The sequence below is a fragment of the Carcharhinus amblyrhynchos genome, chromosome 2, assembly GCF_965287045.1.
Source record: "Carcharhinus amblyrhynchos chromosome 2, sCarAmb.v2.hapA, whole genome shotgun sequence".
Taxonomy (NCBI): Eukaryota; Metazoa; Chordata; class Chondrichthyes; order Carcharhiniformes; family Carcharhinidae; genus Carcharhinus; species Carcharhinus amblyrhynchos.
The window spans coordinates 148354363-148498541 of record NC_137325.1 but is presented as its reverse complement, the minus strand read 5'-3'; the positions used below and the strand labels follow the sequence as shown (position 1 = coordinate 148498541).

At 48.8% G+C, this 144179-nt stretch overlaps 2 protein-coding genes across 3 annotated transcripts; one reads left to right on the top strand and one right to left on the bottom strand.

Annotated features, from left to right (window-relative positions):
* Positions 1 to 49894: 49894 nt before the first annotated feature.
* Positions 49895 to 109533, top strand: LOC145359545 (alanine aminotransferase 2-like). Of its 2 annotated transcripts, XM_080214198.1 has the most exons (12): positions 49895 to 49965; positions 50422 to 50605; positions 75674 to 75763; positions 77472 to 77580; positions 83292 to 83425; positions 95717 to 95960; positions 96489 to 96568; positions 101404 to 101540; positions 105050 to 105224; positions 105563 to 105718; positions 106221 to 106333; positions 109298 to 109533. In XM_080214198.1, the coding sequence occupies exons 2-12, from the start codon at positions 50456 to 50458 to the stop codon at positions 109386 to 109388; spliced, it is 1479 nt and encodes a 492-aa protein (XP_080070324.1). In that variant the 5' UTR covers positions 49895 to 49965; positions 50422 to 50455; the 3' UTR covers positions 109389 to 109533. The 2 variants fall into 2 exon arrangements, with proteins under 2 accessions (XP_080070324.1, XP_080070315.1); XM_080214189.1 differs by lacking the exon at positions 49895 to 49965 and having other exon boundaries at positions 49998 to 50605.
* A 990-nt stretch (positions 109534 to 110523) lies between these two features.
* LOC145360013 (uncharacterized) lies at positions 110524 to 133180 on the bottom strand. Its single transcript, XM_080214916.1, has 4 exons — positions 133055 to 133180; positions 119801 to 119916; positions 119560 to 119684; positions 110524 to 112126 (listed from the first exon to the last, which is right to left on the bottom strand). Exons 1-4 carry the CDS (start codon positions 133178 to 133180, stop codon positions 110997 to 110999), a joined length of 1497 nt encoding a protein of 498 aa, XP_080071042.1. The 3' UTR covers positions 110524 to 110996.
* Between the last annotated feature and the right edge of the window lie 10999 nt (positions 133181 to 144179).

Here is a 144179-nt window from a genome sequence, read left to right as displayed (position 1 = left end):
TTGCAGAGCCTCTGGCTCTGATCTTCAGGTCGTCGTTGGTCACCAGTATAGTGCCAGAAGATTGGAGGTTAGCGAATGTTGTCCCATTGTTTAAGAAGGGGAGCAGAGACTTCCCCGTGAATTATAGACCGGTGAGTCTTGCTTCTGTTGTGGGCAAGGTTTTAGAAAAAATTATTAGGGATAGGATTTATGGTTATTTGGAGAGTAATGAATTGATTAGAGATAGTCAGCATGGTTTTGTGGAGGGTAGGTCGTGCCTTATTAACCTTATTGAGTTTTTTGAGAAAGTGACCAAAGAGGTGGATGGGGGTAAGGCAGTTGACGTGGTATATATGGACTTTAGTAAGACGTTTGATAAGGTTCACCATGGAAGGCTTCTGCAGAAATTGCAGATGTATGGGATTGAGGGTGATCTAGGAAATTGGATTAGGAATTGGCTGGCGGATAGGAGACAGAGGGTGATGGTTGATGGTAAGTATTCGACATGGAGTTCAGTTACAAGTGGTGTGCCTCAGGGATCTGTTTTGGGGCCACTGCTGTTTGTAATTTTTATAAATGATCTGGATGAGGGTATAGTTGGGTGGATTAGTAAATTTGCTGATGACACCAAAGTCGGAGGTGTGGTAGATAGTGAGGAAGGGTGTCTTAGTCTACAGGGAGACTTGGATAAGTTGCAGAGCTGGGCCGAGAGGTGGAGGATGGAGTTTAATGCGGAAAAGTGTGAGGTAATTCACTTTGGTGGGAATAACGGATGTGTAGAGTATAGGGCTAACGGTAGGACTCTGAATAGTGTGGATGAACAGAGGGATCTAGGTGTATGTGTACATAGATCTCTGAAAGTTGGGAATCAAGTAGATAAGGTTGTTAGGAAGGAATACGGTATATTGGTGTTTATTGGTAGGGGGATTGAATTTAGGAGCCGCAGCGTCATGTTGCAACTGTACACAACTCTGGTGCGGCCGCACTTGGAGTATTGTGTGCAGTTCTGGTCCCCACATTATAGGAAGGATGTGGAGGCTTTGGAGAGGGTGCAGAGGAGGTTTACCAGGATGTTGCCTGGTATGGAGGGGAGGTCCTATGAGGAGAGACTGAGGGATTTGAGGTTGTTTTTGTTAGAAAGAAGGCGGCTACGAGGGGACCTTATTGAAACATATAAGATGATTAGAGGTTTAGATAGGGTGGACAGTGATAGCCTTTTTCCTCGGATGGAGAAAGCTAGCACGAGGGGGCATGGCTTTAAATTAAGGGGGGGTAGTTATAGGACGGATGTCAGGGGTAGGTTCTTTACCCAGAGGGTGGTGAGGGATTGGAATGCCCTGCCTGCTGCAGTTGTAAATGCGCCTAGTTTGGGGGCGTTTAAGAGATCCGTGGATAGGTTCATGGACGAAAAGGGATTGGTTTAGGTTAGTGGGTCATTGTTTTTTAACTGGTCGGCGCAACATCGTGGGCCGAAGGGCCTGTTCTGCGCTGTAATGTTCTATGTTCTATGTTCTACGTTCTATAGCTTTAAATTAAGGGGTGGTAGTTATAGGACGGATGTCAGGGGTAGGTTCTTTACCCAGAGGGTGGTGAGGGATTGGAATGCCCTGCCTGCTGCAGTTGTAAATGCGCCTAGTTTGGGGGCGTTTAAGAGATCCGTGGATAGGTTTATGGATGGAAAGGGATTGGTTTAGGTTAGAGGGTCATTGTTTTTTAACTGGTCGGCGCAACATCGTGGGCCGAAGGGCCTGTTCTGTGCTGTAATGTTCTATGTTCTATGTACTGAGGTGAGGAGAGATTTCTTCATCCAGAGGGTGGGGAATGTGTGGGATTCACTCCCACAGAGTGTAACTGCGGCCAAAACGTCTGAGTTCATAAGGAAGTTAGACAGTGTCATTGGGTCCAATTTTACCATCAAGTTGCACCCGTTTTCCAGCGCAAAAACTTGGTAAAGTCAGGCATGAGGTGAGTCGTGCGATCTGCACCCGCCTCCGTGATGGTTTCCCCTTTACCAAGACCCAAATATGGCTGCGATTGGGACCATGCCCTGAACGGGCGCAACGGCCATTTAAATGCATTGGAATGCATTTATAGAGTTATAAAGGTTTACTACATGGAAACAAGTCCTTTGGCCCAATTTGACCATGCCACCCTTTTGTTTTTAAACCCCTAAGCTAGTCCCATATCCCTCTATACCAATCGTACCCATGTAACTATCTAAATACTTTTTAAAAGACAAAATAGTACCCACCTCTACTACTACCCCAGCCAGCTTGTTCCAGACACTCACCACCCTCTGAAAAAGTTGCTGCTGTGGACTCTTGTATCTCTCCCCTCTCACTTTAAACCTATGCCCTCTAGTTTTAGACTCCCCTACCTTTGGGAAAAGATATTGACTATCTACTGATCTGTGCCCCTCATTATTTTATGGACCTCTACAACTTCATCCCTCAGCCTTCCACACTCCAGAGAAAAAGTCCCAGTCTATCCAGCCTCTCCTTATAACTCAATCCATGAAGTCCCGATATCATCCTGGTAACTTTTTTCTGCATTCTTTCTTGCTTAATAATATCCTTTCTATAATAGAGTGACCAGAACTGGACACAGTATTCCAAGTGTGGCCTTATCAATGTCTTGTACAGCTTCAACAAGGTGTCCCAACTCCTGTATTCAATGTTTTGACCAATGAAATCAAGCATGCCGAATGCCTTCTTCACCACTCTGTCCACTTGTGACTCCACTTTCAAGGAGCTATGAACCGGCACCCTTAGATTTCTTTGTTCTGTAACTCTCCCCAACACCCTACCATTAACTGAGTAAGTCCTGCCCTGGTTCAATCTACTAAAATGCATCACCTCACATTTATCTAAATTAAACTCTATCTGCCATTCGTCAGCCCACTGGCCCAATTGATCAAGATCCCATTGCAATTGGAGACAACTTTCTTCATTGTCCACCATGCTATCAATCTTGGTGTCATCTGCAAACATGTTCTGCACAACTTTCTGGGCTGAAGGGCCTGTATGGTGCTGTAGTTTTTCTATGTTTCTAACTTACTAACTATGCCTCCTAAATTCTCATCCAAATCATTAATATTAATATAAATGACAAGTAACAGTGGGCCCAATACTGATCCCTGAGGCACACAGCTGGTCACAGGCCTTCAGTTTGAAAAACAACTCTCTATAACCACCCTCTGGCTTCCAGCCAATTGGCTACCTCACCCTGGATCCTGTGAAATTTTACCTTATGCAACAACCTACCATATGGTAACTTGGCTGAAGTCCATGTAGACAACATCAATTGAACTGCCCTTATCTGTAAAACATAGAACAATAAAACAGTACAGCACATTACAAGACCTTTAATCCTCAATGTTGTGCCGAGCTATGTCCAAACCCAAGATCAAGCTATCCCACTCTCTATCATTCTGGTGTGCTCCATGTGCCTATCCAATAACCGCTTTAAAGTTCTTAAAATGTCTGACTCCACTATCACAGCAGGCAGTGTATTCCACACCCCAACCACTCTCTGAGTAAAGAATCTACCTCGGACATCCCTCCTATATCTCCCACCATGAACCTTATTGTTATGCCCCCTAGTAACAGCTACATCCACCCGAGGAAACAGTCTCTGAACATCCACTCTATCTATCCCCCTCATCATCATCTTATAAACCTCTATTAAGTCGCCTCTCATCCTCTTCCACTCTAAAGAGAAAACCGCAGCTCCCTCAACCTTTCCTCATTAGACCTATCTTCCAAACCAGACAGCATCCTGGTAAATCTCCTCTGCACTCTCTCCAATACTTCCACATCCTTTTTATAATGAGGTGACCAGAACTGCACACAATATTCCAAATGTGGTCTCACCAAGGTCCCGTATAGTTGCAGCATAACCCCATGGTTCTTAAACTCAAACCCCCTGTTAATAAACACTAACATACTATAAGCCTTCTTCACAGCTCTATCCACTTGAGTAGCAACCTTCAGAGATCTGTGGATATGAACCCCAAGATCTCTCCGTTCCTCCACATTCCTCAGAACCCTGCCATTGGCCCTGTAATCCGCATTCAAGTTTGTCCTACTAAAATGAATCACCTTGCACTCTACCCAAAAAGTCCCAATCTACTCAGCCTCTCCTTGTAACTCAATCCATCAAGTCCCGGTAGCATCCTAGTAAATCTTTACTGCACGCTTTCTAGTTTAATAACTGGTCACAGGCCTCCACTTTGAAAAACAGCCCTTTACAAACACACTCTGGTTTCTGTCAAGAAGCCAATTTTGTATCCGATTAGATACCTCACCCTGGATTCTGTGAGATTTAAACTTATGCAACAACCTATCATGCGGTACCTTGTCAACAGCCTTGCTAAAGTCCATGTAGACAACATCAACTGCACTGCCCTTATCTACCTTCTTGGTTACCCCTTCAAAAAATTCAATCAAATTTGTGAGACATGATTTTCCAATGATTTAAATTGAATTCATGGGCTGCATATCCAGCTTTCCAGCAATTCCCCCTTCACCACCACATTTACCAATCCGGAATCAGTGAAAAACAGACATGCTCCATAAAACTCTGATTCAGACACTCCCTCAGTGAAGGTTAGGGAGGAGAAAAGCGTGTAGCATCCAACGGCTCTCTGCTACTCACAGGTGTCCTTTTTTTGCGGCCACTTTCTCTCTCGGGTTGGTGGTGGCTCTGTGAGTGTGTGTGAGTGGGGAGGTGGGGGGGGACATTGCCCAGCAGGGACTCCGATGTTCAACTTGCAGCATGGACCCTGGTATCAGCACTGACCTCAGGTCTTGAGGTGCTGCTGGGTGCTAGTGCACTCAGCTCACTCTCAGCTGAAGGGTGTGCAGAAAGCATTTGCAAATAGTACTGCTGCAGCCTCTCAACTTTGCAAGGAGCCGTGACGGTAGAGAGCATGTGGCTGGGGGAATTGGGGGAGCTGTGAGTGTGGGGAGCATGTGGCTTGGGGAATGGGGGGCTGTGAGTGTGGGGAGCATGCGGCTGGGGCAATTGGGTGGGGGGGTGGGGTGGTGACTGTTGATGTTCCTCAACTTCTACATGTGTTCCTCTCCATTTCCCTTGCTACAGAGTGACGAGATGGCTTTTGCGATGCAACCAACCAATCTTACTGTTCTTTTTGTTGCTGCTGGAGCTGAGGAGGGGGTGCTGGAGGAAGAATTGCCCAGGCCTTACCATTTGCAGCAGTCGAGGGGGATGATCACCAGAGGCAGGAGGTGACTGCCATTCACCCGGAGGAGAAGGAGGGAACAGAGACCCCAGCAATTTTGCACAAGAGTGTTATTTAAACAGATGTCGATCACCGTGTGCTGCCGACATCTTCACCTCCAAAAGGAGACAGTGTGACATCTGTGCCCCTGTTGCAGGACTTGGCACCCGGAGGCGGGGGAGGTGGGCAGTGGCTGTCAAATTGATGGCCACTCTGAACTTTTATGCGACTGGTTCCTTCCAGACCCCTAGCGGAGAACACTGTGGCATCTCCCAATCAGCTGTGCACACCTGTGTGAGGCAAGTCACACAGGCCTTGTATGCCCGTGCTGGGCAGTACATCAAATTTAATCCGGACCAGGCCCATCAGGAAGCCCGAGCTGCAGGGTTTGCAGCCATTGTGGGGATACTGAATGTTCAGGGGGCCATCAACTACACGTGTTGCCCTGAAGGTTCCCCCACCCCTATGGAATCCCCAGAGATTCATCAACAGAAAGGGCATCCATTCCCTGAATGTTCAACTCATAAGAACATAAGAAATAGGAGCAGGAGTAGGCCATCTAGCCCTTCGAGCCTGCCCCGCCATTCAATAAGATCATGGCTGATCTGTTGTGGCTCAGTTCCACTTTCCCACTTTCTCCCCATAACCCTTAATCCCCTCGCTTATCAAAAACCCATCAACCCGCGTCTTAAAAATATTTAGCGAGGCAGCCTCCACCACTTCAACAGGCAGAGAATTCCAGAGATTCACCACCCTTTGAGTGAAGAAGTTCCTCCTCAACTCCGTTCTAAACTGCTCCCCCTTTATCTTGAGGCTGTGCCCTCTAGTCCTACTGTCCTTTCTGAGTGGGAAGAGCCTCTCCACCTCCATCCTATCCATCCCATTCATCATCTTATACGTCTCAATGAGATCTCCCCTCATTCTTCTAAACTCTAACGAGTACAAGCCTAGTTTATTCAGCCTCTCCTCATAGTTCAACCCCCTCAACTCCGGTATCAGCCTAGTAAACCTCCTCTGCACTCCCTCCAAGGCCAAAATATCTTTGCGCAGGTGCGGCGACCAAAACTGCACACAGTACTCCAGCTGCAGCCTCACCAATGCCCTATACAGCTGCAGCAAGACCTCCCTACTTTTATATTCAATCCCCCTCGCTATGAAGGCCAGCATCCCATTCGCCTTCCTGACCATCTGCTGCACCTGCAGGCTGGGTTTTTGCGACTCATGCACAAGGACCCCGAGGTCCCTCTGCACCGTCGCCTGCTGCAGTTTTTCGCCACGTACATGTGTGACCATGACATGGCAGTGTGCACAACAGCTTCATTGTCAGGAAATTAGACATCCCGGAGGGATTTGAGGAGGAGCCCAGGCTGCGGGGTGGCTCCTGGGTGATATGGGTTACCAGCTTCGGACATGGCTGATGACGCCTGTGTGGGTCTGTGTCTTTGGAGGAGACCCGCTATAACGAGGCCCATGTAGCCACCCACGCGATAGTGGAGAGGTGTATTGGGCTCCTTATAATGCCATTCCGGTGCCTGGACTGATCTGGCGGGGCACCCCCACACAACCCAGTTATCTCCTCCTGCACAGTGGTCGTGTGCTGTGCCTTGCACAACCTGGCTCTGCAGAGAGGTGATGTATTGGAGGAGGAGGAGGATGTGGAGGCTGAGCAACCGGGCATCGATAGGGAGGATGCCCAGCAGGAGGAGGAGGTGGAGGAAGAGGAGGTAGAGCATGCCGAGGAACACCAACCAAGCGCTGCAGGGCTGGCAGCTCAAATGAGGCATGAAATGGTGGGAAGGGAGACCCTGATCATCAGACTGTTCACTCGCGAGGGGTTTGTGTCTGTGGGTTCCATCACCCACACCCCTCCCTCCCAACAAAATTCCTGCTATCTCCTGCAACATTGTCACACCAGAATGGTAGGCCTTGGTTCGCTGTGTTAGCAAGTTTTTTGGCAGGCAAGAGGGTGATGATGACTTGCTAAGCACCAATATGATGATGCCCTGGTGCAAATTCATCTGACTCCTACCTGAACTCCGCATGCACGCTGGAAGCTGGGTCCACGTCTGCGTAGTGAGTAATGGATCTGGAACCCCCATACAGGCCTCTGGGGTGGGTGGGGTGGGGGACAGAAGGGAATCACTCGTGGGTTCTGGGAAATAATGCCTTTCTTTTCTCAGTGACATAGCATCAAGGGGCTTCCCCAACTGACATCAACATGAAGCATCTCTCCAGCGATCATCAATGGAAAAGGATTCCTATTCGAGACATATTAGACACAAGGTGGGTGGTGAAAAAATATTTAATTGCAATCAAGGTGTTTAAATTAGATGTTCTAACATGAAAACTTGTGAACAGAAAGCATTAAGGTGCTTAAATATCTTTCTAACTAGTGCAGCCCTTCACCTGTGCCATCTCAGTGCAACTACAACTTCCTAATCATACGTGGCCTCGCACTTATATCAGTGACTCCCCAGAATGTACATCGGAGGTGGAGAGGACCACCTGCCTACCTTGCCCTGTGGCTTGTGATGCATGTGGCAGGCATCTTATGGAGGTGCTGGACTTTGAGGGCCCTTGCCTGCTTCCAGGTGTCTCAGATGTTTCCATGATACCCTCTTCATCCTGCTGCCCCTGCGATGCCTCGGTGTCAGAAATCAGGGAGTCAGAAGGTGTAAGAACAGCCACAGTCTCCTCGCTGGAAGGCCCCGCCATGTACTCGAGCCCTTCCTCCTCCCTGGGGTTCCTCTGTATCCCTTGGGCACTCCATGGGACGGTGGTGCTTCTGCAGTGAGCTCCAGAAGCTCCAGCATCACCGTGCACTGCGCGTCCTGGAGGACAATAAGCGTCCTACCCATGGTGGTTGAGCCCTGTGCGATGGCCACTTGAGTCAGGGCGCCACCTCTCAATGGTTGCAGCAAGTGCCCTCTGAGACTGAGCTCTGCTCTGCAAGCCCTCAGCTGTGACCCTCCGAGACTGGGTCATATTCTCAAGAGCTGCTGCCACAGCCCGCTGTGTCTCAACGCTGCCTGCCACTCATGGTGAGGATACCCTGCCCCAGGCTTTTCAATGCAGACGCCACCCGTGCAGCATTGGCCTGGGAAGTATGCAAGACAGGCAATAGCTGGTCCACCTGAAAACTTTGGGACTCCTCCCAATAGCCTCGCAGTTGGTCCAGTGTGGCTGTCAGCCCCTCCTGAATTCCCTGCTCTGTTGCTGCATCTCCAGCAACTGAAGAAACGATCTCAGAGGCCCAGCATGTAGCCTGGGGCCAGCTGAGTACTCACCTCCCCCACGTGCCAGAGGTCTCGGACATTCCCTCCCCCACCCGTTGTACATTATCAGATGTGTCATGCTCACCACAGAGTACCCCAGAAGCCTCACCATTAACTGGACCCATTGACATGTCAGTATCTGGGATGGTGAATTGTGAGGTGGAAGCTGATGCCAAAACTGTGCCATCCTCAGAGGTCCCTTCACCCATATCCTCTGAGGACTTGTCTGAGCTGTCTGGACCAGGATGGATGGGAGCTGCAGTCAGGGCCTGGAATCCAGAAGGCCCCGGGGCATCCAGATGTGTCCCTGCAACATGGGACACAAGGTTAAGTGTAAAGGAGGAAGAGGAATCCGGGATGCCAAACATTTCTCCATTGAACATAGAGCAAAGCACCAAAAAAAATTATATCACAGGAGCAGACCCTTCGGCCCTTGAAGCCTGTAGCAACCAGGCTGCCCACCTGATTTGTTACCCCCTATCCTTGCAGGGACCATATGCCTCTATTCCTATTCCATTCACATAGCTGTAGAGATGCCCTTTAAATGTCACTATTGTACCTGCATCCATAACCTCCACAACTTCCCCCGGCAGCGAGTTCCAGGCACACACTACCATCTGTGCAAATAAACATGCCTCATACATCTCCTTTAAACCTCGCCCCTCGCACCCGAAACTCGTGCCCCTGAGAAGTTAACTCAAAGCGAGTGGAGGAATGGCAGGTGCTCATGTCTTGATGGCAGCCCAACCACGCTGTCGCTGACAGCCCCCATCTCCCCTTCCAGCGCCAGCTCCTCAAAGGGGGTGAGGACCTGGAAGTCTGGTTCACCACCCACCGTCTTCACCCTCTCATGGGTATTATGGCCGGTCTTCTCCTGTGAAGACAGAAGGAGCCATGAAAGAAATGATGGCGTGACTCCTGCAGAGTATCAGGTGGTGGCCCTTAGACGGCAAGCACAATGAGGCTTTTGGGGGAGGATAGGAAGGAGGTGCTTGGGGGTCAGGAGCTGGAGGAGATGGGAGGATCTGGGGGAGTTTAGGGGAAGATGCAAGATGAGGCTCAGAACTCACCCTTGCTACACAGATGAGGTCATTGACTTTTTGCCAGCACTGCTTTGCGGTTCGGGGGCCAATGATCTGGCACTGACTGAGGTGGCGACTTGCTTCCAGGCCGCATTTCCATCAGCACCCCCCATGTCTGTGTCCTCCTGGGGGGAAGCTGTTGTGCCGCCTCGCTTTTGCCCCATCCAGTAGCCTCCCCAGGTCCCCTGCCTGCCTGCCTATCCATTCTTGAGTTTTTGATGAAACTGCCCCTGGTTAAGGCAGAGCAGCTGCAGGCAGTTTGGCAGAGCTTTCCAGCAAGTTCCATGCAGTTTGCTTATCAGCACTGAGGGGAAGGCAAGTGAGCACTTGCAAGTGTGCTGATGGGGAGGGGAGAGGCTGGTGAATCAGTGCCTCAATGACTGGGGACAGGGGAGAGAGAGGGAACTGTCACACAGCCATTGGAGTCTGGAGGAGATGGGGCCTTGTGCAAGAGGGTCCGGGGTAGAGGTGAGGGAGGTCACCGCGCCTAATATCTTGAGAGAGGAGGGTGGATCTCTCTGCCTGAAATCAGTGTGGGAGAAGGGGGGGTCATTTACCACTAACCTAGTCCCGCGTTTGGCCCAGGACAAGAGAAGTGTATTGTCTCCAGACAGGACAGTAAATGAGATTTTGCAAACCCAGGCAAGTCGTGGGGGTTACAGATAGTGTGACATGAACCCAAGATCAGTTGAGGCCGTCCTCATGTGTGCGGAACTTGGCTATCAGTTTCTGCTCAGCGACTCTGCACTGTTGTGTGTTGTGAAGGTCGCCTTAGAGAATGCTTATCTGAAGATCAGAGGCCAAATGCCCATGACCGCTGAAGTGTTCCCCAACAGGAAGGGAACATTTTTGTTGAGTGATGTTCTTTAACCTGTGCTTAATGTTCTCTCCACTCACAGTGTCTGTACCTTTAAGACTTGATTACCTGTAAAGACTCGCATTCCAATCATTATTTTGTAAATTGAGTTTGTGTCTTTGTATGCCCTTTTTGTTACCAAATAAACCTGTTGGACTTTAACCTGGCGTTGTGACACTTCTTACAGGGGAGTCTAGAACCAGGGGCACAATCTCAGGCTGTGGGGGAGGCCACTTCGGATTGAGTTGTGGAGACATTTCTTCACTCAGAGACTGGTGAATCTGTGTAATTCACTGTTAGAGAAGGTTCTGGCGATCGGGTCACTGAATACAAAGAACAACCAAGCACGGGAAACAGGCCCTTCGGCCCAACGAGCCCGCGCCGCCGCATCACCCTACACCTATTCTGCCCTGTGTGTCTATGAGTGGAACCCCTAACTTGCCAGATACAGGGGAGAATAGTGTCAATTTGGTAAAACCAATCAGCCTAAGAGCACATCTTTGGGAATGTATTAAAGAAAGAGATGGATTTCTTTTGGATTTTAATAGCATCAAGGGACATGGGGAGAAAGCCAGAATATGGCACTGAAATGGAGGATCAGCCATGATCATAATGAATGGCCAACTCCTGCTCCTCATTTCTATGTTTCTAACTGCACGTACACAGAGCAGGCAAGCAGAGTGAGGGTGAGGTGGGGGAGGGCATGCAGAGAGCAGGCGAGCAAAATGAGGGTGAGGGTGGGATGGGGGAGGACATGCACAGAGCAGGCGAGCAGATTGAGGATGAGGTAGGGGAGGGCATGAAATTGGCCACACACTTACCACTAACCTAGTCCCACGTTTGGCCCAGGACAAGAGAAGTGTATTGTCTCCAGACAGGACAGTAAATGAGATTTTGCAAACCCAGGCAAGTCGTGGGGGTTACAGATAGTGTGACATGAACCCAAGATCAAGTAAAAGATTTCAAGATGAATCATTTTTCTGAAGCAGAGACAGATCAGCATCAGCTCGATTGCCATGCTTGGAGTCTGCCACAGAGGTGCATTATGAAAGTGTAGCACTATTAGAACCATAGAAAAGTAACAGTACAGAAGGTGGCCATTTGGCCCAACTTTCCATGCCAGCCCGAGGACAAAAAAGAACAAAGAATTCACTAATCAAAACACTCACGCTTTCCTCCAGATCATTTATATACACCACAAACAACAGAGGTCCCAGCACTGATCCCTGTGGAACTTATTCAAGTCACGGGTAGATAGGTTTCTGGTAAACGGGAATTAAGGGTTATGGGGAGAGGGCAGGAATGTGGAACTGATCCACTTCAGATCAGCCATGATCTTATTGAATGGCGGGGCAGGCTCGAAGGGCTAGATGGCCTACTCCTGCTCCTATTTCTTATGTTCTTATGTAACACCACTAGCTACAGATCTCCATTCTGAAAAACACCCCTCAACTGCTACTCTCAATTTTCTATATCCAAGCCAGTTCTGTATCCATCTAGCCAACCCATCCCGTATCCTGTGATTTTAGTTTTTGTACCAGTCTGCCATGTGGAACCTTGTCAAATGCATTACTAAAGTCCATATAAATTACATCTGCAGCCCTTCCTTCATCAATTTCTTTTGTCAGCTTTTCAAAACACTCTGTCAAGTTGTCAAGAGACATGACCTTCCCTGTACAAAACCATGTTGCCTGTCACTAACTAGTCCATTTTCCTTCAAATGTGCCTCCTTCCAAATCGTGTCCCTTAATATCATCTCCAAAAGCTTCCTCACCACTGACATCAGGCTCACCGGCCTATCATTTTCTGGGTTATCCCTGCTTCCTTTCTTAAACAATTGAACAACATTACCTATTCTCCAGTCCTCTGGAGTCTCACCTGCTGTTAAAGAGGATGTGGCGATCTCTGTTAAGGCCTCAGCTATTTCTTCCCATGCCTCCTGCAGTAATCTGGGGTAGATCCCTCAATTGTCTACCTCAATGCAATTTAGCACACCCAACATTTTGTCCTTCAATATAATATTCTCGAGAGCATTCACACACCTGTCCCAGACCTCAGCATCCATCGTGTCCTTCTCCTTTGTGAATACCGATACAAAGTAGAGTCATAGAGGTTTATAGCCCTACAGCCCAAATTGTCCATGCCACTCTTTTTTTATAAACCCCTAAGCTAATCCCAATTGCCTGTATTTGGTCCATTTCCCTCTATACCCATCTTGCCCATGTAACTATCAAAGTGCTTTTTAAAAGATAAAATTGTACCTGCCTCTACTACTACCTCTGGCAGCTCATTCCAGACACTCACCACCCTCTGTGTGAAAAGAATTGCCCCTCTGGACACTTTTGTATCTCTGCCCTCTCACCTTAAACCTGGGCCCTCTAGTTTTAGACTCCCCCACCTTTGGGAAAAGATATTGACTGTCTACCTTGTCTATGCCCCTCAATATTTTATAGACCTCTATAAGGTCATCCCTCAGCCTCCTATGCTCCAGAGAAAAAAGTTCCAGTCTATTCAGCCTCTCCTTATAACTCAATCCATCAAGTCCCGGTAGCATCCTAGTAAATCTTTTCTGCAATCTTTCTAGTTTAATAATATCCTTTCTATAATAGGGTGATCAGAGTTGCACACAGTATTCCAAGTGTGGCCTTACCAATGTCTTGTACAACTTTAACAAGACGCCCCAACTCCTGTATTCAATGTTCTGACCAATGAAACCAAGCATGCTGAATGCCTTCCTCATCACTCTGTCCACCTGTGACTCAGCCAATCATCAGCCCACTGGCCCAATTGATCAAGATCCCGTTGCAATTGGAGATAACATTCTTCACTGTCCATTGAGGCTCTCCCCCACTCCCTGTGGCTCCACACACAACCTCCCTCCATTGCCCTTGAGTGGGTCTACTCTTTCTTTTGCTACTGCTTTGCTCCTAATAATTTAATTGCAGTGTTAATGTAAGGCTATTTGTGATGAATAAATGATTTACTTTATTGCTGTAATCTCCATAACCCTCCGAAATAGCTGCACTTCTCAATTCCAACTACTCAAGTATTCCTGATCCTCATTAGTCAATGGTCAGTGCACCTTCAGTAGCCCAGGCCCTAAGTTCTGGAATATTCTCCCCCTAAACCCTTTCACCTCTCCCTCCACCTGTACGATACTCCTGAAAAGTGGTCTCTTTGTCAAACTATTTAATGAGCTGTCTGATTATCTCCTAATATGGCTCAGAGTTGTGTTGTGTTGGATAATCATTCCTGCCAAGTGCCTGGGGACATTTTAAGATGTGCTTTTAATGTAAAATGTAGATTTAAATCTGTCAGTTCCATCAACAGAAGTTACTGCTCTTGTGTTTCTCATAAATGGGGTGGGACAGAGAAACAAAGGGACCCCAGAGTCAGAATGTATCAATCATGAGAAGGGCAAAGCCCTAAGCATTAGCTTTATTTAAAAGTCAAAGTTTATTAAGTTTAAATTTATTTATTTAATAGTCACAAATAGGATTAGATTCACACTGCAATGAAGTTACTGTGAAAATCGCCTCGGCGTCGCACTCCAGCACCTGTTCGGGTACACTGAGGGAGAATTTAGCATTCTCTCTTCCACCTTCTTCCCTTGGGAAAAAGATACAAAAATCTGAGATGACGTACCAACTAGCAATCAAGGGCATTCGGCCTCTGATCTTCGGATCAGCGTTCTCCAAGGTGGCCTTCAAAACAAACGACAATGCAGAATTGCTGAGCAGAGACTGATAGCCAAGTTCCGCATACATGAGGACGGTCTCAACCGGGATTTGGGTTATGTCACATTATGTGTCACCCCCACCATTTGGCCTGAGCTTGCAATATCTTAGAGGTAGAGAGATTCTTCCCACTCAGAAAGGACAGTAGGACTAGACGGCACAGCCTCAAGATAAAGGGGGGGGCGGTTTAGAACGGAGTTGAGGAGGAACTTCTTCTATGAGGATGTGTCTAGATGGTGGATAGAGGAGAGCCGGTGGATGTGGTGTTTCTTGATTTTCAGAAGGCGTTTGATAAGGTGCCGCACAAGAGGTTATTACAGAAGGTTAGGGGGCATGGAGTTGGGGGTAGGGTGTTAGCATGGATAGGGGATTGGCTGCCAAATAGGAGGCAGAGAGTGGGGGTCAACGGGTGCTATTCGGATTGGCGGTTGGTGACTAGTGGAGTGCCCCAGGGGTCGATGAGCTGGAGGAGGGAACCGAGTGTATTGTGTCGAAATTTGCTGATGACACCAAGATTGGTGGAACAGCAAATTGTGCGGAGGGTGTGGAAAGTCTGCAGAAGGATCCAGATAGGCTGGGCGAATGGGCCAGGAACTGGCAAATGGAATTTAATGTTGGCAAGTGTGAAGTTGTCCACTTTGGTAGGAATAATGGTAGGAAGGACTATTACTTACATGGCGAAAAACTACAGCATGTGACGGTGCAGAGGGACCTCGGGGTCCTTGTGCATGAGTCGCAAAAACCCAGCCTGCAGGTGCAGCAGGTGGTCAGGAAGGCAAATTGGATGCTGGCCTTCATAGCGAGGGGGATTGAATATAAAAGTAGGGAGGTCTTGCTGCAACTGTACAGGGCACTGGTGAGGCCGCAGCTGGAGTACTGTGTGCAGTTTTGGTCGCCGCACTTACGCAAGGATATTTTGGCCTTGGAGGGAGTGCAGAGGAGGTTTACTAGGCTGATACCGGAGTTGAGGGGGTTGAACTATGAGGAGAGGCTGAATAAACTAGGCTTGTACTCGTTAGAGTTTAGAAGAATGAGGGGAGATCTCATTGAGACATATAAGATGATGAATGGGATGGATAGGATAGAGGTGGAGAGGCTCTTCCCACTCAGAAAGGACAGTAGGACGAGAGGGCATAGCCTCAAGATAAAGGGGGGGCGGTTTAGAACAGAGTTGAGGAGGAACTTCTTCACTCAAAGGGTGGTGAATCTCTGGAATTCTCTGCCCGTTGAAGTGGTGGAGGCTGCCTCGCTAAATATATTTAAGACGCGGGTTGATGGGTTTTTGATAGGCAAGGGGATTAAGGGTTATGGGGAGAGGGCGGGAAGGTGGAACTGAGACACGACAGATCAGCCATGATCTTATTGAATGGTGGGGCAGGCTCGAGGGGCTAGATGGCCTACTCCTGCTCCTATTTCTTATGTTCTTATGTTCTTAGCCATGATCTTATTGAATGGCAGGGCAGGCTCGAAGGGCTAGTTGGCCTACTCCTGCTCCTATTTCTTGCGTTCTCATGTTCTTATATCTGCCCTGTCTGGAGACAATTAGAAGTCCAGGTTAAAGTCCAACTGATTTATTTGGTATCACAAGCCACAAGCTTTTGGAGCATTGCCCCTTCATCAGGTGAGTGGGAGTTGTGTTCACAAACCGGGCATATATAGACAATGTATAAGCTAATGGTTGGAATGCGCACACATGAGGATGGCCTCAACCAGGATCTTGGGTTCGTGTCACACTCTCTGTAACCCCTATGACTTGCCTGGGCTTGCAACATCTCACTAAGTGTCCTGTCTGGAGACAATATACATCTCTTTAACCTGTGCTTAACCCTCTCTCTTTTAGGCTGATTGATTGGGTACTAAATTGTCCCTAAATTGGACCTCCCTGATCCTGGCACATTAGGCGTAGACTAAAATCATGAATAGGACACAGACAGTGGGACGGCGGCGCGGGCTCGTTGGGCTGAAGGGCCTGTTTCCCGTGCTGTGTTGTTCTTTGTTCTTTGTTCTTTGTTCTCTCTCCACTCACATTGTCTGTACCTTTATGACTTGATTATCTGCCAAGATTCGCATTCCAACCCTTATTTTATAAATTGAGTTTGTGCCTATATATGCCCTGTTTGTGAACACAACTCCCACTCACCTAATGAAGGGGCAGTACTCCAAAAGCTTGTGGCTTGTGCCACCAAATAAACCAGTTGGACTTTAACCTGGTATTGTGAGACTTGTTACTGTCCTTCCCCAGTTCAACACCAGCATCTCCACATCATTGAGACAATTCACAACTCTTTAACCTGTGCAAATCCCTGTCTCCACTAGTATTGTCCATATCTGTAAAGGCCTGATTACCTGTAAAGACTCACATTCCAACCATTATCTTCCAATTGAGTTTGTGTCTATATATGCGCTCTTTGTGAGCCCAACTCCCCAGTCATCTGATGAAGGAGCAGTGCCCCGAAAGCTCGTGATATCAAATAAACCTATTGGATTTTAACCTGTTGTTGTGAGACTTCTAACTCTACTCTGTCTAGTCTTGTTAGAATCTTATGAGTCTCTATGAGATCCCCCCTCATTTGTCTGAACTCCAGTGAGAACAATCCTAACCTCGTCAATCTCTCCTCATACATCAGTCTCGCCATCCCCGGAATCAGCCTGGTAAACCTTCGCTGCACTCCCTCGAGAGCAAGAACATCCCACCTCAGAAAAGGAGACCAAATTGCACACATACTCTAGGTGTGGCCCCACCAAGGCCCTGTATAATTGTAACAACACATCCCTGCTCCTGTACTCAAAACCTCTCGCAATGAAAGCCAACATACCATTTGCCTTCTTTACCACGTCTGCACCTGCGTGCTTCCCTACAGCGACTGGTGCTCAAGGACACCCAGGTCCTGCTCTTTCCCAATTTTCAGCCATTCAGAGAGTAATCTGCTTTCTTGTCTTTTTTGAAATTTTTTTCTTTTTTATATAGGGAACTATAGACCAATGAGTCTCACATCTGTGATTGGGAAACTACTGGAGAAGATTCTGAAGGAGAGAATCTATCTCCATTTGGAAAGGCAAGGTTTGATCAGGGATAGTCAGCATGCTTTTGACAGAGAGAGGTCATGCCTAACAAATTTGATTGAATTTGTGTGGATGAGGGTAGTGCTGTTCATAAGTTAATAAGTTCATAAGCTATAGGAGCAGCATTAGACCATTTGGCCCATTGATCATGGCTGATATGCTCCTCACCCCCATTTTCCTGCCTTCTCCCCATTACTCTTCAATCCATTACCAATTAAAAATTTGTCTAACTCCTCCTTAAATTTGCTCATTGTCTCATCATCCACTGCACTGTGGGGGAGTGAATTCCACAGATTCACGACCCTTTGGGAGAAGTAATTTCTCCTGCATCACTTTCTATTCTTGAAAACTGTTGTGATTCTGAAAATGATCCTACCTTTACTGAAAGCTGAGTAATTAATTACATCCAATCGGAAATCCAGTCAGTCTTCCCCACTCAAAGCCACTGTGAGGGGCAGGCACCAGGGGGTCTACAGTGATCAGCTGTCTGATCATCTCCAGCTGAGGAGACAAAGGAGGTTACGTTTGTGAGGACCTGTCTGGGATCACATGGAATGAATGGACAGGCAGAAGCCATTACTCAAAGCCCACATGAACCAGCTCAACACGAACCAAGCGTACAGACTGATCAATTATTTGCAGTGACATGTACTGTTTCTAGCTGTAGTTACTGTGTCTGAGTGGGTCTGTTCAGTTCACCATTAACTACATCCAGCTTTCATTTAATCAAGCCATCAGACAGTGAAGAGAATATAGACGACCGAGCTGATAAAGCCCATTCTCCTGTCATTACTAAATGATAAAGTTTCATTGAGAATCTCCACTCTATTACAGGACACTGTCAATATACAGTCTGGACACAGTATATCCTATCTAAGACAGTCTTACATTTGTGTAAGCAATGAACATGCATTTCAATAACTTCCTAATAAATGATGGGCTTTATGTATTCCATTCATAAACTTGTAACTATCTGATTTCTGTTACTCAGTTTGTAACACTGAGAGTCCCTCTGTAACTTGGATATTCATTATGTACACTCTGATATCTCTATTATTTCTGAGCTTTGTTTAAAATGCTTGAAACTGCTGAATTACAATTGGTTCACACTGTTTAGTACAATGTGCTGAATAAACTAAGTGAGGTGACAGGCTGAGTGTCTCTGTGAAATTATTATCAAACTCCATCATACAGATTGACTTAGTCATCACTTCAGTTACACACTGCGAGGGGCTTTTTCTGGAGCCCACAACACAGGAAAACATGAAATGGCACTTAATTCAGGAATGTGCAATGTTTATCTCCTGATGGCTTGTTAAGATTCAGAGATAAATTACAGGTGTCATTTTAGAACATAGAACACAGATTTATTTCTTTATTCTTTCACGAGATGTGGACATTGTTGGCTAGGCCAACATTTGTTGCCTATTGTTAATAAAGAACAAAGAAAATTACAGCACAACAACCGGCCCTTTGGCCCTCCAAGCCTGCACCAACCATGCTGCCCTACTGCACTAAAACCCCGTACACTTCCGGGGACCATATCCCTCTATTCCCATCCTATTCATGTACTTGTCAAGACGCTCCTTAAAAGTTATGTCAGTTACAGTTCAGGCAGCTTCAGTTCATTGCAAACTGGGAGTGGGATTTTCTGGGTGGGCGTGCTCCAAGACTGGAAAATCCTGCCCAAACCCGACGGAACTTTGCATGCTCCACCCTGACCCAACACCCCACCCCCCTCGCCTGTTCCCACTCCCATGGTGAGCAAGACAGGAACGTTCCACAGCAGAAGTGGAAAATTCCTGACAAGTTGATGTGTCACAGTGAACTGAAGTTGGCCTGTGGATACTTGGGCCCCTATTTTACCATTGTGATTTTAAGTGCTGGGTGGACATGAAACGGGGAATGTTTCAGATCTGACTTTTAGACCCGTTCTCAGTGGGCCCTTTACGCACTCTGCCTGAAAAAATATCAGCAATTCCAAATCGCGTGCACAGGCCTATGCTTGGGTTTAACGTGCCCAAAATCCTGCAGCTCCGATTGATACCTCCAACTGCGCTTCCAGGCCGGTTAACGCCTTTCCCTGGCCCCCACAGACATCGCCCAAACCCCACAACATTACTGACCCACTTATCCCCCCACCACCCAGATCGATCTTGGGCCCATCCCCTCTCCACTGATCTCAGATGGAGTGGCAGCAGACCCCCCCCTTCCCCCTCGCTGATCTCGGGCGGAGTGGCAGCAGAACCCCCGCCTTCCCCCTCACTGATCACAGACAGAGTGACAGCGGACCCCCCCCTTCCCCCTCACTGATCTCAGACAGAGTGACAGCGGACCCCCCCCTTCCCCCTCACTGATCTCAGACAGAGTGACAGCGGACCCCCCCCTTCCCCCTCACTGATCTCAGACAGAGTGGCAGCGGATCCCCCCCCTTCCCCCTCACTGATCTCAGACAGAGTGACAGCGGACCCCCCCCTTCCCCCTCACTGATCCCAGGCAGAGTGACAGTGGACCCCCCCCTTCCCCCCTCACTGATCTCAGGCAGAGTGACAGCGGACCCCCCCCTTCCCCCCTCACTGATCTCAGACAGAGTGGCAGCGGACCCCCCCCCTTCCCCCTCACTGATCTCAGACAGAGTGGCAGCGGACCCCCCCCTTCCCCCTCACTGATCTCAGACAGAGTGACAGCGGACCCCCCCCTTCCCCCTCACTGATCTCAGACAGAGTGGCAGCGGACCCCCCCCCTACCCCCTCACTGATCTCAGACAGAGTGGCAGCGGACCCCCCCCTTCCCCCTCACTGATCTCAGACAGAGTGACAGCGGACCCCCCCCACCTTCCCCCTCACTGATCTCAGGCAGAGTGGCAGCGGACCCCCCCCTTCCCCCTCACTGATCTCAGACAGAGTGGCAGCGGACCCCCCCCTTCCCCCCTCACTGATCTCAGACAGAGTGACAGCGGACCCCCCCCTTCCCCCTCACTGATCTCAGACAGAGTGGCAGCGGACCCCCCCCCTTCCCCCTCACTGATCTCAGACAGAGTGACAGCGGACCCCCCCCACCTTCCCCCTCACTGATCTCAGGCAGAGTGGCAGCGGACCCCCCCCTTCCCCCTCACTGATCCCAGGCAGAGTGGCAGCGGACCCCCCCCCTTCCCCCTCACTGATCTCAGACAGAGTGACAGCGGACCCCCCCCACCTTCCCCCTCACTGATCTCAGGCAGAGTGGCAGCGGACCCCCCCCTTCCCCCTCACTGATCTCAGACAGAGTGACAGCGGACCCCCCCTTCCCCCTCACTGATCTCAGACAGAGTGACAGCGGACCCCCCCCACCTTCCCCCTCACTGATCTCAGACAGAGTGACAGCGGACCCCCCCCTTCCCCCTCACTGATCCCAGGCAGGGTGACAGCGGACCCCCCCCTTCCCCCCTCACTGATCTCAGACAGAGTGACAGCGGACCCCCCCCTTCCCCCTCACTGATCTCAGGCAGAGTGACAGCGGACCCCCCCCCTTCCCCCTCACTGATCACAGACAGAGTGACAGCGGACCCCCGCCTTCCCCCTCACTGATCTCAGACAGAGTGACAGCGGACCCCCCCCTTCCCCCTCACTGATCTCAGGCAGAGTGACAGCGGACCCCCCCCTTCCCCCTCACTGATCTCAGACAGAGTGACAGCGGACTCCCCCCTTCCCCCTCACTGATCTCAGACAGAGTGACCGCGGACCCCCCCCTTCCCCCTCACTGATCTCAGGCAGAGTGGCAGCGGACCCCCCCCCTTCCCCCTCACTGATCTCAGACAGAGTGACAGCGGACCCCCCCCCTTCCCCCTCACTGATCTCAGGCAGAGTGGCAGCGGACCCCCCCTTCCCCCTCACTAATCTCAGGCAGAGTGGCAGCGGACCCCCCCCCTTCCCCCTCACTGATATCAGGCAGAGTGACAGCGGACCCCCCCCCTTCCCCCTCACTGATCTCAGACAGAGTGACAGCGGACCCCCCCCTTCCCCCTCACTGATCTCAGGCAGAGTGACAGTGGATCCCCCCCCTTCCCCCTCACTGATCTCAGACAGAGTGACAGCGGACCCCCCCCTTCCCCCTCACTGATCCCAGGCAGAGTGACAGTGGACCCCCCCCTTCCCCCCTCACTGATCTCAGGCAGAGTGACAGCGGACCCCCCCCTTCCCCCCTCACTGATCTCAGACAGAGTGGCAGCGGACCCCCCCCCTTCCCCCTCACTGATCTCAGACAGAGTGACAGCGGACCCCCCCCTTCCCCCTCACTGATCTCAGACAGAGTGACAGCGGACCCCCCCCACCTTCCCCCTCACTGATCTCAGGCAGAGTGGCAGCGGACCCCCCCCTTCCCCCTCACTGATCTCAGACAGAGTGACAGCGGACCCCCCCTTCCCCCTCACTGATCTCAGACAGAGTGACAGCGGACCCCCCCCTTCCCCCTCACTGATCTCAGACAGAGTGGCAGCGGACCCCCCCCCTTCCCCCTCACTGATCTCAGACAGAGTGACAGCGGACCCCCCCCTTCCCCCTCACTGATCTCAGGCAGAGTGACAGCGGACCCCCCCCTTCCCCCCTCACTGATCTCAGACAGAGTGACAGCGGACCCCCCCCTTCCCCCTCACTGATCTCAGGCAGAGTGACAGCGGACCCCCCCCCTTCCCCCTCACTGATCACAGACAGAGTGACAGCGGACCCCCGCCTTCCCCCTCACTGATCTCAGACAGAGTGACAGCGGACCCCCCCCTTCCCCCTCACTGATCTCAGGCAGAGTGACAGCGGACCCCCCCCTTCCCCCTCACTGATCTCAGGCAGAGTGGCAGCGGACCCCCCCCTTCCCCCTCACTGATCTCAGACAGAGTGACAGCGGACCCCCCCCCTTCCCCCTCACTGATCTCAGGCAGAGTGGCAGCGGACCCCCCCTTCCCCCTCACTGATCTCCGACAGAGTGACAGCGGACCCCCCCTTCCCCCTCACTGATCTCAGGCAGAGTGGCAGCGGACCCCCCACTTCCCCCTCACTGATCTCCGACAGAGTGACAGCGGACCCCCCCCCTTCCCCCTCACTGATCTCAGACAGAGTGACAGCGGACCCCCCCCTTCCCCCTCACTGATCACAGACAGAGTGACAGCGGACCCCCCCTTCCCCCTCACTGATCTCAGGCAGAGTGGCAGCGGACCCCCCCTTCCCCCTCACTGATCACAGACAGAGTGACAGCGGACCCCCCCTTCCCCCTCACTGATCTCAGGCAGAGTGGCAGCGGACCCCCCCCCTTCCCCCTCACTGATCTCAGGCAGAGTGGCAGCGGACCCCCCCCCCTTCCCCCTCACTGATCTCAGACAGAGTGGCAGCGGACCCCCCCTTCCCCCTCACTAATCTCAGGCAGAGTGGCAGCGGACCCCCCCCCTTCCCCCTCACTGATATCAGGCAGAGTGACAGCGGACCCCCCCCCTTCCCCCTCACTGATCTCAGACAGAGTGACAGCGGACCCCCCCTTCCCCCTCACTAATCTCAGGCAGAGTGGCAGCGGACCCCCCCCCTTCCCCCTCACTGATATCAGGCAGAGTGACAGCGGGACCCCCCCTTCCCCCTCACTGATCTCAGGCAGAGTGACAGCGGGACCCCCCCCTTCCCCCTCACTGATCTCAGGCAGAGTGACAGCGGGACCCCCCCTTCCCCCTCACTGATCTCAGGCAGAGTGGCAGCGGACCCCCCCCCTTCCCCCTCACTGATATCAGGCAGAGTGACAGCGGGACCCCCCCTTCCCCCTCACTGATCTCAGGCAGAGTGGCAGCGGACCCCCCCCCTTCCCCCTCACTGATATCAGGCAGAGTGGCAGCGGACCCCCCCTTCCCCCTCACTAATCTCAGGCAGAGTGGCAGCGGACCCCCCCCCTTCCCCCTCACTGATATCAGGCAGAGTGACAGCGGACCCCCCCCTTCCCCCTCACTGATCTCAGGCAGAGTGACAGCGGGACCCCCCCTTCCCCCTCACTGATCTCAGACAGAGTGGCAGCGGACCCCCCCCTTCCCCTCACTGATATCAGGCAGAGTGACAGCGGACCCCCCCTTCCCCCTCACTGATATCAGGCAGAGTGACAGCGGACCCCCCCCTTCCCCCTCACTGATCTCAGGCAGAGTGACAGCGGGACCCCCCCTTCCCCCTCACTGATCTCAGACAGAGTGGCAGCGGACCCCCCCCTTCCCCCTCACTGATATCAGGCAGAGTGACAGCGGACCCCCCCCTTCCCCCTCACTGATATCAGGCAGAGTGACAGCGGACCCTCCTTCAAGAAATGGCAGAAGTAATAGCAAATACGTTAGTAGTTATTTCGCTGGACTCTGGGGAAGTGTCGGCGGATTGGAAAACAGCTACTGTTACACCGCTGTTTAAAAAAGGTAGTAGACCAAAGGCAGGTAACTACAGGCTGGTTAGCTTAACGTCCGTAGTTGGGAAAATGCTAGAATCCATCATTAAAGAAGAAATAGCAGGACACCTGGAAAGGAATGGTTCGATCGAGCAGACGCAGCATGGATTCATGAAGGGAAAGTCGTGTTTGACAAATTTACTCGATTTTTATGAAGATGTGACTCGTGCGGTAGACAGAGGTGAACCAGTGGATGTGGTGTTTTTAAATGTCCAGAAGGCGTTTGATAAGGTGCCTCATAAAAGGTTGCTGCAGAAGGTTAGAGTTCACGGAGTTGGGGGTAAAGTGTTAGTGTGGATAGAGGATTGGCTGTCTAACAGGAAGCAGAGAGTTGGAATCAATGGGTGCTTTTTTGGTTGGCAGTTGGTGACTAGTGGCGTGCCGCAGGGATTGGTGCTGAGGCCTCAACTATTCACCATTTACATAGACAATCTGGAGGAAGGGGCTGAGTGTAGAGTAACAAAGTTTGCTGATGACACGAAGATGATTGGGAAAGCGAATTGCGTGGAGGATGCGGAAAGTCTGCAGAGAGATCTGGATAGGCTGTGAGTGGGCGAGGACTGGGCAGATAGAACACTACAGCACAAACAGGCCCTTCGACCCACAAGTTGAAGAGATGGAGTATAACATTGGCAAATGTGAGAGTATCCACTTTGGAAGAAATAATAGTAGGATGGAATATTATTTAAATGGTGAAAAGTTACAGCATGCTACGGTGCAGAGGGACCTGGGGGTCCTTGTGCATGAGTCGCAAAAACCCAGTCTGCAGGTGCAGCAGGTGATCAGGAAGGCGAATGGGATGCTGGCCTTTATAGCGAGGGGGATAGAATATAAAAGCAGGGAGGTCTTGCTGCAACTGTACAGGGCACTGGTGAGGCTGCAACTGGGTACTGTGTGCAGTTTTGGTCGCCGCACTTGCGGAAGGATATATTGGTCTTGGAGGGAGTACAGAGGAGGTTCACTAGGCTGACACCGGAGATGAGGGGGTTAGCCTATGAGGAGAGATTGAGTAGATTGGGTCTGTACTCGTTGGAGTTTAGAAGGATGAGGGGGGATCTTATAGAGGTGTATAAGATAATGAAGGGGCTAAATTGGGTAGAGGGAGAGACCTTCTTACCACTTAGAAAGGAAACAAGAACGAGAGGGCACAGCCTCAAAATAAGGGGCGGGGGCAGGGGTCAGTTTAGATCAGAGTTGAGGAGGAACTTCTTCACTCAAAGGGTGGTGAATCTCTGGAATTCTCTGCCCGTTGATGTGGTGGAGGCTGCCTCGCTAAATATATTTAAGTCACGGGTAGATAGGTTTTTGATAGACAAGGGAATTAAGGGTTATGGGGAGAAAGCGGGAAAGTGGAACTAATCCACTTCAGATCAGCCATGATCTTATTGAATGGCAGGGCAGGCTCGAAGGGTTAGATGGCCTACTCCTGCTCCTATTTCCTATGTTCCTATGTAGATATGGGCAGCAAATACCATGTGTGCGGCATGGTCACTGCGACTGTGCCAATGAATGTACTGCACTGTAGTTATTTAAAACAGGAGATCATATTCAAAAGCTGAATGGAATTTCAGAGAGATCGCAAACAGGTCTGGCACACACAGCTAGAAAGAAATCCCACGACACCAGTTTATATCCAAACAGGTTTATTTGTACCAAAAGCCTCAAGCTTTTGGGACAGCCTGTCCCTTCATCAAGTGGCTGGGAGTTCTGATCGTAAAAACGACACAAAGACACAAACTCAATTTACATGCATAATGTTTGGAATGTGAGTTTTTACAGCTAATCAATTCTTAAAGGGACAGACAACATGAGTGGAAAGAGCTTTAAGCACAGGTTAAAGAGATGTGTATTGTCTCCAGACAGGACAGTTAGTGAGATTTTACAAGTCCAGGCAAGTTGTGGGAGTTACAGATAGTGTGACATGTCAGAGGGTCAGTACTGAGGGAGTGACGCACTGTCAGAGGGTCAGTGCTGAGGGAGTGCCGCACTGTCAGAGGGTCAGTGCTGAGGGAGTGCCGCACTGTCAGAGGGTCAGTACTGAGGGAGCGCCGCACTGTCAGAGGGTCAGTGCTGAGGGGGTGCCGCACTGTCAGAGGGTCAGTACTGAGGGAGTGCCACACTGTCAGAGGGTCAGTGCTGAGGGAGCGCCGCACTGTCAGAGGGTCAGTGCTGAGGGAGTGCCGCACTGTCAGAGGGTCAGTGCTGAGGGAGTGCCGCACTGTCAGAGGGTCAGTGCTGAGGGAGTGCCGCACTGTCAGAGGGTCAGTACTGAGGGAGTGCCGCACTGTCAGAGGGTCAGTACTGAGGGAGTGCCGCACTGTCAGAGGGTCAGTGCTAAGGGAGCGCCGCACTGTCAGAGGGTCAGTACTGAGGGAGTGACGCACTGTCAGAGGGTCAGTGCTGAGGGAGTGCCGCACTGTCAGAGGGTCAGTACTGAGGAGTGCCGCACTGTCAGAGGGTCAGTGCTGAGGGAGCGCCGCACTGTCAGAGGGTCAGTGCTGAGGGAGTGCCGCACTGTCAGAGGGTCAGTGCTGAGGGAGTGCCGCACTGTCAGAGGGTCAGTGCTGAGGGAGTGCCGCACTGTCAGAGGGTCAGTGCTGAGGGAGTGCCGCACTGTCAGGGGGTCAGTGCTGAGGGAGCGCCGCACTGTCAGAGGGTCAGTGCTGAGGGAGTGCCGCACTGTCAGAGGGTCAGTGCTGAGGGAGTGCCGCACTGTCAGAGGGTCAGTACTGAGGGAGTGCCGCACTGTCAGAGGGTCAGTACTGAGGGAGTGCCGCACTGTCAGAGGGTCAGTGCTGAGGGAATGCCGCACTGTCAGAGGGTCAGTGCTGAGGGAGTGCCGCACTGTCAGAGGGTCAGTACTGAGGGAGTGCCGCACTGTCAGAGGGTCAGTACTGAGGGAGTGCCGCACTGTCAGAGGGTCAGTACTGAGGGAATGCCGCACTGTCAGAGGGTCAGCGCTGAGGGAGTGCCACACTGTCAGAGGGTCAGTGCTGAGGGAGTGCCGCACTGTCAGAGGGTCAGTACTGAGGGAATGCCGCACTGTCAGAGGGTCAGCGCTGAGGGAGTGCCACACTGTCAGAGGGTCAGTGCTGAGGGAGTGCCGCACTGTCAGAGGGTCAGTACTGAGGGAGTGCTGCAATGTCAGAGGGTCAGTACTGAGGGAGTGCCGCACTGTCAGAGGGTCAGCGCTGAGGGAGTGCCGCACTGTCAGAGGGTCAGTGCTGAGGGAGTGCCGCACTGTCAGAGGGTCAGCGCTGAGGGAGTGCCGCACTGTCAGAGGGTCAGTGCTGAGGGAGTGCTGCACTGTCAGAGGGTCAGTGCTGAGGGAGTGCTGCACTGTCAGAGGGTCAGTACTGAGGGAGTGCCGCACTGTCAGAGGGTCAGTGCTGAGGGAGTGCCGCACTGTCAGGGTCAGTGCTGAGGGAGTGCCGCACTGTCAGAGGGTCAGTAATACTGCTCCATGGCAGTGTACAAGGATTGTTTCTTCATGTCTGAGTGTTCAGTGCAATATTGTGCTGTGTCTCTCTACAGGTGTAAGGATAGTTGATAAAAATTTTGGTATTCTGGACAGAGGCCATATAGTATAACATACACACCTTCTGACCTAGCTGCTGGGCTCTCTCCCATTGTGAACCTCACACTTTAGAAAAGATATCCAGGCCTCGGAGAGGGCAGAGGCGAGATTGACAAGGATGTTCCAGGAATGAAGGGATTTGGTTCTTGTGGAAAGATTGGAAAAGCTGGGGTTGTTCTCCTTGGAGCAGAGAACATTAACAGGCGCTTCCTTCAGAATTTCAGTATCATGAACTTTGAGTTTCCAGTGACAGGAGGATGGGTAATCAGAGGGACAGAGTGAAGAGAATCCAGAAAAGAAGCAGAGACGGAGAAGAGGCAAATGTTTTCACACAGCGAGTTGTCTTGATCTAGAAGGTGCTGCCTGAAAGGATGGTGGAAGCAGATTCAATAATAACTTTCAAAATCGAATTGGATAAATACTTGGAAAAATGGCAGAGGTCTCGGCAAAGATCAGGGAGAGTGGGATAATTGTTTCAAAGAGCTAGCACAGACAGAATAGCCTCCTCCTGTGTTAAAAGATGCAATTCAGGGTGACATCTCCCCCGAGGATGGTGGGAACAGATTCAACAGGGACTTACAAAGGGGATTGGAGAATTACTTTGAAAGGAAAGACATTTTGAGCTATGGGGAATGAGCCAGCTGCTGTAGTTCCACTGGATATCTCTTTCAAAGAGCTATCACACACATGATGGACTAATAATCCTCCTCTGTGCTGCAACAAACAACAATGTTATCACATTTTCAGGGCAACAGTGACAGGCTATAATTTCCACCTTGTTAGTAAATCTTTGTTAAAGAACTGAACAAAGTCTGGGATTAACTGAAGGCCATGATGTGGAGATGCCGGTGTTAGACTAGGGTGAGCACAGTAAGAAGTCTCACAACACCAGGTTCAAGTCCAACAGGTTTATTTGGTTGCACGAGCCAGAAGCTTTCGGAGCACTGCTCCATCAGTCATCAGTCTTGCAGCAGACACAGAGGAATTCATCAGGTGAATGAGGCTGCGGGAGTTCTTCCACAAACCCCAAGGGGCCAACAGCGAACACAATGAGACAGCCAATGAACTGGAACAGCCGACAGAGAGATCCGCAGTGCAGCAACCAAAGAGGAAAGATTCGGATTGGACTCCTCCGGAAGGCCGCTGTCCTCGATTGGACATGTCTGCTCAAGCCTCAGGAGGTGTGTCAACACCAGATTCATCAGCTGTACTCTCAAAACAGACCCGAACATCACCCAACCACAACACAATGCCAGCCGCTCTCAAGACCAACCGTAACATTGTCATCAAACCAGCAGACAAAGGAGGGGCCATCGTCATCCTGAACAGAACGGATTACGATAAAGAAGTGTACCAACAAGTGAACATCGAGGAATACTACAGGCAGTTACCCGCGGAGCCAACCAAAGAACACACCCATCAACTCAACAGACTGATTAAGACCTTTGTTCTGGACCTTCAGAGCACCCTTCGTGCTCTCATCCCAAGTACTCCCCGCATTGGAGATCTCTACTGCCTCCCAAAGATACACAAGGCAAACACGCCCGGCCGTCCCATTGTATCGGGCAATGGGACTCTGTGTGAGAACCTCTCCGGCTACGTCGAGGGCATCCTGAAACCCATTGTACAAAGAACTCCCAGCTTTTGTCGCAACACTACAGACTTCCTACAGAAACTCAGCACACACGGAGCAGTTGAACCGGGGACACTCCTCGTCACAACGGATGTCTCAGTGCTCTACACCAACATCCCCCACAACGAAGACATTGCTGCAACTACCTCAGTACTCAATGCCAACAACTGCCAGTTTCCAGATGCAATTTTACAACTCATCCGCTTCATCCTGGACCACAATGTCTTCACCTTCAACAACCAGTTCTTCATCCAGACACATGGAACAGCCATGGGTATCAAATTCGCACCTCAATCTACCAACATCTTCATGCACAGGTTTGAACAAGACTTCTTCATCGCACAGGATCTTCAACCAATGCTGTACACTAGATACATCGATGACATTTTCTTCCTTTGGACTCATGGTGAACAATCACTGAAACAACAATATGTTGACATCAACAAGTTCCACCCCACCATCAGATGCACCATGGACTATTCCCCAGAATCAGTTGCATTCTTGGACACACACATCTCCATCAAGGACGGTCACCTCAGCACCTCACTGTATTGCAAGCCCACAGATAATCTCACAATGCTCCACTTCTCCAGCTTCCACCCTAAACATGTTAAAGAAGCCATTCCCTATGGACAAGCCCTCCATATACACAGGATTTGCTCAGATGAGGAGGATCGTGACAGACACCTCCAGACGCTGAAAGATGCCCTCATAAAAACAGGATATGGCACTCAACTCATAGATCAACAGTTCCGATGCACCACAGTGAAAAACCGCAACGACTTCAAGAAGATGAACACAGGACACGATGGACAGAGTGCCCTTCATCGTCCAGTACTTCCCTGGAGCAGAGAAGCCATGACATCTTCTCCGGAACCTTCAACATGTCATTGATGAAGACGAACATCTCGCCAAGGCCATCCCCACACCCCCACTTCTTGCCTTCAAACAACTGCACAACCTCAAACAGACCACTGTCCGCAGCAAACTACCCAGCCTTCAAGAGAACAGTGACCACGACACCACACAACCCTGCCACAGCAACCTCTGCAAGACATGCAGATCATCGACACGGATGCCATCATCTCACGTGAGAATACCATCCACCAGGTACACAGTAAATACTCTTACAACTCGGCCAACATTGTCTACCTGATACGCTGCAAGAAAGGATGTCCCGAAGCATGGTACACTGGGGAGACCATGCAGACGCTACGACAACAGATGAATGAACATCGCTCGACAATCACCAGGCAAGACTGTTCCCTTCCTGTTGGCGAACACTTCAGTGGTCACGGGCATTCAGCCTCTGACCTTCGGGTAAGCGTTCTCCAAGGCGGCCTTCACAACACACGACAGCACAGAGTCGCTGAACAGAGACTGATAGCCAAGTTCCGCACACATGAGGACGGTCTCAACAGGGATCTTGGGTTCATGTCGCACTATCTGTAACCCCCGTGACTTGCCTGGGTTTGCAAAACCTCACTTACTGTACTGTCTGGAGACAATACACATCTCTTTAACCTGTGATCAGTGCTCCTTCCACTCACATTGTCAGCCACTTTAGGACTTGAACAGCAGGTTAGGTGTAAAGATTCGCATTCTAATCCGTAATCTGTAAACTGTCTGTGCTTTATATGCTCTGTCTGAGGCCAGAATTCTCCATTCACCTGAAGAAGAGGGAAACCTCAAAAGCTAGTGAGTTTACAATCAAATAAATCAGTTGGACTTAAACCTGGTGTTGTCAGACTTTTTACTGTGTTTACAGATCAACAGAGTTGTGTACCTGACAAAAATGCTCACGGAGCACATTCAAAATGCTTAACACCAGGTGCCTGCCTTGATTTGCAGCAGGAACTCGATTAGATTCCACAAAGTGATTACACTTTTACAGCCTCTGGCCACTGTCACTCCAAAAAACAATTTATGGAAAGCAGCTGGATTGAGATGCACGAAGGCACAGTACATTGCCCTGAATGGAATGTCACACAGATGTCACAATGTCCTGCTACAGTATGACAATGACAGAGGATAAGTGACAAACAAATCCTGTCACAACACTTATGAATGTTCCCAAATGATTGAGAATGAGGGTTAATCTAGATGGAGAAAACAAGGAAATATAAACAGTATTCCAATCTGGCAATTACGTTTCAAGACCATTTATCAAAAATGTCCCTAAAAGAACATCAGTACTGAAGGAGTGCCGCACTGTCACAGGATCAGTGCTGAGGGAATGCCATACTGTCAGAGGGTCAGTGCTGAGGGAGTGCCGCACTGTCAGAGGGTCAGTGCTGAGGGAATGCCGCACTGTCAGAGGGTCAGTGCTGAGGGAGTGCCGCACTGTCAGAGGATCAGTGCTGAGGGAGTGCCGCACTGTCAGAGGGTCAGTGCTGAGGGAGTGCCGCACTGTCAGAGGATCAGTGCTGAGGGAGTGCCGCACTGTCAGAGGGTCAGTACTGAGGGAGTGCCGCACTGTCAGAGGGTCAATACTGAGGGAGTGCCGCACAGTCAGAGGGTCAGTACTGAGGGAGTGCCGCACTGTCAGAGGGTCAGTGCCGAGGGAGTGCCGCACTGTCAGAGGGTCAGTGCTGAGGGAGTGCCGCACTGTCAGAGGGTCAGTACTGAGGGAGTGCCGCACTGTCAGAGGGTCAGTGCTGAGGGAGCGCCACACTGTCAGAGGGTCAGTGCTGAGGGAGTGCCGCACTGTCAGAGGGTCAGTACTGAGGGAACGCCGCACTGTCAGAGGGTCAGTGCTGAGGGGGTGCCGCACTGTCAGAGGGTCAGTACTGAGGGAGTGCCGCACTGTCAGAGGGTCAGTACTGAGGGAGTGCCGCACTGTCAGAGAGTCAATGCTGAGGGAGTGCCGCACTGTCAGAGGGTCAGTGCTGAGGGAGTGCCGCACTGTCAGAGGGTCAGTGCTGAGGGAGTGCCGCACTGTCAGAGGGTCAGTGCTGAGGGAGTGCCGCACTGTCAGAGGGTCAGTGCTGAGGGAGTGCCGCACTGTCAGAGGGTCACTACTGAGGGAGTGCCGCACTGTCAGAGGGTCAGTGCTGAGGGAGTGCCGCACTGTCAGAGGGTCAGTGCTGAGGGAGCGCTGCACTGTCAGAGGGTCAGTGCTGAGGGAGCGCCGCACTGTCAGAGGGTCAGTGCTGAGGGAGTGCCGCACTGTCAGAGGGTCAGTGCTGAGGGAGTGCCGCACTGTCAGAGGGTCAGTGCTGAGGGAGTGCCGCACTGTCAGAGGGTCAGTGCTGAGGGAATGCCGCACTGTCAGAGGGTCAGTGCTGAGGGAGCGCAGCACTGTCAGAGGGTCAGTACTGAGGGAGTGCCACACTGTCAGAGGGTCAGTACTGAGGGAGTGCCGCACTGTCAGAGGGTCAGTACTGAGGGAGTGCCGCACTGTCAGAGGGTCAGTGCTGAGGGAGTGCCGCACTGTCAGAGGGTCAGTGCTGAGGGAGCGCCGCACTGTCACAGGGTCAGTGCTGATGGAGTGCTGCACTGTCAGAGGGTCAGTGCTGAGGGAGTGTCGTCAGAGGGTCAGTGCTGAGGGAGTGCCGCAATGTCAGAGGGTCAGTACTGAGGGAGTGCCGCACTGTCAGAGGGTCAATGCTGAGGGAGCGCCGCACTGTCACAGGGTCAGTGCTGATGGAGTGCTGCACTGTCAGAGGGTCAGTGCTGATGGAGTGCTGCACTGCCAGAGGGTCAGTGTTGAGGGGGTGCCGCACTGTCAGGGGGTCAGCGCTGAGGGAGTGCCGCACTGTCAGAGGGTCAGTGCTGAGGGAGTGCTGCACTGTCAGAGGGTCAGTGCTGAGGGAGTGCCGCACTGTCAGAGGGTCAGCGCTGAGGGAGTGCCGCACTGTCAGAGGGTCAGCGCTGAGGGAGTGCTGCACTGTCAGAGTGTGTACGATCTTTGCTGGGCACAATGATTGTATGGACAGCGCTGAGCTCTTGTGCAGAGTTGAAGTTAGCTGAGTGCAACTCTCTTTGTGCCCTGGTGTATCTGTACATATCTGAGTAGTCATGATGTGGGTATGCCGGCGTTGGACTGGCGTAAACACAGTAAAAAGTCTGACAACACCAGGTTTTAGTCCAACCTATTTATTTGATAATATACTCGCAAGCTTTCGGGTTAGCCCCTTCGTCAGGTGAATGGAGAGTTCTGGCCTCAGACAGAGCATATAAAGCACAGACAGTTTAGAGATTACTGATTAGAATGCGAATCCTTACACCTAACCTGCTGTTCAAGACCTGAAGTGGCTGATAATGTGAGTGGAAGGAGCACTGATCACAGTTTAAAGAGATGTGTATTGTCTCCAGACAGTACAGTTAGTGAGGTTTTGCAAACCCAGGCAAGTCACGGGGGTTACAGATAGTGCGACATGAACCCAAGATCCCTGTTGAGACCGTCCTCATGTGTGCGGAACTTGGCTATCAGTCTCTGTTCAGCGACTCTGCGCTGTCGTGTGTCGTGAAGGCCGCCTTGGAGAATGCTTACCCGAAGGTCAGAGGCTGAATGCCCGTGACCACTGAAGTGTTCGCCAACAGGAAGGGAACAGTCTTGCCTGGTGATTGTCGAGCGATGTTCATTCATCCGTTGTCGTAGCGTCTGCATGGTCTCCCCAATGTACCATGCTTCGGGACATCCTTTCTTGCAATGTATCAGGTAGACAATGTTGGCCGAGTTGCAAGAGTATTTACCATGTACCTGGTGGATGGTATTCTCACGTGGGATGATGGTATCCATGTCGATGATCCGGCATGTCTTGCAGAGGTTGCTGTGACAGGGTTGTGTGGTATTGTGGTCACTGTTCTCCTGAAGACTGGGTAGTTTGCTGCGAACAATGGTCTGTTTGAGGTTGTGTGGTTGTCTGAAAGCAAGAAGTGGGGGTGTGGGGATGGCCCTGGCGAGATGTTCGTCTTCATCAATGATATGTTGAAGACTCCGGAGAAGAAGTCGTAGCTTCTTGCTACGACAATACTCTTGCAACTCGGCCAACATTGTCTACCTGATACGTTGCAGGAAAGGATGTCCCGAAGCATGGTACATTGGGGAGACCATGCAGACGCTACGACAACGGATGAATGAACATCGCTCGACAATCACCAGGCAAGACTGTTCCCTTCCTGTTGGCGAACACTTCAGTGGTCACGGGCATTCAGCCTCTGACCTTCGGGTAAGCATTCTCCAAGGCGGCCTTCACGACACACGACAGCGCAGAGTCGCTGAACAGAGACTGATAGCCAAGTTCCACACACGTGAGGACGGTCTCAACAGGGATCTTGGGTTCATGTCGCACTATCTGTAACCCCCGTGACTTGCCTGGGTTTGCAAAACCTCACTTACTGTACTGTCTGGAGACAATACACATCTCTTTAAACTGTGACCAGTGCTCCTTCCACTCACATTGTCAGCCACTTCAGGTCTTGAACAGCAGGTTAGGTGTAAGGATTCGCATTCTAATCAGTAATCTCTAAACTGTCTGTGCTTTATATGCTCTGTCTGAGGCCAGAACTCTCCATTCACCTGACAAAGGGACTAACCCGAAAGCTAGTGAGTATATTATCAAATAAATAGGTTGGACTAAAACCTGGTGTTGTCAGACTTTTTACCATATCTGAGTAAGCAGCAGAGGGCGCTATTGGATTCCTCTCCCTTCAATTGAAAAGTTCCAGGGTTTATTTCTGCAGGATCTTTTGATATTGATTAGTTTTGATTTCAATTTGAACTTACCTACTCGTTTCCGGTGCGTAACTGGATACCTCCCCTTTTGACACTGTCTTTCAGAAGTTTGTTGATGGGCCTTATCCCAATTTGGTCCAAGTCTGAGCCCTGATTTCTTCCACAAAAACCCATTTCCCCTTGACCTTCATTTGAAATTTCCATTTCATCAAACACATCCCTCTGACCCTGCCTCATTTCTGAACCAGTGTCAGATACGACTTGTGTGCAGCTAATATTGTTCCTCAACTCCGATCCCAACTGGCCAATTTATCCAGTTCTGTAGAAGGGCCCCAAAGGCTCAAAACATTAACTGTTGTCTCTCTCTCCTCAGACTTGCTGTGATTATCCAGCGTTTTCTGTTTTATTTACAGAATTCCAATATCCGCAGTTTTTTGTTTCTGTCCAATTTTCCAGACTGGTTTCTTTCCAACTTCCGCCGTCTTTGTGAATCTCTGAAGGTGGAATATGACACGATGCTGGGTGGGAGGGTGAGCTGTGAGGAGGACACAGAGTTGATTCAGTGTGATTTGAACAAGCTGAGTGAGTGGGTATACGATTGGCTGACGCAGTATAACGTGGATAAAAGTGAGGTTATCCATTTCAGGAGGGAAAACGGGAAGGCAGATTACTATCCCAACGGCAGAGAGGAGTGTGCAGAGGGACCTGGGTGTCCTCGTACACCAGACACTGAGGCAAGCGTGCAGGTACAGCACACAGTAAAAAAGGCAGATGGTGTGTTAAGAAAACAAGCGGGTCGGAATGGGAGAATCACTCCCTGAATGTTTTCAAGAAGCAATTGGAGGTAGCACTTGAGGCGAAAGCGATTGAAGGATATGGAGGGGGAGGAGGGGATCAGGTTATGGAGTTGGATGATCAGCCATCATCAAAATGAATGGTGGAGCAGGATAGAAGGGCCGAACGGCCTCCTCCTGCTCCTGTTTTCCGTGTTTCTATATGTTTCGATATATTTCCATATGTTTCTATAAGTACGAACTAAACTTTTCCACTTCCAAACACCTGGACCACATTTGTAAGGGGATCACTTAGGGTCATAGAGGCTTACAGCATGGAAACAGACCCTTCAGCCCAACTTGTCCATGCTGCCCTTTTCTTTAAAACCCCTAAACCAATCCCAATTGCCCACGTTTGGCCCAAATCCCTCTATACCCACCTTACCCATGTAACTATCCAAATGCCTTTTAAAAGACAAAATTGTACCCGCCTCTACTACTGCCTCTGGCAGCTTGTTCCAGACACTCACTGCCCTCTGTGTGAAAAAATTGCCCCTCTGGACACTTTCGTATCTCTTCCCTCTCCCCCCCAGTCTGCCCGTAACTGGGAACATAGACCCCAGTCTGCCTGTAATTGGAAATGCAGACCCCAGTCTGCCCATAACTGGGAAACACAGTAAAAAGTCTGACAACACTAGGTTTTAGTCTAACCAATTTATTCGATAGTAAACTCACTTACTATCAAACAAATCGGTTGGACTAAAACCTGGTGTTGTCAGACTTTTTTCTGTGTTTACCCCAGTGCAACGCCGGCATATCCACATCGTAACTGGGAACACAGACCCCAGTCTGCCTGTAATCAGGAAAACAGACCCCAGTCTGCCTGTAATCGGGAACACAGACCCCAGTCTGCCTGTAACCAGGAACACAGACCTCAGTCTGCCTGTAACCAGGAACACAGACCCCAGTCTGCCTGTAACCAGGAACACAGACCCCAGTCTGCCTGTAACCAGGAACACAGACCCAAGTCTGCCTGTAACTGAGAACTATGATGTGGAGATGCCTGCGTTGGACTGGGGTAAACACAGTAAGAAGTCTCAGGACATCAGGTTGAAGTCCAACAGATTTATTTGGTAGCTTTGGGAGCGCTGCCCCTTCTCAGCTGATGATTTCCTCCCATTAACCTCATAACCCCCATTCTCCCCATTCTCCCCATTGCTCCCATTACCCCAATGCCCCTTTATCCATTCCCCCCTATACCCCCCATTGCCCTGAACACACCTATACCCCCTTTAATCCCTTTTACTCCCATTACCCTATTGCCCCCAGTGCCTCCCCCGCTCCAGCCACCTCGCTGCATTCACTAGCCGCCAGGTTGATGTGAAGTTTGGGATGGCCCGAGCCGCTCCCGGGGGGAGGGGGGAATTGCGAGGGGGGTGTCAGTGCTGGGGGGAGTGAGGGTGGGGGGGGGGTCTTTGTGATGCTGGCGTGGGGGGGGGGAGGGTGGGGAGAGTCCCAGGCTGCTCACTGCGGACGGGCTGAATGTCCGGGCGGGACGGACAGTAGCCGCTCCCCGGGAACCGCGGCTCAGACTGCAGCAGGTTAGTGTCCCCCCACCTCCCCCGGCACCGGGATACCCCCCCCCCCCCTCCACCATCCCCCCAACCCCCCCCCGGCACCGGGATACCCCCCCCCCCTCCACCATCCCCCCACCCCCCCCCCGGCACCGGGATACCCCCCCCCCTCCACCATCCCCCCACCCCCCCGGCACCGGGATACCCCCCCCCTCCACCATCCCCCCACCCCCCCCCCGGCACCGGGATACCCCCCCCCTCCACCATCCCCCCACCCCCCCGGCACCGGGATACCCCCCCCCTCCACCATCCCCCCACCCCCCCCCCGGCACCGGGATACCCCCCCCCTCCACCATCCCCCCACCCCCCCGGCACCGGGATACCCCCCCCCCTCCACCATCCCCCCACCCCCCCCCCCCCCGGCACCGGGATACCCCCCCCCTCCACCATCCCCCCACCCCCCCGGCACCGGGATACCCCCCCCCTCCACCATCCCCCCACCCCCCCGGCACCGGGATACCCCCCCCCTCCACCATCCCCCCACCCCCCCCCCCCGGCACCGGGATACCCCCCCCCTCCACCATCCCCCCACCCCCCCGGCACCGGGATACCCCCCCCCTCCACCATCCCCCCACCCCCCCGGCACCGGGATACCCCCCCCTCCACCATCCCCCCACCCCCCCCCCCGGCACCGGGATACCCCCCCCCTCCACCATCCCCCCACCCCCCCGGCACCGGGATACCCCCCCCCCTCCACCATCCCCCCACCCCCCCGCACCACCCCCCCACCCCCCCGGCACCGGGATACCCGCCCCCTCCACCATCCCCCCCACCCCCCCCCATTCTCACTGTCTCCCCATCCCCACTGCCCCTGATGCAGCTCCCTCTTTCCCAATCAGAAAGCAGACAGTGAGGCCACTCGGTCCACTGTGATCTGCTGCCCCCTAAAATGCTTCACATCCAACCCTTCCCCCGCCCCACCCCCGCTATTCCCCCCTGTGACCTTTGCAAAACAGGGCAGCAAGATCCCACCAACTGATTGCCTGATGATGTTGTGGGGTGGAATTACTGGCTTAGGACAGAGGTGGGGGTGGGGGTGGGGGTGGGGGTGGGGGGTGAACTGCTCTCTCAGTCCCCATTTCCTCCAGCACACTGGGGTCAGGGTCATCCTGCCTCTGACTTTTCACCCAGTTTGTGATCTATTAGCTCCACGCTGTCAATACTCCTCCCGAGCAAACACATACATAAACTATTTACTCTCACCTTGTCCTGCTTCTGAGTCTACACCATCTCCTTCTCATTACCTGCTGGCTATTTACTTGTGTGTATAAGGTTTTTGGACTTTTTTGGATGAATGTAACCAAGCCCGTATGCCTCCCTGATTTATGCAGTCTGCCATTTGTCAGCCAGTGTCTATCCCTGCCAAACCCTTTCACAGCCTCATTTATTTCAACGAGATCATTTCTCATTTTTCTAAACTCCAGAGAATAAGTCCAATTTACTCAACCCTCCATCAAAAGACCCCTCATCAAACAACAAAGAAAATTCCAGCACAGGAACAGGCCCTTCGGCCCTCCAAGCCTGCACCAACCATGCTGCCCAACTGAACTAAAAACCCCCTATCCTTCTGGGGACCAGATCCCTCTATTCCCATCCTATTCATGGATTTGTCAAGATGCCCCTTAAAATTCACTATCGTATCCGCTTCCACTACCTCCCCTGGCAATGAGTTCCAGGCACCCACCACTCTCTGTGTAAAAATTTGCCTCATACATCTCTTTTAAACCTTGCCCCTCGCACCTTAAACCTGTGCCCCCTAGTAATTGACTCTTCCACCCTGGGAGAAAGCTTCTGACTATCCACTCTGTCCATGCCTCTCATAATCTTGTAGACTTCTATCAGGTCTCCCCTCAACCTCCGTCGCTCCAGTGAGAACAAACCAAGTTTCTCCAACCTCTCCTCATAGCTAATGCCCTCCATACCAGGGGCAACATCCTGGTAAATCTTTTCTACACCCTCTCCAAAGGTTCCACATCCTTCTGGTAGTGTGGCGACCAGAATTGAACACTATATTCCAAGTGCGGCCTCACTAAGGTTCTATAAAGCTGCAACATGACTTGCCAATTTTTAAACTCAGTGCCCCGGCCGATGAAGGCAAGCATGCCGTATGCCTTCTTGACCACCTTCTCCACCTGCATTGCCACTTTCAGTGACCTGTGTACCTGTACACCCAGATCCCTCTGCCTATCAATACTCTTAAGGGTTCTGCCATTTACTGTCTATTTCCTATCTGTATTAGACCTTCCAAAATGCATTACTTCACATTTGTCCAGATTAAACTCCACCTGCCATCTCTCCACCCAAGTCTCCAACCAATCTATATCCTGCTCTATCCTCTGATGGTCCTCATCGCTATCCACAAATCCACCAACCTTTGTGTCATCCGCAAACTAACTAATCCTTCAAATCATTCCTCCAAATGATTTATATATATTACAAACAGCAAAGGTCCCAGCACTGATCCCTGAGGAACACCACTTGTCACAGCCCTCCATTCAGAAACGCACCCTTCCACTGCTACCCTCTGTCTTCTTTGACCGAGCCAGTTCTGTATCCACCTTGCCAGCTCACCTCTGATCCCATGTGACTTCACCTTCTGCACCAGTCTGCCATGAGGGACCTTGTCAAAGGCCTTACTGAAATCCATGTAGACAACATCCACTGCCCTACCCTCATCAATCATCTTAGTTACTTCCTCAAAAACCTCGAACAAGTTCGTGAGACACGACCTCCCCTTCACAAAACCATGTTGCCTCTCAGTAATATGTCCGCTTATTTCCAAGTGGGAATAAATCCTGTCTCAAAGAATCCTCTCTAATAGTTGCCCTACTACTGATGTAAGGTTCACCGGCCTGTAATTACCTGGATTATTCTTGATACCCTTCTGAAACAAAGGAAGTGTAACAAACATCCCTGAAAGCAATCTAGTGAACCTTTTTCACAACCACCTTACTCTTCCTATGTTATAAGGAAGGATGTGCTGGCCTTGGAAAGGGTCCAGAGGAGGTTCACAAGAATGATCCCTGGAATGAAGAGCTTGTTGTATGAGGAATGGTTGAGGACTCCAGGCCTGTACTCATGGAGTTTAGAATGATGAGGGGGAATCTTATTGAAACTTACAGGATACTGTGAGGCCTGGATAGTGTGGACAAGGAGAGGATGTTTCCACTAGTAGGAAAAACTAGAACCAGAGGGCACAACCTCAGGCTAAAGGGACGATCCTTTCAAACAGAGATGAGGAGGAATTTTTGCAGCCAGAGAGTGGGGAATCTGTGGAACTCTTTGCCGCAGAAGGCTGTGGAGGCCGGGTCACAGAGTGTCTTTGAGACAGAGATAGATAGGTTCCTGATTAATAAGGGGATCAGGGGTTATGGGGAAAAGGCAGGAGAATGGGGGATGAGAAAAATATCAGCCATGATTGAATGGTGGAGCAGACTCGATGGACCGAGTGGCCTAAATTCTGCTCCTGTGTCTTCTGGTCTTATTATACTCCATCTGCTATCTTGTTGCCCACTCACCCAACTTGTGTCCTTGTGTCCTCCCCACAGATGAGCTTCCCACCTAATATTGTATCACCAGCAAATTGAGATACATTTCTCTGTGTCTCTTCATCGAACTCACTAATCTAGGTTGCAAATAGCTGATCCTTGTAGCACTCTGCTTTTCACTACCCACTAACTTCAGTAAGTCTCACTTATTCTTTCACTTGTCAGTCTCTGCTGCCTCTTCATTATCCAGCCCTGCAAACGTGCTAAAACATTACCTCAATTTCTTCAGTCCTGATTTTGCCGATGAACCTTTTATGTGGCGCCTTATCAAACATTATTTGGAAGTCTAGCTTTGGAACTTTGGAAATCAGCTTCCTCCCACTTTCACTCAACTATCCTGACCTCCTGCTGACCGGCTCACTGGGTCACAGTTAGGTGCACTGGCCGTGCTAACTGTTCCCTCAGTGTTCTCGAATAGGCACGGGAGTGTGGGCGACTGGGGGATTTTCACAGTAACTTCAATGCAGTGTTAATGTAAGCCGACTTACGATACTAATGAATAAACTTAAAAACCTGGCTTCCCCCAGGGAGTATCCGAGAACAGTACAGCCCACGGACATCCCTCATGGTGTGAGACTTGTCTCAGCTGTCCATTGCTGATGTTAAAAGAGTTCCTTGATACGGTCTTTAACAATCTGTTTATTACCCTGCTGAAACTGTTCATTCAAGACGAGAAACTCCGGAGGTGTTTCATTCTGTTATTAACTCACTAAATGCTGTGATAGTGAAATATTACACTGCCCGCTCCCAGTATGAATGAATAGCCGTGTTTTGATTTCATTGTGCTCAGTTAGCACTGCTGCTACTTTGAAACAGCAATAGCACTCGTCTCGATGTGCAGCTGGCCAATTATTATCCCTCAAACATCACCAAATAACATGCTGCCGTCAGGATAATAAAGCAGCTTGTGGAATCTTGCTGTTCAGTGCTTCTGATGCTGCAACAATGCGGTCAGAATCACAACATGCTTTGGGGTGCCCTGAGGCAAGCAACTCTCTATTTCCTCATTCACTACAGTCTATTTTCCTTCACTTTTCTTTCCTCCAATTCCTCGCTATCCACCTCAGTGGGCCGCGTGGTGGCACAGTGGGTCAGCACTGCTGCCTCACAGCGCCAGGGACTTGGGTTCGATCCCCGGCTCGGGTCACTGTCTGTGTGGAGTCTGCACATTCTCCCTGTGTCTGCGTGGGTTTCCTCCGGGTGCTCCAGTTTCCTCCCACAGTATGAAAGACGTGCTGGTTAGGGGTGTTGCGTTGGCCGTGCTAAGTTTTCCCTCAGTGTACCCAAATAGGCACCGGAGTGTGGCAACCAGAGGATTTTCACAGTAACTTCATTGCAGTGTTAATGTAAGCCTTACTTGTGACTAATAAATTTACTTTACCTTACCGTCGCTCAGTCGTACATTTGATTGCTTTCACTTGTATTCCTTGAGTTTTTCACAGCATTTCCCTGAAAGGCAGTTATAGGATCATAGAGTCATAGAGGTTTACAGCATGGAAACAGGCCCCTTAGACCCAACTTGTCCATACTGTCCTTATTTTTAAAACCCTAAGCTAATCCTGATTGCCTGCACTTGGCCCATATCCCAGTTGAGCCCGACTGCTCTGCAAGAAGAATGAAAATGCACGAGGGATAGTTTTAAAGTTTTCGAGAAAGGACTTGCACCGTAAGATTTGGAGAAGGTTGCTGGACTTGTCACATGTGGAAAATTCATTCAAAACAAAGAAAGAATACTTCAAAGGGCAATGTTTTAAATCATTAATAGACTTCAAAAATAAATATAGTAACTGAGGACTGCCGCACTGTCAGAGGGTCAGTGCTGAGGGAGCGCCGCACTGTCAGAGGGTCAGTGCTGAGGGAGTGCCGCACTGTCAGAGGGTCAGTACTGAGGGAGCGCCGCACTGTCAGAGGGTCAGTACTGAGGGAGTGCCGCACTGTCAGAGGGTCAGTGCTGAGGGAGTGCCGCACTGTCAGAGGGTCAGTGCTGAGGGAGTGCCGCACTGTCAGAGGGTCAGTACTGAGGGAGCGCCGCACTGTCAGAGGGTCAGTACTGAGGGAGTGCCGCACTGTCAGAGGGTCAGTGCTGAGGGAGTGCCGCACTGTCAGAGGGTCAGTACTGAGGGAGTGCCGCACTGTCAGAGGGTCAGTACTGAGGGAGTGCCGCACTGTCAGAGGGTCAGTACTGAGGGAGTGCCGCACTGTCAGAGGGTCAGTACTGAGGGAGTGCCGCACTGTCAGAGGGTCAGTACACAACTCCCTAAGGCTGACTCTTTGTTGGAGCCTGAGGACAAGTGATGTCATGGGACAATTTTAATTAAGTTTTTTGAAGGGGTAACCAAGAAGATAGTTAAGGGCAGTGCAACTGATGTCTCCACAGACTTTAGTAAGGCTTATGACATGGTACCACATTTTGTTACATATAGTTAAATCTCACGGGATCCGGGGTGAGAACTAGGAGCAGGAGTGGGCCATCTGGCCTCTCGAGCCTGCTCCGCCATTCAATAAGATCATGGCTGATCTTTTTGTGGACTCAGCTCCACTTACCCGCCCACTCACCATAACCCTTAATTCCTTTACTGTTCAAAAATTTATCTATCCTTGCCTTAAAAACATTCAATGAGGGAGCCTCAACTGCTTCACTGGGCAGGGAATTCCACAGATTCACAACTCTTTGTGTGAAGAAATTCCTCCTCAACTCAGTCCCAAATCTGCTTCCCCTTATTTTGAGGCTATGCCCCCTAGTTCTAGTTTCACCTGCCAATGGAAAGAACTTTCCTGCTTCTATCTTATCCATTCCCTTCAAAATCTTATATGTTTGTATGAGGTCTCTCCTCATTCATCTGAATTCTACTGAGTGCCACTATATCCTTTCCCAGGTAAGGAGACCAAAACTGTACACAGTACTCCAGGTGTGGCCTCACCAGCACCTTATACAGCTGCAACATAACCTCGCTGTTTGTAAACTCCATCCCTCTCTCAATGAAGGACAAAATTCCATTTGCCTTCTTAATTACCTGCTGCATCTGCAAACCAACTCCTTGTGATTCCTGCACAAGGACACCCAGGTCCCTCTGCACAGCAGCATGCTGCAATTTTTTACCATTTAAATAATCGTCCAGTTTGTTGTTATTCTGACCAAAATGGATGACCTCACATTTACCAACATTGTACTCCATCTGCCAGACCCTCGCCCACTCTCTTAGACTATCTATATCCCTTTGCAGACTTACTGCATCCTCTGCACACTTTGCTCTGCCACCCATCTTAGTGTCATGTGCAAATTTTGACACACTACACTTGGTCCCCAACTCCAAATCATCGATGTAAATCGTAAACAATTGCAGTCCCAACACTGATCCCTGAGGCACACCACTAGTCACTGATCACCAACCAGAAAAACACCCATTTACCCCCATGCTTTGCTTTCTCTTAGTTAACCAATCCTCTATCCATGCTAATACATTACCCATAACACTGTGCACCTTTATCTTATGTATCAATCTTTGGTGCGACACCTCATCAAATGCCTTCTGGAAATCCAGATACACCACATCCACAGGTTCCCCATTCTCCACTGCACAATGTAATGTTGTCAAAGAATTCCATCAAATTAGTCAAACATGACCTGCCCTTCATGAACCCATGCTGCGTCTTACCAATGGGGCAGTTTATATCCAGATGTTTCGCTATTTCTTCCTTGATGATAGATTCAAGCATTTTCCCTACTACAGAAGTTAAGTTAACCGGCCTATAGTTACCCACCTTTTGTCGACCTCCTTTTTTAAACAGTGGCCTCACATTTGCTGTTTTCCAATCTGCGGGAACCATCCCAGAGTCCAGCGAATTTTGGTAAATTACCGCTAGTGTATTTACTATTTCTACCACCATTTCTTTTAGTCCCCTGGGATACATTCCATCAGGGCCAGGAGACTTGTCTACCTTTAGCCCCATTAACTTGCCCAACACTACCTCTTTCATGATAATGATAGTTTCTTGGTTCTCATCTGCCATCGCCTTCCTGTCATCAAGTTTTGCCATGTTATTTGTGTCTTCCACTGTGAAGACTGACACAAAATACCTGTTCAATGCCTCAGCCATTTTCTCATTTCCAGTGATTACATTCCCCTTCTCACCCTCTAGAGGACCAATGTTTACTTTAGCCACACTTTTTTGTCTCATATATTTGTAGAAATTTTTGCTATCTGTTTTTATATTCTGAGCTAGTTTACTCTCATAATCCAACTTACTTTTCTTTATAGCTTTTTTCGTAGCTTTCTGTTGACCTTTAAAGATTTCTCAATCCTCTAGGTTCCCATTAATCTTTGCCACTTTGTATGCATTTTCTTTCAATTTGATACTCCCCTTTATTTCCTTAGATATCCATGGCTGATTATCTCTTTTCCTACAGTCCTTCCTTATCACTGGTATATACTTTTGCTGAGCACTGTGAAAGATCGCTTTGGAAGTCCTCCACTGTTCCTCAATTGTCCCACCATAAAGTTATTGCTTCCAGTCTACCTTAGCTAATTCCTCCCTCATCCCATTGTAATCTCCTTGGTTTTACTGTAGTCTACTGGATTTTACCTTCTCACTCTCTGTCTGTATTTTAAATTCTACCATACTGTGATTGCTTCTTCCGAGAGGATCCCTAACTGTAAGATCATTAATTATCCCTGTTTCATTACACAGGACCAGATCTATGATAGCTTGATCCCTTGTTCCATTACATTCTGTTCAAGGAAGCTATCGCAGACACGTTCTACGAACGCCTCCTCAAGGCTGCCTTGACCAACCTGGTTTGACCAATTGATATGTAGATTAAAATCCCCCATGATAATTGCTGTACCAGTTTTACATGCAGCATTTATTTCTTTGTTTAGTTATTGCCCCAGCATGATGTTATTTGGTGGCCTTTAGCCTACGCCTATCAGTGACTTTTTCTCATATTTGTAATTTCCACCCAAATGGATTCAACCCTTTTCTCCATAGAACCTATATCATCTCTCACTACCACCCTGATATCATCCTTAAATATCAGAGCTACACCACCTCCCTTACCTTCCTGTCGTTCCCTCCGAACAGTCTGATTCTCCTGGATGTTTAACTCCCAGTCATGACCATCCTGAAACCGTGTCTCTGTGATGGCCACCAAATCATACTCATTCACAATGATTTGTGCCGTCAACTCATTTACCTTGTTTCGAATGTTATGAGCGCTCTGATAAAGTGCACTTCTGCTAGTTCTTTTTGAATTCTAACACTTCCATTCATAACATCTCCTGAGTTCTCCTTCCTTTTAACTGTTTTCCTGATTTTTGATGTAGTTGGAACCTTCTCCCCACATTTTGTTCTTACACCCTCCTTCTCGGACTCCTTACATTGGTTCCCATCCCCCTGGTATATTAGTTTAAAATTGACTTGACAACAGGTGACAGACAGTGGTTGTAAAGAGTTGTTTTTCAAACAGGAGGCCTGTGACCAGCGGTGTGCCTCAGGGATCAGTGCTGGGCCCACTGTTATTTGTCATTTATATTAATGATTTGGATGAGAATATAGGAGGCATGGTCAGTAAGTTTGCAGATGACACCAAGATTGGTGGCATAGTGGACAGTGAAGAAAGTTATCTCCAATTGCAATGGGATCTTGATCAATTGGGCCAATGGGCTGACAAATGGCAGATGGAGTTTAATTTAGATAAATGTAAGGTGATGCATTTTGGTAGATTGAACCAGGGCAGGACTTACTCAGTTAATGGTAGGGAGTTGGGGAGAGTTACAGAACAAAGAGATCTAGGGGTAGATGTTCATAGCTCCTTGAAAGTGGAGTCACAGTTGGACAGAGTGGTGAAGAAGGCATTCAGCATGCTTGGTTTCATTGGTCAGAACATTGAATACAGGAGTTGGGATGTCTTGTTGAAGTTGTACAAGACATTGGTAAGGTCACACTTGGAATATTGTGTACAATTCTGGTCACCCTATTACAGAAAGCATATTATTAAACTAGAAAGAGTGCAGAAAAGATTTACTTGGATACTACTGGGACTTGATGGATTGAGTTATAAGGAGAGGCTGGATAGACTGGGACTTTTTTCTCTGGGGTGTAGAAGGCTGAGGGGTGATCTTATAGAGGTCTATAAAATAATGAGGGGCACAGATCAGCTAGATAGTCAATATCTTTTCCCAAAAGTAGACGACTCTAAAACTAGAGGGTATAGGTTTAAGGTGAGACGGGAGAGACACAAAAGTATCCAGAGGGGCAATTTTCTCACACAGAGGGTGGTGAGTGTCTGGAACAAGCTGCCAGAGGTAGTAGTAGAGGCGGGTACAATTTTGTCTTTTAAAAATCATTTAGATAATTACATGGGTACGATGGGTATAGAGGGATATGGGCCAAATGTGGGCAATTGGGATTAGCTTAGTGGTTAAAAAAAAGGCTAATCCCACAATGCTAAGAGGCAATTTAGCATGGCCATAGAACACAGAACATTACAGCACAGTACAGGCCCTTCGGCCCTCGATGTTGCGCCGACCAGTGGAACCAATCTAATGACCCTCTAACCTAAACTATTCCAATGTTATCCATATGCCTATCCACTGACCATTTGAACGCCCTTAAAGTTGGCGAGTCCACAACTGCTGCAGGCAGGGCATTCCACGCCCTTACTACCCTCTGAGGAAAGAACCTACCTCTGACATCCGTCCTATAATTACCACCCCTTAATTTAAAGCTATGTCCCCTCGTGTTAGCCATCACCATCCGAGGTAAAAGGCTCTCACTGTCCACCCTATCTAACCCTCTGATCATCTTGTATGCCTCAATCAGGTCACCTCATAACCTTCTTCTCTCCAATGAAAATAACCTCAAGTCCCTCAGCCTTTCCTCATAAGACTTTCCCACCATATCAGGCAACATCCTGGTAAACCTCCGCTGCACCCTTTCCAATGCTTCCACATCTTTCTTATAATGCGGCGACCAGAACTGTACGCAATACTCCAAGTGTGGCCGCACCAGAGTTTTGTACAGATGTAACATGACCTCGCGGCTCTAAAATTCAATCCCTCTACCAATTAAAGCTAACACACCGTACGCCTTCTTAACAACCTTATCAACCTGGGTGCCAACTTTCAGGGATCTATGCACATGTACCCCGAGATCTCTCTGCTCGTCAACACTACTAAGAGTCCTTCCATTAGCCCTATATTCTGTAATCCTGTTACTCTTACCAAAGTGAATCACCTCACACTTTTCCACATTAAACTCCATTTGCCAATCAACCTGCACATCCTTGGACTGTTGGAGGGAACTGGAGCACCCGGAGGAAACCCATAAAGACACGAGGAGAATGTGCAAACTCCACACAAACAGTGACCCGAGCCGGGAATCGAACCCGGGTCCCTGGAACTGTGAGGCAGCAGTGCTAACCACTGTGCCAGTGGGAATTGAACCCAGGTCCCTGGTGCTGTGAGGCAGCAGTGCTAACCCACTGTGCCAGTGGGAATTGAACCCAGGTCCCTGGTGCTGTGAGGCAGCAGTGCTAACCCACTGTGCCAGTGGGAATCGAACCCGGGTCCCTGGTGCTGTGAGACAGCAGTGCTAACCACTGTGCCAGTGGGAATCGAACCCGGGTCCCTGGTGCTGTGAGACAGCAGTGCTAACCACTGTGCCAGTGGGAATCGAACCCAGGTCCCTGGTGCTGTGAGACAGCAGTGCTAACCCACTGTGTCACTGGGAATCGAACCCAGGTCCCTGGTGCTGTGAGGCAGCAGTGCTAACCACTGTGTCACTGGGAATCGAACCCAGGTCCCTGGTGCTGTGAGGCAGCAGTGCTAACCCACTGTGTCACTGGGAATCGAACCCAGGTCCCTGGTGCTGTGAGGCAGCAGTGCTAACCACTGTGTCACTGGGAATCGAACCCGGGTCCCTGGTGCTGTGAGACAGCAGTGCTAACCCACTGTGCCACTGGGAATCGAACGCAGGTCCCTGGTGCTGTGAGGTAGTGGTGCTAACCACTGTGTCACTGGGAATCGAACCCAGACCCCTGGTGCTGTGAGGCAGCAGTGCTAACCACTGTGTCACTGGGAATCGAACCCAGGTCCCTGGTGCTGTGAGGCAGCAGTGCTAATCCACTGTGTCACTGGGAATCGAACCCAGGTCCCTGGTGCTGTGAGGCAGTAGTGCTAACCCACTGTGTCACTGGGAATCGAACCCGGGTCCCTGGTGCTGTGAGACAGCAGTGCTAACCACTGTGTCACTGGGAATCGAACGCAGGTCCCTGGTGCTGTGAGGCAGCAGTGCTAACCATTGTGTCACTGGGAATCGAACCCAGGTCCCTGGCGCTGTGAGGCAGCAGTGCTAACCCACTGTGCCACTGGGAATCGAACCCAGGTCCCTGGTGCTGTGAGGTAGTGGTGCTAACCACTGTGTCACTGGGAATCGAACCCGGGTCCCTGGCGCTGTGAGACAGCAGTGCTAACCCACTGTGCCACTGGGAATCGAACCCAGGTCCCTGGCGCTGTGAGGCAGCAGTGCTAACCCACTGTGCCACTGGGAATCGAACCCAGGTCCCTGGTGCTGTGAGGTAGTGGTGCTAACCACTGTGTCACTGGGAATCGAACCCGGGTCCCTGGCGCTGTGAGACAGCAGTGCTAACCCACTGTGCCACTGGGAATCGAACCCAGGTCCCTGGCGCTGTGAGGCAGTAGTGCTAACCCACTGTGCCACTGGGAATCGAACCCAGGTCCCTGGTGCTGTGAGGTAGTGGTGCTAACCACTGTGTCACTGGGAATCGAACCCGGGTCCCTGGCGCTGTGAGACAGCAGTGCTAACCCACTGTGCCACTGGGAATCGAACCCAGGTCCCTGGCGCTGTGAGGCAGCAGTGCTAACCACTGTGCCACTGTGGTGGCCTGTCATGAAACCCCCAGGAATAAATGTAATCAAAGTTGAAAATGGTACTGCTGACGGTCAATTAAGGATGGGGTAAATTGCTGGCCTTGTGACTTGACACCCAGGTGAATGACAGAAGAGATTAAGATAAAAAAAACTGACAATTTGGCCTCTGCCCCTTTAAGAGTTGCCGTTCAGGCAGACTGCTTCCCCTTTAATCGTCATCAGGGAGGAAATGATATCCCTTTAAGAGTTCCCTTTAAAGAAGCTTCGACAGTTCGATATTTACTAACAGGCGTGAGCAGTTTGCGAGGTGCTTTTGTTTTTGAATGAGGTAAGGGGAGATTTTCTTGAGTGCGATTCAATAAGGCAGAAATCCAGGCTGGAACTCTCACCCGCTGTTGTATCTAATCTTTTGGAGCTGATTTTTTTCTGAAACCAGCCGACAGGTCCCGTTCGCAGCCGGGTGTGAATCTCAGGAACCAATTGGAACAGTGGGGCAGTGGTTAGAGAGTGACAGAGAGATACAGAGTTTGGCAGCTAGTGGAGCCTGAGTGAGGGACCGAAAGGTGAGTGTGACATCTCTCCCCCTCCTCACCCTGGAGAGCTCAACGGGGAATGGAGAAACTTTGTAAAAGTTCAACAACTTCTGAAACTTGAGCTTGAAGAAAGTTGTTCATTGAAGCGTGTCAGTTTCATGGGACTTTTGCCTCTCTCTCTCACTGACGTGTCTTGTTTTAATTCTTGATGTTTTGGACTCTGTTCAAAGGTCCAGATGTTGAAACGGACTCCTTCCAATAACAGCGAGGCTCCCCAACACTGAAAGTAGATGGGTCATTAACTTTCTTTTTCAATCAATAATGACCTTTCTCCCGGCTCTGTACCTTTTTTTTGAGTTAGTGTGTAGGGGGTAGACACAGGGCTAGGTGATCCGCTATGCTCCCTCTGACATGCTGCCTTTCCTTAGCCCTCCGACAGTGCCTGTCTCCCAAGGCTGTGCTCACCCCTCTCTCCCTCTCCCGCAGGGATCTGTCCATTCGGAGGGCCAGTCTGAACAACATGTCCACGCAGGAGGCGAATGGCGAGTTCCCTGGCCGCCAGAAGGTACTGACCCTGGAATCCATGAATCAACAGATCAAGAAGGTGGAATATGCGGTCAGGGGGCCCATAGTGGCCAGAGCCATGGAGATAGAGAAGGAGCTTCAACAGGTGAGAGCTTTTCAATATCTCCTCTGTGACAGTGACCCTTCCCAACTGCACTCTCTCTCACACTTTCTCTCTCTCTTTCTCACACACACTCTCTTTTTCTTTCACACTCTCACTCTTTCGCTCCACAGTTCGATGGGTATAGAGGGATATGGGCCAAATGTGGGCAATTGGCATTAGCTTTGTGTTTTTTTAAAAAAAAGGGTGGCATGGACCAGTTGGGCCGAATGGCCTGTTTCCATGCTGTAAACCTCTATGAAACTATAACTCTATCGGCCTTGATGTGTTTTAAGATTCTAGGACCCCACCTCTGTAATATGTACACTCAGTAAGAAGTCTCTCAACACCAGGTTAAAGGCCAACAGGTTTATTTGGCAGCACAAGCTTTCAGAGTCTCAGGCTCCTCCATCAGGTAAGTTTCTCTCAGGACACTTTTCACAAGACACCACTATTTATTTCCCCGAGTTCCCTAACATCCATGCTTTCCTCAACAGTAAATACTGATGAGAAATATTCATTTAGGATCTCACCCATCTCTTGTGAACCTGCACATAGATGATCTTGTTGATTCTTTAGAGACCCTACTCTCTCCCTTGTTACCCTTTTGCCCTTTGTGTATTTGGAGAAGCTCTTTGGATCCTCCTTTGCCTTATCTGCCAAAATAATTCTGTGTCCCCTTTTTGTCCTCCTGATTTCTCTCTACTCCTACACCCCATTATACCCTTCAAGAGATTCACTTGATCCCAGTTGTTGCTGCATGTACCTCCTCCTACCTCCTTGAGCAGGGCTTCCATATCTTGAGTCATCCATGGTTCATTACTCTTACCAGCTTTGCCCTTCACTCTAAGAGGAATGCACTTATCGTGAACCCTGGTTAACACACTTTTGAAAGCCTTCCACTTACCAGACGTCCCTTTGGCTGCCAGCAGACTCCCCCAATCAACTTTTGAAAGTTCCTGTCCAATACCACCAAAGTTAACCTTGCTCCAGTTTAGAATTAACTTTTGGGCCAGACCTATCATTCTCCATAGCTATCTTAAAACTAAGAGTTATGGTCACTGCTCCCAAAGTGATCCCTCACTAACACTTCTGTCGCCTGCCCTTCCTTATTTCCCAGGAGGAGGTCAAGTTTTGCCCCCTCTCTAGTCGGGCCATCCACATACTGAATGAGAAATTCCTCCAGAATACACTCAAATTTCTCTCTATCCAACCCTCTAATACCATTGCTGTCCCAGTCAATGTAGGGAAAGTTAAAATCTCCGAATATTACCATCCTATTTTTCTTGGAGCTCTGTAATCTCCTTACATATTTGCTCCTCAATTCCCCGCTGACTATTTGGGAGCCTATAGTCCAATCCTATCAAACTGATTTTCCCTTTCTTATTTCTCAGTTCTACCCATATAGACTCAGTGGCTGAACCCTCAGATATATCCCCTCTCAGAACGGCCGTGATGCTTTCCCTAATCAAAGTGCAACTCCCCCTCCTCTCTTACCTCCTGTTCTGTCTTTCCGATAGCATCCATACCCTGGAGCTTTAAGCTGCCAGTCCTGTCCCTCCCTTAGCCATATTTCAGTAATTACTGTAATATCCCTGTTCCACCTACCCATCAATGCCCTGAGTTCATCTGCCTTGCCCGTCAGGCCTCTTACATTGAAGCAAATGCAGTTTAATCTGGACTCCCCTTGCTCCCTGTCTTGCCTTCTCAGGCCATTTGTCCTGTCATGTTTTGTACACTCTCCCTGTGTTTTATTTTTCTTAGCCTTACTGGATCCATTCACTGAGTTCCCCAGTCTCTGTTCTGTGGCCCTTTCTGATTTTTATCTTTGGTTTCCCGGCTTTCCACCTTTCCCCCTTATTGCCTTGTGTTTCTGTCCCCACTTTACTTCCTGCATCGGTTTCCATCCCCCTGCCACATTATTTTAAACCCTCCCCAACAGCACTAGTGAACATTCCCCCTGGGATACTGGTTCCTGTCCTGCCCAGGTGCAGAGTATCAGATTTATACTGGTACCACCTCCCCCCAGAACCGGTTCCAATGCCCCAGGAATTTGAATCCCTTCCTTTTATAATCCCTCAAGCCATGTATTCACCTCAACTATTCTGACATTCCCACTCTGACTAGCACATGGCACTGGGAACAATCCTGAAATTACTACCTTTTGAGGTCCAAAGAACAAAGAAAATTACAGCACAAGAACAGGCCCTTCGGCCCTCCAAGCCTGCACTGATGATGCTGCCCCACTTAACTAAAACCCCCTACCCTTCTGGGGACCATATCGCTCTATTCCCATCTCATTCACTTATGTGTCGAGATGCCCCTTAAAACTCACTATCGTATCCGCTTCCACTCCCTCCCCCGGCAATGAGTTCCAGGCACCCACCACTCTGTGTAAAAAATCTGCCTCGTACATCTCCTTTAAACCTTGCCCCTCACACCTTAAACTTATGCCCCCTAGTAATTGACTCTTCCACCCTGGGAAAAAGCTTCTGACTATCCACTCTGTCCGTGCCTCTCACAATCTTGTAGACTTCTATCAGGTCTCCCCTCAATCTCTGTCGCTCCAGTGAGAACAAACCAAGTTTCTCCAACCTCTCCTCATAGCTAATGCCCTCCATACCAGGCAACATCCTGGTAAATCTTTTAGATTTAGTTTAACTTTTTAGGTTAACTTCTAATTCCCCAAATTCAGTTTGGAGGACCTCATCCCATTTTTTATCGATATTGTTTGTGCCTGTATGCACCACAACAGCTGACTCCAGAATGCCCTGGGCACCCTTGATACTGGGACACAGACAGCACTGAGAGGAGAGTGTGAGAGGGGGACACTGGGACGGACAGACAGCACCTAGAGGAGATTGTCCCAGTGTCCCCCCTCGCTCAATCTCCTCTAGGTGCTCTCTGTCCCAGTGTCCCCCTCTCTCAGACAGTCAGCACCTAGGGGAGAGTGTGAGAGGGGGGACAGTGGCACAGATGGTCCGTATCAGCTAAAATCTAACATCACAGAAGGTGTTTGATAATGTTTTGCATAAAAAGTTAATTCACAACTTTAGATCCCATCAGATTAGGGGTGATTTATTAGCTTGGACAGCTGACTGTCTTCTGTCCATCAGCCAGAGTCGGGATAAATGGGGTTTTTTTTCTGGATGGCAAAAGGTGTGTCACAGAGTTCAGTCCTCGGGCCCTGGCTATTTACAATCTATATTGACGACTTGGATGCATGGATAGAAGATTCTAGAGCCAAATTTAGAACTGTAGAACATTCCAGCACAGAAACAGGCCTTTTGGCCCTTCTTGTCTGTGCCGAACCATTTTTCTGCCTAGTCCCACTGACCTGCACCTGGGCCATATCCCTCCACACCCCTCTCATCCATGTACCTGTCCAAGTTTTTCTTAAATGTTAAAAGTGAGCCCACATTTTCCACTTTATCCAGCAACTCATTCCACACTCCCACCATTCTGTGAAGAAGCCCCCCCCCTAATTTTCCCTTTAAACTTTTCTCCTTTCACCCTTAACCCATGCCCTCTGGTTTTTTTTCTCCCCCTAGCCTCAGTGGAAAAAGCCTGCTTGCATTCACTCTATCTATACCCATCAAAATCTTATACACCTCTATCAAATCTCCTCTCATTCTTCTACGCTCCAGGGAATAAAGTCCTAACCTATTCAATCTCTCTCTGTAACTCAGTTTCTCAAGTCCTGGCAACATCCTTGTGAACCTTCTCTGCACTCTTTCAACCTTATTTACATCCTTCCTGTAACTAGGTGACCAAAACTATACACAATACTCCAAATTCAGCCTCACCAATGTCTTATACAACCTCACCATAACATTCCAACTCTTATACTCAATGCTTTGATTTATAAAGGCCAATGTTTCAAAAGCACTCTTTATGACCCTATCTACCTGTGATGTCACTTTTAGGGAATTCTGTACCTGTATTCCCAGATCTCTCTGTTCTACTACACTCTTCAGTGTCCTACCATTTACCATGTATGTTCTACTTTGGTTTATCCTTCCAAAGTGCAATACCTCACACTTGTCTGCATTAAACTCCATCTGCCATTTTTTAGCCCATTTTTCTAGCTGGTCCAAATCCCTCTGCAAGCTTTGAAAACTTTCCTCACCGTCCACTACACCTCCAATCTTTGTATCAGCAGCAAATTTGCTGATCCAATTTACCACATTATCATCCAGATCATTGATATAGATGACAAACAACAATGGACCCAGCACTGACCCCTGTGGCACACCCCTAGTCACAGGCCTCCACTCAGAAGTAATTGTCCACTACCACTCGCTGGCTCCTTCCATTGAAAGAAGTCTCACAACACCAGGTTAAAGTCCAAAAAGTTTATTTGATAGTAATCCCACTATCACTCACCTGACATAGGGGCAAACCCTTACTGAAGTCCATGTAGACAACATCCACCGCCTTCCCTTCATCCAGTTTCCTGGTAACCTCCTCAACAAACTCTAATAGATTGGTTAAACATGACCTACCACGCAGAAAGCCATGTTGACTCTCCCTAAAGTCCCTGACCATCCAAGTATTTGTAGATCCTATCTCTTAGTACTCCTTCCAATAATTTACCTACTACTGACATCAAGCTTACCTGCCAATAATTTCCCGGATTACTTTTTGAGCCTTTTTTAAACAACGGAACAACATGAGCTATCCTCCAATCATCCAGCACCTCACCCGTGGATACCGACATTTTGAATATATCTGCCAGGGACCCTGCAATTTCAACACTAGTCTCCTTCAAGGTCCGAGGGAATACCCTGTCCGGTCCTGGGGATTTATCTACTCTGATTTGCCTCAAGGCAGCAAGCACCTCCTCCCCTTTAATCTGTATAGGTTCCATAATCTCCCTACTTGTTTGCCTTATTTCTGTAGACTCCGTGCCAGTTTCCTTAGTAAATACGGATGCAAAAAACCCATTTAATATCGCCCCCTTTTCTTTTGGTTCCATACAAAGCCGACCACTCTGATCTTCAAGAGGACCAATTTTATCCCTTACTATCTTTTTGCTCTTCATATACCTGGAGAAGATCTTAGGATTATCCTTCACCTTGACTGCCAAAGCATTGTCATGTCTTCTTTTAGCCCTCCTGAATCCCTTCATAAGTAGTTTCTTGCACTTTTTATACTCCTCAAGCATCTTATTTGTTCCCTGTTGCCTATACATGTCATACATTGCTCCTTTATCAGAGTTGCAATATTTCTTGAGAACAAAGGTTCCTTATTCTTATTCACTTTGCCTTTAATCCTGACAGGAACATACAAACTCTGCACTCTCAAAATTTCTCCTTTGAAGGCCTCCCACTTACCAATCACATCCTTGCCAGAGAACAGCCTGTCCCAATCCACGCTTTTTAGATCCTTTCTCATTTCTTCAAATTTGGCCTTTTTCCGGTTCAGGACCTCAGCTGAGGATCAGATCTATCTTTATCCACGATCAAGTTGAAATTAGTGGCATTATGATCACTGGAACCAAAGTGTTCTCCTACACACGCTTCCGTCACTTGCCCTAACTCATTTCCTAATAGGAGATCTAATATTGCATCCTCTCTAGTTGGTATCTCTATATACTGATTCAGAAAATTTTCCTGAAATCATTTTACAAACTCCACCCGTCTGGACCTTTAACAATACGGGAGTCCCAATCTATATGTGGAAAATTAAAATCCCCTTCTATCACAACTTTATGTTTCCGGCAGTTAGCTGCTATCTCTCTGCAGATTTGCTCCTCCAATTCTCGCTGACTATTTGATGGTCTATAATACAACCCCATTAATGTGGTCATACCTTTCCTATTTCTCAGCTCCACCCATATGGCCTCAGTAGACAGTCCCTCTAATCTGTCCTGCCTGAGCACTGCTGCAACATTTTCCCTGACTAGCAATGCCCATCATCCCTCTGCCTCTATCACGTCTGAAACATTGAAACCCAGGAACATTGAGCTGCCAGTCCTGCCCCTCCTGTAGCCAAGTTTTACTCATAAGAACATAAGAAATAGGAGCAGGAGTAGGCCATCTAGCCCTTCGAGCCTGCCCCGCCATTCAATAAGATCATGGCTGATCTGTCGTGGCTCAGTTCCACATTCCCGCCCTCTCCCCATAACCCTTAATCCCCTCGCTTATCAAAAACCCATCAACCCGCATCTTAAATATATTTAGCGAGGCAGCCTCCACCACTTCAACGGGCAGAGAATTCCAGAGATTCACCACCCTTTGAGTGAAGAAGTTCCTCCTCAACTCCGTTCTAAACCGCCCCCCCTTTATCTTGAGGCTGTGCCCCCTAGTCCTACTGTCTTTTCTGAGCAGGAAGAGCCTCTCCACCTCTATCCTATCCATCCCATTCATCATCTTATACGTCTCAATGAGATCTCCCCTCATTCTTCTAAACTCTAACGAGTACAAGCCCAGTTTATTCAGCCTCTCCTCATGGCTATAATTTCATAATTCCATGTGTCAATCCACGTCTTCAACTCATCTGCCTTCCCCATAATACTCCTGGCATTGAGATAGACACACCTCAGAAGATTATTACCACCACACACAATCCTTCTATTTATGATTTTGCATGAACTATTAACATCATTTACACCATTTACAGATGAAACAAATACAGGGGGACAGTAAGTTGCAATGAGTAAATAAGAACTTCACAAATGGATATAGACAGAACTTTACAAATGGATAGATATAAAATATATTAAGTGGGCCAAAATGTGGCAGACGGAGTTTAATGTGGATAAGTGTGAGGTCATGCATTTTGGTCAGAAAAATATGAAGGTGACTTATTATCGAAATGGGAAAAACTTCAGGGTGTTCCGGTGCAGAGGGATCTGGGTGTCCTTGTTCATGAGTCACAGAAAACCAGCATGCAGGTACAGCAGATACTAAAGCAAGTGAATGGAATGTTGGGAATAATAGCTGAAGGAATAGAATATAAAGGTAAGGAAGTGATGCTGCAACTATACAAGGCATTGGTGAGGCCCCACCTGGAGTATTGTGCACAGCTTTGATCCCCTTGTTTGAGGAAGGATGTATTGGCATTGGGGGCAGTTCAGAGGAGGTTGACTAGATTGATTCCAGAGATGAGGGGTTTGTCGTATGAAGAGAGATTGAACAGTTTAGGCCGATACTCTCTGGAATTTAGAAGAATGAGGGGAGATCAAATTGAGGTCTACAAGATGATAGAAGGTCTGGATAAAGTGAATGTGGAGCAGATGCTTCCTCCAGTGGGACATTCTAGTCTTCGGATAAGGGGCAGCAAATTTAAAACAGAGTTGAGGAGAAACCACTTCTCCCAAAGGGTTGTGAATCTGTGGAGTTCGCTGCCCCAAAGTGTCATGGATGCTGGGACAGTGAGTAAATTTTAAGGAGGATTTAGACAGAGTTTTAATTGGCCATGTGTTGAAGGGTTATGGGGAGAAGGCAGGAAAATAGGGATGAGGAGCATATCAGCCATGGCGGAATGGTGGAGCGGACTCGATGGGCTGAATGGCCTAATTCTGCTTTCATATCTTATGAATTTTTAAGCTGGTTGGTGAGAAACTGCTGTCAGGAAGGGTTATCAAGTTGTTGAGAATGAAGAAAACACATTCTTGTTAAAGTGCTCGATACATTTAAGTAAGAAACACAAGAAAAGGGAAATAAAGTTGTAAGTGAAGCAAATTGAAACTGTGGCTGGATAACTTGGTCGTGTGGAATGTGTATCCTGTAGTATGTGGGAAACAGTGATGTGCAGGAAGTGTCACCAGCTGCAGACCTTTGAGCCCTGTGTTTCAAAGTTGGAGCAGCGGCTGGAGTCTCTGTGGAGCCTCTGAGGTGGAGGGTTACGTAGACAGCAGGTTGAGAGGTGGTCACACTGCAGCCTAGGGGTCTGGAGATGAAGAGTGGATGAGTGACTGTCAGGAAAACTGAGGCCAGTAACATGGGGAAGTCAGGGCTGGCAGTGCAGGGGTCCCCTGGCGTCTGGTTCACCAGTCGGTTTTCTATTTCGGATGCCAATGAGATGAGTGTTTCTTGGAGATGTGCGATCAGACCAGGATTATCGACAGGAGAATGGGAAGCTGAGGATAAATTCAGAGCAGTGAATGGAGGATGGAGAATTAGTGATTCTGAAGCAGCACAAGTTAGTGTGCACAGCACAGGACTTTGGCAATGTGAAAAATATTCATGTACGTGGGGCAGAGTAAATAAAGCTGATGATCTGAGGGCACAGAGAGACACACAGCAGGTTAATATCATCGCTATAACACAAACCTGGAGAAGGAGCAGCAGAATGGCAGTTTCATACCCCTGCCCAGAGAGTTTTCAGGCAGAATAAGGCAAGGGTGTAACATTACTGCTAAAGAATCAATTACAGCTGCGAGGACGGATCACTTACTAAACAAAGCATCGAACAAGGCTGTATGGGTTGAGCTGAGAAATGAAGGGCAGCCTCGCTGCTAGGAGTATATCGTAAACACTCAAATAGTGGAAGGCAGTTAAAAAGCAAATATGTAGACAGGTTTCAGAGTGCATAAACAATAAAACAATAATTGTTGGAGACTTTGACCACCCTGATATCCATTGGAATACATCAAATCAGAGTGCAGAAGAGACCCTTCAGCCCATCGAGTTTGCACCAACTCTCTAATGGAACAGCTTACTCAGGGCTCCCCCGCACCCATCCTGATAACCTCACACATTTACCCCACAAATCCTCCAAACTCACATATCTGGGACACTAAGGGGTCCATCTACCTAACCAGCAAATCCTTTGGACTGCGGGAGGAAACTGGAGCACCCAGAGGAAACCCACGCAGACACAGGGAGAAGGTGCAGACTCCACACAATGACCCGAACTGGGAATTGAACCTGTGCCCCTGGCACTGTGAGGCAGCAGTGCCAACCACTGTGCCACTGTGCTGCCCTGGCTCCCTGGTGCAATGAAGCAGAAGTGCTAGTCACTGAGCTTTCAAGAGATCTTCTTTTTTATCCAACATGTGACCAGCCTGGTGTTAGATTTAGTTTTGAGAAATGAAGCTGGGGGCAAATAGATGAAGCAGCAGTGGGAGTGGGGGGGGGGAGGAGAGGCAGCGGGGGGAGTCATGTTGATGGGGGGAGCATGGCAGAGGGCTGTTTGCCTTGACTGGATTAAAATGAGATTCTGGTCAGGGAGATTGGAGAACAACCTCTCCTGTGGTGAGATCATCAGGTTTGTGCCCAGAGACAGACTGAGCCTGATTTACCATCAATTTGAATAAATTTAAATATCCTTAAACAGCAGAACACCATTGCCCCGGAACATTAGATATTCGCGCCCCCCCCAGCCCTGATGTAACAGCGTGCTGGTGGGAATCGCTGTGACTGTCCAGCTGTTGAGATGACCACCCAGGGGGTGTGGAAGCCAGTTAGCTGTTGGGTGGTTAGAGCATTGCCCCTGGCACCATGGCACTGGTGAGGGGTGGGGGTAGGGTAAGGGGCAGGACCCTGAGGGAATCCCAGTTGTGAGGGTTTATATAACTCCATCATAACCTCCTTGCACTTATCGTCTATGCCTCAGCTAATGAAGGAAAGTATCCCATATGCCTTCTTAACCCCTTATCTCCCTGTCCTGCTGCCTTCAGAGTTGTATGGACATAGAAAACAAAGGCAGGGGGAGGCCATTTGGCCCTTCGAGCCTGCTCTGCTATTCATCTTGATCAGGGCTGATCATCGAATTCAATATCCTGATCCCCCCCATTCCCCCCCATATCCCTTGATCCCTTTAGCACCAAGAGCGATATTTAATTTCTTCTTGAAATCAGACAATGTTTTGGCCCCAGCTACTTTCTGTGGGAGTGAATTCCACACATTGCCCACCCTCTGGGTGAAGAAATTTCTCCTCACCTCAGTCCTAAAAGGTTTATCCCTTATCCTCAAACTATGATCCCCCTAGTTCTGGATTCCCCCACCATCGGGAACATTCTTTCTGAATCTACCCAGTCTAACCCTGTTAGAATTTTCTAAGTTTCTCTGAGATCCCCCCTCACTCTTCTAAACTCCAGTGAATATAATCCTAACCGGCTCAGTCTCTCCTCATATGACAGACCTGCCATCCCAGGAATCAGCCTAGTAACCCTTTGCTGCACTCCCTCTATAGCAAGGGCATCCTTCCTCAGATAAGGACACCAAAACTGTACACAATACTCCAGGTGTGGCCTCACCAACACCCTATACAATTGCAGCAAAACATCCTGATCCCTATACTCAAATCCCCTCCAAGGTCTTGTTGAGTATCTCCCTCTCTCAATTTACACCCATTCAAATAATAATCTGCCTTCCTATTATTGCTCCCATAATGGATAACCTCACATTTATCCACATTATACTGCATCTGCCATGCAGATACCCACACACTCAGCCTGTCCAAATCACACTGAAGCATCTCTGCATCCTCCTCACAGCTCACCCTCCCACCCAACTTTGTATCATCTGCAAATTTGGAGATAATACATTTAGTTCCCTCTTCCAAATCATTAATATATAATGTGAACAGTTGGGGTCCCAGCACAGATCCCTGTGGAACCCCACTAGTCACTGCTTGCCAATCAGAAAAAGACCCATTTATGCCAACTCATTGCTTCCTATCTGCTAACCAGCTTTCTATCCATCTCAAGACATTACCTGCAATCCCATGTGCTTTAACTTTACATAGCAGTCTGTTTTGTGAGACCTTGTTGAAAGCTTCTGAAAGTCTAAATAAACCACATCCACTGGTTCCCCTCAATCGACTCTAATAGTTACATCATCAAATTCCAATAGATTCATCAAGCATGATTTCCCTTTTGTAAATCCATGCTGACTGTGTCTGATTATCCCACTGCCTTCCAAATGCTGAGTTATGAAATCTTGATAATGGATTCTAGCAACTTCCCCAGTACTGATGTTAGACTCACTGGTCTGTAGTTCCCTGTTTTCTCTCTACCTCCCTTTTTGAATAGTGAGCTTACATCAGCGACCCTCCAAACTGTAGGAAGTATTCCAGAGTCCAAAGAACTTAGGAAAATAACTACCAATGGATCTTCTATTTCCAGGGCCACTTCCTTCAGTACTCTGGGATGAAGATTATCAGGAGCTGGAAATTTATCCACCTTCAATCCCATCAATTTCCCCAAATGTACCCCAAGGTCCTTCTGATCCTCTGTACTTCCTATTGTCTTCCCCCATTCATTGTGTGTTCCCTTGCCCTGTTAGTTACCGTGTATTGGTACTCTGCATCTAACACTGCACCGAAACAGTTGCCAGTTTGATATTTCTTCTTCCCTGTCTGCTCGATGGTATCTCAATTCAAGGCACTAAGACTGAGATTAACCCAGATCATTTCAGATGGAGAGTTAGATAGCAGGGAATAGTGACAAATGGCCAGCTCATACACAAACCCTGACACTTTCAGCTTCAGAGTGTTGAAATTGATTTCTGGTCAATGGGCCAGCAGTGTAGAGGTGGTTACTGATATTCACTTCGCTCGCAGTCAGAGCTGAGTTTGGACCAGGTAGGTACTGTATTTTGGATTGAGAATATCTTTAACATTCACTCCCTCCAGCACCAATGCATTAAAGTTATTCAATAGCACCTGCCTAAAGGTAAATTTGCGGAGTGCAGCAGGTAATAAGAGCTGGGAGAGGCACTTACAAAGCAGGCAACACCCTAACTGGCTCCATTTTGTATTGATTTGCCTACTGTTGTGCAATATGTTTTCTGGCACATCATCCCTCTGTACAGGAATTTAGCCGACCTATTTACAAGGCTGATGACTAGCTGTAATTCAAACCTGGTTTGAAATGATTTCTGAGCTGAATCAAGCTCCTCCACCAACAATCAACATTGTTTATAATCCAACATAACACAGGAAGCGGTCTGTACAGGGCTGCAGAGTGGGACTAATTGGATATAATTTCTTAGGGCTATCACAGACAAGAAGTAGCCTCCAGTGCTGCTGACAAACTCTATAAAAGACCGAGGTGAGGAGACGCAGAATCACTACAGTGCAGAAAGAGGCCATTCAGCCCATTGAGTTTTCACCAAGCACAATCCCACCCAGGCCCTATCCCCACAGCCCCTTGCATTTTACCCCAGCTAGTCCCCCTGACACTAAGGGGCAATTTAGCATGGCCAATCCACCCAACCCGCACATCTTTGGAGTGTGGGAGGAAACCAGAGGACATGGGGAGCCCTACTTACAGGGTGATAAGCTGCAGCATGCGACGGTGCAGAGGGACCTCGGGGTCCTTGTGCATGAGTCGCAAAAACCCAGCCTGCAGGTGCAGCAGGTGGTCAGGAAGGCGAATGGGATGCTGGCCTTCATAGCGAGGGGGATTGAATATAAAAGTAGGGAGGTCTTGCTGCGGCTGTATAGGGCATTGGTGAGGCTGCAACTGGGGTACAATGTGCAGTTTTGGTCGCCGCACTTACGCAAGGATATTTTGGCCTTGGCGGGAGTGCAGAGGAGGTTTACTAGGCTGATGCCGGAGTTGAGGGGGTTGAGCTATGAGGAGAGGCTGAATAAACTAGGCTTGTACTCGTTAGAGTTTAGAAGAATGAGGGGAGATCTCATTGAGACGTATAAGATGATGAATGGGATGGATAGGATAGAGGTGGAGAGGCTCTTCCTGCTCAGTAAGGATAGCAGGACTAGGGGGCACAGCCTCAAGATAAAGGGGGAGCGGTTTAGTACGGAGTTGAGGAGGAACTTCTTCACTCAAAGGGTGGTGAATCTCTGGAATTCTCTGCCCGTTGAAGTGGTGGAGGCTGCCTCGCTAAATATATTTAAGACGCGGGTTGATGGGTTTTTGATAAGAGAGGGGATTAAGGGTTATGGGGAGAGGGCAGGAATGTGGAACTGAGCCACGACAGATCAGCCATGATCTTATTGAATGGTGGGGCAGGCTCAAAGGGCTAGATGGCTGACTCCTGCTCCTATTTCTTATGTTCTTATGGGAGAACATGCAGACTCTGCACAGATAGTGAGTGACCCAAGCCAGGAATCAAGCTTGGATCGCTGGCATGGTGAGGCAGCAGTGCTAATCACTGTGCCACCATGCCAGAAAGTTGGGAGGCAAAGCCAAATATTTATTGACTGAATTTGCAGTCAGTGGAAGGAGAGACAGAGCAACTAGTGCTGAGTTATCCCAACCCCTGCCCACACTGACTCTTGAGACAGCACAGTTTAATTTAGTGGGCAGAGGGACAGGCACCAGATGTCCCCACAGTGAGAGGTGCCACACAATGACATTTTGTAAGGCATTTGTTTACTGACATAGGCTCCAAAAGCTATCAGATTTCCGGAGTACAGAATGTACAGGCCAGAAAACAAACACAGGAACAGGCCCTTCGCCCCTCCAAGCCTGTACTGACAATGCTGCATGACTGAACTAAAACCCCCTACCTTTCCGGGGACCATATCCCTCTATTCCCATCCTATTCATGGATTTGTCAAGATGCCCCTTAAGTCACTATCGTATCCGTTTCTACTCCCTCCCCCGGCAGCGAGTTCCAGGCACCCACCACCCTCTGTGTAAAAAATCTGCCTCGTACATCTCCTTTAAACCTTGCCCCTCACACCTTAAACCTGTGCCCCCAGTAATTGACTCTTCCACCCTGGGAAAAAGCTTCTGACTATCCACTCTGTCCATGCCTCTCACAATCTTGTAGACTTCTATCAGGTCCCCCCTCAACCTCTGTTGTTCCAGTGAGAACAAAAACACCAACCTTCGGATCGAGGGGAGATGGAGAGAAACAGAATCTTGCTTTGGGTCTGGGACACACTAGCATGGTCTGTGAATGGAGTGATGAAGCTGACTTAGCCACAGTGCCACCTGGACTGGGCAAACAGTCACATTACCACAGATGACAGTGCACTGGCACCTGGAGAGTTCATACCATTGATGGAAATGGCAGAGAGAGATTGCTAATGTAAATTAGACATTGTCTAATATGACCCTCGTTCAATTCCTGATTTGGGTCACTGTGTGGAGTCTGCATGTTCTCCTCGTGTCTGCGTGGGTTTCCTCCGGGTGCTCCGGTTTCCTCCCATAGTCCAAAGATGTGCGGGTCAGGTAAAATGGCCGTGCTAAATTCCCCCTGGGTGTCCAGGTTAGATGGATTGGCCATGATAAATGTGAGGGGTTATGGGGATGGGATAGGGGAGTGGGCCTGAATAAGATGCTCTGTCAGAGAGTTGGTGCAGACTCCATGGACTAAATGGCATCTTTCAGCACTAGGTATTCTCTGGTTCTATTGTGATGGGCCAGGCAGAGGAGTAACAATTTAAATAGAGAAAACACTCCACATGGTCCAAGATCTTTCACCGAAGGAATGGAAAAGAAAGCTGAAACTGAATGACATCGCCAGATATTAGGTCATGTGACCAAGATTAACTCACCTCCTGACTCCCCAAAACCTGTCCACCGTCTACAAGGTACAGGCCAGCAGTGTGATGGAATACTCCCCACTTGCCTGGATGGGTGCAGCTCCAACATTCCAGAAGCTCAACACCATCCAGGATAAAGCAGCCCCACTTGATTGGCACCCCATCCACAAACATCCACTCCCTCCACCACCAACACACAGTGACAGCCGTATGTACCATCTACAAGATGCACTGCAGCAACTCACCAAGGCTCCTTAGGCAGCACCTTCCAAACCCACCACCACTTCCATCTAGAAGGACAGGAGCAGCAGATACCTGGGAACACCCCCCACCTGGAGATTCCCCTCCGAGTCACTCACTATCCTGATTTGGAAATATATCGGCCGTTCCTTCACTGTCACTGGGTCAGAATCCTGGAACTCCCTCCCTAACAGCACTGTGGGTGTACCTACACCTCAGGGACTGCAGCGGCTCAAGAAGGCAGCTCCCCAGCACCTTCTGAAGGGGCAATTAGGGATGGGCAGTGAAGGCAGCTCCCCAGCACCTTCTGAAGGGGCAATTAGGGATGGGCAATGAAGGCAGTTCCCCAGCACCTTCTGAAGGGGCAATTAGGGATGGGCAGTGAAGGCAGCTCAGCAGCACCTTCTGAAGGGGCAATTAGGGATGGGCAGTGAAGGCAGCTCAGCAGCACCTTCTGAAGGGGCAATTAGGGATGGGCAGTGAAGGCAGCTCAGCAGCACCTTCTGAAGGGGCAATTAGGGATGGGCAGTGAAGGCAGCTCCAGAGATAGCCAGGTACCATTTATGAATTTTTAAAGATAGAGGAACAATGATATTTTAGAGGGTTTAAAGCTTATTTGTTTATTAGTGTCACAAGCAAGGCTTACATTAACACTGCACTGAAGTTACTGTGAGAATCCCCTAGCTGTTACACTCTGGTGCCTGTTCAGGTACACAGAGAGAAATTAGTACGGCCAATCCACTTAACCAGCACATCTTTCAGTCTGTGGGAGGAAACTGGAGCACTCGGAGGAAACCCACGCAGAGACAGGGAGAACATACAAACTCCACTCAGTCAGTGACCCAAGGCCGGAATTGAACCTGGGTCCCGAGTGCTGTGAGACAGCTGTGCTAACCACTGTACGCTCGCATGTTGTGGGGCTGTCAGAGATTACAGAGATAGAAAGGGGCAAGGCCATGGAGGGGTTCTGGAAGAGGCTGAGACCCAGATTTTACTTGCCTGTGAGTTGATCTGGGTCGCTGAGGCTGGCAGGAGAGCGTGACGGGTGTGAGTCTGAATGTGTAGTACAGAGTTTTGTGTTTATACAGGGAGAATATGGGAGGACAGCCAGGACTGAGTCACAGCAACTGACAGGAATGAGGGATTCGGGGGAGAAAGTCAGGTCGTGTTACAGGGCTTGTAATAGGTGGTGAGGTAGAACTGGGTCCCGGTCTGTGTTGATGTGAAAACTAACTCTGTGCTTGTGGTGGCCAGGGATGTGGATGGAGAATAGGATTGGGATACTGGTGTAACAGTGAGAAGCTGGTGTTTCCCTGCCCCATGGCACGTTAGCAGCAGCACAAACCTCTGTGTCCCACACACCCATCATTGGCAGACACAGCCACCTGTAAGCTCAGACAGGACATTGCCCACACCCAAAATCACTTGTTCCGTGTTGGCCCAGCCCAGTAAATCCTGATGGATTCCTGTGGGTGTGATGGATATGGACAGGTTCTCCAATAGGGCTGGTGCGGAGAGAGCACTAATAATCCAGAGACCCAGAGTCATACCCTGGAGACATGGGTTTCAATCCCATCTCAGGTGAAAAGTGGGATTCAAATTCAATTTTAAAGATCTGGAATTAAAAATCTGTTGATGACCCTGAAACCATTGTCGATTGTCAGAAAAATCTGTCTGGTTCACTAATGTCCTTTAGGGAACCCAGTTGTACCTCACCACTGCTGTGCCATGACTAAAACCACCTATTACAAGCCCTGTAACACGGCCTGACTTTCTCCCCCGAATCCCTCGTTCCTGTCAGTTGCTGTGACTCAGTCCTGGCTGTCCTCCCATATTCTCCCCGTATAAACACAAAACTCTGTACTGCACGTTCAGACTCACACCCGTCACGCTCTCCTGCCAGCCTCAGTGACCCATATCAACTCACAGGCAAGTAAAATCTGGGTCTCAGCCCCTTTTGGATCTGTCACCTTACCCGATCTGGCCTACACCTGAACTCAGAGCCACAGCAATAGGGTGGCACAGTGGTTAGCACGGCTCCCTCACAGCACCAGGGACCCTGATACAACTTCAGTCCCTGGTCACTCTCTGTCTGGAGTTTGTACATTCTCCCCGTGTCTGTGTGGGTTTCCTCTGGGTGCTCCGGTTTCCTCCCACAGTCTGAAAGACGTGCTGGTTAGGGTGTATTGGTTGTGCAAACAGGTGCCTGAGTGTGGCGACTAGGGGATTTTCACAGTCACTTCATTGCAGTGTTAATGTAATCCTACTTGTGACATGACTAATAAATTCTAAATGTGGTTAAGTATTAAACAGTCTAGGAATCACTTAGTTGTAGTCACAGAACGTTTGAATGAAACTGGATAGACCGTCCAATATCGACGTCAGCACTTCTCAAAGGGCAGTTAGGGATGGACAGTGAATGTGGGCCTTACCTGCGCTACCCACATCCTGTAACTTAATTGTTAAATATAGAACAAAGAAAATTCCAGCACGGAATAGGTCCCTCGGCCCCTCCAAGCCTGCACCGACCATGCTGCCCGACTGAACTAAAACCCCCTACCCTTCCGGGGACCATATCCCTCTATTCCCATCCTATTCGGATATTTGCCCAGACAGCCCTTAAAAGTCACTACCATATCCACTTCCACTACGTCCCCTGGTAGTGAGTTCCAGGCACCCACCACCCTCTGTAAAAAATCTGCCTCGTACATCTCTTTTAAACCTTGCCCTCTCACACCTTAAACCTGTGCCCCCTAGTAATTGACTCTTCCACCCTGGGAAAATGCTTCTGACTATCCGCTCTGTCCATGCCCCTCATAATCTTGTAGACTTCTATCAGGAATATATGCCATATTTGTTGTGGGATCTTGCTGTGTATAAATTGGTTGCCAAATTTCCTATGACCCATTGACATTGGCTGCGCGCTGAGAGCTCCCACAGCAGAATGAGCAGGCGAGGCAGGGTGTTGGAGTCTGTGGGGGTTCTGCGTTACCCAGGTCCCCCAAAAAAAGGACTGCTGCCCATCAGACAAGCAGACAGTGTGCTGGAGATGGAATAAACCCCTCACAGCCCAAACCCTCCTGTAATTTGCTACAACTCACTCTCTGTTTTCCACTTTGCTGAAGAAAGGAGTTTGTTTGGATTGAACAGGAAGCGGCATCCGTAGAAGTAGAGATTGAGGAAGGAAATGTTAAAAGTGGTCGAGTGGTGAGGCTGAGTCAGCTGCTGAGTGCACAGTAAGCTCCATCGTCAGCAAGGAAGGGAGAAAGGATTGGGATTGAAGGTGCCCCAGTAACTCTGTGAGCTATAACTAGCATCGTGCTCCCTCTCTCTCTCTCTCCCAGAGGTTTACTCAGTCACCCCGGTGACAGGACTGCTGGGGAGCAGGGTGACGAACGCTGTTCATATCTCTGTGTAGATAAGAAAAATAAACCCATTGGACCTGCTCCTTTTACAAATAGTTCTACTCTGCCTGTGTGTGGATTCGAGCCAATCGATTTTAATCTTCAACTCCTGATCACACACACAGCAAAGCCACACGCATGTTTGGGAGGCGATGGCCTAGTGGGACTATTGCTAGATTATTAATCCAGAAACTCAGCTCATGTTCTGGGCACCCGGGTTCGAATCCCACCACGGCAGATGGCGGAATTGGATTTCAATAAAAAAAATCTGGAATTAAGAATCTACTGATGACAGTGAAACCATTGTCAATTGCTGAAAAACCCATCGGGTTCACTAATGTCCTTTGGAACCATAGAACATTACAGCTCAGAAACAGGCCTTTTGGCCCTTCTTGTCTGTGCTGAACCATTTTTTCTGCCTAGTCCCACTGACCTGCACTTGAACCACATCCCTCCACATCCCTCTCATCCATGGACCTGTCCAAGTTTTTCTTAAATGTTAAAAGTGACCCCACATTTACCACTTTATCCAGCAGCTCATTCCACACTCCCACCACTCTCTGTGTGAAGAATCCCCCCCTAATATTCCCTTTAAACTTTTCCCCCTTCCCCCTTAACCCATGCTCTCTGGTTTTTTTTCCCCTAGCCTTAGTGGAAAAAGCCTGCTTGCATTCACTCTATCTATACCCATCAAAATCTTATACACCTCTATCAAATCTCCCCTCATTCTTCTACACTCCAGGGAATAAAGTCCTAACCTTTCTCTATAACTCAGTTTCTCAGTAACTCTGTAACTCAGTTTAGGGAAGGAAATCTGCCATCCTTACCTGGTCTGGCCTACATGTGACTCCAGAGCCACAGCAATGTGGTTGACTCTCAACTATCCTCCAAGGGCAACAGGGATGGGCAATAAATGCTGGCCAGCCAGCGATGCCCATGTCCCATGGTAGAATAAAATGTTACTGAAGCATGCGACAGGTTGAGACCATTTGGAAACTCGAGGCTGGGTGACACAAAACAATCGGATTGTCACAAGAAACCCAGCTGGGTCACTCATGGTGTTTTCTGGAGAAAGTGTGTCCTGGTTAGTGAATGAGAAACAGCCAGAGCCAGGAGACAGTGGGATGCAGCCACATACAGAAGCACAGAGTGAATCACACAGCCATTGTATACAGAAAGAGGTCACTCTTTTCACACAGAGTGGTGCGTGTCTGGAACAAGTGCCAGAGGTAGTCGTAGAGGCGGGTACAATTTTGTCTTTTAAAAAAACATTTAGACAGTTACATGGGTATGATGGGTATAGAGGGATATGGGCCAAACGTGGGCAATTGGGATTAGTTAGGGGTTTTAAAAAAGAGAGAGCAACATGGAGAAGTTGGGCCAAAGGGCCTGTTTCCATGCTGTAAACCTCTGACTTAGTGGATTGAGAATGTACTCATTATCTGAAGCAGAATGAAAACACTCTGTCATCAGGGTTGTGTACGATGATCTAATGTTTTAATTTAGAAATGAAGAATCCAATTGAAAAGAGGCCCTTGAACTGGAAGAGGTTTTGATAGGTTCTGATGTATGCTGTGTTGGTAACCTCTTCAGCTGTTCCACACACTGGTTACTGAGAGGTGAAACGTCACTAATCGATAGGTGTTTGTAAACGTACAAACTTTCATTGAGAAGTTCAGAATGCTCTGGGGCAGAGTGGGGGCAGGGATCGGTTTCATAATCCTGACAATCTTCACCACTGCAAATTCTGAAAATTAACCTTTCTGATCATTGGCCGCAGGATTTAATACAAATCCCATTGGTATCGGAGCTGAGAAAACACCCGCTTTTATTGCCAGCCTGCGCTGAAATGTAACTGGTCTTAGCACTGCCCCGGCCCCTGCCCCCGCTTCCCCCACCTCCCAATTCCCCACTCCCCCCCCCCCAGGTGCTCCTCATTCTCCATCCTTTTCCGAGCAGGGACAGTTTCTCCCGATCAACTCTGTCCAAACCCCTCATGATTTTGACCATCTCTATCAAATCTCCTCTCAGCCGCCTTCTCTCCATAAAACCATAAGACGTAGGAGCAGAATGAGGCCACTCAGCCCATCGAGTCTGCTCCCCCATTCAATCATGGCTGATACTTTTCTCATCCTCATTCTCCTTTTCCCCATAACTCCTGCTCCCCTTATTAATCAAGAACCCATCTATCTCTGTCTTAAAGAAGGAGAACTGTTCCAACCTTTCCAATCTATCCTCATAACTGAAGTTTCTCATCCCTGGAACCACTCTTGTAAACCTCTCCCTGCGCTCCCTTCAATGCATTCACATCCTTCCTGTACGGGGGCATAGGTAGGGTAAACAGTTGGAAGCTTTTTCCTAGGGCAGAAATGCCAGTTACAAGGGGGTACAAGCTCAAGGTAAGGGGGGAAAGGGTCAGTGGAGATGTGTGTGGGGGGAGTTTTTTTTTACACAGAGGGTGGGGGTCTGGAATGCACTGCCAAGTGAGGTGGGTGAAGCAGTTACATTGGTGATACTTAAGACTTGTCTGGATAGACACATAAACGGGTAGGATATAGAGAGATACAGGTGGTTGGTCTAGATAGAACAACATGATTGACGTAGACTTGATGGGCCGAAGGGCCAGTTCCTGTGCTGTGCTGTTCTTTGCTCTTACAATGTGGTGCCCAGAACCGATGAGAACAAAATCCCAGCTGAGATCTAACTAGTGTCTCATACAAGTTAAGTGTAACCTCCTTTTGTAGTCTGTTGATTTAAGCCTGTGATTGGATTCAGGAGTTGGTCTCTCTCCAACTTCGATAATCAATACACAAAGATAGCCACCTCCCTCTGCTATTGGACCCAGTGAAAATAAATGGTGTTTTCTTTAACACTCTCCCTATCAAAGTGAGTCATTTCCCATTTCTCTGCAGTGAGTTGAATCTGGTTCCAATCTGCCCATTTCACCGGCCTGTCAAAGCATTTTTAAAGTGCTACACTGAGCAAATATTTGGATTTAATTTGACTTTCACAGGCGTGTGTTGTGGGTGAAACTTTGACTTTTAAACATGAGCCAGACAGGCCCAGGAAGTGTCACTGGTATAGTTCCTGCCACACACTCGAATCAAGAAACACAGCCATTGAATTGGATGTTTTAAAATATCTTGAGACTAGTGAGTGTTATGAACTGGTCAGGTTGTCAGAAAAGTTTATTCTATTTATTTTAGTCCCAAGTAAGGTTTACATTAACACTGCAATGAAGTTACTGTGAAATTCCCCTAGTCGCCACACTCCGGCACCTGTTTGGGTACACTGAGGGAGAATTTAGTATGGTCAATGCACCCTAACCAGCACGTCTCTCTGCCTGTGGGAGGAAACCCACGCAGACACAGGGAGAACGTGCAGACTCCGCACAGACAGTGACCGAAGCCGGGAATTGAACCTGGGTCCTTGGCCCTGTGAGGCAGCAGTGCTAACCCACTGTGCCACCCTCTGGCAAACAAACATAAAATTAGACGAACAAGGAGCAGGAATAGGCCATTTGGCCCCTCAAGCCTGCTCCAATTAGATCATGGCTAATCTGATGCTAATCTCATATCTGCATCCTGCCTACCCCCCAAACCCCCATGTGACCCTGAGTTCTAGATTCTTCCACAAGAGGAAACATCCTTCCCACATCCACCCTGTCAACACCCTTCAGGATCTCATATGTTTCAATCAGGTCGCCCCTCACAGCTCGCCTGTTCTGGCTGTTAATCTCACAAACCTTTGAACTGCTTCTAACACATTTACATCTTTCCTTAAATAAGGAGACCAATACTGTCCACAATACTCCCAATGTGGTCTCACCAACACCCTGTACAAGTGAAGCAAGCCTCCTTGCCTTTACAATCAACTCCCCTCACAATATTCTATTAACTTTCCTAATTACATGCTGACCTTTTTGTTATTCAGTGACATGGGTGTCACTGGCTGGCCAGCATTTATTGCCCATCCCTAGTTACCCTTGTTCAGAGGGCAGTTGAGAGTCAGTCACGTTGTTGTGGCTCTGGAGTTACATGTAGGCCAGATCAGGTAAGGATGGCAGATTTCCTTTCCTAGAGGACATTAGTGAACCAGATGGGTTTTTTCCGACAACTGACAATGGTTTCGTGGTCATCAGTAGATTCTTAATTCCAGATATTTTTTATTGAATTCAAATTCCACCATCTGCTGTGGTGGGATTTGAACCCAGGTCCTCAAAACAATAGCTGAGTTTCTGGATTAATAGTCTGGCGATAATCCCACTCAAGCATCATCTCCCCACTTGTTATTTTTGGGGGCTTTGTATTCACTTTGGTAAACATTAGAAATAAGGTATAGTTTTAAGTGGGTTTAATTTCATATTTCTGTGCCTGGAAGGGTAACACCTATAGTTAGATTCATGCTGAACAAGGGTTCATAGCAATTGGAGGTCCTTGTAAGGATAGAAAGACTTTTAAGTTTTAGTCTAGCTAATTTTATTGCAGTTTCAGAAATGTTGTGAGAGAGTTAGCAGCTCTCAGAGCTCTGCTCAAAACAACTTGTTTCAGAAGGCTAAAGAGGGAACATCTCTCTCAGCCTTGCTAAAAGAAAAGTCGTACTTTGGAGTATGACGGCAGAATCCTAAAGCCCAGCAGCTGATTTTTGATCTGACTGGATTTATTATTGTCACATGTATTAACATACGGTGAAAAGTATTGTTTCTTGTGCGCTATACAAACAAAACATACTATTAATAGAGAAGAAAATGAGAGATGCAGAATGTAGTGTTTTGTGTGTGTGTGTATGCCAAGGTATTGTCAGGAAGCAGAATAGTTGTTTTAATGATATGTGCTTCTATGATTGGTTAATATAAATAAGGTATCGATTTGAGGGAGTTTACTTTAGTTTTCTAATTTTAGTTTTCTAGCTGGATTCATGTTAAATAAAGGCGTTTGCACATGTGGGGATTTTGGTTTCATTCTAAACTGTGTATCCATTGTGATGAGAGTTTACGGCATGAAAAGTGACCAGGAGCTTGAAGAAGGATTGAGCTGTTGCTTATTAACTACAGGCCACTTGTCGGGTTACCAAACATTTTTGATTTTACTTTAAACCAAAGAATAGCAATCGGTGCTTAGCAGCTAGAGAGAACAACTTCCAGCTCAGTCAAAAACAGAAAAATGGAATAATGAGTAAGAAATTAAGTCTCAGAAACTGAAGACCAGGGGATGAAAAGAAAAGTTCCAAGAAATTTGAGTCAAAAGGAACAGGAATTGGAACAGGAACTGGAACTGTTCATTAAGGTTAAAGTCAGAGCTGACAAGTACAGACCTAGTGAAGTTGGTTACTATAGCCTGTGAAAGGACAGCTGAAGCAATCCATGGCTGGATCCCTCAGAGCGTGTGAAAATTTGAAAGCTCGTGGCTATTCAAGACAAAGGAATACTGAAAGGAGAGTTAGAAACCCTGGAAGAGGATCCTTGCTTAAAACAGTGGAGAGAAAGAAGATTCAAATGCATGCCTGTTAGAGTGTAGATTTGGAAACAATGTGTATGAAAGCTGGAGTCCAGCGAGATCATTTGGCTCACAGATCGACAGAAGATCAACTGGGCGACATCTGGTACCTGCTTTCAGAGTGGCGGGTTGACTGACCAGAGTTGGCCTGTTGGCTACAGGGACTGTGAACATTAGATACATGTTGCACCCTGTGTTATCCTTACAATCCATGTACATGTGTGAAGATAGGGGGGAGTCAGCAGTAATGTATTCCAGTCCGACTTCTCATGTTTAAAAAATGTACGTTTTTAGAGTCATTGAGGTTTACAGCATGGAAACAGGCCCTTCGGCCCAACTTGTCCGTGCCATTCTTTTTTTAAAACCCCTAAGCTAATCCCAATTGCCCACATTTGGCCCATATCCCTCTATACCCATCTTACCCATGTAACTATCAAAATGCTTTTTAAAAGACAAAATTGTACCTGCCTCTATCTACTGCCTCTGGCAGCTTGTTCCAGACACTCACCACCCTCTGTGAAAAAATTGTCCCTCTGGACACTTCTGTATCTCTCCCCTCTCACCTTAAACCTCTGCCCTCTAGTTTTAAACTCCCCTACCTTTGGGAAAAGATATTGACTATCTAGCTGATCTGTGTCCCTCATTATTTTATAGACCTCTATAAGATCACCCCTCATCCTCCTACGCTCCAGAGAAAAAAGTCCCAGTCTATCCCAGCCTCTCCTTATAACTCAATCCATCAAGTCCTGGTAACATCCTAGTAAATCTTTTCCGCACTCTTTCTAGTTTTAATAATATCCTTTCTATAATAGGTTGGTAAACCTTCTCTGCACTCCCCCTACAGCAAGGACATCCTTCCACAGATAAGGAGACCAAAACTGTGCACAATATTCCAGGTGTGGTCTCACCAAGGCCCCTGTATAATTGCAGCAAGATATCCCTGCTCCTGTACTCGAATCCACTCACTCCGAAGACCAATACACCATTTGCCTTTTTTACTGCGTGCTGTACCTGCACGCTTCCCCTCAGTGACTGGTGTACGAGGACACCCAGGTCCCTCTGCACACTCCCCTTTCCTCATTAATAGCCGTTGGGATAGTAATCTGCCTTCCCATTTTCCCTCCTGAAATGGATAACCTCACTTTTATCCACGTTATACTGCGTCAGCCAATCGTATACCCACTCACTCAGCTTGTTCAAATCACACTGAATCAACTCTGTATCCTCCTCACAGCTCACCCTCCCACCCAGCATCGTGTCAGCTGTAAATGTGGAGATATTACATTCAGTTCCCTTATCTAAATCATTAATAGACTCAATATCTGGGCTCCCTGTGCTGATCCCTACGGTTCTCCACTCATCACTGCCTGCCAATCGGACAAAGACCCATTTATTCCTACCTGTTTCCTCTCTGCCAACCAGCTTCCTGTCCATCTTAATACATTTCCCCCGATTCCCATCTGACATATTAAGGTTTTCTGATGTGCGATGTTGTTCTCCCCCCCACCCACCCACCCCCGCAGGGTGTCAGCAAACCGTTTTCTGAGGTTATCAAAGCGAATGTCGGAGATTCACATGCGATGGGACAGAAGCCGATCACCTTCATCCGACAGGTATGTTGTGTTTTCTTGTGGGTGGGAGGTTGCCTGAGGGCTAAAACATCCTGGTGTTGGAGTGGAACCCAGGGAAGAATGTTAATGATGGCCGGCCTCTGGCCTGACACTGACCGATTCTCACTGTCTTTGCTCTGGTGTTGGTGATGGAGCTATTCTTTTCCTCGTGTCCACTGCTCTCGCACCACTGCTGTTAAAATCCCGACTTTTCAACCCACAGGGATATCCCCAGTTTCATTGGATTTTCCGGCTCGGAATTTAGCTGTCATTCAAATCCTCTCGTCCAGCTGTGTGGAAGCGTCTTCTTCCATCGTCTGTCTCACCCTCACTATAGAATCACCTGTACTGGTTACTCTTCCTGCTCCGTGACCATTAACCCGGGATCAATCCTGGACCTCCCTCCCGCCACTCCACCGCATTCAGTGCAGGAGGAGGCCATTCGGCCCATCAAACCTGTGCCCACTCTTTAACGGGTTACCTTACCCAGGCCCAGGATGGGGAGAGGTTTCCTCCTGTTAACATTATAGAATGCAGCACAGAATCAATCCATGGTAGCAATTAAATGTTGGAAAGGTGTTGATCCTTGCCACAAACTGTGTTTCCTAAATGTTAATCCCCACTCCTCTCCCGCGCAACCGTCTGGAACCAAACCTCAGTAAAATTCGACTCTGAGATGAGCAGCCAACCACATTGTTACCATCAATAAAACCCCGTTATTCTCAACTCTAACAATGGGAAGGGGGTGTCGCTGGCTGGGCCAGCATTTATTGCCCGTCCCTAATTACCCCTTGACCGAGTGTCTTGCCCGGCCATTTCAGAGGGGCAGTTACAAATCGACCTCATTGCTGTGGCTCTGGAGTCACATGGAGGCCAGACCGGGTAAGGAGGGCAGATTTCCTTCCCTAAAGGACATTAGTGAGCCAGATGGGTTCTAATAACAGTTGATGATAATTCCATGGTCACCATCACTGCGACTAGCTTTTCAAACCCAGATAAAACCCTCATTTGTGCCTTTATCACACCTCGAGGTAACTAATCTGATCATTCCTGGCTGCTCACTCCTTGGAAAATGTGAGGTCATCCAAAGCTCCACTGCCCTTGTCTTAACTCAGACCCAGTTAACCACTGTTCCCCCTGTGCTGACTCCCATGGCCTCACTCCTCTCTATCTGCAATCTCCTCCAGCACCAAAACCCTCCAAGCTAACTGCAGTCCTTTCCTCCATTTCATTCTCTGACCCACTCTCCCTCTTTATAGAAGCAAATTACTGCAGATGCTGGAATCTGAAACCAAAAGAGAGAGAATGCTGGAAACTCTCAGCGGGTCTGGCAGCATCTGTAAGGAGAGAAAAGAGCTGACGTTTTGAGTCCAGATGACCCTTTGACAAAAGGTTGGCTCGACTCAATGTCAGCTCTTTCCTCTCCTTACAGATGCTGCCAGACCCACTGAGAGTTTCCAGCATTCTCTCGTTTGGTTCCACTCTCCCCCTTTCTCTGCAAACCTGTTACATTCCAAACTTGCCCCAATTCTGATGGAAGATTTTGGAAATATTAACTCTGTTTCTTTCTCCACAGATGCTGTCGGATCTGCTGGTTAGTTCCAGCACTTTCTGGTTTTATTTCAGATTTGCAATGTCTGCTATGTTTTGTTTTCTACAGATAATGGTATTTTTGTCCTGTTTGATACACTTACACTCCATCTGTCTCCAGGTTGTAGCAATCTGCACGTTTCCAAATCTCCTCTGTGATCACACCGTACCAGAGGACGCTAAAACCAGAGCAAAGAAGATCTTAGATGCGTGTGGGGGAAAGTCTGTAGGTAAGATCAATTTTCAGGAACAATAGGGCTTTAACAGACATGAGAACGCATGGATTGCAAAGCATTGTCTAAACTTCCAGTCTCGGAATTAGATACAGCAGGAATGATATAAATCTCGCTGAAAATGGAGCTGACTGAGAACGACAGCATTGTGAAATTGGGAAACAATTTTATATTCTCCCCACGTTGACAATCTAGCACTTACTCCATCCCTCAGCCTCTCCCTTCCCCATCGCTCTCCAGATCTCGCACTGTCTCACTCCCCTTTCTCTCCTCTGCATCTACTCTATTTCCCCGCCATCACCATTTTCCCTCGGCTCACTCCTACCAGTCTCCCCTCCGTTATGATACAGGTCAGAAACTCCAAGCTATTTACCCCAATTTCTGATAACTTCCTCATTATCCAATTTAATTTGAGAAATTCAAGAGTCAGCTGGATTTGTTTCTTCACTGACGCATCCTCCTCTCTCCTTCCCTATCAATATACCTTTAAAGCATATTCACATGATACACTCTTGTGAGTTTGCTTTCTATCTTATCAAATAATTCACTCCATTTCCTTTCAATTCGATAAGGCCCACTAATTCCTGCTTGTAAAGGTTCATCTACCACTGATAGTAATTAAGACTTTATCCCCACTAGCAAAACTACAAATTTTTGATTTCTTATCCACTTTCTGTTTCATCACACACTGTGCCACTTTTAAATATTGTCCAGCAAATTTCCCTGCTCAATTCCACTTTTCCCTAAAGTTTGACACACAGTCCAATAATGTCACCTCAGAACGCTCGCTCACCAGCTTCTCCCCAATTAATTAAAGTGGTCACCTGACCTCATGACCAAAAAGCAATTTTAAAGGACTGAGTGTGGTTAACTCGTTATCTGCCTTCCTAATTGCAAAGTGCAAATGGAATTTCCTTTATCCCAATGCTCAGAACAAACTTGACAATTAACACCCTCTATATTGTCTTCAAAGTTTGATGCCACCGTTGTAACGCTCCCTGCGATTCTGTGAAACAGCTGATTTAAATATTTTATTCCTGAACTGTCCATAACATCCTTGAATAACTTTGATGTAAAATTCGATCCTTGATCTGATTGTATTTCTGTGGGTAGTCCATATCCAGTAAAAAAATTAAACTCCTGTGGTTTTTCCCAGCAAATCACTTGAAGGGACAGAGACACACTAGGTACTGGCTAGCTAGGCACCAACAGCTAAATTTCCAATACCAGGGAGAGTCACAGATACACTGTCAATCTGGATTCCATCTTCCAACTAGCCAGCAACCAAAACTGAAAGTAAGAATACTTGTTATCTGAACTGTCGATCATTTTTCCCCCAAACTGTTCAAAAGGGTTGTAAATTCTTAATGATCCAGGACACTGCATTAGGCCCAGATTAAAAATAAATAAAACCCCATTTAAACCATTTAAGCAGCAGTAAAAGGATATCTAATCAGACAATTCAGGGCCTGCTCATAACTGCAGGGAACAAGATTAACAATACCTATCTTAAAGATACAGCACGGTGGCACAGGGACAGCATGGTGTCACATTGGTTAGCACTGCTGCCTCACAGCGCCAGGGACCCAGGTTTGATTCCTAGCCTCGGGTCATTGTCTGTGTGGAGTCTGTATGTTCTCCCCGTGTCTGCGTGGGTTTCTTCCAGGTGCTCCGGTTTCCTCCCACAGTCTGAAAGATGTGCTGATTAGATGCATTGGCCATGCTAAATTCTCCCCCAGTGTACCTGAACAGGTGCTGGAGTGTGGTGACTAGGGGATTTTCATAGTAACTTCATTGCAGTGTTAATGGAAAACCTACCTGTAACATTAATAAATAAACCTTAAAGGTACTGCCGCACCTCCATCCCTCCCTCCTCACTTTCTGTCAATCTATCCCATCTTATTCCACCCCGCTGTTTCCCCATTCTTCCATCTCTTGATCTTTCCTTCTCTCCATCTCTCTCGCTCCTTCTCCTTCTACATTTTTACAAAGAACAATACAGCACAGGAACAGGCCCTTCAGTCCATCCACCAAGCCAGCACTGATAGTTCCTATCCCTCTGCTTGCCTTCATTCATGTGTAAATCCAGATACATTGTTAACATGCCTGCCTCCACCACCTCCACTGGCAGTGCGTTCCAGGCACCCACCACTCTGCACATCTCCCCAAAACTTCCCCCCCCCTTCTCAGTTTAAACTCTGCCCTCTTGTAATTGACACTTCCATCCTGGGTAAAACTTCTGACTATCCACACTACCTACGCCTCTCATAATTTTATAGACCTCTACCAGGTCTCCCCTCAGTAAGGATTCTCAGAACACCAGGTTTCAGAAGGCGTTTGACAAAGTACCTCACAAGAGGTTATTGCAGAAGGTCGAGGGACATGGAGTTGGGGGTAGGGTGTTAGCGTGGATAGGGGATTGGCTGTCAAATTGGAGGCAGAGAGTGGGGGTCAATGGGTGCTATTCGGATTGGCGGATGGTGACTAGTGGAGTGCCCCAGGGGTCGGTGCTGGGGCCTCAGCTATTTACCATTTATATAGATGATCTGGAGGAGGGAACCGAGTGTAGGGTGTCAAAATTTGCTGATGACACCAAGATTGGTGGAATGGCAAATTGCGCGGAGGGTGTGGAGAGTCTGCAGAAGGATCTAGATAGGCTGGGCGAATGGGCCAGGAAATGGCAAATGGAATTTAATGTTGGCAAGTGCGAGGTGGTCCACTTTGGTAGGAATAATGGTAGGAAGGATTATTACTTACGTGGAGAAAAACTGCAGCAGGTGACGGTGCAGAGGGACCTCGGGGTCCTTGTGCATGAGTCGCAAAAACCCAGCCTGCAGGTGCAGCAGGTGGTCAGGAAGGCGAATGGGATGCTGGCCTTCATAGCGAGGGGGATTGAATATAAAAGTAGGGAGGTCTTGCTGCGGCTGTATAGGGCATTGGTGAGGCCGCAGCTGGAGTACTGTGTGCAGTTTTGGGCACCGTACTTACGCAAGGATATTTTGGCCTTGGAGGGAGTGCAGAGGAGGTTTACTAGGCTGATACTGGAGTTGAGGGGGTTGAGCTATGAGGAGAGGCTGAATAAACTAGGCTTGTACTCGTTAGAGTTTAGAAGAATGAGGGGAGATCTCATTGAGACGTATAAGATGATGAATGGGATGGATAGGATAGAGGTGGAGAGACTCTTCCCGCTCAGTAGGACTAGGGGGCACAGCCTCAAGATAAAGGGGGGCGGTTTAGAACGGAGTTGAGGAGGAACTTCTTCACTCAAAGGGTGGTGAATCTCTGGAATTCTCTGCCCGTTGAAGTGGTGGAGGCTGCCTCGCTAAATATTCTTAAGACACGGGTTGATGGGTTTTTGATGAGAGAGAGGATTAAGGGTTATGGGGAGAAAGCAGGAATGTGGAACTGAGCCACGACAGATCAGCCATGATCTTATTGAATGGCGGGGCAGGCTCGAAGGGCTAGATGGCCTACTCCTGCTCCTATTTCTTATGTTCTTATATTCTTAAAGTCCACAGGTTTATTTGGAATCACGAGGTTTTGAAGCACTGCTCCTTCATCAGGGGAGTGGAGTGTTGAAGGAACAGTGCTCTGAAAGCTCGTGATCCCAAATAAACCTGTTGGACTTTAACCTGGTGTTGTCAGACTTCTTACTGTGCCCACTCTAGTCCAAAGCTGGCATCTTTGCATCAAGTCTCCCCTCAGCCTCTGTCTTTCCAGTGAAAACAATCCTAGTTTATTCAACCTCTCCTCAGAGCCAACACCCTCGAGACCAGGCACCATCCTGGTGAACCTTCTTTGCACTCTCTTCAAAGCTTCCACACCCTTCTGATAATGTGATGACCAGGACTACATTTAGTCAAAATTTAATACACTTTTGTTAACATTTATACATTTCCTTTAGCTCTCTTTCTCCCTGATGAATTGGGACTCTAATCTGAATCTGAAACAAAAACAGAAAATGCTGGAAAATCTCAGCGGGTCTGACAGTGTCTGTGGTGAGAGAATAGAGCCAACGTTTCGATTTCAGGATGACCCTTCCGACTCAGTCGTCTAGACTGTTTGTAATTTGAGATGTGGTGGGTGTCATTTGAGAAAGTTCTCCCCAGGCCTGGACCTGAAGCAGGATCATTGACAGGGGATGTTTGCTGATGAGGGAACAATCACTCCATTACTGCGGTGGAAGTTGGTCTGGTCTTCACCAGTGATTTTCATGTTCTGGAGAGGGTAGCGCTGAGGGAAATGGAGAGGTAGAATAAGGAGACTGTACTCCATAGCGCAAGGGAGATTTAATAAAGATGTTGGAAACTAGGAAGGGTTTTTGATGAAGTAAATGAGGAGAAAGTATTGTCAGTGGCAGGAGGATTGGTACACACAGTAAGAATTCTCTCAACAGCAGGTTAAAGGTTAAAGGATTGGTAACCGGAGGGACACAGGCTGAAGAGAATCAGGAAAGCAGCAAAAAATGACACACAAAGAAACAGCGAGTTGTTGTGATCTGGAAAGTGTCACCTAAAAGGTGCTAACTTCCAAAAGAAAATTAGATATTGGAATTGAGGGGATATTATGATCCAATGCTCACTGTCTCCTAACTGCTGTCCCATTGGTATTTGATCTACTTGGGCCAATTCATTCTCCAGAGTTGGGTCCAACTCTCTGCCCTGCCATTGGACCAGAAATGCTGCAGAAAATTATCTTTAACACACTCTGGCCCCGCTTGTCCCTTTGTACCATTCCTCTCCCAGTCTATATTTGGATGACTGAGTTCATCATTATAATTACTCTAGCATTCTTTCACCTCTCTGTAATTTCTTTCCAAACTTGTTTCTCTACATTCCCGATTGGTGGTCCGTTTACACACCCACCAATGTTATTGGACCTTTTCCATTCCTTACCTCCAGCCAGAGAGACTCTGTCCTCTGGAATGTTCCCCCTCTCCAGTTCTCTAATGCCATCTTTCCTCAATACTACTCCCTCCGTTGTCTTCCTTTCCTGTCTCTCCGTGACACCTTAAACCCGGGAATATTTAATATCTAGCCCTGCCCTTCTTTCATAGAACACAGAACATTCCAGCACAGTACAGGCCCTTCGGCCCTCGATGTTGTGCCGACCAGTGGAACCAATCTAATGACCCTCTAACCCAAACTATTCCAATGTTATCCATATGCCTATCCACTGACCATTTGAACGCCCTTAAAGTTGGTGAATCCACAACTGCTGCAGGCAGGGCATTCCACACCCTTACTACCCTCTGAGTAAAGAACCAACCTCTGACATCCGTCCTATAATTACCACCCCTTAATTTAAAGCTATACTTTAAAGCTGTACTTTCAGCCAGGTCTGTTATAGCAATAATATCGTCGTTCTATTTGTCACCCTGAGCCTCTAGCTCATCAATCTTATTAACCACACACCCAATTCATCCTGATTGAGGCTGTTTCACCCCCTCCCACCCCTGACCTTCCTCTGACCCTATCTCCTACCTTGCTATTTCCTACTCTAATTGTACCCGAAATGTTTCACAAACCTTCTCAATGGGTGAGATCTAATGTTGAAAAACAGAATAATCAGAAAATAGTGTTCTTTATCTTCCACTGGAACAATCCCAGGAGTGGGTAGTGTTCCTGTTGTACCCTCACCTTGCTGCACCTTGAGTGTTGGGTTCAGCCTCACTGTCTATTCACAGTGGAATCAATGTTTTTATCCAGGGGCCTACACCACCAGCCAGGGACTGGAGTGCGTTCGTCAGAATGTGGCCTGCTACATCAAGAAGCGGGACGGAGGCATTCCCTCCGACCCAAACAACATCTTCCTCTCCACCGGAGCCAGCGATGCCATTTTGGTGAGTGCAGGCCCCTTCATCCCATCATTGTGCTGGGACCCTTACCTCACTGAGCTGTCCCGAGATTGAAATGTGGAATGTCACAGCCATTGTGTGCACAGTAAGATCCCACAAAGAGGACAATGGTAACGACCAGATGATCTGTTTAGTGATGTTGCTATTGGCCAGGACACCAGGGATAATCCATAAGGAGGCTTATGTTCGGATGAGGCTTGAGGGCTCAGGTAGTGCACTAGAAAGCTTTAGATTGGCTAGGAGGGAGTTGAAGAGTGAGTTAAGAAGGGCTAAAAGAGGACATGAGAAGACTTTGGCTGATAGGATTAAGGAGAATCCTAAGGCGTTCTATAGATATGTTAAGAACAGAAGGTTGGTTAGGGCAAGATTAGGGCCAGTTACAGACAGCAGAGGGAAGTTGTGTGTGGAACCGGAAGAGATTGGAGAGGCATTGAACTAATATTTCTCTTCGGTGTTCACGCAGGGGGACATGAATGTAGCTGAGGAGGACACTGGGTTGCAGGGGTGTAAAATAGACAGTATTGCAGTTGATAAGGGGGATGTGCTGGATATTCTCGAGGGTTTGAAAATAGATAAGTCCCCTGGTCCGGACGGGATTTACCCTAGGATTCTCTGGGAGGCAAGAGAGGTGATTGCGGAGCCTCTGGCTCTGATCTTCAGGTCGTCATTGGTCTCAGGTATAGTACCGGAAGATTGGAGGATAGCGAATGTTGTCCCATTGTTTAAGAAGGGGAACAGAGACTTCCCTGGGAATTATAGACCGGTGAGTCTTACTTCTGTTGTGGGCAAGGTTTTAGAAAAAATTATTAGGGATAGGATTTATAGTTATTTGGAGAGTAATGAATTGATTGGAGATAGTCAGCATGGTTTTGTAGCGGGTAGGTCGTGCCTTACTAACCTTATTGAGTTTTTTGAGAAGGTGACCAAAGAGGTGGATGGGGGTAAGGCAGTTGACGTGGTATATATGGATTTTAGTAAGGCATTTGATAAGGTTCACCATGGTAGGCTTCTGCAGAAATTGCAGATGTATGGGATTGAGGGTAATCTAGGAAATTGGATCAGGAATTGGCTAGCAGATAGGAGACAGAGGGTGGTGGTTGATGGTAAATATTCATCATGGAGTCCAGTTACGAGTGGTGTGCCTCAGGGATCTGTTTTGGGGCCACTGCTGTTTGTAATTTTTATTAATGATCTGGATGAGGGTATAGTTGGGTGGATTAGTAAATTTGCTGATGACACCAAAGTCGGAGGTGTGGTAGATTGTGAGGAAGGGTGTCATAGTTTGCAGGAAGACTTGGACAGGTTGCAGAGCTGGGCCGAGAGGTGGCGGATGGAGTTTAATGCGGAGAAATGTGAGGTAATTCACTTTGGTAGGAATAACAGATGTGTTGAGTATAGGGCTAACGGGAGGACTCTGAATAGTGTGGATGAACAGAGGGATCTAGGTGTATGTGTACATAGATCCCTGAAAGTTGGAAATCAAGTAGATAAGGTTTTTAAGAAGGCATACGGTGTCTTGGCGTTTATTGGTAGGGGGATTGAATTTAGGAGTCGCAGCGTCATGTTGCAACTGTACACAACTCTGGTGCGGCCGCACTTGGAGTATTGTGTGCAGTTCTGGTCCCCACATTATAGGAAGGATGTGGAGGCTTTGGAGAGGGTGCAGAGGAGGTTTACCAGGATGTTGCCTGGTATGGAGGGGAGGTCCTATGAGGAGAGACTGAGGGATTTGGGGTTGTTTTCGCTAGAAAGAAGGTGGCTAAGAGGGGATCTTATTGAAACATATAAGATGATTAGAGGTTTAGATAGGGTGGATAGTGAGAGCCTTTTTCCTCGGATGGAGAAAGCTAGCACGAGGGGGCATGGCTTTAAATTAAGGGGTGGTAGTTATAGGACGGATGTCAGGGGTAGGTTCTTTACCCAGAGGGTGGTGAGGGATTGGAATGCCCTGCCTGCTGCAGTTGTAAATGCGCCTAGTTTGGGGGCGTTTAAGAGATCCGTGGATAGGCTTATGGATGGAAAGGGATTGGTTTAGGTTAGTGGGTCAATGTTTTTTAACTGGTCGGCGCAACATCGTGGGCCGAAGGGCCTGTTCTGCACTGTAATGTTCTATGTTCTATGTTCTATGGTCTTCTACAGAATAGTGCAGAGGGATTTTAATATTCACTCAGAACCAGCTGGGGCCCCGTTTTAGCAACTCTGTCGGCGCGGACCCTCCGTCCCTCGGGTATGATGAATAAAATGGTGCAAAGGGAATAAAGAATCCAGAGGAGAGATTTTTCTGGCGGTGTTGTTGCACTGAGCTACTATACAGTGACTCAGTGATGTACTGGAGAGAATGCTGCATGATTGTGACATTCTGGATTTTTGTGTTCTATTTGTACCCGTGTGTGGTTTACTCTGTACACAATACGTCTCCACTTGGTGAGAGGGAAGTGAGAAGCGATGAATGTTGCGTTTTAATTTGTTGGAACAGTGACTGTGTCCTATTCTTGTCTTCAGCAAGTTACACAATCCACCCTTTCAAAGCTGCCAGTCATTATCGGGCAAAGTGCCAGCATGAGTTAGACATGAAGTTGGCAAGATGAACTCACCAAATTTTTCAATCCCTCCACTCCCACACGCACAGAATTCACCTCTGACTCTGCAGTGATATTCTGCAAAGTCAGACCAGTGGTTAATGGTAAACATGTTTAACTCACTCCCGGGTGTCTGTTATTCTATATATAAACCACCCCGAACCCCTCGATTAGATTCCAGTCTGTAACTCACTCCCGGGTATCTGTTATTCTATATATAAACCACCCTGAACCCCTCGATTAGATTCCAGTCTGTAACTCACTCCCGGGTATCTGTTATTCTATATATAAACCACCCCGAACCCCTCGATTAGATTCCAGTCTGTAACTCACTCCCGGGTATCTGTTATTCTATATATAAACCACCCTGAACCCCTCGATTAGATTCCAGTCTGTAACTCACTCCCGGGTATCTGTTATTCTATATATAAACCACCCCGAACCCCTCGATTAGATTCCAGTCTGTAACTCACTCCCGGGTATCTGTTATTCTGTATATAAACCACCCCGAACCCCTCGATTAGATTCCAGTCTGTAACTCACTCCCGGGTATCTGTTATTCCATATATAAACCACCCTGAACCCCTCGATTAGATTCCAGTCTGTAACTCACTCCCGGGTATCTGTTATTCTATATATAAACCACCCCGAACCCCTCGATTAGATTCCAGTCTGTAACTCAGTCCCTCCAGTACAGTACTAGTTGTTCAGTGTGATGTATCTGTACCGCTGGATGCTCACACACTCCTGGTTGTCTCCTTGCTGTGATATGTGCAGCCGTCTTTTCACTAACTCCTTCATCATTCCCTCTATTTCCCCATGTAGGTTTTTGCTCCTGGTTTGTATCTATGTTGTGAAAGGGTTAACTCCGCTTGACCATTGTGGACGTGCGTGGGAGGTTCAGGTGTGTGGGCTGGATTTGTGAAGCAGCTCTGGATGCTGTCAAACATCCAGTACTTCTCCAGAACATCAGAACAGGGGGATTATTGTTCACATGTTGGCAACAAGTCACAGAGTCCATTTTACTGCGCTTCAGAGCATTTAAATCAGGGAATTACAGCCGTCACTGTCCTTCTTCTAACTCCCACCCCTCACCACTGCAGGAGCAGCCAGTGAGTAGACGGTCAGTCTTCAGTCCTTTTCCTCACCCAGGGGATGACTCCTGACTGGGGAGGTCGGTCGTCACTCCCTGATAACCTCGGTTTCCAGGAGTGACTGCAGAAGCTGGGAGGCGAATCATGTTTTAATCAAACGATATCAATGAGGTGAAATAAACTTCCAAACATATAAACTTGGAGTAGGCCATTCAGCCCCTCGTTCCTGCTCCCCAGCGACTAGTCTGAATGTAACCCGGACCCCACATTCCTGCTGAAATCCCCGCCCCCGATAACCTTTCAAAAGCCATCAGGAACTATGGTGGTTTCCCTGGTTGAAGATGTGTGAATACGGGTGGAAAACTCTTGTTGGCCTTGAGCCCAGTTGCTGTTACAATGGGACTGTCAGGCTCCTGAGCGGAACCCGGCTCGATTAGATTGTGACTTTTTAACCTCTGTTTATCCACATCTCTGAACAAGTCAGAAGACTGCCAACTAACTTTTAATAAGAGTAAAGCATTTCTTAAACGTGATACAATTATTTATAAGGCTATTTCCCCGGGCTGAAATGGTCGCTACGAGAGGACACAGATTTAAGGTGCGGGGAGGAAAGTACAGAGGTGATGTTAGGGGTAAGTTTTTCACTCAGAGGGTGGTGAGTGAATGGAATCGGCTGCCGTCAGTGGTGGTGGAGGCGAACTCGCTGGGGTCTTTTAAAAGACTTCTGGATGAGTACATGGGGTTTAATGGGATTGGGGGTTATAGATAGGTGTTGATGTGATCGGCGCAACTCGTGGGCCGAAGGGCCTGTTTGTGCTGTAGTGTTCTATGTTCTATGTTCTATAATACACTGCTCCTTCACTCTGCCTATATACCCACAGATATATACAAATTTATAACAGTTACAAGATCTATTTTATAGTTACATAGAAGATCAGAGCAGGGAGGAGGCCATTTGGCCCTTCGAACCTGCTCCACCATTCATTACAATCATGGCTGATCACCCAACTCAATAGCCTAATCCTGCTTTCTCCCCATAACCTTTGATCCCATTCACCCCCAGTGCTATATCCAGCTGCCTCTTGAACACATTCAATGTTTTGGCATCAACTGCTTCCTGTGGGAATGAATTCCACAGACTCACCACTCTCTGGGTGAAGAAATGTCTCCTCACCTCCGTCCTAAGCAGTCCACCCTGAATCCTCAGACTGTGACCCCTGGTTCTGGACTCCCCCACCATCGGGAATATCCTCCCTGCATCTACCCTGTCTAATCCTGTTAGAATTTTATAAGCCTGAGATTCCCCCCTCATTCGCCTGAACTCCATGTTTAACATTAAAGTTTAAGACACGGGTAGATGGGTTTTTGGTAGGCAAGGGAATTGAGGGTTATGGGGAGAAAGTGGGAAAGTGGAACTGAGCCACTAAGATCATGGCTGATCTGAATTGAATGGCGGGGCAGGCTCGAAGGGCTAGATGGCCTACTCGTGCTCCTATTTCTTATGTTCTTATGTTCCAGTGAAAACAATCCTAACCTAGTCAATCTCTCCTCATACATCAGTCCCACCATCCCCAGAATCAGCCTGGTAAACCTTCGCTGCACTCCCTCGAGAGCAAGAACATCCTTCCTCAGAAAAGGAGACCCAAACTGCACACAATACTCTCGGTGTGGCCTCACCAAGGCCCTGTATAATTGTAACAACACATCCCTGTTCCTGTACTCAAAACCTCTCACAATGAAGGCCAACATACCATTTACCTTCTTTACCGCCTGCTGCACCTGCGTGCTTACCTTCAGTGAGTGGTACACAAGGACACCCAGGTCCCTCTGCACACTCCCCTCTCCCAATTTACAGCCATTCAGGTAGTAATCTGTCTTCTTGTTTTTGCTTCCAAAGTGAATAACCTCACATTTATCCAAATTATACTGCATCTGCCATTGATTAGCCCACTCACCCAACCTGTCCAGATCATTCTGAAGGATCTCTGTATCCTCGTCACAGTTCACCCTCCCACCCAGTTTGGTATCATCTGTAAACTTTGAGATGTTACATTTTGTTCCCTCATCCAAATCATTAATATATATTGTGAATAGCTGGGGTCCCAGCACCAATCCTTCACCAACCTCTTTCTCTTCACATATCTATAGAAACTCTTAGAGTCAGTCTTTATGTTCCCTACAATCTTACTTTCGTACTGTATTTTCCCCTTCTTAATCAATCCCTTGGTCCTTCTTTGCTGAATTCTATACTGCTCCCAATCCTCAGACCGATTATTTTTCTTGGCCAATCTGTATGCTTCTTCCTTAGATCGGACACTCTCTCTAATTTCCTTTGTAAGCCATGGATTGGCCCATTTTGTTTTTGTGCCAGACAGGGATAAACAGTTGCTGCAGTTCCCCCATGTGTTCCCTGAATGTTTGCCATTGTCTATCCACTGGCATCCCTTTAAGTAACTCTCCCCAATCTGTCAAGGCCAACTCGTGCCTCATATCCTCATAGTTTCCTTTATAAAGATTCAGCACCCTAGTCTCCGAATCAACTACTTCACTCTCCGTCTTGAATAAAAATTCTATCATGTTCTAGTTGCTCATCCCCAGGGGGTCTGGTACAGCTGGATTGGCAATGATTCCCTTCTCATTACACAGTGCCCAGTCGAGGATGGCCTGCTCTCTGGTTGGTTCCTCCACATATTGGTGAAGAAAACCATCCCGTATACATAAGAACATAAGAACATAAGAAATAGGAGCAGGAGTAGGCCATCTGGCCCTTCGAGCCTGCCCCGCCATTCAATAAGATCATGGCTGATCTGTCGTGGCTCAGTTCCACTTTCCCGCCCTCTCCCCATAACCCTTAATCCCCTCTCTTATCAAAAACCCATCAACCCGCTTCTTAAAAATATTTAGCGAGGCAGCCTCCACCACTTCAACGGGCAGAGAATTCCAGACATTCACCACCCTTTGAGTGAAGAAGTTCCTCCTCAACTCCGTTCTAAACCGCCCCCCCTTTATCTTGAGGCTGTGCCCCCTAGTCCTACTGTCTTTTTTGAGCGGGAAGAGTCTCTCCACCTCTATCCTATCCATCCCATTCATCATCTTATACGTCTCAATGAGATCTCCCCTCATTCTTCTAAACTCTAACGAGTACAAGCCTAGTTTATTCAGCCTCTCCTCATAGCTCAACCCCCTCAACTCCGGTATCAGCCTAGTAAACCTCCTCTGCACTCCCTCCAAGGCCAAAATATCCTTGCGCAGGTGCGGCGCCCAAAACTGCACACAGTACTCCAGCTGCGGCCTCACCAATGCCCTATACAGCTGCAGCAAGACCTCCCTACTTTTATATTCAATCCCCCTGCTCTGTGGCATTGTGGCTAATTTGACTGTAATCTAATGTTCACAGGACACAGTTCATGTAAACCAATGAATGAAATGTGGTCAGACACACCTCCCTGTGAAACAAGTGGCAGATGCTACTTGATCCAACTTTTGTGGGCTTCTCGTCCAGTCCCCCAAGATGTTTGGGCTCATTGCAATTCTGGCTTTCCACACGAGTGTTCCCAATCACAATCCTTGCTTAGGAATCTTCTCTCACTCAAGGATTTCTCTCCGATGTCCTCGCCAGGAATCCACATCCAGGATTCCAATTTCTCCTTTCAGTATTCCTCTGCGCTGGATTGCCACATACACCTGAGCTTCCACACAATCTCTCAGGTACCAGTCACACCAAGCAAACCCCATCCTTCACAGGCTCTTTAAGGTGTCTCCATCCTTAGGAATACTTGAGATATCTGATTTCTCGCTACCTGACTTCCGTGATCAGCGCCTTGTAGCTCTGTCTTTAACTGGGAGCCTCTCCCTGGCCAATAGAATCTTGTTCAGATTCCCGTTCTTTTGTCTCTTTGACTTCAGTATTCCTGGGATTTCTCTGTTCAGCCCTCGCTTTCTAGAACAATTGGAACATTAGCCTTTGGTACTTGCTTTTGTTCTCACTATCCTGATTTGGAAATATATCGGCCGTTCCTTCACTGTCACTGGGTCAGAATCCTGGAACTCCCTCCCTAACAGCACTGTGGGTGTACCTACACCTCAGGGACTGCAGCGGCTCAAGAAGGCAGCTCAGCAGCACCTTCTGAAGGGGCAATTAGGGATGGGCAGTGAAGGCAGCTCCCCAGCACCTTCTGAAGGGGCAATTAGGGATGGGCAGTGAAGGCAGCTCAGCAGCACCTTCTGAAGGGGCAATTAGGGATGGGCAGTGAAGGCAGCTCCCCAGCACCTTCTGAAGGGGCAATTAGGGATGGGCAATAAATACTGATCCTGCCAGCAACGCCCATACAGATTTGTATTCAACTTAATTTATTGTCACGTGTATTAGCACACAGTGAAAAGTGTTGTTTCTTGCGCTTTACAGTCAAAGCATACCATTCATAGAGAAGGAAAGGAGAGAGTGCAGAATGTCGTGTTACAGTCATTGTTAGGGTGTAGAGAAAGATCAACTTAATGCGAGGTAGGTCCATTCAAAAGTCTGATGGCAGCAGCATTAATTGGGTGAATGAATAAAAAAACTAAGGAGGTGAGATATGATTGGATTGAGTGTGACTATTATTCTTGCAGTGAAACTATTGTCACTGTGACAAAATCGTGTCTGAGTCCCAGCGCAGAGAGAAACAAAACTGTCAGAGGGTCAGTGCCGAGGGAGCGCCGCACTGTCAGAGGGTCAGTGCCGAGGGAGCGCCGCACTGTCAGAGGGTCAGTGCCGAGGGAGCGCCGCACTGTCAGAGGGTCAGTGCCGAGGGAGCGCCGCACTGTCAGAGGGTCAGTGCCGAGGGAGCGCCGCACTGTCAGAGGGTCAGTGCCGAGGGAGCGCCGCACTGTCAGGGGTATTATTTTCAGTTGGTCCTTACCCTGAGGCCTCAGCATTTCAGGGATGTGGACATTCTTCCTGCCAACCCCAAGTGGGGCAGATCTTCCTGGAATTTCCCCGTGCTAACAGGGTGTGGGCAGTTCTCTCAGAAGTGAATCTGCTGGTGTTTGCAATCCTTATAGAGACTGATCACTTATCAAATTTACCTGGGACTGTTGCAAATACTCACCTGACATTCGTTCATGGTCAGGACTTTATCAGCCTGACTCAACAACTCTCACACAGAAAAGATATTTCTCATTAACTCCTTAATGGCACCACAAACACCACATTTCATCACACCTTCTGCAGTAATAATGTCTCGTATTTAAAATCTCGGGCTCCTATTTTACCGTTTTGATTGTAAGTGCTGGGCAGACTTGAATTTGGGAATGTTTCAGATCCAGTTTTTAGAGCCGTACTCCAGTACACCCCCACCCCCAGTGAGATCTACCTGTAAAATTATCAGTGAGTCTGAATCACGCTGCCCAAGCCTGTGGATGGGGCTTACATAGAACATAGAACATAGAACATTACAGCCCGGACAGGCCCTTCGGCCCACGATGTTGCGCCGACCAGTTAAAAAACAATGACCCTCTAACCTAAACCAATCCCTTTTCGTCCATAAACCTATCCACGGATCTCTGAAACGCCCCCAAACTAGGCGCATTTACAACTGCAGCAGGCAGGGCATTCCAATCCCTCACCACCCTCTGGGTAAAGAGGGGGCTTAGCGTACCCGAAACCCTGCAGCTCCCATCGGCTCCTCCAGCTGCGCGTGTGCAGAAAAAAACAAAAGATAGAATGCAGCTCCCTGCCACGTCCCTCCCGGGCCGTATAACACCTTCCCCCCGCCCCCACAGGCATTGCCCCACCCCCACAATATTACTGACCATTTTATCCCCCCCACCCCAACAGATCACAGGGCCCTTCCCCGCACCCCCCCCCTTCTCCCTCCCTCACTGATCTCAGGCAGAGTGGCAGCGGACCCCCCCCCTTCCCCAGGACCGGATGGAATGCATCCGAGGGTTCTGAAAGAAATGGCGGAGGTGATAGTGGATGCCTTGGTGGTTATTTTCCAGACGTCGCTGGATTCCGGGGAAGTGCCGGATGATTGGAAAGCGGCTAATGTTACGCCGTTGTTTAAGAAGGGTGCCAGGCAAAAGGCGGGGAATTATAGGCCGGTTAGTTTAACGTCTGTTGTAGGTAAAATGTTAGAATCCGTCATTAAGGAGGAAATTGTGAGGCATCTTGAAGGGAATTGCTTGATAGAGCAGACGCAACACGGTTTCATTAAAGGGAAGTCGTGTCTGACAAATTTACTGGAGTTCTATGAGGATGTGTCTAGGGCGGTGGATAGAGGAGAGCCGGTGGATGTGGTCTTTCTAGATTTTCAGAAGGCGTTTGACAAAGTACCTCACAAGAGGTTATTGCAGAAGGTCGAGGGACATGGAGTTGGGGGCAGGGTGTTAGTGTGGATAGAGGATTGGTTGTCAAATAGGAGGCAGAGAGTGGGGGTCAACGGGTGCTATTCGGATTGGCGGATGGACTAGTGGAGTGCCCCAGGGGTCGGTGCTGGGGCCTCAGCTTTTTACCATTTATATAGATGATCTGGAGGAGGGAACCGAGTGTAGGGTGTCGAAATTTGCTGATGACACCAAGATTGGGGGAACGGCAAATTGTGCGGAGGGTGTGGAGAGTCTGCAGAAGGATCTAGATAGGCTGGGCGAATGGGCCAGGAAAGGGCAAATGGAATTTAATGTTGGCAAGTGTGAGGTGGTCCACTTTGGTAGGAATAATGGTAGGAAGGACTATTACTTACATGGCGAAAAACTGCAGCAGGCGACGGTGCAGAGGGACGTCGGGGTCCTTGTGCATGAGTCGCAAAAACCCAGCTTGCAGGTGCAGCAGGTGGTCAGGAAGGCGAATGGGATGCTGGCCTTCATAGCGAGGGGGATTGAATATAAAAGTAGGGAGGTCTTGCTGCAGCTGTATAGGGCATTGGTGAGGCCGCAGCTGGAGTACTGTGTGCAGTTTTGGGCGCCGCACCTGCGCAAAGATATTTTGGACTTGGAGGGAGTGCAGAGGAGGTTTACTAGGCTGATACCGGAGTTGAGGGGGTTGAGCTATGAGGAGAGGCTGAATAAACTAGGCTTGTACTCGTTAGAGTTTAGAAGAATGAGGGGAGATCTCATTGAGACGTATAAGATGATGAATGGGATGGATAGGATAGAGGTGGAGAGACTCTTCCCGCTCAAAAAAGACAGTAGGACTAGGGGGCACAGCCTCAAGATAAAGGGGGGGCGGTTTAGAACGGAGTTGAGGAGGAACTTCTTCACTCAAAGGGTGGTGAATATCTGGAATTCTCTGCCCGTTGAAGTGGTGGAGGCTGCCTCGCTAAATATTTTTAAGACGCGGGTTGATGGGTTTTTGATAAGAGAGGGGATTAAGGGTTATGGGGAGAGGGCGGGAATGTGGAACTGAGCAGCGACAGATCAGCCATGATCTTATTGAATGGCGGGGCAGGCTCGAAGGGCTAGATGGCCTACTCCTGCTCCTATTTCTTATGTTCTTATGTTCCCCCCTCACTGATCTCAGGCAGAGTGGCAGCGGACCCCCCCCCCCCCTTCCCCCTCACTGATCTCAGGCAGAGTGGCAGCGGACCCACCCCCCAATTCCCCCTCACTGATCACAGGCAGAGTGGCAGCGGACCCCCCCCCCCCCCCCACCTTCCCCCCTCACTGATCTCAGGCAGAGTGGCAGCGGACCCCCCCCCACCTTCCCCCCTCACTGATCTCAGGCAGAGTGGTAGCGGACCCCCCCCCCCATTCCCCCTCACTGATCACAGGCAGAGAGCTGTCAGACACTTGGCACTTACCTTCTCACTAATGCCCGAATTGGATTGTTGTAGAGTATTTCTGTTTTGTGCTGATTCTGGATTGGTGAATGCGATGGTAAAGGGGGGAGTGCCACTAAGATTGACCTAATGGGCTACACGTCCAACGTAAATGTAATTAAAGGCCATCGCGCTGTTTTGGGTGCAGTCCCACTTGTGTCCATTTTTGGACCTAAAGGGAGAACCAGTGTGGACATGGGCACGGATCGTGCCACTCACCTCATGCCCAAATTTACCAAGATTTCGAGCCCGAAAATGGGCGCAACGTGACGGTGAAATCAGGCCCTCAGTCTCCTGCCAGCTTTAACAGGATTCCTTTTCCCAGCCTGACCAGGAGAATTCTTCCAGGCTCATTGTAAACAGTGTCATATCGTTCACCGGGCAATCTGTAACAAAGCGCCCTCTGCTGAATCTGTGAATTTTAACTCTCCACAATCCTCCTTTCCTCTACCAAAGTTCTGCCCTTGCTCGCTCTCCACTTTAACCCAAAATTTCTCCTTTGCCTTCAGCCTGGCCCAGCAGCGGGTTCCAGTCCCTTCCCCAAATCGCTCGGTGTAAGTGACTCAGAGACTTTGTGTCAAGACTGGCTCCTTCCCCCAGAGTGTGCTGATACCAAACCTTATACCTGACACTCACCTTCACCTGCCGTCTCCATAATAAACCAGATCACATGGGCTTGTCTCTGGTAGATCCCAACTGTGGTTCGGTTTCTCTGTCCAAACGACTCCACTTTAACACCAATCAGAGGGGATAGTTTTCAACACAACTGCTTTGTAAAGTCCAACCTGTGTCCCTGTTGTCTCTCCACAGATCATTCTGAAAATGCTGGTGTCCGGTGAAGGCTCATCACGAACTGGAGTCATGATCCCGATACCACAATACCCTCTCTATTCAGCTGCAATCTCTGACCTCGCTGCTGTCCAGGTCAACTACTACCTCGATGAGGAAAACGTCTGGGCTCTAAACATTGAGGAACTCCGCCGAGCGCTCACTGAAGCAAGAAGTTACTGTAACCCCAAAGTACTGTGTGTCATTAACCCAGGAAACCCCACAGGTAACTGCACACAGAGCCAAAGGAATCATCTGGACTGACTCCCCCACCCCCCCCTCCCTCCGGCTGGCGCCTGGGTCCACCGTCTCCCCCCCCCGCTCCCTCCGGCTGGCGCCTGGGTCCACCGTCTCCCCCCCCGCTCCCTCCGGCTGGCGCCTGGGTCCACCGTCTCCCCCCCGCTCCCTCCGGCTGGCGCCTGGGTCCACCGTCTCCCCCCCCGCTCCCTCCGGCTGGCGCCTGGGTCCACCGTCTCCCCCCCCGCCCCTCCGGCTGGCGCCTGGGTCCACCGTCTCCCCCCTACCCCTCCGGCTGGCGCCTGGGTCCACCGTCTCCCTCCTACCCCTCCGGCTGGCGCCTGGGTCCACCGTCTCCCCCCCGCCCCTCCGGCTGGCGCCTGGGTCCACCGTCTCCCCCCCCGCCCCTCCAGCTGGCGCCTGGGTCCACCGTCTCCCCCCCCCGCTCCCTCCGGCTGGCGGTTTATCAGTTTTGTTGCTGCTGTTAATTTGCCTGTTCTCTCCTCTCTTGCTATAGGCCAGGTCCAGACCAGGCAGGTTATAGAAGATGTGATCAAATTTGCTTTTGAGGAAGGGCTTTTTTTATTGGCTGATGAGGTGAGTCTGATGAAACCAGTTGCTTTGAGTGGGGACGGCGGGGGGGAGATGGGTAAGGGTGGATTGGCTGGTGGTCTTGGAGAAGGTTAGACACGGTCTGCCCCAGAAAGGTCAATGAGGGGCTTCACTTTCTCAATGTACCCTCAAGGGAATGTTGAGAGTAAACAGTCTCTTTGGAATATTGGGATCGAGTTCAAGAACCACTGCCCCTTGACATCCGACGGTGTCACCATCACTGAATCCCCCACTGTCAACATTCCTGAGTTACCACTGACCAGAAACTCAACTGGACTCACCACATAAACACAGTGGCTACAAGAGCAGGTCAGAGGCTGGGAATCCTGACCAGAAACTGAACTGGACCAGCAATGTAAATATTGTGGCCACCAGAGCAGGTCAGAGGCTGGGAATCCTGCAATGAGGAACTCACCTCCTGATTCCCCAAAACCTGTCCAGCGTCTACAAGGTACAAGCCAGCAGTGTGATGGAATACTCCCCACTTGCCTGGATGGGTGCAGCTCCAACATTCCAGAAGCTCAACACCATCCAGGATAAAGCAGCCCCACTTGATTGGCACCCCATCCACAAACATCCACTCCCTCCACCACCAACACACAGTGACAGCCGTGTGTACCATCTACAAGATGCACTGCAGCAACTCACCAAGGCTCCTTAGGCAGCACCTTCCAAACCCACCACCACTTCCATCTAGAAGGACAGGAGCAGCAGATACCTGGGAACACCCCCCACCTGGAGATTCCCCTCCGAGTCACTCACTATCCTGATTTGGAAATATATCGGCCGTTCCTTCACTGTCACTGGGTCAGAATCCTGGAACTCCCTCCCTAACAGCACTGTGGGTGTACCTACACCTCAGGGACTGCAGCGGCTCAAGAAGGCAGCTCAGCAGCACCTTCTGAAGGGGCAATTAGGGATGGGTAATAAATGCTGGCCAGCCAGCAACGCCCATGTCCCACAAAAGAATAGAAGTTGATGACCCCTGGCCATTCCCATCCTAGCCCAATGGAACTGAGTCTAGTTCTCAGACTAACAGTTAAATGTCTTTGACACCTCTCCTGGGAGTTGGACTGTGTGAAACTGTGTTCCTACTGGGATAATTCAGGATAAACCGAAGGAAAGGCAGTTATTCCAGAATACCCAGTAGGGAGCTTCGAGTCTGCTCACTTATCGCCAGAGTTACTTCACTAACATCTGGGAATGTGAGGAAACAGCCTGGATTCTCCCAGCACGTGGCTCATTCCCTTTGATGATAATGGGTGTGTGCAAGGCAGCTCCAGTTTCCTTGGACACAAAGCCCAGGAGGTGGGACTGAAGGCCAGAATCTGTCCTCTTGCTGTGCTCCTCTGAATGTTCTGCACAAATCCTCACCTCCTCCTTTTTCGACATTTCACTGCGGCATCACTGGCAAAACGCAACTGAGAAGGATGATGGATTGTGTGAGATGTGGGTTCACAGGCCATTCGAGCCCTGCTTGACCTGAATCTGAACTCTATCCAATCACCTTGCCTGAATATCCATTTCCCAGTCTATCAACATCTGTTCAGGTGCTTTGAGTTAAAGCCCTGTGTTTTGGGTGGTGGGGTGGGGGCCTAGTGTTTTGGATGGGGGTGGGGTGGGGGGGGGGCCAGTGTTTTGGGTGAAGGAGTGGGGGGAGAGATGGATTTCCACTTCCTCCTTGTGTGAAGACAGTCTCCCTAACAGCAGCCCTGCATGGCCTGACTCCCGTTTCCACCCCTTGTCCTGGACACTTCATTATCCCTATCACCTCCTCCAATCAGTTTGAAGAGTGCATCAATCCATAGGAATTTAAGACTTCTCGTAGAGAGTCTTAGAGCAACGTGGCAACAGGAGGAGTCCACTTGCTCCATCACGGCCATGCCAAGGAAGCAATTCAGTTTGAACCATTCCCATGAACTTCCACATCCCTCCCTTTGTAGAATAATCCAACTGCCTCTCTAATGTCTCGATTGAACCTGTCTCCCCGACACTCTGATTCCAGCCACTCACTGCATGAAAACCTTCCTCTTCATATCGCCATTGCTTTTTCTGCAATTATGTTCAGTTTCTATTTTCTCATTCCCAATCCTTCCACCAACAGGAGCAGTCTCCCCAGATCTACAATGTCCAGGTGTTGAATCTATTTAGTCCCTGCTCAGTCCCCATTGCCCCCACAGCTTTGAGTGGATATCTGCTTCCACAAACTTGTACACCCTCCACCCAATCTCCTTTCACTCTCCTTTGCTCCAAGGAGGACAACCCCAGCCTCTCCACCTGAACCTTGGAACTAAAATCCCACATCCCTGGAACCATTCTGGTCTATCTCCTCCACACCCCCTCAATATACCTCACATCCTTCCCAAAGTGTGGGGATCAGAGCTGGACACTTCTCAAATTGATGCCAAACCAGAACTTTAAGAACATCAACATAAGAACATAAGAAATAGGAGCAGGAGTAGGCCATCTAGCCCCTCGAGCCTGCCCCGCCATTCAATAAGATCATGGCTGATCTGTTGTGGCTCAGTTCCACTTTCCCGCCCTCTCCCCATAACCCTTAATCCCCTGTCTTATCAAAAACCCATCAACCCGCGTCTTAAATATATTTAGCGAGGCAGCCTCCACCACTTCAACGGGCAGAGAATTCCAGAGATTCACCACCCTTTGAGTGAAGAAGTTCCTCCTCAACTCCTTTCTAAACTGCCCCCCCTTTATCTTGAGGCTGTGCCCCCTGGTCCTACTGTCCTTTCTGAGCAGGAAGAGCCTCTCCACCTCTATCCTATCCATCCCATTCATCATCTTATACGTCTCAATGAGATCTCCCCTCATTCTTCTAAACTCTAACGAGTACAAGCCTAGTTTATTCAGCCTCTCCTCATAGCTCAACCCCCTCAACTCCGGCATCAGCCTAGTAAACCTCCTCTGCACTCCCTCCAAGGCCAAAATATCCTTGCGTAAGTACGGCGCCCAAAACTGCACACAGTACTCTAGCTGCGGCCTCACCAATGCCCTATACAGCCGCAGCAAGACCTCCCTACTTTTATATTCAATCCCCCTCGCTATGAAGGCCAGCATCCCATTCGCCTTCCTGACCACCTGCTGCACCTGCAAGCTGGGTTTTTGCGACTCATGCACAAGGACCCCGAAGTCCCTCTGCACCGTCGCCTGCTGCAGTTTTTCACCCCGTAAGTAATTGTCCTTCCTACCATTATTCCTACCAAAGTGGACAACCTCACATTTGCAGGGACTTACCCTGGGAAGTCCCGAGGAACAAAGGGACCTTGATGTGTTTCTCCATAGATCTCTAAAAGTGGAAAGACAGGTTAATAGGATGGTGAAATAGGCATATGGCACACTTACCGTTATCAATCGGGGTATAGATTACAAAAGCAGTGAGATCATGATGGAGTTGTATAGAACTTTGGTGAGGCCACAGCTGGAGCACTGTGTACAGTTCTGGTCACCACATTATAGGAAGGATGTGATTTCACTGGAGGGGGTGCAGAGGGGATTCACCAGGATGCTGCCTGGGATGGAGCATTTCAGTTATGAGAGAGGTTGGATAGGCTTGGGTTGTTTTCTCTGGAGCAGAGAAGATGGAGGGGTGACCTAATCAAGGTGTACAAGATTATGAGGGACACGGACAGAGTGGAGAGGGAACAACTGTTCCCCTTAGGTGAAGGGTCAGTTACGAGGGGACACAAGTTAAAAGTGAGGGTTTAGGAGGGTGTGAGGAAAAATCTTTTTACCCAGAGGGTGGTGAGGGTCTGGAATGCGCTGCCTGGGAGGGTGGTGGGGGGGGTTGCCTCACATCCTTTAAAAGGTACCTGGATGAGCACTTGGCACATCATCACATTCAGGACTATGGACTGAGTGCTGGGAAATGGGATTAGGTGGGCAGGCAGGGCCTTTCATGTACCTGTGCAGACTAGATGGGCTGAAGGGCTTATTCTGTGATTTAGAAATGTTCAGCATTAACTTCCTTGCTCCTGCTTCTACCTGTGAAATCCAAATCCCATTACAACATCGCAACTAGGAGCAGGAGGAGGGCCATTCAGCTCCTGGAGCCTGCTCCCCCATTCAGTACGATCTTATCTGATCTCATTGCAGCCTCACCTCCACCTTCCTGCCCATTCCCCACAGCCCTTCATCCCACAGCTAATTAAAAACCCATCTACCTCCCCTTCAATGTGTTCAGTCTTCCAGATCCACTGCACTCTGGTTCGAGGATTCCCAGATTCTTGCCCCTCTGAGTGAGGGATTTCCTCCTCAGCCCAGGTTTAAATCTGCCACCCCTTTGCCTAAACCTATGGAGCCTCATTCTCGAATCTCCAACAAGAGGAAACATCCCCTCTACATCGACCCTGACAATCCCCGTCAGCACCTTCTACACCTCAATGAGACTTTCCCTCATTCAGCCTAAACTCCTCAATCTCTCTTCATAAAACACATCCTTCCTCCCTGGAACCAGTCTCGTGAATCTCCAAGGCACTTACATCCTTCCTCAAAGTAAAGTAAAGCTCATTTATCAGTCACAAGTAGGCTTACATTAACGCTGCAATGAAGTTACTGTGAAATCCCCTAGTCGCCACACTCTGGGGCCTGTTCGGGTTACACTGAGGGAGAATTTAGCACGGCCAATGCACCCTAACCAGCACGTCTATCAGACTGTGGGAGTGAACTGGAGCGGGTTGAAGGGTTGGTGGGCTCAGGGTGAGGGATTTGGGGGGATTCGGGGGGTTGTGGGCAGTGAGGGATGCTCTGAGAAGGTGAGACGGTAAATGAGCAGAGTGCTAACGGAGTGACATTCCTCCCGGAAGGTTTACCAAGACAATGTGTACGCGGACGGATGCCAGTTCCATTCTTTCAAGAAGGTTCTGTTTGAAATGGGCCCGGAATATTCCAACAACTTGGAACTGGCTTCATTCCATTCCATCTCCAAAGGTTACATGGGAGAGTGAGTATGCTGAGGGAAAGAGGGGAGGGGAAGGGGAAGAGGAGGAGGAGCAGTGGGTGAGGGAGCAGTGGCGATGAGGACAGGTGGAGGATGGGGGAGCAGAGAAAAGGAGAGGGGAGCAGGGGGACGGGGTGCAGTGGGGGAGGGGATGTGGTGGAGAGGGGAGCAGGGGGACGGGGTGCAGTGGGGGAGGGGATGTGGTGGGGAGGGGAGCAGGGGGACGGGGTGCAGTGGGGGAGGGGATGTGGTGGGGAGGGGAGCAGGGGGACGGGGTGCAGTGGGGGAGGGGATGTGGTGGGGAGGGGAGCAGGGGGACGGGGTGCAGTGGGAGAGGGGATGTGGTGGGGAGGGGAGCAGGGGGACGGGGTGCAGTGGGGGAGGGGATGTGGTGGGGAGGGGAGCAGGGGAATGGGGTGCAGTGGGGGAGGGGATGTGGTGGGGAGGGGAGCAGGGGGACGGGGTGCAGTGGGGGAGAGGGGATGTGGTGGGGAGGGGAGCAGGGGGACGGGGTGCAGTGGGGGAGGGGATGTGGTGGAGAGGGGAGCAGGGGGACGGGGTGCAGTGGGGGAGGGGATGTGGTGGGGAGGGGAGCAGGGGGACGGGGTGCAGTGGGGGAGGGGATGTGGTGGAGAGGGGAGCAGGGGGACGGGGTGCAGTGGGGGAGGGGATGTGGTGGGGAGGGGAGCAGGGGGACGGGGTGCAGTGGGGGAGGGGATGTGGTGGGGAGGGGAGTGGGGGACGGGGTGCAGTGGGGGAGGGGATGTGGTGGGGAGGGGAGCAGGGGGACGGGGTGCAGTGGGGCAGCCGGGAGGGGGTGCAGGGAGGAGGCGATGTGGTGAAGGAGGGGGTAGCAAGGAGGCAGTGTTGTGGGACGGGGTGCAGTGGGGGAGGGGGAAAGGGGTGCGACGGGGGTTTAATGAATCTGAGAAGCAATTTGGCTGAGGTGGACTGGGCGAGATTGCTAAAGGATAAACCAGTGGAAAGCACTAATGAACGAGATCCTGGGGGAAAAGTGTAAAGTCTATTTATTATTGTCACAAGTAAGGCTTATATTAACACTGCAATGAAGTTACTGTGAGAATCCCCTAGTCGCCACACTCTGGCACCTGTTCGGGTACACCGAGGGAGAATTTAGTATGGTTAATGCACCACATTCACCAGGCAGATACTGGAGATGAGGGGGTTAGCTTATGAGGAGAGATTGAATAGACTGGGTCTGTACTCGTTAGAACATAAGAACATAAGAAATAGGAGCAGGAGTAGGCCATCTAGCCCTTCGAGCCTGCCCCGCCATTCAATAAGATCATGGCTGATCTGTTGTGGCTCAGTTCCACTTTCCCGCCCTCTCCCCATAACCCTTAATCCCCTCTCTTATCAAGAACCCATCAACCCGCTTCTTAAAAATATTTAGCGAGGCAGTCTCCACCACTTCAACGGGCAGAGAATTCCAGAGATTCACCACCCTTTGAGTGAAGAAGTTCCTCCTCAACTCTGTTCTAAACCGCCCCCCCTTTATCTTGAGGCTGTGCCCCCTAGTCCTACTGTCCTTTCTGAGCGGGAAGAATCTCTCTACCTCTATCCTATCCATCCTTTTCATTATCTTATACATCTCTATAAGATCCCCCCTCATCCTTCTAAACTCCAACGAGTACAGACCCAGTCTATTTAGTCTCTCTTCATAGTCCAACCCCCTCATCTCCGGCATCAGCCTAGTGAACCTCCTCTGCACTCCCTCCAAGGCCAATATCTCCTTCCGCAAGTGCGGCGATCAAAACTGCACACAGTACTCCAGCTGCGGCCTCACCAATGCCCTGTACAGCTGCAGCAAGACCTCCCTACTTTTATATTCAATCCCCCTCGCTATAAAGGCCAACATCCCATTCGCCTTCTTGATCACCTGCTGCACCTGCAGACTGGGTTTTTGTGACTCATGCACAAGGACCCCGAGGTCCCTCTGCACCGTCGCCTGCTGCAGTTTTTTGCCCTTTAAATAGTAATCCCTCCTACTATTATTCCTGCCAAAGTGGATAACCTCACACTTGCTAACATTATACTCCATCTGTCAGGTCCTCACCCACTCGCTCAGCCTATCTAGATCCCTCTGCAGACTCTCCACACCCTCCGCGCAATTCGCTTTTCCACTCATTTTTGTGTCATTAGCAAATTTCATCACCCTACACTCAGCCCCCTCCTCCAGATCATCTATATAAATGGTAAATAGCTGAGGCCCCAGCACCGATCCCTGCGGCACTCCACCAGTCACCAATCATCAATCAGAATAGCACCCATTGATACCAACTCTCTGCCTCCTATTAGACAACCAATCCTCTATCCACGCTAACACCCTACCCCCAACTCCATGTCCCCTAACCTTCTGAAGCAACCTTTTGTGAGGCACCTTATCAAACACCTTTTGGAAATCTAAAAACACCACATCCACCGGTTCCCCTCTGTCTACCACACTAGTCACATCCTCATAGAATTCCAATAAATTCGTCAAACATGACTTCCCCTTAACGAATCCGTGCTGCGTCTGCTCTATCAAACCATTCTTATCTAGATGCCTCACTATTTCTTCTTTGATGGATTCTAGCATTTAGAGTTTAGAAGGCTGAGGGGGGATCTTAGAGAAACATATCAGATGATGAAAGGGATGGATAGGGTAGAGATAGAGATTCTTCCCGCTCAGAAAGGACAGCAGGACTAGACAGCACAGCCTCAAGATAAGGGGGAGGGGCAGTTTAGAACGGAGTTGAGGAGGAACTTCTTCACTCAAAGGGTGGTGAATCTCTGGAATTCTCTGCCCATTGAAGTGGTGGAGGCTGCCTCGCTAAATATATTTAAGTCACAGGTAGATAGGTTTCTGACAGACAAGGGGAATTAAGGGTTATGGAGAGAGAGCGGGAAAGTGGAACTGATCCACTTCAGATCAGCCATGATCTTATTGAATGGCGGGGCAGGCTCAAAGGGCCAGATGGCCTACTCCTGCTCCTATTTCTTGTGTTCAGACTGTGGGAGGAAACTGGAGCACCCTGAGGAAACCCATGCAGACATGGGGAGAATGTGCAGACTCTACACAGACTGTGACCCAAGCTGGGAATCGAACGCAGGTCCCTGGCGCTGTGTGCCATCGAAATGTCCCCTCCAAAAATAAGAATGGTACTGCCAAAGCCAGGCCCCTGTGGTTGTATAAAGAATATAGGGAAGATGAAACCATTGACAGAAAGCTCCTGATAGTCACAAAAAACTCAACACTGTAGATAACCTAGAGAAGAATGGAAAGTACAGAGATGGAGCAAAAATGAGGAAATCAGAGATGGAAGAATGTTTCTGCCTCAGGGTTGGGGGAGAGACTGGCCGCAGGTTGTTGTGGATGGGCTGTGTATCTTTGTGAGTTTGAGTAATGTACTGCTGCACATTGTCTGCACTCCAGTGTAGAAGCTGCTAACACATTGGGAACTGCCAGCCTGTCCCAGAGCCATCGGTCTAACCAGTTTCTCTCGCTCCAGGTGTGGTTACCGGGGAGGCTACATGGAAGTAATCAACCTGGACCCTGATGTGAAAAAGCAGTTGATCAAATTGTTGTCAGTGCGTCTGTGCCCTCCAGTGTCAGCACAGGCAGTGCTCGGAGTAATCACAAATCCACCTGAACCAGAGGAGCCCTCCTATGAAAGGTTCATGAGGGTGAGTACATTCCCCAGACAGATACACTTCCTGTCGCTCCGTGTGGACATTAGGAACCCAATCCACAACTACAAATGAGAACTCCGAGTATCAGCTCGCAAACAAAACTTCCCAAATCATCAGCAACAGGGTGGGGAGAAATCTCTTCACCCAGAGGGTGGGGAATGTGTGGAATTCACTCCCACAGAAAGCAGCTGAAGCCAAAACATTGTCTGATTTCAAGAAGAAATTAGATATAGCTCTTGGGGCTAAAGGGATCAAGAGATATGGGGTGGGGGAAGGGATGGGGACAGTGCCGAGCTGATATTTTAAGGATTTTCACTTTGGTCTGTCCACAGGAGAAACACGCCATGCTAAACAGCTTTGCAGAAAGAGCGCACCTGACTGAGGAGATGTTTAGTGATACCCCAGGGATCCGGTGTAACCCTGTGCAAGGAGCCCTGTACTCATTTCCCAGGATCGATCTCCCCCCCAGGGCCATCAAGGCTGCACAGGTAAAACCCACTCAGCTGCCAAAGCTTCTAAAGAGTGACGTGTATAAAGCCCACGGAACCCCCAGTCTGGACAATATCCCGGTTTGGGCTTGCAAAAGGCAGGTAATTTTTACAGCACACAGTGCCATCTCCAACAGGAGGGAGTCTAACCATCACCCCTAAATACTCAATGACATTACAATCACTGAATCCCCCACCAGTAACATCCTGGGGGTTACCACTGACCACAAACTCAACTGGACCCAGCCATATAAATACTGTGTTCCTTTAAGACCAGGACAGAGGCATGCAATCCTCATAGAATCCCGACAGTGCTGAAGGAGGCCATTCAGCCCTTCGAGCCCATTACACTGGAACAGCAGGAGGTCACTCGGCCCATCTAGTCTGTTGCACAGGAACAGCAGGAGGCCATTCAGCCTCTGGATTATGGGATCAATAAGCAAGCTTTCAGACAAGGGGATACACACACAGCCTCTAACCGACACTCGTCCTTTTCCAACAGGAAGCCGGGTATGAACCAGACATGTTTTTCTGTTTGAAACTGCTCGAGGAGACGGGAATCTGTGTGGTTCCAGGGAGCGGCTTTGGACAGATGGAAGGAACCTATCATTTCAGGTACACAGACAGGCCACACTCGGTAATCACACTCACTAACTCCAAATATCCCAAAACTGTTTCACATCCAATCAAACTACAGAGGTGTAATCATCAATAAAACATGGCAGCTGTGAAACTCAACACTCCCTCAGTACTGACCCTCTGACAGTGCGGCACTCCCTCAATACTGACCCTCTGACAGTGCGGCACTCCCTCAGCACTGACCCTCTGACAGTGCGGCACTCCCTCAGCACTGACCCTCTGACAGTGCGGCACTCCCTCAGCACTGACCCTCTGACAGTGCGGCACTCCCTCAGCACTGACCCTCTGACAGTGCGGCACTCCCTCAGCACTGACCCTCTGACAGTGCGGCACTCCCTCAGCACTGACCCTCTGACAGTGCGGCACTCACTCAGCACTGACCCTCTGACAGTGCGGCACTCACTCAGCACTGACCCTCTGACAGTGCGGCACTCACTCAGCACTGACCCTCTGACAGTGCGGCACTCACTCAGCACTGACCCTCTGACAGTGCGGCACTCCCTCAGCACTGACCCTCTGACAGTGCGGCACTCCCTCAGCACTGACCCTCTGACAGTGCGGCACTCCCTCAGCACTGACCCTCTGACAGTGCGGCACTCACTCAGCACTGACCCTCTGACAGTGCGGCACTCACTCAGCACTGACCCTCTGACAGTGCGGCACTCACTCAGCACTGACCCTCTGACAGTGCGGCACTCACTCAGCACTGACCCTCTGACAGTGCGGCACTCACTCAGCACTGACCCTCTGACAGTGCGGCACTCCCTCAGCACTGACCCTCTGACAGTGCGGCACTCACTCAGCACTGACCCTCTGACAGTGCGGCACTCCCTCAGCACTGACCCTCTGACAGTGCGGCACTCCCTCAGCACTGACCCTCTGACAGTGCGGCACTCCCTCAGCACTGACCCTCTGACAGTGCGGCACTCCCTCAGCACTGACCCTCTGACAGTGCGGCACTCCCTCAGCACTGACCCTCTGACAGTGCGGCACTCCCTCAGCACTGACCCTCTGACAGTGCGGCACTCCCTCAGCACTGACCCTCTGACAGTGCGGCACTCCCTCAGCACTGACCCTCTGACAGTGCGGCACTCCCTCAGCACTGACCCTCTGACAGTGCGGCACTCCCTCAGCACTGACCCTCTGACAGTGCGGCACTCCCTCAGCACTGACCCTCTGACAGTGCGGCACTCCCTCAGCACTGACCCTCTGACAGTGCGGCACTCCCTCAGCACTGACCCTCTGACAGTGCGGCACTCCCTCAGCACTGACCCTCTGACAGTGCGGCACTCCCTCAGCACTGACCCTCTGACAGTGCGGCACTCCCTCAGCACTGACCCTCTGACAGTGCGGCACTCCCTCAGCACTGACCCTCTGACGATAATTGGCTGTCTGAAGATTTTGCTCTCTCTCTCTGAAAAACAGCAGAGAGTGACAGTGAAACACACAGCTTCCTCATCACAGAGATGCTCCCAGATATAATTTGAATTATTTATGGGCTGTGGGCATTGCTGGGTAGACCAGCGTTTATTACCCATCCCTAATTGCCCCTTCAGAAGGTGCTGCTGAGCTGCCTTCACTGCCCATCCCTAATTGCCCCTTCAGAAGGTGCTGGGGAGCTGCCTTCACTGCCCATCCCTAATTGCCCCTTCAGAAGGTGCTGGGGAGCTGCCTTCTTGAGCCGCTGCAGTCCCTGAGGTGTAGGTACACCCACAGTGCTGTTAGGGAGGGAGTTCCAGGATTCTGACCCAGTGACAGTGAAGGAACGGCCGATATATTTCCAAATCAGGATAGTGAGTGACTCGGAGGCAGTGTTGTTTTTATGAATAATGTGCAATTCCCACAGCGTTAGAAGTTTTGAACAAGTGTAACTGTAAAGATTCACTGTCACAGGTTTCAACAGTGAATATAAAAGGTATTTATCAATAAAGAATTGTGGAGCAGCCTCATGGCTGGAACTCACCCCCAAAGTGTCTCTGTCTTGGAGTCTCTCTCATCATGGGGTGATTCCACACGGAATCCCAATTGGTCACACATGCCATGTGACTCTTACTCAGCTGTGTTTCCCTCTAAGGGACAATCAGCACAGTGACATTGAGGGAAAGCATGGACCATATACAAATAACAACTTACTGTCTATCTTACCTCGCTGCAGCATTATAAAACAAAATGTGACCAGTGGATATCAAGGGAGTTGGCCAAAAGCTTCATAGAGTCCCTACAGTACTGAAGGAGGCTGTTCGGCCCACTGAGCCTATACTGACCACAATCCCACCTCAGCCCTATTCCTGTAACCCCACACATTTACCCTACTAATTCCCCCGACTCTCGGGGCAATTTAGCATGGCCAGTCAACGTAACCCGCATGTCTTTCAGACTGTGGGAGGAAACCCATGCAGACACGGGGAGAACGTGCAGACTCCATGCCTGGATAGGCACATGGAGCACACCAGAATGATAGGGAGTGGGATAGCTTGATCTTGGGTTTGGACATCGCTTGGCACAACGTTGAGGGCCGAAGGGCCTGTACTGTGCTGTCCTGTTCTAGGGTTTCTATGTTCCACACAGACAGTGACCCGAGGCTGGAATTTAACCCGTGTCCCTGGCGCTGTGAGGCACCAGTGCCAACCACTGTGACACCATGTGTTAAGGATGGAGAAAGAAAGAGAGAAGGGAGGGGTTCAGTGGGGCAAACCGAGAGATTAGGATTCAGACAGCAGAAGGTGTGACCACTGATGGTGGAGAGATTATATATGTGGGCAAATGTTGAAGAAGCCAGAATGAGCACAGGTGTCTGGGAGGGTAGCGCCTGGAGGAAAGGTGAGGATGTGGGGCGATTTCTGTTTCAACAAATAATAATAATTAGACTGAGTGGTTAGGATTGGGCAGCTCCGAGAATCTTCTGAGCGATAAGAATTGTTCTTGTTTTCTCCCTCCCAGAATGACCATCCTACCCAAGGCTGAGAAACTGAAGATTCTTCTGTGCAAGCTGAAGTCCTTCTATCTGGATTTTGTCCAACAGTATTCGTAATCGTCGGGGCTCAGAGCCTGCCTCCACCTGAGGGAACAGAGAGGATACCGAGTGTAATCACAAGGGGGACAGCTGCCTGAGGCTCATGGAAGGAAATAAAAACTTCAGACCTGAAACTATGACAATGTTGTCCACAGATTGTCGGTGTGGGGGTGGGGGTGGGGGTGGGGTGGGTGGGAGCGGAGCAGTGATGCTAATGAACATCCACTAGGATGCTATTTCTGTGTAGCAAATCGATGCAACTGTCTCAAAATGAGGTTGGAGTAATTGGTGCTGTTTTGTTAATTCATTATTTGTGTGTCTAGCTTGAGGAAGTTTGTGTCATTGATGTAGATTCCTTATTTCCACAATCTCTTCATTTAACACCCTCAGTATCTGGGCAGGAAGTTAACTGGGGTGGGATTTATATACATGATCTGGGAGAATCTATTCAGATTTAAACAGTCCTGGGTCAGAGTTTATGTGCAGGGTTAAAAGCCAGGAGGTCTGAGTTATGTCATCCTCCAATGCAGCACAATTAATCTCAGTGCCACAGGTTCAGGACAGTGGCCAACCAGCCACGATGTCTGCTCCTGACTGGTGTCCAGGGACCCCTGCCGAGAGAACGCGTGTCACTCAGAGTGGATAGATTAGGACTGGGGTGCAAAGCTGTTAATTGTCCAGTGTCAGTGACTGTACTGGCCAACCCTCAGATTACGCCTGTACTCTGAACACAGCGGGCAGGAATCGGATTATACTTGGGCAACGGCTGCACAAATAACAATTCTGACATTCAGCCAAGCTGGTGTTCTGGATGCCAGCCGCCCATCGGGTGCCCAGTTCCCTATTCAGCACAATTTCCTTCTCCAGCCCTGCTCGGTGGGTGGATTTCACGGCTGGACGCTCGGGTTGAGCACTTGGTAATAAAGTTGAAGGTTTATGGACCTGCTGACCCCTCTCTATCAGAGATGAGAATTGTAGGAAATTTACATTTTAAAAACTCCAGGCCAACCATCCCCCAGAACAGATTGCAAGTTCTGTAATAAAGTGTCCCATCCCTGCTCAGGGTCCCCCCGCTACTCAGATCACACACACCCCTCCACTCCCTGACCACACCCACCAAGCCCCCACCCTGCACGCCCCCCCCCCCCCCCCCCCCTCCCCAGAAGAGGTTGTTGGTGATCTGAACACCTAGAAACCTGAAGCACCATTTCTGCTTCATCCCCGTTGATGTAGACAGGGGCACGTTCTCCTTTACACTTCCTGAAATCAATGACAATCTCCTTCGTTTTGTTGACATTGATTATTGTGGCCACACCGGTTCCATCTCTGTATTTCTGATCCCCCAAATGTCCCTCGATCCCTTTAACCCCAAGAGCTATATTTAATTTCTTGAAATCAGACAATGTTTTAGCCCCAGCTACTTTCTGTGGGAGTGAATTCCACACATTCCCCACCCTCTGGGTGAAGAAATTTCCCCTCACCTCAGTTCTAAAAGGTTTACCCCTTATCCTCAAACTCTGACCCCTAGTTCTGGACTCCCCCACCATTGGGAACATTCTTTCTGAATCCACTCTGTCTAACCCTGGTAGAATTTTATAAGTTTCTATGAGATCCCCTCTCACTCTTCTAAACTCCAAACTTCTGCATCACATCCAGATCACATTGGATTGCTCCTGTCTGGCTGTATGCTGAATTCTGGAGGTTGCTAAGTGGTTGTGAGACTGGGTTCTGCTCCCTGAATGAGCCCGTCAATGAATTGTTTGTGACGGGAGGCTGTGACGCTGTGTTGTTTGTGACGGGAGGCTGTGACGCTGTGTTTGTGACGGGAGGCTGTGACGCTGTGTTTGTGACGGGAGGCTGTGACGCTGTGTTTGTGACGGGAGGCTGTGACGCTGTGTTTGTGACGGGAGGCTGTGACGCTGTGTTTGTGACGGGAGGCTGTGACGCTGTGTTTGTGACGGGAGGCTGTGACGCTGTGTTGTTTGTGACGGGAGGCTGTGACGCTGTGTTGTTTGTGACGGGAGGCTGTGACGCTGTGTTGTTTGTGACGGGAGGCTGTGACGCTGTGTTTGTGATGGGAGGCTGTGACGCTGTGTTTGCGGCGGGAGGCTGTGACGCTGTGTTTGTGATGGGAGGCTGTGACGCTGTGTTGTTTGTGACGGGAGGCTGTGACGCTGTGTTGTTTGTGACGGGAGGCTGTGACGCTGTGTTGTTTGTGACGGGAGGCTGTGACGCTGGGGTGTTTGTGACGGGAGGCTGTGACGCTGTGTTTGTGATGGGAGGCTGTGACGCTGGGGTGTTTGTGACGGGAGGCTGTGACGCTGTGTTGTTTGTGACGGGAGGCTGTGACACTGTGTTTGTGACGGGAGGCTGTGACGCTGTGTTTGTGATGGGAGGCTGTGACGCTGTGTTGTTTGTGACGGGAGGCTGTGACGCTGTGTTTGTGACGGGAGGCTGTGACGCTGTGTTGTTTGTGACGGGAGGCTGTGACGCTGTGTTGTTTGTGACGGGAGGCTGTGACGCTGTGTTGTTTGTGACGGGAGGCTGTGACGCTGTGTTGTTTGTGACGGGAGGCTGTGACGCTGTGTTGTTTGTGACGGGAGGCTGTGACGCTGTGTTGTTTGTGACGGGAGGCTGTGACGCTGGGGTGTATCTCTCATATCTAACATCAGTCTGTCGCCAATTGTAAGAATGGGACTGGTCAATATTTAATGTCCTGTTTTCCCAATTGTCTGGAAAATGTTCCTGAGCTGCTGCTTATCTGGGAACGGGATACTGTGAATTCTGTTAAAGCTCAAAACAGAAAATACTGGGAAAAGCTGAGCAGCACAGGCAGCAAGTGCTGAGGGAGAGTTAATGGTTCAACACTTTATTTAATGTTGGGAATGGTTGTATTACTGGAGAATTACTTGATGTATTACTCAGCAATTCCTGTAGCAAGTTTCACCAGTTATGTTATATTAATGTGAAATAAGACTTGCAGTGGGAATAGCCGGGGCTGATTTTAACTTGACTCTGTTTGCACTGGATAGCATTAGTTTCAAAATCTGTAAATCTCCACACCAGGTTAAAGTCCAATTGGTTTATTTGGCAGCACAGGCTTTCGTCAGGTGAGTGAAGAGTTGTGTTCATAAACAGGACATATAAAGACACAAACTCAATTACAAGATAATGGTTGGAATGTGAGTCTTTACAGCTAATCAAGTCTTAAAGCTACAGACAATGTGAGTGGAGAGAGGGTTAAGCACAGGTTAAAGAGATAGAACATAGAACATAGAACACTACAGCACAAACAGGCCCTTCGGCCCACAAGTTGCACCGACCACATCACCTACCAACCTACAGACCTATCTATAACCCTCAATCTCATTAAACCCCATATACTCATCCAGAAGTCTTTTAAAAGACCCCAGCGAGTTCGCCTCCACCACCACTGATGGCAGCCGATTCCATTCACTCACCACCCTCTGAGTGAAAAACTTACCCCTAACATCACTTCTGAACCTCCCTCCCCGCACCTTAAATCTGTGTCCTCTCGTAGCGACCATTTCAAACCGGGGAAATAGCCTCTGAGAGTCCACCCTATCTATTCCTCTCAACATTTTGTAAACTTCTATCAGGTCGCCTCTCAACCTTCGTCTCTCCAGGGAAAAGAGTCCCAGCTCCCTCAACCTAACTTCATAAGGCATGCCTCCCAGTCCAGGCAACATCCTTGTAAATCTCCTCTGCACCCTTTCAATAGCTTCTACATCTTTCCTATAGTGAGGCGACCAGAACTGCGCACAATACTCCAAATGAGGCCTGACAAGGGTCTTATAAAGTTCCAGCATTACCTCCCGACTCCTAAACTCAATCCCTCGATTAATGAAGGCCAGTACACCATACGCCTTCTTGACCACCTCCTCCACCTGCGAGGCCGATTTAAGAGTCCTGTGGACCCGGACCCCAAGATCCTTCTGCTCCTCAACACTACTCAGACTTCTGCCCTTAATAGTGTACTCGTTCATCCCGTTGGTTCTGCCAAAATGGACGACAACACATTTATCCGCGTTGAAGTCCATCTGCCACTTCTCCGCCCAGTCCTGCATCCTATCTATGTCCTGCTGCAACCTTTGCCATCCTTCCAGATCATCCACAACACCACCGACCTTCGTGTCATCAGCGAACTTACTTACCCATCCCTCCACTTCCTCATCCAGGTCATTTATGAAAATGACAAACAACAAGGGTCCCAGAACAGATCCTTGAGGCACTCCGCTGGTGACTGACCTCCATTCAGAAAAAGCCCCATCCACAACCACTCTCTGCCTTCTGCAGGCAAGCCAGTTCTGGATCCACAAGGCCAAAGGCCCTTGGATCCCATGCCCTCTCACCTTCTCAAGAAGTCTTGCATGGGGGACCTTATCAAACGCCTTGCTGAAGTCCATGTACACTACGTCCACGGCACTTCCTTCGTCAATGTGTTCAGTCACATTATCGAAGAACTCAACTAGGCTTGTAAGGCACGACCTGCCCTTGACAAATCCATGCTGACTATTCCTGATCATGTCAAACCTCTCCAAATGTTCGTAAATCTTGTCCCTCAGAAGCCTCTCCATCAGCTTACCAACCACTGAGGTCAGACTCACCGGTCGGTAATTTCCCGGGCTATCTCTGTTCCCTTTCTTAAAAATAGGAACTACATCCGCAATCCTCCAATCCTCTGGAACCTCTCCCGTCTCCATTGACGACGCAAAGATCATCGCCAGGGGCTCTGCAATCTCTTCCCTCGCCTCCCACAGTATCCTGGGGTACATCCCATCTGGTCCCGGCGACTTATCTACCTTGATAGAATTCAAAAGTTCCAACACATCCTCCTCCTTAATATTCACGTACTCAATCCTTTCCATCTGCTGCAAATCCATAACAAAATCTCCCAGATCGGCTTCCACCGTGAATACTGAGGCGAAGTACTCGTTAAGCACCTCCGCCATTTCTTCTGGTTCCACACAAACCTTTCCCCCCTCACCTTTTATCGGTCCTATCCCTTCTCTTCTTATCCTTTTACCTTTCACATATTTATAGAAGGCCTTGGGATTCTCCTTAATCTTACTCGCCAAGGTCTTCTCATGACCCCTTCTGGCTCTCCTAATTTCCCTTTTAAGTTCCCTCCTACAGTCCTTATACTCCTCAAGATCTTTAACATCTCCTAATTCCCTGAACCTCTTGTACACCTTCCTTTTCTTCCTGACTAGGTTCAACACATCCTTTGTGCACCACGGTTCCCTCGACCCACCAAACCCCCCTCGTCTCATCGGAACGTTGTCATTCAGAGCTCTAGACACACATTCCTTGAATATCTGCCACCTTCCTTCGGTACTTTTCCCTAAGAACGCCTCCTTCCAGTTTATTTGTCCAAGTAACTTGTCTCCAGACAGTACAGTAAGTGAGATTTTACAAACCCAGGCAAGTCATGGGGGTTACAGATAGTGCGACATGAACCCAAGATCCCTGTTGAGACCGTCCTCATGTGTGCGGAACTTGGCTATCGGTCTCTGCTCAACGACTCTGCGCTGTCCGAAAGCTCGTGCTACCAAATAAACCTGTTGGACTGTAACCCGGTGTTGTCAGACTTCTTACTGTGCCCACCCCAGCCCAACACCGGCATCTCCACATCGTTTCAAAATCTGTGTCATATCAGCACGTTTAGTTTGATTGTAATCGTGAGCTACCTCCCAATTGTTAGGACTGCTTTTAACTGTGTGTTTTTCTAATTCCTACCTCCTGGTTAAACCACTTGAGATCTGGTCGTGGTATTCTGAATGCCGAAACTGACCCATCCTCTGATAAATCAGGGTCTGAATTCTCCCTGTGGAAAGGAGATTAAGGTGGGCTCATATCTTGAGAAACAGATGGTTTTTTTTTAAATGTTTGAAGCGAGGGAGACCAGAAGATTGTATAAGATCTCATTTTGCATTCTGTCTATCCTGGAGATGTTTGAAGAAATAAATGGTTTAAACCAATTGCAGTGCCTTGATATCCATTTTCTCACCGCTCTTTCTTCCTCTCTCTTCACAATTTTCTGCTAAGTTATGCACTCAGATTACAGGTGGGATACAGGACAAGGTTACTGAGAGATTGTCTCTGTTAAAGTTTATTTACTAGTCATAAGTGGGCTTACATTAACACTGCAATGAAGTTACTATGGAAATCCCCTAGTCGCCACACTCTGGCTTCTGTTCGGGTTACACTGAGGGAGAATTTAGCGCGGCCAATGCACCCTAACCAGCACGTCTTCCAGACAGTGGGAGGAAATCGGATCACCTGGAGGAAACCCATGCAGACACGGGGAGAATGTGCAGACTCCCACACAGACAGTGACCCAAGTCAGGAATTGAACCCAGGTCCCTGACGCTGTGAAACAGCAGTGCTAACCCACTGTGCCATCGTGCCAGCCCTATTCTTCACCTGAATAAGGCAGGTTAGAGGGGGAACTGATACAGCAACTTCCTATCCTTCATTATGGGATGTGGGCAGCATTTATTTCCCATCCTTAATTGTCCTTGAAGTGAGTGTCTTGTTTGGCCATTTCAGAATCACCCACATTGCTGTGTCTCTGGCATCACGTGTAGACCAGATTGGGCGAGTTTGACAGATTTCCTTCCCTAAAGGATATTACTGATGTAATAGTTATGAGGAACTGATGACCAGCAAGGCAGGTAAATGGGCAAGGGTTTATCTGGGGCAAAATAACTCTATACAGGATGGGGATAAGAATAATTCCAAACTCCACAACTCAATAAAACAAAGGAGATTGTCATCGACTTCAGGAAGTGTAAAGGAGAACATGCCCCTGTCTACATCAATGGGGATGAAGTAGAAAGGATCGAGAGCTTCAAGTTTCTAGGTGTCCAGATCACCAACAACCTGTCCTGGTGCCCCTATGCCGACACTATAGTTAAGAAAGCCCATCAACGCCTCTACTTTCTCAGAAGACTAAGGAAATTTGACATGTCAGCTATGACTCTTACCAACTTTTACAGATACACCATAGAAAGCATTCTTTCTGGTTGTATCACAGCGTGGTATGGGCTCCTGCTCTGCCCAAGACCACAAGGAACTACAAAAGGTTGTGAATGTAGCCCAATCCATCACACAAACCAGCCTCCCATCCATCGGTTCTGTCTACACTTCCCGCTGCCTCGGCAAAGCAGCCAGCATAATTAAGGGTCCCACACACCCCGGACATTCTCTCTTCCACCTTCTTACATCAGGAAAAAGGTATAGAAGTGTGAGGATACCTCAATTGACTCAAGAGCAGCTTCTTCCCTGCTGCTGTCAGACTTTTGAATGGACCTACTTTGTATTAAGTTGATCTTTCTCTACACCCTAGCTATGACAGTAACACTACATTCTGCACTCTCTCCTTTCCTTCTCTATGAACAGTATGCTTTGTCTGTATGACGCGCAAGAAACACTACTTCTCACTGCATGTTAATACATGTGACAATAATAAGAACATGAGAACTAGGAGCAGGAGTGGGCCATCTGGCCTCTCGAGCCTGCTCCGCCATTCAATAAGATCATGGCTGATCTTTTTGTGGACTCAGCTCCACTTACCCACCCGCTCACCATAACCCTTAATTCCTTTACTGTTCAAAAATGTATCTATCCTTGCCTTAAAAACATTCAATGAGGGAGCCTCAACTGTTTCACTGGGCAGGGAATTCCACAGATTCACAACCCTTTGTGTGAAGAAATTCCTCCTCAACTCAGTCCCAAATCTTCCCCTTATTTTGAGACCATGCCCCCAAGTTCTAGTTGCATCCGCCAGTGGAAACAATTTCCCTGCTTCTATCTTATCCATTCCCTTCGTAATCTTATGTGTTTCTGTAAGATCTCCCCTCATTCTTTTGAATTCCAATGAGTATAACCTCAGTCTATTCAGTCTCTCCTCATAAGCCAATCCTCTCAACTCCAGAATCAACCTAGTGAATCTCCTCTGCACCCCCTCCAGTGCCAGTATATCCTTTCTCAAGTAAGGAGACCAAAACTGTACACAGTTAATAAATCCAATCAAATCAAATCAAGTTAACCAATCCAATCAAATCCCAGCCTTGAACTTCCATAAAGCCAGCTCGATTCATGCGCCTCATCACGATTGGCCCAACAGGTCATGTGATCCTCCAAGAACTCACCCCTTAAAGGGGCACACCACCACATCCTTTAAGTCTTTCACGAATATTTTACAATGACAGCAACACTATTTACAATATTATAGTGAGAAAGTTAACACAGTCTCTCTGGAGACTGATAATTTTTGAAATTCTTTAACAGGTGGTTCAATGTATTGAGATGGATAGAAAACTGATTGGCAGAGAGGAAGCAAAGAGTAGGGATTAATGGGGGCTTTTCAAATTGGCCAGCAGTAACTAGCGGGGTGCCACAGGGATCGGTGCTGGGACCCCAGCTATTCACAATATATATTAATGATTTGGATGAGGGAACAAAATGTAACATCTCAAAGTTTACAGATGATACCAAACTGGGTGGGAGGGTGAACTGTGACGAGGATACAGAGATCCTTCAGAATGATCTGGACAGGTTGGGTGAGTGGGCTAATCAATGGCAGATGCAGTATAATTTGGATAAATGTGAGGTTATTCACTTTGGAAACAAAAACAAGAAGGCAGATTACTACCTGAATGGCTGTAAATTGGGAGAGGGGAGTGTGCAGAGGGACCTGGGTGTCCTTGTGTACCAGTCACTGAAGGTAAGCGTGCAGGTACAGCAGGCGGTAAAGAAGGCAAATGGTATGTTGGCCTTCATTGTGAGAGGTTTTGAGTACAGGAGCAGGGATGTGTTGTTACAATTATCCAGGGCCTTGGTGAGGCCACACCTAGAGTATTGCGTGCAGTTTGGGTCTCCTTTTCTGAGGAAGGATGTTCTTGCTCTCGAGGGAGTGCAGTGAAGGTTTACCAGACTGATTCCGGAGATGGTGGGACTGATGTATGAGGAGAGACTGACGAGGTTAGGATTGTTTTCACTGGAGTTCAGATGAATGAGGGGGGGGGGGATTTCATAGAGACTTATAAAATTCTAACAGGACTAGACAGGGTAGATGCAGGGAGGAGTCCAGAACCAGGGGTCACAGTCTGAGGATTCGGGGTAGACCATTTAGGACGGAGGTGAGGAGACATTTCTTCACCCGGTGAGCCTGTGGAATTCATTCCCACAGGAAGTAGTTGACGCCAAAACATTGAATGTATCCAAGAGGGGGTTGGATATAGCACTGGGGGTGAATGGGATCAAAGGTTATGGGGAGAAAGCAGGATGAGGCTGTTGAGTTGGATGATCAGCCGTGATGGTAATGAATGGGGGAGCAGGCTCGAAGGGCCAAATGGCCTCCTCCCTGCTCCTACCTTCTGTGTTTCTATCAGTCGAGGTAGTTTTATCTTGAACAACAGCAGGAAAGCTTTCAGTTTGTGAAGGTTCTCTATTATATATCCCCTCTCCACTGGAATGTTAGCTGAGAGTTACTGGATTTGGTTGTGTTTACAGTTGCTGGAGCCACTCTGCCCAGCCTGGTAAGGACAGGGTGCTGACTTGGTAATGGTTCTCTCGTCCTCAGGTGGCCCACAAGTTGCTTCATTCTCTTCCTTCATAAACATCCAATCATAGAATCCCTACAGCGCAGAAAGAGGCCATTCGGCCCATTGTGTCTGCACTGAGGACAATCCCTCCCAGGCCCTATTCCCATAACCTCACATATTTACCCTGACACTAAGGGGCAATTCAGCACGGCCAATTCACCTAACCCGCACATCTTTGGACTGTGGGAGGAAACCGGAGCACCCGGAGGAAACCCACGCAGACACAGGGGAGAAAGTAACCCGAGGCCGGAATTGGACCCGGGTTCCTGGCACTGGGAGGCAGCCGTGTTAACCATTGTGCCACCGTGCTGCCCAATCCTTCTGACACTGGACCTGCCTTGGCCACAACCGTCGCAGTGATCCCATTCAGACAAACATTCAGGGTTCTTACATAAACTCAACCACCCGAAAATCCCTCTCACCCCTCGAGGAATCTTGTGCTGGAACTTTATCGCCCTGCCCGGAATGGGAATCGAGGCGGGCGAGGGGTGGTCACCTTGGGTGGGATTTTACGGTTTCGGGATGAGCGAGGCTGTAAATCCCACCCATAATCTCACTTTTGTGCATTCCCAAATCGCCAGATGTGGGAAGATTAGATTGAGTTTTATTCCATGGAAAGTTCAGCAGTGGGAACCCCTGTGAGCAGCACATGGAGATGTTCTGTACGGTTTCAGAAACCGGGCTAAAGGGACAGAGGACTGTTTCTCATGTTTAAACATCGGGACGTCCTGTTTGGGACCTGGGGGTGGGGGGGGGGGGTGGGGGGCTGTTCTAACCTGCCGGATCCCATCGATTTACATAAAGAGTTGCGTGTGAATGCAGTCCCATTGCCAGAGAGCAGCATTCCGGCTAATCCACGTGTGGTGACGTCGGCTGTAGTTTATCAGATGTGACGAGGAGGTTGCGATCTTCACCTTGAGCAGGAACAACGTGGAGTCACCCCACAGCCACCTGACCAAACTCACAAAGAGCTGAGGGTGGGAGACCTTTCTCTGCTCAACACTGATCATAAACAGAACATTCTAGATAGAATCATACAATCCTACAGTGCAGGGGGAGGCCATTCAGCCCATCGAGTCTGCACCGACAACAACCCCACCCAAGTCCTATTCCCAAAACCCCCATGCATTTACCCTGGCCAATCCACCTAACCAGCATGTCTCCAGACTGAGGGAGGAAACCGGAGCACCCGGAGAAAACCCATGCAGACACGGGGAGAATGTGCAAACTCCACACAGACAGTGACCCAAGCCAGGAATCGAACCCGAGTCCCTGGCGCTGTGAGGCAGCACTGTGCTAACCCACTGTGTCACCGTGTCACCCAAATGTAGAACAGAGGTTTGAAAAACTGCTTGAAGGAGAGGTGAATGTGTGAGATTCAAAGAACAAAGAAAATTCCAGCACAGGAACAGGCCCTTTGGCCCTCCAAGCCTGCACTGACCATGCTGCCCCCGACTGAACTAAAACCCCCTACCCTTCTGGGGACCAGATCCCTGTATTCCCATCTCATTCATGTATTTGTCAAGACACCGCTTAAAATTCACTATCGTATCCGCTTCCACTCCTTCCCCTGACAACGAGTTCCAGGCACCCACCACCCTCTGTGTAAAAAATCTGCCTCGTACATCTCCTTTAAACCTTGCCCCTCACACCTTAAACCTGTGCCCCCTAGTAATTGACTCTTCCACCCTGGCAAAAAGCTTCTGACTATCCACTCTGTCCATGCCCCTCACAATCTTGTAGACTTCTATCAGATCTCCCCTCAACCTCTGTCGCTCCAGTGAGAACAAACCATGTTTCTCCAACCTCTCCTCATAGCTAATGCCCTCCATACCAGGCAACATCCTGGTAAATCTTTTCTGTACCCTCTCCAAAGCCTCCACATCCTTCTGATAATGTGGTGACCAGAATTGAACACTATATTCCAAGTGCAGCCTCACTAAGGTTCTATAAAGCATCAACATGACTTGCCAATTTTTAAACTCAATGCCCCGGCCGATGAAGGCAAGCATGCCGTATGCCTTCTTGACTACCTTCTCCACCTGCATTGCCACTTTCAGTGACCTGTGTATCTGTACACCCAGATCCCTCTGTCTATCAATACTCTTCAGGGTTCTGCCATTTACTGTCTATTTCCTATCTGTATTAGACCTTCCAAAATGCATTACCTCACATGTGTAAGCTGTGAGGCCAAGCTGTGTGTCTGGATAGCAATTCACAATTAGAGTGGATGAAGGAATGGAGAGAGATAAGAAGTGAGTGTGATTAGGAGCTAGCGGAGGGTAAAGGCTGGACAGGAGGATTGAATTTTGTGTTTGCAAGTTCCGACTCTTCGGATTCGAGGTTATTCCCGGAAATCCCAACCATCCTTAGTAACGACGGGAATCCCTGCACCGGTGAACCAGTTTGTTTACTGGGTTTCCTTTCTATCAGCAGACCAAAACCAAGCACTCTGAGAGTGATGGAGCCTCTCACCAGTTATCAGTATCGGTGGAAGGTCGTCCACTCTCTCAGCTTTCACTATAAAACACAACACTCTTTCCATTGGTCTTAACTTAAAACCTGCCTTTCTAAGTACTGAATGAAAGATTGGATTATCATAACTCGATTCACATCCTCGCAATATCCCAAAACTCCTTACAGCCACTGGAGTGTTTGCTGAAATTACTCTCTGTTGTAAAGTAGGAAATGCAGGCAGAGCAAGATCCCAAAAGTCGCAATGTGACAATGGCTGGGCCATCGGTTTTCGTGGGATACTTTGAAGGATGAAGATTTGGGGCCAGGACTCTGGAGAGGTCTATCCCCAGTTTTTTTCCACATACTGATAGAAATAAGATTTGGAGAAATATGGCCTAAGGAGGGAAAGTCAGCACGGCTTTGTACGGGGCAGGTCGGGTCTTACTGACTTGGTTGAATTGTTTTGAGGAGGTGACGAAGGTGATTGACACGGACAGAGCAGTGGGTGTTGTCTACATGGATCTTAGTAAGGCTTTCGACAAGATCCCTCATGGGCCGAATGGCCTCCTTCTGGAGGGATTTTCCAGAAGATGAAGATGCCTGGGATCCACAGTAACCTGGCCACTTGGATTCGGAATTAGCTTTCCCGTAATGTCAGAGAGTAACGGTGGAAGGGTGTTATTCTGGCTGGAGGTCCGTGACTAGTGGGGTTCTGCAGGGATGTGTACTGGGACCTCTGCTGTTTGTGATATATATAAATGACTTGGAAGAAAACACAGGTGTGTGGGTAAATAAGTTTGCAGAGACACAAAGATAGGTGAAGTTGTGGATAATGTAGAAGGTTGTTCAAGGATACAGCGGGATAGAGATCAGTTACAGATATGGGCAGAGAAATGGCAGATGGAGTTTAATCCGGGAAGTGTGAGGTGCTGCACTTTGGGAGATTGAATGTTAAGGGTAAATATACAATTAATGGCAGGACCCTGAACAGCATCGATGTACAGAGGGAGCTTGGGGTTCAAGTCCATCGCTCCCAGAAAATGGCCACAGGAGTAGATAGGGTGGTAAAGAAGGAATACAGCACGCTTGTCTTTATTGGTCGGGGCTTTGAGTACAAGGATCAGGATGTCATGTTACAGCTTTCTAAAACTCTGGTTAGGCTGCACTTAGAGAGGATTGTGTTCAGTTCTGGTCACCCACATTACAGGAAGGATGTGGGAATAATTTCCACTGATTCATCAGCCCCTGGCTGAACTGTCCCAGCCTCTCCTCCTAGCTGGAGATCTTTCATCTGAGCAGAGCTCCCGGGCTGGATGGCAGCAGGAAGCCCACCTCCCCCTCACTTCATCTTCATTCTAACACTATCATCAAATGGAAAATAGTTCATCTGGACTCAGAACATTCTGGAAGAATTTGTTTTTCAAAGGCACTGCTGATTAAAGGATTAAATCGAGGTCTCTGCTTGTTGCTGTGTCGAGAAAAAAGCAGCATTTTACATGAAAAGGGAATGGTCCAGCCGTCACTAGGTTAACGTTCTACACACGTGTGTTTGGACTTTCAGAGCACGGCTCCTTCACCCGCAGTGTGGGCCCACATATAAACCCGCTGGACTTTAACCTGGTACAACTTCAACAAGACGTCCCAACTCCTGTATCCAATGTTCTGACCAATGAAACCAAGCATGCTGAATGCCTTCTTCACCACTCTGTCCACCTGTGACTCCACTTTCAAGGAGCTGTGAACCTGTACCCCTAGATCTCTTTGTTCTGTAACTCTCCCCAACGCCCTACCATTAACTGAGTAATTCCTGCCCTGGTTCAATCAACCAAACTGCATCACCCCACGTTTATCTAAATTAAACTCTATTGACCATTCGTCAGCCCACTGACCCAATTGATCAAGATCCCATTGCAATTGGAGATAACATTCTTCACTGTCCACTATGCCACCAATCTTGGTGACATCTGCAAACTTACTAACTATGCCCCCTATATTCTCATCCAAATCATTAATATAACAGAAGTTGTTCTGAAGTTGCTCTACATTCTGAAATCGATTGAGTTTCCCTCAGTGTCTGTCTGAGTAGTAATGCAAGAATCATCAATCGTTTCACAGGCCGGTGCTGAGAGATCGCTGGATAACCTGGATTCCATTTCCAGCTATCCTTGTCCCTTGAACCACTGATCTTGAGCTGTTCAAACCATAAAAATGTTGGTGGATTTCCTCAGTTTTTGTGATTATTTTTGGAGCTTTTGTGTGTGTGAGAGGCAGTTAGGGCATTTAGAGTAATTATTGCAATTTATATGTCATATTCGATATAAATAAGTTTGCATTTCCACTTGATGAGTCTGGTTTATAATTAATGACTGATTGTATTGATTATTCAAGAATAAGTGATGCTGAGGTTTCTCAGTAAAGCACATTTCTGCATCGCCAGCTGGAGAAATGATTGAAATCTAAGCTGTGACCCTTGGAGTGATGGAATTAAACAGAGAGGAAGCATTCCTCCCTCTCTCTTCTGTGACAACACTCAGGAGAATTCAGCGGCAAATTTGCAATGAAACTGAGTGATGGTCTTCAGCGTAATCTTCAAACTCTCAACTGGGGCCAGAATACTCATCCTGTGAAGGGAATTGAGCAGTGTGAGAGAGGTCGGAGCTGACTGAGGTCACACAGGCACACCCTCAGCCTTTCAACCTCAGAAAAAGAGTTAGCAGCTGAGACAGCATCGCAATGGGCCAAAGGCCTTTGCTGCGCTGCACTACTCTACGTCTTAGTGAGGTTCCAGAAACTTCCACACTGATAATCAAAAGAGGGAGGGCAAAAGTACGACATGACTCAACTCAAAGGCTAATGTCATGCTAATGACACTGTGGTAGCGTGGCCCCTTTAAGGGGGTGACCCCTCCCCCCGAGGGTCATGTGACTGGGCCAGACCCTATGGAGAGGCAGTCTGGGAAGCCCAGCCAATCAGGAGCAAGGCTGTGTGCCCTGGGCCAGGGAGGAACTGAAGTTGGAACCAGGGAGAGGTAAGTAGACGAGAATCCAGTCAGATCAATAATCTGTGTCTAAAGTTAAAGTTAATTAGTCATAAGTAGTCTTACATTAACACTGCAATGAAGTTACTGTGAAAATCCCCAAGTCGCCGCACTCCGGTGCCTGTTTGGGTCAATGCACCCTAACCAGCACCTCTTTCAGACTGTGGGAGGAAACCGGAGCACCTGGAGGAAACCCACACAGACATGGGGAGAACATGCAAACTCCACATAGACAGTGGCCTGAGCCAGGAATCGAACCCAACGCTGTGAGGCAGCAGTGCTAACCCACTGTGCCACCATGTCACCCATAATTATGTATTAAAATAATAATAATGTGTTCATTGTTAAACACACAATAAATCACCTTCAACTTTACCCCACACACACTCCCTGGAGTCCATCAGATATTTCCTATCAAACATTCAGGAGTATTAAGAAACAAACTAGGGCCCCACAAACTTTATCACTATCACCATTAACATCACCTCAGTGTCATTACGCACCAAACACTCCCAGGACAGGTACAGCACGGGGTTAGATACAGAGTAAAGCTCCCTCTACACTGTCCCCCATCAAACACTCCCAGGACAGGTACAGCACGGGGTTAGATACAGAGTAAAGCTCCCTCTACACTGTCCCCCCATCAAACACTCCCAGGACAGGGACAGCACGGGGTTAGATACAGAGTAAAGCTCCCTCTACACTGTCCCCCCATCAAACATTCCCAGGACAGGTACAGCACGGGGTTAGATACAGAGTAAAGCTCCCTCTACACTGTCCCCCCATCAAACACTCCCAGGACAGGTACAGCACGGGGTTAGATACAGAGTAAAGCTCCCTCTACACTGTCCCCATCAAACACTCCCAGGACAGGTACAGCACGGGGTTAGATACAGAGTAAAGCTCCCTCTACACTGTCCCCCATCAAACACGCCCAGGACAGGTACAGCATGGGGTTAGATACAGAGTAAAGCTCCCTCTACACTGTCCCCATCAAACACTCCCAGGACAAGTACAGCACGGGGTTAGATACAGAGTAAAGCTCCCTCTACACTGTCCCCCCATCAAACACTCCCAGGACAGGTACAGCACGGGGTTAGATACAGAGTAAAGCTCCCTCTACACTGTCCCCCATCAAACACCCCCAGGACAGGTACAGCATGGGGTTAGATACAGAGTAAAGCTCCCTCTACACTGTCCCCATCAAACACTCCCAGGACAGGTACAGCACAGGGTTAGATACAGAGTAAAGCTCTCTCTACACTGTCCCCCATCAAACACCCCCAGGACAGGTACAGCACGGGGTTAGATACAGAGTAAAGCTCCCTCTACACTGTCCCCCATCAAACACTCCCAGGACAGGGACAGCACGGGGTTAGATACAGAGTAAAGCTCCCTCTACACTGTCCCCCATCAAACATCCCCAGGACAGGTACAGCACAGAGTTAGATACAGAGTAAAGCTCCCTCTACACTGTCCCCAATCAAACACTCCCAGGACAGGTACAGCACGGGGTTAGATACAGAGTAAAGCTCCCTCTACACTGTCCACCATCAAACACTCCCAGGACAGGCACAGCACGGGGTTAGATACAGAGTAAAGCTCCCTCTACACTGTCCCCCCATCAAACACTCCCAGGACAGGTACAGCACGGGGTTAGATACAGAGTAAAGCCCTATCTACAGTTTACTTTCCCCTGTGCTGTGCCTGTGCTGAGTTTTGTGAGGATGCGATAAAGCTCTGTGTGGTCTGGAGTATAAATCTGGCAGTTACACAGTTAATTTGAGGAAGTCAGCATTTTCCTTATGCAGCACAGTCCTTGGTGCATTTGATTTTAATTTTTAAGTTTCTGGTAACTCAGTAAACCAAGAATTGTGACCTTGTGAGTCCTGGTTGTTTACTATTCACATCATCGGACGGAGTAATGATTAATGATATATTACTGGACATAAGAACATAAGATCTAGGAGCAGGAGTGGGCCATCTGGTCCCTCGAGCCTGCTCTGCCATTCAATAAGATCGTGGCTGATCTTTTTGTGGACTCAGCTCCACTTACCTGCCCACTCACCATAATCCTTAATTCCTTTACTGTTCAAAAATTTATCTATCCTTGCCTTAAAAACATTCAATGAGGGAGCCTCAACTGCTTCACTGGGCAGGGAATTCCACAGATTCACAACCCTTTGTGTGAAGAAGTTCCTCCTCAACTCAGTCCCAAATCTTCCCCTTATTTTGAGACCATGCTCCCTAGTTCTAGTTTCACCCACCAGTGGAAACAACGTCCCTGCTTCTATCTTATCCATTCGCTTCATAATCTTATATCTTTCTGTAAGATCTCCCCTCATTCTTCTGAATTCCAGTGAGTATAGCCCCAGTCTACTCAGTCTCTCCTCATAAGCCAACTCTCTCAACTCCAGAATCAACCTAGTGAATCTCCTCTGCACCCCCTCCAGTGCCAGTATATCCTTTCTCAAGTAAGGAGACCAAAACCCCCTTTGAGGAGGTAACTAAGTGTGTGGATGAAGGTAGAGCAGTTGTTGTCATATACATGGATTTTAGTAAGGCGTTTGAGAAGGTTCCCCATGGTAGACTCATGAAGAAAGTAAGGAGGTGTGGGATAGAAGGAAACTTGACCGATTGGATAATTAACTGGCTGTCTCATAGAAGACAGAGGGTGGTGGTGGAGGGAAAATTTTCAGACTGGAGGCCAGTTACCAGCGGTGTACCACAGGGATCAGTGCTGGGTCCTCTGCTATTTGTGATTTTTATCAATGGAAGAGGGGGCTGAAGGGTGGGTTAGTAAATTTGCTGATGACACCAAGATTGGTGGAGTAGTGGATGAGGTGGGGGGCTCTTGTAGGCTGCGAAGAGACATTGATAGGATGCAGAGCTGGGCCGAAAAGTGGCAGATGGAGTTTAACCCTGATAAGTGTGAGGTGATTCATTTTGGTAGGACAAACTTGAATGTGGATTACAAGATCAACGGCAGGGTTCTGAGGAATGTGGAAGAACAGAGAGATCTTGGGGTTCATATCCACAGATCCCTGAAGGTTACCACTCAAGTGGATAGAGCCGTGAAGAAGGTTTATAGTGTGTTAGTGTTTATTAACAGGGGGATTGAGTTTAAGAGCCGTGGGGTTATGCTGCAACTATACTGGACCTTGGTGAGACCACATTTGGAATATTGTGTTCAGTTCTGGTCACCTCACTATAAGAAGGATGTGGAAGCATTGGAGAGAGTGCAGAGGAGATTTACCAGGATGCTGCCTGGTTTGGAGGGTAGGTCTTATGAGGAAAGGTTGAAGGAGCTGGGGCTTTTCTCTTTAGAGCGGAGGAGGATGAGAGGCGACTTAATAGAGGTTTATAAGATGATGAGGGGGATTGATAGAGTGGACGTTCGGAGACTATTTCCTCAGGTGGATGTAGCTGTTACTAGGGGGCATAACTATAAGGTTCATGGTGGGAGATATAGGAGGGATGTCCGAGGTAGATTCTTTACTCAGAGAGTGGTTGGAGTGTGGAATACACTGCCTGCTGTGATAGTGGAGTCGGACACTTTAGGAACTTTCAAGTGGTTATTGGATAGGCACATGGAGCACTCCAGAATGATAGGGAGTGGGATAGCTTGATCTTGGGTTTGGACAAAGCTCGGTACAACATCGAGGGCCGAAGGGCCTGTACTGTGCTGTACTGTTCTATGTTTCTATGTTCTAACCATGGAGACAGAAAGCAGGAAACTATAAACCAGGCAACCTCACATCGGTCAAAGAACAAAGAAAATTCCAGCACAGGAACAGGCCCTTCGCCCCTCCAAGCCTGTACTGTCCATGCTGCCCGACTGAACTAAAACCCCCTACCCTTCCGGGGACCATATCCCTCTATTCCCATCCTATTCATGGATTTGTCCAGACACCCCTTAAAACTCACTATCGTATCCACTTCCACTCCCTCCCCCGGCAGCGAGTTCCAGGCACCCACCACCCTCTGTGTAAAAATCTGCCTCGTACATCTCCTTTAAACCTTGCCCCTCACACCTTAAACCTGTGCCCCCTAGTAATTGACTCTTCCACCCTGGGAAAAAGCTTCTGACTATCCACTCTGTCCATGCCCCTCATAATCTTGTACATAAGAACATAAGAAATAGGAGCAGGAGTAGGCCATCTGGCCCTTCGAGCCTGCCCCGCCATTCAATAAGATCACGGCTGATCTGTCGTGGCTCAGTTCCACATTCCCGCCCTCTCCCCATAACCCTTAATCCCCTCGCTTATCAAAAACCCATCAACCCACGTCTTAAAAATATTTAGCGAGGCAGCCTCCACCACTTCAACGGGCAGAGAATTCCAGAGATTCACCACCCTTTGAGTGAAGAAGTTCCTCCTCAACTCCGTTCTAAACCGCCCCCCCTTTATCTTGAGGCTGTGCCCTCTAGTCCTACTGTCCTTTCTGAGCAGGAAGAGCCTCTCCACCTCTATCCTATCCATCCCATTCATCATCTTATACGTCTCAATGAGATCTCCCCTCATTCTTCTAAACTCTAACGAGTACAAGCCTAGTTTATTCAGCCTCTCCTCATAGCTCAACCCCCTCAACTCCGGTATCAGCCTAGTAAACCTCCTCTGCACTCCCTCCAAGGCCAAAATATCCTTGCGTAAGTACGGCGACCAAAACTGCACACAGTACTCCAGCTGTGGCCTCACCAATGCCCTATACAGCTGCAGCAAGACCTCCCTACTTTTATATTCAATCCCCCTCGCTATGAAGGCCAGCATCCCATTCGCCTTCCTGACCACCTGCTGCACCTGCAAGCTGGGTTTTTGCGACTCATGCACAAGGACCCCGAGGTCCCTCTGCACCGTCGCCTGCTGCAGTTTTTCGCCACATAAGTGATAGTCCTTCCTACCATTCTTCCTACCAAAGTGGACCACCTCACACTTGCCAACATTAAATTCCATTTGCCATTTCCTGGCCCATTCGCCCAGCGAATGTAGACTTCTATCAGGTCTCCCCTCAACCTCCATCGCTCCAATGAGAACAAACCAAGTTTCCCCAACCTCTCCTCATAGCTAATGCTAATGCTTGTGGGTGGCATGGTAGCACAGTGGTTAGCACTGCTGCTTCACAGCTCCAGGGACCTGGGTTCAATTCTCAGCTCGGGTCACTGTCTGTGTGGAGTTTGCACATTCTCCTCGTGTCTCCGTGGGTTTCCTCCGGGTGCTCCAGTTTCCTCCCACAGTCTAAAGATGAGCGGGTTAGGTTGATTGGCCATGCTAAAATTGCCCCTTAGTGTCCAGGGGTGCATAGGTTAGAGAGTTAGTGGGTATGATATGGGGGTAGGGTCTGGGTGGGATTGTGTTCGGTGCAGACTCGATGGGCTGAAGGGCCTCTTTCTGCACTGTGGGTTCTATGCCCTCCATACCAGGTAACATTCTGTCAATCTTTTCTGTATCCTCTCCAAAGCCCCAGTCATTGGGAATTTGTTAGAATCCATTATTACGGAGATTAGATACTTTGAAATTCATTGTGACCAGGCAGAGTCAATACGGTTTTATGAAAGGGAAATTGTGTTTACGTCATTTACTGAGGATGTTTGAGGACTTAACAAGCAAGGTGGGTACAGGGGAACCTACAAACCTGGTGTTACATGAATTTTCAAAAGGCACTTGATAAAATGTCACAGAAAATGTTCCTACGCCAGTCAAGTATATCACGTGTAAACATGTTAACACTGATAGAGGTTTGGTTAGGCAACTGGAATCAGAGTAGGGATAAATGGGTCTTTATCAGATTGGAAGCTGTAACAAATGGATCAGTGTTGGGGCAACAAATATTTACAATCTACACCAATGATGTGGATGGAGGGAGTGAATATTTGTAGCTAAATTTGCCGATAACACCAAGATAGGCTGGAAGATAAGCTATAGAATCCTTACAGTGCAAAAGGAGGCCATTTGGCCCAACAAGTCTGCACCAGCACCAATCTCACTCAGGCTCTATCCCCGTAGCCCCAAGGCTAGGAAGGTAAATGGAATGTTTATTACGAGGTGAATGGAATATAGAAGCAGGAAGTTTTACTGCAGCTGGACAGGACCTTGGAGAGATCAGATCTGGAATACCGGGGACAGTATTATAAAAGGATATTGTGGTGTTTGGAGGAGTTCAGGGAAGGTTCACCAGCCTCATTCAGGAATGAAAGGGTTATCCTAGGAAGAAAGGTGGACCTTTGGAGTTTAGTGGGATGAGAGGTGATGGTATTGAAACGTACAAGATCCTGGGAGGACTGGACAGGGAGAGGACTGGACAGGGAGAGGATTGGACAGGGAGAGGATTGGACAGGGAGAGGATTGGACAGGGAGAGGATTGGACAGGGAGAGGACTGGACAGGGAGAGGATTGGACAGGGAGAGGATTGGACAGGGAGAGGATTGGACAGGGAGAGGACTGGACAGGGAGAGGATTGGACAGGGAGGGGACTGGACAGGGAGAGGATTGGACAGGGAGAGGATTGGACAGGGAGAGGACTGGACAGGGAGAGGATTGGACAGGGAGGGGACTGGACAGGGAGAGGATTGGACAGGGAGAGGATTGGACAGGGAGGGGACTGGACAGGGAGAGGATTGGACAGGGAGGGGATTGGACAGGGAGAGGATTGGACAGGGAGAGGATTGGACAGGGAGAGGACTGGACAGGGAGAGGATTGGACAGGGAGGGGACTGGACAGGGAGAGGATTGGACAGGGAGGGGACTGGACAGGGAGAGGATTGGACAGGGAGAGGATTGGACAGGGAGAGGATTGGACAGGGAGGGGACTGGACAGGGAGAGGATTGGACAGGGAGAGGATTGGACAGGGAGAGGATTGGACAGGGAGAGGATTGGACAGGGAGAGGACTGGACAGGGAGAGGACTGGACAGGGAGAGGACTGGACAGGGAGAGGACTGGACAGGGAGAGGATTGGACAGGGAGAGGATTGGACAGGGAGAGGACTGGACAGGGAGAGGATGTTCCCAATGGTGGGGGTGTCCAGAATCAGGGCTCACAGCCTGAGGTTACAGGGCAGACCCGTTTAGGGCAGAGATGAGAAGAAATGTCTTCACCCAGAGAGTGGACAGACTGTGGAATTCACTACCACAGAAAGTAGCAGAGGGAGTGGGGGTGGGGGAGAGGAGGGAGTGGGGGAGAGGAGGGGGTGGGGGTGGGGGAGAGGAGGGAGTGGGGGTGGGGGAGAGGAGGGGGTGGGGGTGGGGGAGAGGAGGGAGTGGGGGAGAGGGAGAGGAGGGGGTGGGGGTGGGGGAGAGGAGGGAGTGGGGGTGGGGGAGAGGAGGCCACAAACATTGAATGTTTTGGAGAAGCAGTTGGAGGGAGAATTTGAGGTGAAAGAGATGGAAGGATATCGGGGGGGGGGGGGTGAGGGGAGGGGGGGGATCAGGTTATGGAGTTGGACGATCAGCCATTATCAAACTGAATGGTGGAGCAGGATAGAGGGAGCGAACGGCCTCCTCCTGCTCCTGTTCTCCATGTTTCTATCCACAGGGAACGCTGGTATGGAACTAGCAAAGCTCTGTTTGTTGATAGCTTTGGGAATTGTGAAGCTATAACCCGTCACTATGCTCTGCTGCATTCATCCTGAGAATCTATCCTTGTCCCATATCCGCGTAGCTGAAGTGATAAACAGTATCCCGCTGCCCAAATACTTTCCCTGGGATCAGGAAATATCCCGTCTCCTCCAATAGCTTCAGGCAGTAAAACAGGTCGGGTTCCTGGTGTAGGAGCTGAAAGACAGTTAGTGAAATCCTCACTGACTGATTCTAACCATTGGGTTACTGACACTGGGACAGAATCACCCCCTGTCCCAATCAGGGGTAACAATATCACCCCCTCACCCTGAAAACTGTCATCGAAACACAGTGTACTCACCCCATCTGCCGCACCCCCCCCCCACATCACCCTGCCTCCCCGCTGTCCACCACCGCCCCACCTCACCACTTCCCACCCCACCCCGCCCCCACTCCCCACTACCCCCCACCCCCCACCCCACCCCGCCCCCGCTCCCCACTGTCCCCCACCCCCCACCCCACCCCACCCTGCCCCCGCTCCCCACTACCCCCCACTCCCCACCCCACCCCGCCCCCGCTCCCCACTGTCCCCCACCCCCCACCCCACCCCACCCCGCCCCCACTCCCCACTACCCCCCACCCCCCACCCCACCCCGCCCCCGCTCCCCACTGTCCCCCACCCCCCACCCCACCCCACCCTGCCCCCGCTCCCCACTACCCCCACTCCCCACCCCACCCCACCCCCGCTCCCCACTGTCCCCCACCCCGCTACCCCCCACCCCACCCACCCTGCCCCCATGCCACAGCCTCCCACCCCACTGCTCCCCAACCCATCTCACCACCCCCCCGCCCCACCAACCCCACCCCCCCCCCCACCCCACTGCCACCCCCCCCCCCCCCCCCCCCCCCCCCCCATACTACAGCCAGACTCCAGGTGTGATGGTTTGGACCTGTCCAGCAGTAAGTGTCTGGTTGCTGTCGCTCCCAGTTATTTCCCCCTTTTTTACCTTGGCTTTCTCCCTGGCTTTGGCTGGGATCTCAATCCTCGGGAAGGTGTAAATGTGAACGGGATGGCAGCACATCCCTGGGACACTGTTGAACATTTGCTCAGTAAGGTGAGCTTTCTCAGTCATCTCTTCCTGAAAGTTCTGCTTCTCCTGTTAAATGAAAATATTGTCAAAGCTTTGCGCAGAGCCAGGGAACCGTTACATCCGAACTCCGCCAATCGGCTTCGGAAAAATCCGTGAATTGGGAGCATTTCACCATTGGATGTTCAATCAGAGAGAAGTCATGGATCAGAATGGATCATGAAGCCATTCAGTGAGATCATGACTGCAATTATATAGGGCATTGGTGAGGCCACACCTGGAGTATTGTGTACAGTTTTGACGTCCTTATCTGAGGAAGGATGTCCTTGCTATAGAGGGAGCACAGCGAAGGTTTACCAGGCTGATTCCTGGGGTGACAGGTCTGTCATATGAGGAGAGACTGAGTGGGTTAGGATTATATTCACTGGAGTTTAGAAGAGTGAGAGAGGATCTGATAGAAACTTATAAAATTCGAACAGGGTTAGACAGGGTAGATTCAGAAAGAATGTTTCCAGTGATGGGGGGGTCCAGAACTAGGGGTCAGAGTTTGAGGATAAGGGGTAAACCTTTTAGAACTGAGGTGAGGAGAAACTTCTTCACCCAGAGGGTGGGGGATGTGTGGCATTCACTCCCACAGAATGTAGCTGGGGCCAAAACATTGTCTGATTTCAAGAAGAGATTAGATTTCGCTCTTGGTGCTAAAGGGATCAGGGGATATGGAGGGAAAGGGGGGGATCAGGATATTGAATTTGATGATCAACCATGATGAAGGTGAATAGGGGAGCAGGCTCGAAGGGCCGAATGGCCTCGTCCTGCTTCTAGTTTCTATGTTTCAATGAGTGATTTGTGCATTAATCCATCCTGTCCCCCCTCCCACTCAGCTGCACCTATTGTAACATCCTAACTGAAACTGAGCAAACTCCACTGCGCTCAGCTTCCCGGTGATTCCTGCAGCACCTTCCGGAGCAGACTCTCGCTCTGTGGTGGATAATCATTTCCTAATTTCTATCCTGTGGGTGAACTGGTTCTGGTTTTAAAGTTGTGTCATCTTACCCTACTCTCCCTCACCAGCAGAGGAAATTTCTCCCAGTTTAACAAAGAACAATTTGACTAAGATTGGTGGCATCATGGACAGTGAGGAAAGTTATCTCCAACTGTAACGGGATCTTAGTCAGTTGGGCCAGTGGGCTGACGAATGGCAGATGGAGTTTAATTTAGACAAACACAAAGTGATGCATTTTGGTAGATTGAACCAGGGCAGGATTTACTCAGAGTTTGCATCCTTCCATTCCCATCCAATTTATGTATTCATCTAATTTCCCCTTAAACCTCGCTAACGTGCCTGCTCCCACCCCCTCCTGGGGTACTGTGTACCAGACACTCACCACTCTACAACTATTCTTTTCAAAATCCCCGCAGGATATCAAATCATCCCGTATCCATCGATATTCCAGAGGTTACAAACGGGGTTGATGTAATACCTCCTCACTGACCCTGGCCAATAGCGGCCTCCCAATCAGAGATTCTGTCGGTTACTTTTAACACCGGATTGCGTTACTCCTTGGAGAGAGAGAGATGTCTTTCAATTCTGACTCATTTTAATGTTCAATGTGTGGCTTTTAATTCTACACTCTCAGAATAATAGGAACATAGAAAAACTACAGCACAAACAGGCCCTTCGGCCCACAAGTTGTGCCGAACATGTCCCTACCTATTAGGCTTACCTATGACCCTCTATCTTACCAAGTCCCATGTACTTATCCAAAAGTCCCTTAAAAGAAATAATCTGAATAATTTGCAAGTCCTATCTCCCACTCCCAAAATTCACAATTTCTGCACAATGTCTCCAATTAATTCTGTTAATTGGTTGGAACTTTGTTAACTCAATAATGTCCATCTGAGGGTGTCAGACACAAATGTACAATCATTGAACAAGAGGGGAGAGACTTCAGGGTGCTCTGGTGCAGAGGGATCTGGGTGTCCTTGTTCATGAGTCACAGAAAACCAGCATGCAGGTACAGCAGATACTAAAGCAAGTGAGTGGAATGTTGGGAATAATAGCTGAAGGAATAGAATATAAAGGTAAGGAAGTGATGCTGCAACTATACAAGGCATTGATGAGGCCCCACCTGGAGTATTGTGCACAGTTTTGGTCCCCTTGTTTGAGGAAGGATGTATTGGCATTGGGGGCAGTTCAGAGGAGGTTGACTAGATTGATTCCGGAGATGAGGGGTTTGTCGTATGAGGAGAGATTGAACAGTTTAGGCCGATACTCTCTGGAATTTAGAAGAATGAGGGGAGATCAAATTGAGGTCTACAAGATGATAGAAGGTCTAGATAAAGTGGATGTGGAGTGGATGGTTCCTCCAGTGGGACATTCTAGTCTTCGGATAAGGGGCAGCAAATTTAAAACAGAGTTGAGGAGAAACCACTTCTCCCAAAGGGATGTGAATCTGTGGAATTCGCTGCCCCAAAGTGCGGTGGATGCTGGGAGTAAATTTAAGGAGGAGTTTGACAGATTTTTAATTGGTAATGGGGTTGAAGGGTTATGGGGAGAAGGCAAGAAAATGGGGATAAGGACCATATCAGCCATGATCGAATGGCAGGGTGGACTCAATGGGCTGAATGGCCAAATTGGCAAAAACTAAAATCCTTACAGTCAGAAACGGGAGAATTTATAAAGAGGAATAAAGAAATAGCTGAGGAATTAAATTTGTATTTTGTTTCAGTCGTCACAAAGGAAGACATGAATAATGTGCCAGAAGTGCTGAGAGAAACACGTTTTAGTGAGGAGCTAAAGGAAATCGGCATTAGTAGAGAAATGGTTTTGGGGAAATTGATGGGATTGAAGGTGGAAAAAATCTCCAGATCCTGATAATCTTCATCCCAGAGTACTTAAGGAAGTGGTCCTGGAAATAATAGACCCATTAGTGGTTATTTTCCAAAATTCTTTGGACTCTGGGCTGGTTGCTACAGATTGGAGTTTATTTATTAGTCACAGGTAAGGCTTACATTGACACTGCAATGAAGTTACTGTGAAATTCCCCTAGTCGCCACACTCGAGTGCTTATTCGGGTCAATGCACCCTAACCAGCACATCTTTCAGACTGTGGGAGGAAACCAGAGCACCCGGTGGAAACCCACACAGACACGGAGAGAACGTGCAAACTCCACACAGGCAGTGACCCGAGCCGGGAATCGAACCCGTGTCCCTGGCGCTGTGAGGCAGCAGTGCGAACCCACCGTGCCGCCCAATGAGAGTAGGTGCTGTGGTATTAGAACGAATGATAACAGGCTGTGAGGATCAGCTGACCAGCTGGTCCAGGAGACAATGTAACCAATAGCAAAATGATGTGATGGTCAGCTGACCAGCTGACCTGGCAAAAGTACGGAGCAGATAGGGATTGTGATGAGCTATTTGATTTGATTTGATTTATTATTGTTACATGTATTAACTTACAGAGAAAAGTATTGCTTCTTGCGCGCTTTACAGACAAAGCATACCATTCATAGAGAAGGAAAGGAGAGAGTGCAGAACGTAGTGTGTTGTGCCTGCCGCACTGTCTGTTTTAAACCCTATACGATAGACAAATAACTACGAGTAGACGCCTTATTAGTACAACCAATATTTATTTAAAGCCACACAATCAGTAATCACCCACCCAACCAACAATAAGTTATCGTTTCAGGAAAATACTAAAGTTCTAGATCTTGATTTAACTTTGTGTGACTGGCAAGTACCCAAGTAGATATTGGCCTTTATCTGTGCTCTGGTCTCGGTTGTCCTCTGTGTAGTCTGGTCTGGCTCTCTGCCTCAGGCCTTCCTTCCTTCTCGGGTGTGGTGGTTCTCCTTGTGCTGGTCACTGCTGGCAACGGTCACCATTGCTGTAGCTCGGTGGTGGGGTCAGAGAGAGGGAGAGAGATTCCTGGTTGTGCAGCACCCTTTATACCCCGCTGGGTTTCGCACCCCTTTTGGCCATTGCCAATCAATTGATCAGGACATGATCCCCCTGATCGATAAGAGTCCAATCAGGTGCTACCACACCGATCTCCGGGTGTGTCCCCCAGGCAGTAAGAAGTCTCACAACACCAGGTTAAAGTCCAACAGGTTTATTTGGTAGCAAAGGTGTTTGCGCTCAAATAAACCTGTTGGACTTTAACCTGGTGTTGTGAGACTTCTTACTGTGTTTACCCCAGTCCAACACCGGCATCTCCACATCATGTCCCCAACAGCCATGCCTGCAGGTGCTCGGGGCACACAGAATACAAACCACCCTTCTAAATAAGGGGTTACGGCGCCCCTATGTCTGGTAAACAACCCAGTTTGAAAAGAAAGTCCTGGAGATGACCCGTATCCTGTGTATTCACTCATCTGGGTTGCAGCCTGTTTATTTCTGTCTTTTAGGCTGCAGCCTGTCTTAGTTTCTCGCCCAATTATCCCAGAGTGCTTTACAAATCACCATTTCAGATGGCCAGTTTGGTCAAGTGTTACAGTCACAGCGAGGGTGTAGAGAAAGATCAACTTAATACAAGGTAGGTCCATTCACAAGTCTGACAGCAGCAGGGAAGAAGCTGTTCTTGAGTCGGTTGGGGTACGAGACCTCAGACTTTTGTATCTTTTTCCCAACGGAAGAAGGTGGAAGAGAGAATGTCCGGGGTGTGGGGGGTCCTTAATCACGCCGGCTGCTTTTCCCCGAGGCAGTGGGAAGTGTAGACAGAGTCAATGGATGGGAGGCTGGTTTGTGTGATGGATTGGGCTACGTTCATGACCCTTTGTAGTTCTTTGCAGTCTTGGGCAGAGCAGGATCCCATACCAAGCTGTGATACAACCAGAAAGAATGCTTTCTACGGGGCATCTGTAAAAGCTGACATGCCAGATTTCCTGAGAAAGTGGAGGTGTTGGTGGGGCTTTCTTATCTATAGTGTCAGCATGGGGGGGACCAGGACAGGTCGTTGGTGATCTGGACACCTAAAAACCTGAAGCTTTTGATCCTTTCTACTTCATCCCTGTTGACGTGGACAAGGGCATGTTCTCCTTTACACTTCCTGAAGTCAATGACAATCTCCTTGTTGACATTGAGGGAGAGATTATTGTTGCCGCACCAGTTCACCAGGTTGTCTCTCTCATTCCTGTATTGCCCAGGGTGTGGCCTGAGTGTTCTGTAATGAAGTTTCTTAATTAAACCTGTACTTTCTGAAGTTAGTTTTTCTATTGCTTGTCACGGTATTATCCCGAATACCGGGTGAACATTGGTGGCAGAGGAAAGCCCATGGTATCTCGGTAAGGCCTGAAGAGGTGCTGCAGACTGGGGACAAGACCATGGCAAAAGGTAGACGTGAAACTACATCGTTTTATTGTCCTGCTGTCTTTTCAGATGCTGAACAATACCCGTAATGGAAGGCAGAAGTGGAAACGTGGACCTTTGTTACTGCAATACCAAGCAAGATGCAAGATATGAGTTTAGCTTTGTCACTCCCAGCTAGAAGCAAGATAAGGAGCCAAGGTTTCCTGAGTGGACTGTAATTACCCTGGATAAAGAAGGAGGGTTACAGATCCTGTTGCAATATCTAGATAATTAGATAAGTAGATAACAAATTATTTACACAGAGGGCGATGGGTGCTGGAACTCACTGCTGGGGGAGGTAGTGGAAGCGGATAAAATAATGACTTTTAAGGGGTGTCTGGACAAATCCATGACTAGGATGGGAATAGAGGGATATGGTCCCCGGAAGGGTAGGGGGTTTTAGTTCACTTGGGCAGCATGGTCAGTGCAGGATTGGAGGGGCCGAAGGGCCTGTTCCTGTGCTGCAATTTTCTTTGTTCTTTTGTCAAAAAGAAAAGTTTTTGGAGAATTATGAAGGGAGGGTGATTTTTGACAGGATTAGGAGACAAGATAGCCAGTCCATGGAGGAATATACCATGGAATTTGAGAAGGGCCATAACAGGCTAATGAAGTTTAATTTGGAGATTCCAGATGTGGTGTTGGCCTTTAAGATTTTGGACTGTGCATGTCTGTCTCAGATGGACAATCTTCGGGAGTACAATGTAAGGGAAGAGAGCCCCTCTTTGATCAAATGGTAACATCATTAAAAAAGTTCTTTGGAAAACAGTTGCCCCCGTCACTTTTGTCAGTTCAGATCGGAATGCCAAAGCGCCCAGAGAGAGGGTTCAGGAGTAACCCAGCTGCATTCTCCACCAAATGGTAGATGGAGGCCCCGAAACAGAGGCAGTTACACCAATAAGAGACCTGATTTTGAAAGCGGATGTAACCGGTAGAGACACATGGGGGAGGGTGATAAAAGATATTTCACTGGAAGAGATGGTGAATTGCTGTTTTCAATGCAATTTACCCATATCACTGCAAAATGAAGAAACCGTGTCTTTAAAGTTGCAATAAAGAGAATATAAAGATAAGGATCATGAAGAACTTGAATTGGTGACATAGTGGACAGTGAGGAAGGTTATCTCGGATTGCAACGGGATCTTGATCAATTGGGCCACTGGGTTGACACATGGCAGATGGAGTTTAATTTAGATAAATGCAACGTGATGCATTTTGGTAGATTGAACCAGGGCAGGACTTACTCAGTTAATGGTAGGGTGTTGGGGACAGTTATAGGACAGAGATCTAGGGGTACATGTTCATAGCTCCTTGAAAGTGGAGTCACAGGTGGACAGAGTGGTGAAGAAGGTATTCAGCATGCTTGGTTTCATTGGTCAGAACATTGAATACAGGAGTTGGGACGTCTTGTTGAAGTTGTACAAGACATTGATAAGGCCACACTTGGAATACTGTGTACAGTTCTGGTCACCCTATTATAGAAAGGATATTATTAAACTAGAAAGAGTGCAGAAAAGATTTACTAGGATGCTACTGGGACTTGATGGATTGAGTTATAAGGAGAGGCTGGATAGACTGGGACTTTTTTCTCTGGAGCATAGGAGGCTGAGGGGTGATCTTATAGAGGTCTATAAAATAATGAGGGGCACAGATCAGCTAGATAGTCAATATCTTTTCCCAAAGGTAGGGGAGTCTAAAACTAGAGGGGATAGGTTTAGGGTGAGAGGGGAGAGATACAAAAGTGTCCAGAGGGGCAATTTTTTCACACAGAGGGTGGTGAGTGTCTGGAACAAGCTGTCAGAGGTAGTAGTAGAGGCCGGTACAATTTTGTCTTTTAAAAAGCATTTTGATAGTTACATGGGTATGACGGGTATAGAGGGATATGGGATTAGCTTAGGGATTTAAAAAAAAGGTGGCATGGACAAGTTGGGCCGAAGGGCCTGTTTCATTGCTGATAAACATAAGAAAAAAGATAAGAAAACAAGACTTGTTTTGAGCCCAATAATGAGTGTGCTGATGATAGACTCTTTAAACTGTGCAGTGTTGGATAGTGGAAGTACATCTACTGTATGTGGCAAAGATAGTCCCTATTGCTAATTAGGTTGTCCTGATCGGAAAATCTGAAAGAAAGTGACAGTTCCACCTGTTTCTGATTTGGAGATTACAATATAACATCTTCCAAAAGGATGGCACTTCCCTGTCGGAGTGCAGGAAACAACTTGTTCATTCGTACAGATATTTCCAGTGACATAACTTTGTTATTGAGCCAGTCTGGCATGAAACAGCCCATAGACTGTCGACCTGAAGCTTGACGGAGCTGTGTTACTTGGAAGGTGTGTAGATGTACAGACAGAGCTGTGTTATTTGGAAGGTGTGTAGATGTACAGACAGAGCTGTGTTATTTGGAAGGTGTGTAGATGTACAGACAGAGCTGTGTTATTTGGAAGGTGTGTAGATGTACAGACAGAGCTGTGTTATTTGGAAGGTGTGTAGATGTACAGACAGAGCTGTGTTATTTGGAAGGTGTGTAGATGTACAGACAGAGCTGTGTTATTTGGAAGGTGTGTAGATGTACAGACAGAGCTGTGTTATTTGGAAGGTGTGTAGATGTACAGACAGAGCTGTGTTACTTGGAAGGTGTGTAGATGTACAGACAGAGCTGTGTTATTTGGAAGGCGTGTGGATGTACAGACAGAGCTGTGTTATTTGGAAGGTGTGTAGATGTACAGACAGAGCTGTGTTATATGGAAGGTGTGTAGATGTACAGACAGAGCTGTGTTATTTGGAAGGTGTGTAGATGTACAGACAGAGCTGTGTTATATGGAAGGTGTGTAGATGTACAGACAGAGCTGTGTTATTTGGAAGGTGTGTAGATGTACAGACAGAGCTGTGTTATATGGAAGGTGTGTAGATGTACAGACAGAGCTGTGTGATTTGGAAGGTGTGTAGATGTACAGACAGAGCTGTGTTATTTGAAGGTGTGTGGATGTATATTTTACAAGGTCAGGCCATTATTACCTTCCTTTAACTGAACTGAAAATGTCTAATCAGAGGCTTCATGAGGCTAACAGATAACAGCATGATGGACAGGAAGAAGATTATTCTGAAACTCCATAAGCAGTTTGGTCATCCAGCACCACTGAAACTGAGAGCACTGCTTCAGGATACAGATGTGTCACTGTAATGGGGTCTGATCTCAATGATGAGACAGAGTACAGGAATGAGATAGAGAATCTGGTGAACTGGTGCAGCAACAATAATCTCTCCATCAATGTCAACAAAACAAAGGAGATTGTCATCGACTTCAGGAAGTGTAAATGAGAACATGCCCCTGTCTACATCAATGGGGATGAAGTAGAAAGGGTCGTGAGCTTCAAGATTCTAAGTGTCCAGATCACCAACAACCTGTTCTGGTCTCCCCCATGCTGACACTATAGTTAAGAAAGCCCCACCAACGCCTCTACTTTCTCAGAAGACTAAGGAAATTTGGCATGTCGTCTACAACTCTCACCAACTTTTACAGATGCCCCATAGAAAGCATTCTTTCTGGTTGTATCACAGCTTGGTATGGGATCCTGCTCTGCCCAAGACCACAAAGAACTACAAAGGGTGGTGAATGTAGCCCAATCCCATCACACAAACCAGCCTCCCATCCATTGACTCTGTCTACACTTCCCGCTGCTTCAACAAAGCAGCCAGTTTAATTAAGGACCCTACACACCCCGGACATTCTCTCTTCCACCTTCTTCCATCAGGAAAAAGATACAAAAGTCTGAGGTCACGTACCGACCGACTCAAGAACAGCTTCTTCCCTGCTGCTGTCAGACTTTTGAATGGACCTACCTCACATTAAGTTGATCTTTCTCTACACCCTCGCTGTGACTGTAACACTACATTCTGCACTCTCTGCTTTCCTTCTCTATGAACAGTATGCTTTGTCTGTATAGCGCACAAGAAACAATATTTTTCTCTGTATGTTAATACATGTGACAGTAATAAATCAAGTTAAAAGATTGAGGCAGTAATGATCTCACAGAGCAACTATCAGCCTGATGTGAGATCTGTGGACATCTCCACCTTCATTCGTGAGTCTATAATTAACCTGGGATTTCAATCATGCCGTGGCGATGGATTTGTAAATTTGGGATAAAGACAAAGGTGTGTGTTTATTGTACTTTGTAGACATGGTCACCCAGCTCAGGTTATCCACACTGATTTACAGCAAAGACAATAAGACTATTGTGGACAAGATGTTGGCTTCTTGGATTGGAACAGGGTCTGGGAGTAGCGTCTAAATTCCTGACAGGCATTGGGGGTGAAGTGGATGAGGTTCCGGTGTGAAAATGTAAATATTGTGGCAGACTGTAGCAGAAATCCCGTTCAGGAACAATCCCTGTGAATGGAATCATGCGATGATCGATGAGACGCTGCGTAGTGTTTTGGCCAATCAGCCAGGCCGGAGGGGTTATGGATAGGGTGAACAGCGGGAAGCTTTTTCCCAGGTCGGAGGTGACGATCATGAGGGGTGACGGGCTTAAGGTGAGAGGGGCGAAGTTTAACTCCGATATCAGAGGGACGTCTTTTACGCAGAGGGTGGTGGGGGCCTGGAATGCACGGCCAAGCAGGGTGGTGGAGGCAGACACACTGGGATCGTTTAAGACTTACCTGGATAGTCACATGAGCAGACTGGGAATGGAGGGATACAAACGAATGGTCTAGTTGGACCAATGAGCGGCACAGGCTTGGAGGGCCGAAGGGCCTGTTTCCTGTACTGTACTGTTCTTTGTTGTTTGTTTGGAGGGCCGAAGGGCCTGTTTCCTGTACTGTACTGTTCTTTGTTGTTTTATTGCAGATTTGTGTTAACGTGGACAGTCCATGTGAAAACATCATTATAAATGGTGGGGGTTTATAGTACATACTCGTTAGTATGTGGGAGGAACCCAAGTTTACTGTCAGTATGACGGACGTTCCTCCAACACCAGAAGGGATGAGCGTTAGCTCCAATTTTTCTGCATACGGGGAGAAAGGCCTTCATTAAGGTTCAGAGCAGATAAGCTGACAGTCTTAGTTCTTTGAGGATGTAAGCAGCAGGGTGGATAGTGGGGAACCTGTGGATGTGATATATCTAGATTTCCAGAAGGCATTGACAAGGTGCCACAAAAGAGACTGATCTTGGAGGTGAGATCGCAGGAAACTGGGGGAAGAGCACTGGATTGGATAGAGGATTGGCTGACTGACAGAAAGCAGAGGGTCAGGATAAATGGCGGGATGTTTGCAGAGGTCTGTCCTCAGATCGCAACTGTTTACAATCCATATAAATGATCTCCAAGCAGCGACAGAGTGTAACATAGCAAAATCTGCAATGATACTGAAATAGGCAGTGAAGAGGAGATAAAGATTTTACAGACGGATATGAACAGGCTAGGAGGATGGGACAAAGTTTATCAGATGGAGTTTAATGTGAGGTTGTCCACTTTGGCAGAAGAAAAATAGAAAGGAAAATTATTACCAAGATTGAGAATGCATCGGGGCACATGGATCTGCCCAGAACACAGGAGAAATTTTGAAAGGGTAACTGATAGGCTAGAGACACAATTTAAAGTCAGGAGTCAAACAGCCGATGCTTTTCGATATCTCAGCCTGGATTACGACAGATCCGCAATAACAATGAAACAGGGATATCTAAACCGGACTGATCCTAA

Coding starts and splice junctions, on each gene's coding strand:
- LOC145359545 (XM_080214189.1), top strand. CDS start 50,333: ATGCTCCCTCTGACATGCTGCCTTTCCTTAGCCCTCCGACAGTGCCTG. Junction 50,606..75,673: donor TAGAGAAGGAGCTTCAACAG/GTGAGAGCTTTT, acceptor CCACCCCCGCAG/GGTGTCAGCAAACCGTTTTC. Junction 95,961..96,488: donor TAACCCAGGAAACCCCACAG/GTAACTGCACAC, acceptor CTCTTGCTATAG/GCCAGGTCCAGACCAGGCAG.
- LOC145360013 (XM_080214916.1), bottom strand. CDS start 133,180: ATGACTGAGAAAGCTCACCTTACTGAGCAAATGTTCAACAGTGTCCCA. Junction 119,685..119,800: donor ATTCACACGCAACTCTTTAT/GTAAATCGATGG, acceptor CTGTCCCTTTAG/CCCGGTTTCTGAAACCGTAC. Junction 112,127..119,559: donor CGATTTGGGAATGCACAAAA/GTGAGATTATGG, acceptor TTCCCAGATAAG/CAGCAGCTCAGGAACATTTT.